The sequence below is a fragment of the Rhyacophila brunnea genome, unplaced genomic scaffold (assembly GCF_057557595.1).
Source record: "Rhyacophila brunnea isolate RB1 unplaced genomic scaffold, BYU_Rbru_1.0 scaffold_21, whole genome shotgun sequence".
NCBI classification, from domain to species: Eukaryota; Metazoa; Arthropoda; class Insecta; order Trichoptera; family Rhyacophilidae; genus Rhyacophila; species Rhyacophila brunnea.
In genome coordinates this window covers 18,254,298-18,398,476 of record NW_028232871.1, presented here as the reverse complement: position 1 = coordinate 18,398,476, position 144,179 = coordinate 18,254,298, and the positions used below count along the sequence as shown (strand labels likewise).

Sequence of the window (144,179 nt, the reverse complement as noted above, 5' to 3'; positions counted from 1 at the left end):
GAGAAAGAAAGTCGATAACTCAAGAAAACACTGGTTAAACTTCATAACTGGTATATTATCAATGTTGTTACACAATTTAACTTATGGTCACCCTTTAATCAAAAGTTTATAATCAAATGTCAGTGAAACAATGTTTATATGTAACTAGATTCTCGTTAAACAATCACGATAAATCGAATGTCAAAATTATTTAACGTCTACAAGCCACAATTATCCAAAAGGAAAAGGTCTGAATTGTTCGCATCCGAAATTCACAAGTAAATTATGAAAAGTCATTTATTTAAATCTCGAAATTCAAAAAGAAACATTTGAAAACGTCTGATTTATTTATATCTCGAAGTCCACAAAAATAACCACATGTATTACTAATTAAGTAAAAATTAATTCGAATATTATTAATTAATTATTTTAAAATTAACTTGATTATTATTAACTAATTATTTAACATTAACTTAATTATTTCTAATTAGTTATGCAGACGAGATCGTGAGGGTCCCGGGGCAACAAAGCGTCGCCGAGGCGACCCCCAGAATCCACAAAACAGACTGATCTCGGATTTTAGAATCTTGCCTTTTTATCCGTTAGGGGTGGTCGTATTTCTTACCTATTCACCGATACCGCCATATGCTACACATTTATATAAGGTTGACGGATGTCAGTCTATCAACCAAACATATAGTGATATCGATGTACATAATATGATTAATATTAATATTACTTTAATTACATTAATTACCATATACTATTAACGCCCGTCCATATGTCCCACTTTATTATTTCGCTAACCCATTCCATATTACATTTCATTAACCATTATATTACAATTATACATTACCAATTACCTTACAACCAAATCATATTTTATATTTAATCTATCTTAATTAACCCTTTACCTAAGCATATTATATTTAATCAAAATTTAATCCTAATATCTTATTACCTCTATGTACATGGTCTGTGACCGACCTATCTCTTCCACAGTTCACCATGAGAAGTGGTGGGACTTGTCAGAGCAAACTGCTACATAAACTTCTACATAAATATTAAATATTGTTCTGCTTTGTCGAGGGTCGTAATCATCTAACCGGTGGTACATTGACTACCAGGATCAGACCGAGCGGTTGGGAGGCACTACTCCTTATGGGAGCGCCCCTCACAGGGGCGGAAAATTAAGTGTGCGTCACTTTCCAAGCTTCATCGAGCATAAAGAAGACGCTTATGATTTGACAGTGTTGTTAGTTTCAAATAATAATAAATTAATCAAAAGAATCACAGTCTAACTAAAGCACTCGTTTTCGATTAGTTGTACCACGGTTTCCCCTGCATTTAGTGCATCAGACTAAAGCAAACAGAAACAAACGTCAGACGGTGACAATAAGGCTCCAGTATAATCACAATCACTACCCGCAAGCCTACACCCTTCAGACACGGGGGGGGAGTTCGATGACCAGCGATGGCGAACTATTTTATTAATACAAACAATAAAACCAGTAATGCCCAACAGTCAATGGTCAAAGAGTATCACGCATATTATTTTTAAATCAAGTTAGAATTAATTATTTTTATATTCTACCACTGTTCACTGATTTACGCGAAATGTTATAATATTTATTAGTTTTATGAGCAGGTGATGGAAAATTATGCGAGCCGTGTTAAATTACCATGTTTGCTCCTAATCCAGTCTATATTGAAATTCAAAAAATATAGGCGTCGTCTATTTACTTTTTGAGATAATTTACATTGAACATTTAATTATTAGGTATATATTATTATTATACCTCAATTACAAAAAAAAATATATCATAAATCACACTTTAACAAACCCACTTCAGCTAGTTCGTTATTGATAACTAGACTTAAAAAAATGTTGACACAATTATATCGATTTATGACTACTTCTCTTCAAGAAATAATATAAAATTGTGCCTGTGTCCCCTACCTTTTTATTTACTTTGAAAAGAGCTCCCTACGTATTTTATTAGAGTGTAAAAATGTTATAACTCGTACAAAAAAGTTATACTTGTTTCTTAAAGTTTTTTTATTATTGTCGTATTCGTTCCCCGAAAAGGTTGGCAATCCTTCACACTTGTAAGCCAAGGGGCGGTAAAGAACTGTTCGCTTCTATTCCGGGATAGATTCCGGTAACCGACGAAGGGTAGGGGCGGTGGAGGCACGGGGAGGTGATTTAGTCTTCTCGGTTCTCGCAAGTGCGTTGCACCCCCAGCGTCACACCGGCGTTGTTACACACAATCAGGGTTGGCACAAATTAATCCCGGTTAAATACCACTCACTCATGGTAAATTATGACATGTATGTTAGTTGGACGATTGCTCCACCCATAGTCACGCCACGGCACTAAATGCACTAGATACGGTAATCTGCATTTATAATACATACAGTAAATGAAGATTTTCGACTGCAGATTTCATTCATATTAATTAACGTATTACCACTTTTTTTCAATATGAAACAATCATCATTTTCTACAGTTTACCATATTTCATTCGATGTATAAGTGATAATTAGTACTTCAATCTAAATTAATAGTTTAGTGCAGCGGCCTGAATATAGTGAGACTTACATCTGTCAGTATCCCCAATTTCGAAAAATTAATTCACTACAATGTGCACAGAAAGGGAAGAGCTGCTCAAGTCTGCCTAATGCGTCAATTACATTGAGCTACTTTACGAGCTGTTTGTTGGCGAATTTACAATCTGCCTGTAAAGTCGCCCAGTGTCATCATTGAACAAGCTAACAATCAGATTCTAAAGAATCTACCGAGAAAAGTTGAAAGCCGGTCAACTTTACACGCTACACGCCGGCGTGTGGGCCTCCTGCGTCTGCGCAGTAGAGCGTAGTTGCAACCTCCCGGTAAAAAAAACGAACTACGTTCTGTCAAAATAGTCGCTGGCTTGTGATTTCTCAGCGAATGGAAAGTTTTGTGTGTCATCATCACAATCGCAGTAGCTGAATCGCCTGCTTTTAAATTCGCCAACAAACAGCTCGTAAAGTAGCTCAATGCAATTGACGCATAACCAGCTGTTGCGACCAATCGGTCGCCAAAATTGCAAATTTTATTACTTTTAAAAAATGTGGCAACGTGAAAATCTCTAGCGGTTTCATATAAACTTTTTATTTATATTTTATAATTATTTTTGGTTTGTATTCAGTACCTACTTCCCTCGCTCATGGATAGGTGTAGGTACTCTTAACCTAGTCATGTAAACTCAGTCAAAGTACATTTGCATGTGTGGCTATCTCTGTCATGTGTAACCATAACTACTCCTAAGATATTCCCAGGCATAAACAACTGGTGATGCTTCACATCCAAGCTTCAATGTTGGGTAACTACACCTGCTACATATCCAGGTATAAACAACTGGCTTTGACATTAGTATTCAAGGCCTCCTTATATGTCCAATTAAGACCGGGTGTGGTGTTGAGCAGGTTGGATTGGAGTAGTCCATGTTTCTGCTGTAGTTCATTATAATAATATGACATAGTAACACAGTTAAAACAATGACGATACGTCATAACAATATATAAAAATAGTGATATTTTTTTATACAAAATTACATACTGCATCAAGTGATCTATATGTTTTTTTTTAATTATTAACCATATCCTTGCTTTTTCGTACAAGGTAGTGGTTAGTAATTTTGAACAATCACAAACACCCAGAACTCTCGGGTGGAAGGCCAGCGCCTTACCCACTGCACCACGAGAGCCATTGACCCTGTTTCAAGAATTAACAAGACAGCGTCAGCCTAAACTGTGACGCAAGTGGAATATATCGATATACGAAATAGTTTAGCTAAACACAATCATTGCCTTTCCAGTTAACCGGTTAAGTGCCCAAAGCGTCTTTGGACGCCCTAATTACACCAATTCTTGTGTTAATTACTATCAATTAACTAATTGCGGCATAGAAAGGATTAACATCACCAATGGAGGGGGGGGGGGGTTAGTTCTTCACCTTTGGTGAACATACTCCCGATTTATATGACAGTTATCAGAATCAATATATTCATCAATCTATAAATGGTACCTACATGTGTGGGTAACTTCTTACTTTTTAAAAGACCGCCATCTGAAGGCGTGCTATAAAAACAAAAATCACAATATCATAAGTTTTAGATTACATTTTTCAAACAAATTAATATGTTTACTTACATAATAATTATATATATTTATATTTGTATTTATATATATTTATCTCTAACGCATGAGACATGAGACATAAGAGACATGGAAAACAAATTCTAAATTTGAAAAATCGGAGGAATTATTTATTTCTATCGTCATGAAAGAAAATAAACGATACTCTTAAAATAGTTTGACACATACCTACGGATCGGTAATAGCATATCGAGTGAAGAGTATTGAGAATTAGTGTGTTATCTAGGAGATTTAAGGGTAATTATAACATGGATAGGGTATTGCAACGTACTGTAACCTCATGCAACACACACAATCAATAAAAAATATAACATTATGGATGAGGAAGAACCATCAGGTAAGTATCGCCGCTTGGCAAGTTCAGCGATGGTATGCTCGGCGATGTCAGGAGACTACAAAGACTCCGCCAAGCTGATGTAGCAGCTCACTGAAATACCAGAACTTTTATTCTACGTTCAGTAAGACAGGACACACTGCCACCTAGTAATATATCGTAGGTATATAATAATATGTATTTATTTATTCCTCTATATTCCACAATATTGAAAGTAATTCATACAAATACGTATTGTCGGTATCCCTGCATGGTAGAGGCGGGGAGGGTGTGTGTGAAAAAAATGAGGGATGAATGCACACACATATGCGCACACACTCGCACCCTCGCATTCAGGAGGGGATGAAAAGAAAGATGTTCCTTTGGTTGGAGAGATCCGCTACTGCAAATTGGTGGCGGATTTCAAAAGTGCGAGGAAACACTTTTGAATAACTGCATTAAGTCTTTCTTTTGACTCTCTCCAGTGTTGGTGGTGTAATATGGCAGCCGTACCATAGGTACCGTACGAGGCTGAAGAAATAATGGAGAGTCTAGATTGCACCTGTGGATTTTCCCAACAGAATACCGGTCACCAGTGCCGCCCTTGGGCAAACTTAATTGGATGCAAATTTATTAGATAAATAGCATTTCCTTTAACCATTTATTTTCGCCATATCATAGTATAGCAGTATCATAAACAGATAAAATGCATCAAAAGTCTTTAAAAAAACTGACATACACATACCATTATCATCTATTGAGAATATTAGAACATTTCCACTAAACCTAATCTTAGATAGCGGTGGTTAAAAGTGCTGACAAGTTTGGAATCCCCTTATATTTTTTTAAAGCTATCTCAGTATTTTCTAACGATACGTCCGCATCGTCTGCCTTTTTTAATGATTGCATTCGTTCCTTCATTTTCCGCCCATTATAATATGCCTCCCATAACCTGCTTACCCTCACGGGACATCACAGCTGATCACGTCCTCTTGAATTGCCGTGAGGTATAACCTCGCCTGTTGGAACCCTTCGCATCGGTCTGTCTTCACACATTACCGATTGGCAATGATCTTATGGGCCATCCATAGAAATAGGCTGTCGAAAACAGTTTTCTTCCATGTGATCTTACGCGACAACCGTTTAGGACCACGTAAATACGGTTTTTCAATTCACCCAACTGTCTTGAATAAAAAAAATAGGACAATAAGAGTAAGACGAGAAGTTATTGAGTTAAAACACAGCTTTACTTTTAGTTTACAACGTTTCTTCTATTATATTATCACACCATTTTGATTAGTTAGATTATATTATTATGTGAATTTATGAACATTGGAAAATAATCTGATAAATCGAAGGTTACTTAGACTGCTAGGTCGCAAAACAAAGAATGAATTAAACCTAGATGCAGTTTGCTTGCATGTTGCCATAATTTTAAGGATGAAATCTTCTTGGGAAGTTTCTTTATTCCCCAACTATTTAATTATTATAATATCGTATTAATAAAATAGATAGGTAGTTATTAAAATGCCATGTTTTTTTATTCGCTGATGACTTGAAACTTCATGGAAGTTGTCACCTTGGTCGATTGCCATCAACTCCGACTTGATATGGAATATAGATAATAATATATTAGGGACAGGCGTAACAAACTGGACTTCAATATTGATAAATGCAATATTATTTCATCGTTTACTCAGAGATGAACGAGTATTATTTTTTCAATATTCGATGCATGACATAATTCTCTCGCGTATATCAACTGTAAGGGATCTTGGGATTACGTTTGACAGAAAAATGGTGTTTAGTAGCAATTAAGCGACAATTTGTAAAAAAAAAGCGCTAGGTAGAAATGTTGGGATTCGTCTTACGCACACACAGGTGGCACTGACTTGCGTCAAACTGAATTAATGGCCTTCAGCGATATTCATAGAGAAATCACTGAAAGCTAAGATTTAATTTTATTTGATCCACACCGAATATTAAAATATCTCAGTTTATTATACACGCCATTATTTTTTTACCGTTAATAGATTGAATCTGGAAATGATTTTTGAAAATCTTCCTGTAAAATGTAAATATATGTGAAAAAATTATTGTAGAATTTACTTAATACAATTGTTGTACTTATAATATAGGTAATAGTAGTGGAATTCTTCTCCAGTGGCAACATAGTTACGACAAAATCAATTGGCATTGTAATATTGATAATGTTTGGTAGCACTGAAACAACCATTGCAGCAAACCATACCAATACACTAGCGAATCATCGTCCATAATGTCGTGCCAATATATAAAATGATTCCACTCTACCAATATCGTAGATTACAACGTACATTACGTATTTGTTATCTGCTCCAGATCCACATGATTTCGTTTTGACATATTATTATTATAGTACTGGGGTATTAATGCTTTCTATTTAGTTTGTACGGCTTATGACCGAAACCTTAGAGAAGGCATGTCGAGCATTTTGGTCGACCATACCATAGGCGGATGCCCATAGGAATTAAGTCGTGAAAATGTAAAAAGCCTATATATTCAGTAATAAATAAATAATATAGATAGAGTTGACGCAACAGTGAAATAAAGATGAGATGTAAATTCCCGTGCTTTGAACTGATGTCTAATTTATCCTTGCCGTCGCACAGTAGGCTCTTTGCACAGTATGATAATAGTTCAATAATGAATACAATGAGTGTCCAAAAGATGTGATGGCGAAATCTAATCAAGAGATTGTGTAATTTGTGACGCCTTAGTGTCCTCAATCAAATATGATATTAATATGTTTGCTTGAGTTGATTATTGATATCGGGAGAGTGTGGTAGATCACTGCCAGTTTTGATACTGAAAATTTAACAATTCTATTGAAAATACAATGAATTAAGTCATACAAACACAGTCATATAAAATAACTTCAATTTCCGTAATGCGGGGAAAATATTTATAACATGACAACACTGTCGTTTTTTTAACATGCCTGTGCCTCGTCGTCATTCCAGTATGTCTTCTTTCTATCCATCAAGATGCCAAAACCATAGGCCTAGACTGCAGTGATTCCCAATCTATTTTGTCTGGTGGAGCCCTTGGGAAAACGAACCGTGGGCGGCCGTCGAGTTATGTTGACCCGAGAACTACCCCTGAGGAGGACAGCTTCCGTCTTGCTCGGGGCAAAGGTCAGTTTGTTCAGCAACCCCTAAGTGAGGATTCTGCCCAAGGCGTCCGTGGCTGCACGCTCAAGTGCCGGTCGGCTCGTCGCCCCAACAAGCAGGAGCAAGTCGTCGGCGTACGCAACGAGCGTGCAGCCCGGAGGCAATGGCAGGGACAGAACGTCGTCAAACAGTATGTTCCACAAAAGGGGTCCCAGGACGGAGCCCTGGGGACACCCCATGGTGGTCCTCCTGTGAATCAGGCTGGAGCCGGAGTCGTAGGTTATCTCCCTATTGCTGAAGTAGCTTTGAACCAAGGCAAAGAGGTCCCCGGGGATCTGTCTTAGCCGAAGCTTTGCCAGAACCAAGGGTCACCACGCAGTATCAAACGCGCCCGCGATGTCGAGAAAAATCCTGGCAACGAGGTCCTTGCCAGAGCTCTCCACAGAATCGATCACAAAGCGAATCGCATCCTCGGTGGACTTTCCGGGTCTAAACCCAAATTGCCTTTGTAAGATTAGACAGTTTTCCGACAGGTGGGACTCAATCCTGCTGTTTATGAATCTTTCCAATATCTTCCCGAAGACGGGAAGGAGCGTAATCGGTCTATACGCTTTCGGGTCACAAGGAGGGCGACTGCCGGCTTTGGGGATCACCGTGAGGTGACCCTTCTTCCAGCAGTCGGTGAATATGCCACTACTCATGCATTCTTTGTAGAGTTGCGTGATCTCGTGAGAGGCAAGAGACCACGCCCTTCTCGCTAGCGCGTTATCTATGCAGTTAAGCCCCGGGGCTTTGCCGGCCGGGAGGCTGGCAAACAGGATCCCTAGTTCGGACATGGTAGTGGCTGCGAATCGCGGAGTGTTTAAGGGGAGCAGCGCATAGACGCGAAGCTGCTGAAATCGGTCGTTGTCAATGTCGAGCGACTCGTTGTCCTGCGGGATAAGAGCATCCAACAGGACGGTGGCGGACTCTTCAGAGCTATTGGTGAACGATCCGTCGGGGCGCCGTACCGCCGACATGTTTTTTCCGGGCCGTGAGCCCAGCTTCATCACGCCGAAGGGGGGCCCCCACGGATCATTGCCACCCATTTCAGTGACGAACTCCCTCCAGTGCATCTTCTTAGCCTTACTGATTGCCTTTTTGAACTTGAGTCTAGTGGTCCTGTAGGTGACCGCAAACGGATGGTCCGCGTGCGGCGGCCCCTCCAGCGATCTTCGCGCTGCTTGTAAGGCCCTTCTGGCCCTCTTCATCGCGTCTCTCAGTCTTGTCAGTCTCGGCTTCCACCAGGGTGCGAGGTCCGGCGGTCTCGGGGTCGTCCTTCCGATAGTGCCTACCGCTTTTTCAATCATGAGATTCGTGAGGTCCTCAGCCGCAGCGTGCATGTCCTTTGGCGGAGGGCGCGAGGCCATACTGTCCAGACCCTCAGCAAACTCGCGGTCAAAACGTACCCAGTCGGTTCCCTTGGTCCTGAAACGCCTCGGCAGTGACTCGCTCACAAGTGGAGCGAGAGACGCGTGGCCCCTCTCGGTCCTGTAGGCGAACGTGATCAGACGGTGGTCGCTTGCTGACGCGTCCATATGGACAGTCCAGTTCACGACGCGTCCTGCAGAACCAGTGGATATCAAGGTGACATCAATGTGAGATTCCCCATTGTTGGTGGAGAATGTGGCTGGACCATTAGAGTTATTCAGCACCGTCAGGTCGTGAGTTGCCACGAGTTCCTCGAGGGGCGCCGGATTGTCCCGGCCAGACCGCGTCCCCCGGAGGGCCCACAGCCATGATTGAACCTTGACGTCCGCTCCCATTATAATCTGTTTGCCGCGGCATGCAACCAGAATTTTACCGAGCTGCTCGACGCATTTCAGGATGTTTACGCTGAAATTAAAGTAGGAAGAGACCACCACAATGGAGTTCCCCTAAACAGATCATTAAATGGACGCATTTTGGATTTATATGACAAATTATATTTCGTTCGGCATGCGTCATTTGCACCAGCGACCCGCAATCCGCGCATCGCCTAGTCACGATCTTTTTAGACTATGCCCCAACTGAGGTAACTTTAAGTGAACAACTTACTCTTTTACAAGTTTTGTTAGTCTCAAAGCACATTACGTATTAGCGCCGCAGGCAAAAAATTATGTAATAGTAATTTTAACATACCTTTCGTCCAAAGCTATTGGGCATACCAACAAAAACATACTTAACAATAAAATGTATTGAAATAAATCATTTGTGTGCTGTAACTATTATAACATAGTCATGCAAATTTTAAATAAAATCAACAGTGGATAGTACTTAAGGAGTGTAGTACGATTTTTACTTTAAACGTGAAAATACTTCATTGTTCAAAAATAGGTCACGTAAAACCCTTTTTCACTCTATTAACCAATTTGTTTCAAGTTGTAGTATTTGCGAATTCTCGCGGAGCTGCTAACACGCCGCGCGGAGCCCCAGGGTTCCACGGACCCGGTTGGGAATCGCTGGTCTAGAGTAACCCCCCAAATAAAAAAATAATAGGTGCCCAAATCCTCAATAGTATGTTGGTATGTATATTGTAATTAAACGATTATAAATCATAATGTTTTCATTATTTTCAGAATAATTATAATATGTATTATTTTTTAATAATTTTGTACCAATATAATTGCGATGTTTGAATTTTTGTATTTTCTAATTTTGTGGAAAGTTTTTTTTTACGTTAAATTTCCAAATGCCTCGCAAAGCTAAAAAACATAATACCTTTTTCGTTCATAATATCACAGAAAATATTTACACATACACAATAACGAGTTAAAATCAAACTTTGAAATCTTACTACCGCCACTTCAACGAAAATTATCGCTTTTGATTCTCAAATTTTCATAATACGTTGAATGATTCTACACACGCTTCTCATTCCAATATTAAAACACAAAACCAGCTTTAAACCAAACGTTATACACAATAACGCCATCCGAAAATGATAGTTAATGCTCTGGGTATACAGCCTATAATTGTGTGCGGTGAATTTTATTCTCGATCGATTTGTCCGAACATTCCATGTATCTCTGTGACGTGCGTATGGAAATGCCGACCGATGTGACCGAATGTACGAATGTACGAATGTTCGTTTTGAATGCTTGCGGTGTCTTTGGAAGCAATATGTTTGAATAATGTTGATACCTACGTAATGTGAGTCTCTTATCTTCAAATTGGGTTTTTTGTGTCGGTCTTTTAAATTCTGTAATTATTTTTATGATATTTTAAAATAATAATTACATACAATCAATGATGTCACAAATGTATTCCCAATATAATATACAAACTAGAATGGCTACTGTTATGTTTGGCTAGGTTTTTGAAGTTATACTTCTTTTGGGACGTAGTGAAATTGAGAAACCGTTACGGAAGTGGAAATGACGTCGCCGCGTATGGTTCACTCGTCATAAATAGCTTCGTTCCGTTTTTCTATTGAAGATAATACCATATTCAAAATCTCTCTTTCCCAATGTTTAGGTAAATAATTTTGTAATCGTTAAACGATGACAAAAATATGAAAACTATACAAAATTAATTCAATAACTATAAAAACAAAATTAATTTATAATTTAATGTCTCTGCAATTAGCGAATAAGTGATTTTTAGAGCTCGTGATTTTTCCCGACATGGTAACACTGGAGTCTAGTCGGCCATTAAAATTTTCTTACTAAACATCATAAACGTCAGATGATGTATACAATTTTCAGAGATGCGATCATGGGAAATAGATTATAAATAATATTGCAAAATATATAGAATGATTAAAACTATTATTACCATTTTCAAATAATTTATAATAATTTTATTTAACAATACAACAACAATAACTGTGTATAAATAAATACATATCATTCTAATTTGATTATGCTTTTTAATCAAATCTTTATGATTGTATTAGTTAGTATCTTTTATCGTGTTTTCTACTTACGTTTTTTTGTTTTGTTACGCCAAAGAAGTATAACTTCTAACGCGCGTACATAAGTGTACACACCGATTTTTTTTTAAATATAAAAGTACAAGTAGAAAAATCGGTAAAAGTCTATTTACTGGAAGCCAGGCGGAAAACAGCGGCAATTTTGATAACTGATTTCGGAAAAATACAATATGAATTCAAGAATGATAACATTACCTAACCTAACAAATAATCCAGTATAATTATCGGCTATTTTCAAAATTTGTTTGCCGCTGGCTTCCACTAAACAGACAAGAACTGAAAAATCTACTACAGACAAGAATCGAAAAATCTAATACTAAAAGTTAGAAGGATGTTAGATAATTGAACGTACTTTCAGAGGTGTAAGATTTAATAAATTTAATGTCAAATGGTAAGTACAAAAAAATGTAATAATGTGGTCTTGAGTTGGTGTGTGTTGCTTGGCGTTTCGCGCTGTTAACCAATCGTAAGACAAACTAAAACGCTCACTGTATGAACTAATATTCTAAATTGGGTGTAGTCTTCTATCGAAGGTTGGTTAACAAATTGCAGTACATTTCCCTACCTTGGGTGACTTGGGTCAGTCGTATAAGGTCACCAACGCCCCTAACATTGAGCAACAGCTTAAAAAACTCGTGCTATTATGTATCAGGTTAAGTTAGGTTCTCAAAAAGACTGAAGAAGAACTACGACAATCCAGCAATGCGTTTAAAAAGTTAACAAACGATTGACTCATCCGGATCGCTTCCCTAACTCATGAAGCTTGATGGAAAAGAGATAGAATTATTATAAAAAGGTTTGTAATGCTTTTGTAGTGAGTAACTCAACAAGAAATGTAACTTAAATAAACTTAAATCGCCTATATCACCTACATACATCCAACCGATATCGATGACATGGACTTAGTCGGACCAAAGGAGAAATATAATCAAGACTAGTTTAAGAGACAGATACCAGTGGTGGATTGGTGAGGTGAGGTAGGTACTGGTAAAAGAGCACGCCCCAACTGTTGTCTCTCTTATTTGAAGAAGAAAATAAAATACATATTATCAGTCTATTTCTTCATTTTGTACTCCGGCTGTCTAATATTTCACGAGGACGAAGTCGCAGATTAGAGGTAATTAATAAATCTAATCGAAATTAATGGCGAGTCTTAAATGTGGACGCCTGACGTGACGCAGTGAATGTTAGCAAACGCAAGTTGACTGCTGTGTAAACCGGAGGTTATATTGTTGTATGTGTAAACATTTTGTTTTGATATTTCGCGAGTGATATTATTTCGACAACGCGATTTATTTATTTATGCATTTTGTCGTCGATTTTGTAGTTTGAGTTTGAACCACTCACATTATAATGACAACAGCTGATAGCATACTGGAGCTCGTTCACAGAGGACTAGGTTTTTGAATAACACAATAATTTATACATAATACGGAATACGTGGGTCTTTTAATTAACTCCACTACTTTATTAGGTTAATACTTATAAGTTTATAAGTTTACAATGGGTAAAATAAAATTATATGGTACCTATGTTGTTTATCAACTGTGGTACACGTCACGATATTATTCTTTGACATCACAGATCTTGCTAATGTCCGTTCCTATATTGTAATACGATCAAACCAAGCGCGGACAAAGAAAAATACTACCTTTGGGGGGGTGGGTCCATTTTGAAAAATTATCCATTGTTTTTTAAGGCGAAGGAAAGGGGCGGGGTTAACAAAATCTAGCAAATGCCACTGACAGGCTTCCGCATATACCTCGCGGATTCCCGCACTTTTTCGGGGACATACCACAAACCCAGACACTCCGCACGTCGAGTCTAGTGATTAATACATGACCAGCATATAATTATACCGGTGATCATCTACGAGTTATTGCGATCCACATCGAATGCGCGTTAATATTATCAAGACCGTTGGTGTCCGTTTGTGTCGTCCACACCGTTTTGTCTTTGAGACATGAGTGCTACGGGTACGGTTTGTACATGTCGTATAATGCCGTCGGAGTGGCGCGACCCTTTGATAAGGTCCACGATCATCGGTCATGAAGAAGTAGAATAAGTTATATTCCATTTACCTAAATTATTTGTGTTTAGGTGAATGGAAATCCCCCAACCTTTAGGTGCGCGCCTGTATCAAACGAATTAGAGTAGGGAAACAAATGTGGTAGGTTTTATTTATAATAGACTATTAATAACTACATAGGTACCTAAGTCAATGACATTCACGGACTACACATTGTGCGATATTATATATTACAGTTCCGCGCATATTGTACCCTGCGTAGCTATGCCTATGTTGTATGATTACCATAGGTCCCGTATTTAAATCACCTGTCCCGTTTTTTGATCAGACCATACAATGCAATACACCCAATCCGCCCCGAGTGTCTTCAAATATTACTAATATTTAACGCACGTTTCGGTTACGTGACAAACTTGTGATACAAACGTAACTTTTGAACATATTTTCCTTAACACGTGTTTAAGTTCATCCCATTTTTCTCTAGACTCAAGATATAAACCGTGTTACTGCCTCACTCAGAAAGTGAATCAATTCATATTATTTTTGAGTTCCCTAGATTCCAACCTCCTCTTCGGCGCACAGAAATTTTGTAGGAAAAAGAATGCAATATGTACTAGATTTTTGGTTCGTAAATATATTCATATTTTGGTACTTACATAAAAGTTGTGAGTATCTACGCTTACTTATATTAATTTTTGTACACAATTCGAGTTTATAATCAGCACACACAATAGAAAAATTAGAGGGAACGTTGGGAAGTAATATAATCCACGATGGCAACGATGACAATTAACAATAATCATTAATCATATTGGCCCTACCTAATTCTTGCGCAGTAGAAGAAATCGCATCTGCGCATTTCATGGTTGAAGTGTTTCACTGTAGAACATTGCAAATAAAAGTAAGTAAATGCCTTACATTTCATCCTCTTCTAAATTACGTCATCACTGACAAGTGACAATACAGATGAGAGGGTATTATAATTCTGTGAGTAAAACTGATAATTATGTTATCATTACATATTCATATTATTATTCTAAAAAAATAATAACTATGTATGTACATGTAGTTATCATTTAGAAACGTATCACTTTTATCAGAATTAGTAATGATGTGTAATCGGCCGTCGTTCATTTAGGTACCTCTAGCAATTTAGCTGTGAGCCAGTGACTGAGTGATTCAGACTACATACTTGGAACAGATAGCTTTTTTATAATTCATGAAATCGCCATAGCTTTAAAATAGCGCTTCGGATGATTCATTGTTTTCGGGTGAATTTGCTACCTTTGAAAAAGCTAGGTGAATTTCCATAATACGTAATACTTCCACGTGCTATGTGAGTATGCATAATAAGCAGAGCGTTAAAGTGGAGCTCGGAGCAGGAGCAAGGAACAGTGGAGCAATGGGGTTTTACCAGGAGCAGGAGCGGAGCCAGAGCACCGAAAATTTGTACTGCTCCACTGCTCCGGATGTTTTTTTTTATTATTAAATTTTCGTCCTAAAATCCAATGAAAATATTATATTTGTCAATTTATAATACTGGAATCATTTGATATACAGCAACACTGCCGATTGATAAATAACCTCATTTTTTTGACAGAAGAGTGAGATGATAAAAGACGATTTGCTGTCGGTGTTTAATAGAATTAATAATGAAAATTTCGATTACTTTAAAACTACTTATTTTTTAGCATTATTTGTATACTTAGATACATATTATAATACTTATTAAAACTTTTTACCCTGGAGCGGAGCTGGAGCAAGTATTAGGTCCCGGAGCGGAATAACTCAAAAAATGGTCCACTCTAACCCTCTAATAATAAGAGATATGCAGTTTCTTTTGTGATTCTTCTACACGAGACGATAGTATACGCGAAAAGTCATTATACCAGCCCACCTCCCTCTAACACAATATTTGAAAGGCTTCACGTGCGCGACCTACTGTCGTAGTAGGTATATTGTTTGTTAGCGTCATTATTCTTCTTCTTCGTCGGCATATCATGATTGAGGATCGTGACCCGGATGATGTAGCCGTCGAGCAGCAGTCTTATTCGCGGCTTGGCGCTACACAGATTCACGTTCACTATCATTTGTTTGAAACTCAGTGCATGTCCACACCTCCTAATATTGCTAACAAAATTAATGTAATTTAAACAGTCGCAATCGCAAAAATCCACACAATTTACCAAAACAACATCCCACGAGATTAAGTGTCGCTACTTCCGAGGAAACCGTGAAATTTAATCACACTTGCTTATTTTTCAACCGGTGCGGAATATTCAAAAACTGCTTTGTGTGTTGATAGAACACGTACGGTGGTAGTTAATATTACGAATCCGACCACGCAATTTTTTTTATTTCGTTGTGTATTTGATTATGGCTTGTTGATGGCCTGATCATGGGTTATCAATAGTATAGCACACATTATATGAAATATTGATAAATGCACTAATAATATAAAAATAATTAAAAAAATAATTATATTATTTAATTTATTAATAAAATTATTGCTTTATGATAACTAAAATAAGACACGTAGGTAGGTCATCGATTGTAATACTGGGTACATCGTAGTACCAGCTTTTGGATGTTTGAACGACGCGTCCACCTCATTTGAACCGTTGCAAACAACGTATAGGCGGTAGCAGGTAGACCATTGATTCACAATTCGCGATGCATCCGTTAGCCACTCCTTATACTAACTGATAATGACTGATCCCACAATTAATGCAAATTCTGCACCGAACATGCAAAATTTTCGTTGTTTAAAAAATGCTAAACATACCTGCGAGTTCAACACCCGGCATGAACAAAAAAAACAAACAGTAAGTATCTACAGTATGAACAGCGAAATTCCCCCTCCTGTGTTTTGATCGCCCCCCTGAATACCAGATTCACCCCGGCGCCCGGGGTTCTAAAATCTATGGTTTTCTGTAGCGAATTCTGTATCGCACACGACTGAAGAGCCCCATTTTTGTTTTAAAGCAAACTCTGAATTCGTCATACCAATATCGGATAATCTATCCACTACACTTCTACGGTGATCATCGATTTTTTTTCTTGAACGTTAAATAGTTGAGGTGATAAATAATAATTATATTCATGGCCCCCACATCCTGAAGCGGGCCCCTTGAAATATCGCTATAGATAAAGGCAGTGGCACGCTCTACAGTAGCATTTTCCAAATCGTGTAGGTACGCGGTAAAATTAATGTGTACCTATAGGTATTTAGTTTTTTTTGTAAAAGTATTTTAATATATCCATTTGAATTATGGAGTTGTATTGTACAAGCACATAATTAAAAAATATATATATTATTGGAAGGAAAATAGCGCCGCAGGCAATTTTTTTTACTATAAATGCAAATTTGTGATGTGTGTTTATCTCACTTATCTGGTCGACTCGCCTCGCCGGGGCCCTCAGGCTAGAACCCTGTCAGCCCCCCCTTGTGGGGGCCTTGATTATATTACTATTGATTACTAATTGATTTAAATTGTTAATACATATTGTTATTATCAAAAAGCAGGGGTATTTTTAAGATCCCAAATGCTTTTCCGTTTTTAACACCACGCGAAGTTCGTAAAACATCAAATCACTTTGTTGGATCTTTTTTGATCTCTTTTATTATATCCCCCAACGCGCGTTCCAGCCTCGGTTTACCCATTAGCGAAAACATTCTCCCTGGGTATTTTTTTAACTTTATATTTTTCATTCGCCGAAAAAGTATTTTAATTATTATATATTATTTTTTCTCCGCCGTGACTTAACAGAGTTTTTGTACGGTGATCGGCTGTAAAACATTCAATCAACCACCAATTAAAACAGTGGTTACTGAGAGAAGGAAATGAAGAATATTACTAACACCCATGACCTGGATACTGGATCAAGATACTTCCACTCACTCTAGGTAGGATCTATTGTTAGAGTCCCGCAGCTTTGAGCTTATCTTTGTATGCTTATCAAGTTAGTATTAATAAGCGTGCATTATGAACGGCTGAGTATGCATTTGATAAAGATTTGTTTTATCGCACCATTGTTTTTATCAATCTAATCGACTGGAATACAATGTATCTTTAACGCTCATTGTTTCAAACTTCCTTCTAACGGATATTGTCGTCTGAGAATGCCATACGTAATATCAATGTTTCTTTTATATAATATAGGTACCTTATCAAAATAGCTTTTCAGTTTAGTTCAAATTATTGTCTAAAACATAATCTGCTATACATACTTATATATTATATTAATTATCTTCTAATAAAATCGGTTTAAATATAAAAGGAGTTTATACGAAAATGATCCCGCCGTTCCATTACACTATAATAAGTTTAGGAATCTTTTTCAAACTTATAGAGCACAATTTCCTCAGTGCCCCCCCCCCCCCCCATAAAGTAATTTAAAACCACTACAAGTACATTCTTTGACTACAAGTAAGTATTTAAAATTCGACTCTCGTTCTTAGTAACTCAACACTTACTGGAGTAAAACATCTAAAGGTATTGCTCTTTTTTCCTGAATAAAATCAAATTCTTAAGGGGGGACATAATAGTATTCTTTTAAACCTCTCGCTCTAATGTTTTAGAATATAGTCATATTTCAGTACGTCCATGTGAAGTGGTGTTAAGATTTTTTATATTTATTAATTTTTAAAAGTATTTATAAAACTATTAGTAAAATTTATGTCGACATTATTATAGTGAAATATTTACAATAAAAAAATATATTGATAATCTCTGTGATCCCAAATTTGACAAGAATTAGGCATTTTATTTTTCAAAAAATGGGCAAGATTTACACATTTAAAGATACTGATTATAAGCTATGTCTCTGACCATTCAAATGTGAAGGCCTAAGAATGAGGTAGTATTTTTTTAAAATACGCCATTTTTATTGGCATTCCCCAGTGGTTAAGCTACAACATACGGCCGTAGCACATAAATTGGCAAACGATAAATGAAGCAGGGAGTAAGATCATGATAACGCGCGTGTTTGAACATGTACCTAACTGGTTTTTTTTAACGGTACATGTTCAAACACGCGCATTGCACCGCGTACTTACCTGTATATGCAGATCGAAGCGGAGTATCCCTATATATAGGTACTTATAATTTGAATCATTTTCCAATGGCTGGCGGTTACTTTCAATCATTTTTTTTATACGAGTAGATACATAGTTATTTGGTCAAGAGGGATAACCATTTTATTTCTGAGATACAATTAAATACAATGGAGATATTCAGTTGGAGTGGAATAATTGCAGCAGTTGATGTTGATAAATACCGATTGTGTATTGCGAAACGACTTTAATCTATATTCAACCTCAAAGTGTTAATAACGACTGCTCAAAGAGGGAACAAATAAGTGTGTTGACACGGGGTTTTGGGACACCCCGTTGAAGTCAATAACTGCATCTCTTTCTGGCGCAAGCAACAATAACCAAAGTAGCTTTTGCGGTAGAGCGAGAGGGTTAGTACTGTTTTTCGGGATAGGCAAATTAACCCTGTTAAAGCAAAACCAGTGAAATGGGAATGGATCGCTTTTAATTTGTCAGGTGGGGCTTAATGAAATTTTGAATTCATTTTAATAAAACGTGTGTAAACTTTTTCAAACTTACGATAATATAAACAGGATATAAAATAATGTTTTTAAGAGTTAAAAGTTTTTTGTCGCCTAAAATTTATTTGAGTGGGTAAACAGATTATAAATCAAAAATGATGTGTACTAACGAACCGCCTTTTGGCTCTGGAGGGTTGCAAGGAATCGCAAGAGAGAAGAGTGTAACATTTTTGGTGGGGGAGTAATTCAGAATGAACACTATTTTGGTGAACTGATTTTTTAACACAGTACACATAACAAAGATGGAAGACAGCACCGCTCTAAAACCAATTGAATTGACACACACGTTAGCACAAGTATCAAACAACCGAGGGCGATGAAAGATCTTCATTTGGTATTGGACCCCGCCCAATGATGATTTGACGACAAGACCTGTGGACTGTCTCTAGAATATAGATCTTGATTTAATATTCTCTTCGTTGAAAAGCTGCATAATTTTTCAATGTTTTCTGCAAAAATAAATTGAGATTAAGGTACGCCAACTCAACGTGCAAAGAAAGGTAGTAGGCAGCAGATGCGCATGTATAAATAAACTCTAATAAAAGGAGAAACAAGAATCTCCTTACTGATTACGTAGGTATTGTAAACTAATGACATTATAGGTCAACTTATAACAGCATACGATCGAGCGAGATTTCTTGGAGAGGGTGGATTCAATGTATTTAAACACTGCATTTATCACGTGGAGGCACTTTTATTCTTGAAGGCAACTAAGTTACATTTGTATATAAGAGGCCATCCATGGACTGAAACCGTATGCGGTTTAGATCCGTGTGCCATACTAAACTTATGATTTTTGTTCATGAAAATATTATATTTTCACTAAATTTGTAAGTGGAAGTGTATGGTATAAACGGAGACGATCAGATGCTTATAATATACTTTGTGAAAATATATTTCCATGAACAGAATAGATAAGCTAAATATGGCACACGGTTCGAAACCGCATACGGTTTCAGTCCATGGATGGCCTATAAGCCGGCTCTCACAGTCTCACATCAAAAACAAACCTTCCGAGAACCGAGATCAAGTGTTGCTTGTGAATACCGCGCACACCTATATAGCGACAGTCGCCCGTAGCCTTCGAAACGTATAGATATTTGAATGCGGTAATCGGCGAGCTGGTATAGGAATGACCAGTTCGTAGGTGCGTGCATGTGACTTCGACCCTTCGACTCGGGAGCCCGAAAAGGATGCAACCTGCCGATTGCAACAGCTAGGTGTTTTTTTTTCAAACGAAACAGTCGCATTCGACCAATCTGTGGAGCTCCGTTTAGCAACGTGTGTTTCGTTATTTGTGTTGAATAACGAGACGTAACATCGACGTATTCGACACGTTTTAATGCGGGACAAGTTTTGATGCGAGAGCCGGCGAAGGTATACAATATTACATACGGTACAATATATGTCGCTATTCGGATATCGCCACCCGTTTTCAAATATTATTCGATTCAGCGCTCGAAATGGAAAATTTTACGAACCGGAGCGCTCGATAATTTTACGAAAATATCAACTATATTATACTATACTACATTAATTGTAAATGTGATTTATAAAAAAAGTGTGTTATTTTTTTTTATTATATGAAATATCTTGCTCAGACGGTCAAATTAATATTTCCACGAGACGGAACTATAATTTTGTCGATTCGCTCCGGTGCGTTCCGGTCCATTTCGAGCCCTAATTACATGTTGTATCCGGACATGAGTTTCTGTTATGTTTTGGTAATAAAAATGGCGTAGGTACTCGCTCGCCCGGCCTTTGTCAACTGCCGTTTTTCAAAAGTCCTTCTTGCAGGTACTTTGTGCTAGCAATCTTGTGACCGGGCGGCCTCTATTGGTATATTTTTTAATTATGTTCCGAAAGGGTGGGAATTTTGAATACTTAAATGAAAATAAATTTGGTCTGTTTAGTTTAGGTCAACCAATCATTTAGTTAGACCGTAATATCATAATGGTATAGGTAAAATGTTCTACAGGGACATTGTTGTACGCTTAAAACGATTTGCAGTTGTGTTGGTATTCTTTGGTAGTATTGACACAGGGTGTGCATGAAGAATTACGGTAAATAAGCACATTTTTATGACTTATTGTTTTAATAAAATATGGAATAAAAATGCGTACATTAGAACACAGATACCTATATATTATTTACTTATACTGATAGTTACAATTCAATGAAAACATCGTGTATTTTTATTTATTTTGTTGGGATTGGGAATATACAATGTTTTGGAATTTATGAATTAGCCTTAACGATATCATCATCGTTATTTAACAGATTAGTTATAAATTTATAGAGAACTAAACAATTAAAGACAATTATAATACCGTAAATACATAATTTCGTTGGCAATGTCATTTAATTATATATATAATCATTAGGACTTCGGAGAACAATTACAAATGGCATTTTCAACTATAAGTATAATGCTGTTAAAATAAAATAAATAATAGGAAGAACATAATTTAATCGTGTCGCTTCCGATTGACTTCTGTTTTTCTCCGTCTAAATTCTAAATCATATGTCTTTCATAACTTTCCTTAATGACGTAATTCCACCCTTAAAATTAAGGGAAGGTATATAAAAATAAACAATTGCTTAACACCCAATATGTATTAATAAACGAAATTTTACTAAAATAAATATTCGTATAGTTAGTTTATTAATGTATTATTATAATATATAATAATGGAGGTCGGTGGCAGTATCTAAATAATATTTTAATTAATCATTACTTCAACATATGATCGAACATTTATTATTTGTTTATGGTAACTAAAGTTACAGCAAACCGCTGGTTACAAACGATGGTTGAGCAAAACCCAAGGGTTCTTCGAGCTCGTTCCCTAGGTTCTGGAAGAATTTGAAAAATTTTACGAAAAGAAAACATATTTAAAATTGAGTAAAGGAATAAATCATTTAAAAGAATAATTTCGTTAGATATTTATATGACGTTGTCAGTAAATATTTAACATAATTAAAATTTGAATTTATTTTACCCCTATCAGATTTAATGTGTTAGCCAGTTAGAAGCTCTCCAAGGTCTGTATCCAGTACTATAACTCACGTTAACTGTGATAAGACGAATCCGATATTATTTTATAAATATATTTTTAAGATACGAGTATCATACTAATATGTTATAATATACCTCAGCTAATACAACTTGAAATATACATGGATAAATGAATAAATGCAGTTGGACATTTTAGTAGGCAGCATAAATTTGTATGTCATTTACATTAATTTATAGCTAAGTGTGTGCGATTAGACGACCACTCTGTGGGGGTTAAAGGGCACGTTGTCTCTCTCTGGCTCATTAAAATGATTGTGTACCATCTCATTTATTGCCCCAGAGCAAATAAACACATTCGTACTTCGAAGAAATTATATCCAATCTTAATTCTATAGTGCAATAATTTTCGATGCAATATTAATCGTATGTGGTTTCCGTAATCAACATCGCAACTCTTTGGGGCAATAAAACTTAAAGCAGAGCGTCCCAACCGGTGTGCCCCTAGCGATTGATAAGTGTGCCGCAGGATTTCATACCCTTGACTAACAAATTTATTGTGCACGTTTGGAATGTTAAAGCACACCTTCGACATGAGTTTTTGAAACGACCATAAATATCGTTTTATTAGTGCCCTGACTCTGAGAGCGCGTAGAATTATGGCACGCGCTGACAAGGGGGCCCCAAATTCAAGAATTGCAAAAAGTGTAAAACAAAAATAGTTGGCAACAATAAATTTATGTTACAATACAAAGTCGTCTCAGACGCGATATGGCTATAAATCTAATTGGCTGGCAACGTTGCAAATCTCTTTCGCGTACACAGGCAGAACCAACCAGGACAGTGGCGTCATGTAGGACGTAGGTAAACGAAACGAATGACTGACCACGAAATCTACGCATGTGCCAAAGCATTTTACTATTCTACATGCGGCCCATGTAGAGGGACATTTGTTACATGTGACAAATACCTACTTAGATGTCTTTTCTGCCAAAAATGTACAGTAGATAGGTACATAAAGTTACATGTGTTTTATGAATAATAAGAAAATCACATCGACAATTTCGACGTGTTCCAGTCGAGACGAGTTTGTATGTGCGATAGGACTAATGGCAATACAAAATAATGGGAACTGGCTTACTCTACTGAATGTGGTAGCCGTTAAAAGCAGGGTTCACTTTATTACTTAAGGCCATAAAACTAAGGGACACAAAACGCGCCGACTGTCTTCAAATATTGTATACGCGTTATGTTTACGTGACAAACTCTACTGCATATTATGATACAGGCATAGACTGAAACAGGCGTACCTAACTATTTAAATTAACATACCTATTCATTGTGTTTAAGTTTATCCCACTTTTTTCCACACTCGAGATCCGTGGCCACACCCGTTAGGGTAAAGCCAGTTCCCATTTATTTTGTGTTCCCTGAGTCAGGCATATTATAGTATGTACCTATGTAGATAATATTGTCCTTTTTGTAAATAAAAAACAAGGTTTATCATAAACAACCGGCGGTTATCGGTTGTTCCGCCAGTAATAGGTATCTACCGAACACTGTTTAATGAAATTTACTACGAAATGACACTAACTATTGGTAAATCGTTGTATAGACATTATGCGTGCGTTGTGCATCTGACTTGAATGTTAAATGTAAGTATCACAAAAATGGCCCATTTCTGAATCATTCAACATTCTGTTTTCTGACTGGCACATCTAGCGATCGGGTTATAGGTATATATTTTTATTATAGACTTGATATCACTTCAATGTAAATTAAATTAATTCAAATTCAACGCAATATGTACCTCGGCAAACTCATTAGTCAAAAGAGCCAAATATCAACATTACAACGATCGAGATTTATTTTGAGAGCCAAATATCTTAAACTGAAATTATATAATATGTAGGTACACTGTTTATTAACTTATAAACTTAAGTTAAAGATTTAAATCTTAATTAAACTATAGGTACACTGAATAAAACTTGATATCATACTTAATAATGATCTTATTTATTGATAAAAATTAAATTGTAAGTAAGGTATCAATATAATTAAATCATGACAATGACTGACAAACACTCAATGTAAATAATGGCCTTGAATCTCCTTGCAAAGTTTGGGTAAGTCAGGTTTGTATGTTGATGTATTTAATTTTAAGCACGACTCCAGGTTCTCATCAATAAGACGACTTCTCGATTTACTCTTGATTTCCTATCTTAGAAATCTCTTTACTAACCACAAAACATGGAATCTTAACATTGTTGGAAGATTGTATTCAGTAATTAAATACAGAACTTGATTTTTCTGACTCTTCTAAATTTCCTCAACTGCTTTCTTCCTTGAATCACCGACAGGATATTTAGTGCTAAATGACGCGTGTTCAGTTGTAAAGTGTCCCTCCGAATTTGACTTCATGTTATGCGCCAATTTTTCCCGACAAATAATACAGGTTAGTAGATCATTTTTAAGTTTTGAATAAACGCGCAAGTCTCGGTCCATTCAACTTTAAATTCACGGGTTTCATCTTACGTTTTTCTTTGCTTCTTCTTTGTAGCCATGTCAAATAGGGCAGAGGGCAATTGTGGTAGAGCCGCACTCAAGGGGGCAAAGAGCTGCATGTGGCTCGCGAGCCGCGGTTTGCCGACCACTGAACTAACCTATACAATATTACAAATTATTCTTTTTAATCTATTTAAAGGCATTTTTGTTAAATTGAAATACTCATATATTCTTACAACACTGCAACAGGTCAAGAGGCCCAATGACAGTAGTGTAGCGAAACAGTAATGTACCGATAATACAAAGAAGTCACTTATATTGCAAAATTATTTATTGAATACAGACAGTATTTTTTTTTTATTTTTTAATTAAATGTCTGTTCAAAAATAAACGACTGTCCATCAATAATTTACAGTTAACCATAAAAGAAATCATAAGTTGAATATATAATATACTATTATTAAATTGTTTAATTACATACCTTTTGTTTCGTATATTTAAGTGTTTTATTGAAACATGAATTTTATCATAATACTATGCGACTATCTATTTCCGAGACTACAGCTAACGATGACCTGTAATACAGCCAAGCTCATATACATCCTGTTATACCACACCCGGTAGTTTAAGACAGTAAAGTTCCCATTTATTTTGTGTTCCTTGGTGAAGATACTCATATTATGTAAAATTCTTGGACACAACGTTAATTTTATGTGACGTATCATAAATCTTTCGAAGAATTTTGGGAAGGTTTTTGCCAGGTTGATGAGCGGATAATTTTCTGTTGTGCACTGCAACATTGGCACTGCCACTGGTAATGCCAATTGGGAGGGCGATAACTATGTGCAACGAAATTGCTTCGGGTGTTTATATATTCCACCTATGTGAGAATGAGTTTAGGTGGACATTATTTTATAAATTCTTAAAATAGGGTCTGCTTAACTCATCCGGTGTACTTCCCTGTACTTATCTAATTTATCTAATGATCTATCTCTTTTTTTATGTAATACTGTTTTATATATTTTTTTCTAAATGTCATGTTGTGAACGTCTTAGACTGTAATGTCCACAATATGTTAAAAAAAATTGAATTGAATGAACAATGAAATGAACACACTACATGTTATCAAGAATTATAAGGATAATATTATAATATTTAAAAGAAATCTTGATTTATCTCAACATATTATATTGGCATTTAATAATAATTATTATAATGCCTTTTCGTAAACCATTAAATAATAACCCTTTCATGTGCAGCTTAAAATATTCACTACTCAATTAAATAAATAATGAAATGCGATATATGGAAGGGGGCTAGCTGTCAGTCGGGGGTTAAGTTAGTTTGTTAGCTAGGGTGCCAAGTACTGAGCATATTGTAAATTTGCAGAAAATTTAGCGTAGGTTCTTCGCACGAATAGGTACAGTCTGGATAAAATCAGTGAGATTAGTGATTCTATTATAATATGGTCTCAGTGAATGATTTGAATATGATATTTTTACCTTGATACCTTCTAATTATTTACCTTATCTTCTTCTTTCGTGTCCATGTGAATACGTCTATATAGAACACAAAATCTGATCTGTAGCCTAAACTCTTCCCAACCATGCCGTGTCATTGAATCTAAACATATTATTGATGGTGCAGCCAGGCGCGCACACAGACAAATGCTTTAGGGGGGGGGCGATTTTTATCGAAATTATCACATAAATATATATATAAAATTATATTTTATTATTTTTTTAAGATTATAGAAAAATATAGATAGAGCTATTGCAAGTGTTTGTCCCTCAAAACATGACGAACTTTTTCACGCTTCCTCCGCGACCCTTTCCTGGGTTATTCGAAAATATATGTGACTGGGTGCGGTCGTAGTGTTGCCAGATATCGAATATTTATTCCAATGTTATAATTTTACAAGTGATGTTTTTATAAATTATATTATGGCAACACAATATGGTAAAACATTACTCACTAAAATCGGCTCATGCGGAGGGCTTGAGATGGGGTTAATAAAATATAGCAGGTGCCACTGACTTTTACCCCACCTACTACCCCAAATACTGCATTTACCTGTGCGTTCTTCATACCCAGACACTGCACATTTCGAGTCTAGAGATAAACAACTTGACAACTACAATAACTAAGAGTCTGGAACAGAGCGTTGGAGCGGAGCTCGGAGCAGGAGCACGGAGCACTGGAGCATTGGATTTTACCCAGAGCAGGAGCGGAGCCGGAGCACCGAAAATTTGTAGTGCTCCACTGCTCCGGATATTTTTTTATTATTAAGTTTTCGTCCTAAAATCCAAAGAAAATAGTATATTTTGACACTTTGCAACACTGGAATTATTTGAAATATGGCAACACTGCTGAGTGATAAATAACCTCACTTTTTTGACAGAAGAGGCAAATAATGAGATTCGATTTGCCCTCGGAAATTTTGTTTTATAGAATTAATAATGAAAACGACGATTATTTAAAAACTACTTTTTTTTAACATTTGTATAAGTACATATAATCTTTTTACCCGGAGCGGAGCCGGAGCAAGTAATAGGTCCCGGAGCGGAGTGGAGCGGAACAACTCAAAAAAGAGTCGGCTCCTTAGACTATAGATACGTCCACTCCAACGCTCTGGTCTGGAAGACTCTCGAATGGGCATCACTTAACAGTCATAATTATTGGGATCGTTAGTGTTGATTTGTGTCATCCGCGCTTTCTTGTCTTTCAGATATGCCGCATCGGCATATTAAAGCAAACATTGGATGCCCGATAGTTGCACCATTTTATGACTTCCATGGGTCTTCAATTGCCCGAGTGTCATAGAATACCGAGAGGAGTGGGAGCCAAACCGTTGAGAATGCTGTTTGACAGTCAAACCATCTGGGTCACGATTCTCAGCCAAGCGGTCCTGATGAAGAGGAAGAACGACTAATATCTCAATCAAGTATCAAATTGTACCTCAATCAAATTAATGTTCTTGTTGAATCTAATAAAATTAAAACATTCCTTTCTGCAATGTCCCACGAACAACGCGTTATTTTTAATCTCGATACTATAAGGCCATCTCTTTTCGGTAATACAGCCAACGGTAAACTGTGATACGTAAAATGTAATACGTGTGATTCACATGTAACCGTCATTGTGCAGTATTTTTTCTTCTTTGTCTCCCCCATCTAAACACATCCTCAAATATCTCAATTCTGTTAATTTCTTATATGTATTATAATTTCTGAAGGTTTTACCTGCAATTCATCTGAATGTCGACATGTCCTGCTGTGGCCTCGATCGCATATGTTATTAATCTGAACCAAGTTTTGTTAAACTCAAAATCATGGCAAAACCATCTAAAATTAAAAAAAAAAACAAAATAAATTTCTTAAACGTATTGTACGATAAACAGACTATGTAAGCAAAATTTCAGTCTGAATGTAGTTGGACATTAATTTTAAAACTCCTTGACATGTCAACATTAATAAAACAAGTTTTTTTATTAACATTGATTGCTTTTTACACTTCATCTTAGTTGTATTATTTTTATTGGTATGTATTACATCTCAAAATTATTTTAATATATGTAGGTATACATTTTTTTTACTTTTATATAAGTATATAATAATATAGACACATTTATCGCCGGTTTACTACGAATACTTATAGTATGCACATATACATTTTTGTGTTTAAAAATTTGACTATTTTAATTTACTACTTAATTCATTTTGCCAATTATGTTTTTATGGCATTGAATGCAGCACGATATAGTTTCAGCGTTCTATATTTTAATGTAGTTTATAATTACGTTAAATATTTGGTCCAAGGATTTACTTAATGGGCACAGAATCCGTTTCAACAATATTATCGTACGGATGATTGCGGATGTAAAATGAACTCTGCCTCTATTGCAGTAAGGATGATTATTTCATGTTCATTTCAAGTATAACATAAGCATACATACAGCAGTGATGAGAAAACCGTGGCACAGTAAGGATTTTTGAATTATAATATCTCGAAGAATAAAATTTTATCGTTTTATAAAATAATATACTCGTATTATAGTGTATGTCAAGGATAGCAAACCTATGGCACGCGTGCCACCGGTGGCACGCGAGATGATTTTGCATGACACGCGAATGTTTCATTATGAAGAGAAAAGAAATTACTTACTTTTTTATATATTATATTTATATCAAAAACTCATTTGTAATTTTTAAACCTTTTTAATAGAATTCTTAAAAACTGCTTTTTTAGAAAACTTAAAAAAAACTTTTTTCTCCATAAAAAAACTGCTTGGCACATCAGACAGTCGAAAAATATTATTTGGAAAATTTTGGCACGCGTACGTAAAAAGGTCCACCATCCCTGGTGTATGTATTATTTATTTATTAAAGTGAAATTTTAACATAGGCCATAGGCGGACAGTAGACGACAGTAGTACCTATAGTGAAACAGTATATAATTTAGTTAGTAGGTAATACAAGTGAAATACAAAACCCAAACTTTGGGTAAATCGCATAAATATAATTATAGTGACCTCACCGGGATTGAACCATGAGCCTTCGAATTAACGACCAACATTTACGCCCTGGACTACGATGGCCGCCAAGATCATGTAGGTACTCGTACTAATTTGGCGCTCGTGATAAGAAAGGTTGCTCATAACTGCCTTACAGTATCGTTATCCTCTTCTGCTTACGTGTCTATACTCCACAGCCACAGGTATCCGCATTAGTATTGTATTGGACATACAGTGCATATTGCGTAATAATGCGTAAGGCATTGTCTTCTTATCCGGTTCCGGGATCGATTCCCGGTGAGGTCACAATACTCCTATGTGGTTTTCTCAAAGCCTGGATGTTTCTGTGATTGTTTCACTACACCACCACTGCACATACTGCACCAAATACCTGTTGTAACTGGGGGCACATAGCATGCCGTAGTGGTAAAAAGAAAAAGAAATCATCTGTATGTGGCTTGAGTAGAAAAATGAACTGTGAATGAATGCGATTGTTGGAAATTTATGTTAATTCATTTAAACCTATTCTACTAACGTGGCCACTTTCGTATTCATCAGATTTTCTATGCCAGAGAGTTTCATCGGATAAATCAATGATTACCTAATACAAAAACATAAATGTAATTATACCTACTATTTAAATGTGAATAGGTAGGTATATTATAAACAAATGGCTCGCAAACAGATATTCGTAACGTAAACATGGTAACAACCGCCTCGCGAGAACCGGTTGAATGGAAAATCTAAGTAATCAACGTTTCGAATCAAAGTTATGTGTTTAAAACAATCATTGTTGAGTATTCCTTCCATTATCTATTACAATGTAGTGATAATAGCGAAAATAAATATTAACACAATTATCTGTAATAAGAGACATTGATTTATTGCTTTTCAATATCACTGTCACAACAAATACTTAATAGTTTAAATGTCACGTTTATAAAACATCTATATATCAAGCACCTAGTGAAACAGGTAGGTATCTACTTCGTACTATGATGTAAAAATTATAGCTCAATCCGTGAAAGTTGAGATTTATATTTTGGTACGTAGGTATACTCGATTTACGTCACGATTTCCAGTATGGGCGGATTCTCATGACGAAATATACATCATATTAATAATATAATATCATGAATTTGCGGCGGCCGTGGATTGCGGATTATTATGCGACTATAATCGAATGATCAATAATCTGACCTTAAACATGCACATCGCTTTCTTCCGCCTGTCGCCTTCTGACTATGTCTAATTTTCTGTCAAAACTATCAAACGTCAAACTAATGTGTTATAATTATAATGGACTATCTTGAGTACCTTCTCGGGTCATCACTTTGTTGCCGATCACCCCTGAAAACTCATTTCGGTTTTGGACTCTCCAAAACAGCTAATCGGTACCTACCTCGAATAGCCATGACCAGGGAACTCAGTGATAATGGGAACTGAAATACCTGACGGGTGTGGGGTAACAGACGACCGATCTCGAGTGTGGAAGAATATGGGATAAACTTAAACACGTGTTAAGAATACGCTTGTATTTCGTTCTGACAACTGCTCTCGTTTTATGCACTGACACTCAGTCTCTATTGGTGTAGGTATTTGAAGTTGCAATACACACTATTGCACGTCTATAATTTTCGTAGGACACTCACATATTCAAAACCCTGAGTCAAATATTGGCTTATCATCATTATCATCATAATTCTTAATCTATCCACTGCTGGATGAAGGCCTCTCCAATCTGATTCCACTTATCTCGGACCTGTGCGTTCCGTTGCCACGTACTTCCGCCAGGTCCTCCGACCTGGACCTCCATGTCTACCTTGCAGACGTATTGTACCTCTTGGGTACCACTGGGTGACTAGATTTGTCCAGCGAATTCATGGCCCCCACATCCTGAAGCGGGCCCCAGGCTATGATCTTTGGCGGGCGCCCCTACCAATCGCTAACGATATAGACAGTGTGATACAATAGCATTTTCCAAATGGTATTCGCGGTAAAATGAATGTGTATATTTAGTGTTTTTTTTTTCATATTTTAATACATCCATTTGAATTATGGAGTTGGCGAGTATCGATACTCAATAAAATTTCTATCGTAAAACCACGTTATTTTAAATAATAACATTTTTTCTATAATCTAAGATACGAGTAATAACATTATTGAAGAAAAATAGCACCACAGGCGACTTTTTTTTACTATTAGAGATATTGTGATATGTGTATATTAGAGAATTTGTGATATGTGTTTATATCACTTGTCTGGTCGACTCGCCACGCCGGGCCCTTCCTGAGCTCGGGCCCCAGGCTAGAGCCCTGTCAGCCCCCCCTTTGTGGGGCCCCATGCCAGCGATCGTCCCTTCTTCGAGATATGTGTTATGAGCTATATGTTGGGTTATGGTTATAGCCTATCAGAATTCTATTTATTAATCTGTTCTGTGGCCACTACGTTTTCTTTCTTTTTTAATTGCAGTAACACGTCTTCCGCCAAATACATTTCGATAACTCGCCCTTGTTGGAATAGATTATATTTTAGTTTAGATGCAAAGCGGATAATTTTTTAATTTTTGAATCGATTTTATGATAATTGCGTTTTTATTGCCACGGCGAAACTACTGATAATTTTTACGAGCACTACACTAGGTGAGAGTGGTTTTAACTGAACTTCGTATTAATATCTCTTTTAACAGAATCACGGATAAGTCCGTCACAGTTAACCATTGATCACACTTAAAAATCGAAGTTATATTAAATTGTATTTCCAGGATATTTTTTACCACGTTTTTATTAGTTCGTATTCTTGTTTGTCCAGTACAATTTTTTTCCTGTTTGTCCAAGATTTGTGTTGGACGATTGAAGATTTTTAACTTACTTCCCGACTAGCTAGACATTTGAAACTTTTAGAATATATCAGAACACGACGACAATGCATTCTTTTAATACTTTTGGCCATCTTTAAGCAGAATTGAATTTATTTTCAGTTAACTGTACATATAATGTATGTTTCGAAAAAAAATCGTAAAAGTAAAACACTATTATTGGTTGCTAATGGGGTCCTAGCAACTAAATTATTAATATATACTTGCCGTACTATAGAAATCAATATGAAATGTCAAAATGACATTTCAGTATTCTATATTTATTCAGTATTTCTATCAAGTACAAAAAAAGTATTTATTAATAAGTAAGTACATAGAATATATGATTCAACAGAAAATTTAAAAACGTGGTATATAAAAAGTTCTTTTTATCTTGTAATTTTTAAAAATACGGTTGCTGTATCAATCAGGAATGGATGAATAGAAAATTTCACTAATGTAACATGTTTAATTGGCTGTCAACTTAAATCATGCTTTTTTTTCATTAGCTCTACAATCTGCTGTAGATCTCGGCCACCTTCTTACGAAATACTGCTCTGGTCTTTGGAACTGGCATTTGCACCTATTTGATGCAAAGAAAAGACAATATTAATAGTATTACTCCAATATCAGTGTACTGTTAAATACCAATTCTATTTTAAATGTTTTCATAAAAATCTTCATTTAATTTTTATATTCTCTCGGGGGGCGTTCAATGAGGGTTCAATGTGTCGTAATTTGGGCAGGGAGTTAAATATATTGTCACTTAATGTGAAGATGGGGAGAGGGGGTTTAAAATTCCGAAAATCGTATTCATCTCATTAATGGGTTACATCAAAATGTAGTGTGAATTTAAAACGCTTGACATGCTATCAAAACAATGGACGTATGTATATTATAATACATAAGTACCTATAAATATATGTATATAATATAGATGTTATATACTTACATATTATACTTACACTAATGTTTCGTTAAATTAATTTTATTAATAAATGGCTTAACAATTTTATACTCATAAAGAAAATACACACATAACCTCTCTCTACTTCCGTTTGAGTCTTTAAAAACTTCCATTTATTTAATATTCAATTTAATTCATATTTGAAATTATATAAAATACACAATTTTGAAAACTTCGAAAACATACTTATTATAAAAAAGTTATACTGAATAGAATTCGAACCCCCATCTTTCACTTTCTAGTTGGGTGACCTAAGCTTTAAGCTATCGGCTTTGTAATCAATTAAGATAAATTACATTACTAACTAAATTTTAACTGACATCCATCCAATTTTTTATTATTGATGTTCTTGAAATTCATTATTTTTTATTCAAAATTGAAATTTTTATTCAAATTTGAAAAACGTCAGAAATATTGTGTACTTTTTACATATTTTTTTAAATCCTGAAAAAATATTAGACCAAGTGAGACTTTAAGCTGTGTGTCCGTCTATGATACTCGTATATGCGAATTATTTATAATAACTACGTTTTACTTGAGGCACTTCAAATTCCGTCAATCGGTAATTTATTATTGCTTTGTAATATAAAATTTCTAATATATTAATTTTTGTACGTATTTATGAATCTCTGTTAAGTGAAATGACAAAACATAGTCACTTTTATCGTATTTTTCTCCTCGAAATTACCGTAGTTCACAGATCGCTTTCAGTCTCGTATAACAATAACAAGTAAGAAGTAAAGCTGCGTCCTGAATGCGTTATCACCTGATTAATTTGTAGCGGCGTGTACCTACAATGTAACCTACAACTTTGGGAGTGTGACTATGACTTCAGCCTAATGATTTGGACTACATGTCTATATAATTATTGTGGAACAACTTAACTTTGAAATTGCACACGAATTATTACATAGAGTAAAATTAATTATATTTACCGACTGCTCTTATGAAGCCTATTGCACCGTATTCTATCGCTCGGCGTCCCTTTAACCACGTCATATTTTCTGCCAAAAATCGAACTTCACGCTTATGTGGTAGGTATATTTATAACAATTACAATATACATAATTTAAAAACATCACATGCATATAGCCACTAGTAAAAAAAAGCAAGCCTAAATACCTTATACAAACTAAATAACGGAGTAATCAGTGACGTCGGTTAGTAATTAAGGATTTGATAAAATTGATACCTACCTTAATTTAATATACTAAAACCAGGGAACACAGAATTAACGGAAACTGAAATACCTAACGGGTGTGGAGTAACACGCAACCGATCTCGACTGTGGAAGAAATGGGATAAACTGAAACACGTGTCAAGAATATGTCATTCTAAACTTCGTTCTGCGTTCTGACAACTGCTCTGGGTTTATGCACTGACGCTCATTCAATATTAGTGTATTGTATTTGAAGGTTGCAGCACACACTATTGCACCTCTATAATGTGTGTTTCATTTTCGTAGGACACCCACACACAAATGCCACGCACACCACCACAATATATAATGATAATATGTATATCAGTTTTGCTGGGAGAGACGTTACCCTTATTGCGATAGTTTTTAGTTCTTATTTATCCGAAAATCCGAATTTTAATCAGCCATCGGGATTCGAACACGCAATGTCTTCTCCTCCACGTTAGACAAAATTTATTATTAGCTTTGAACATTAATTTATTGAAGAATATTCGTTAGTTGAATTTCCTAAAGCAATGTATTGTTTTGTCACCCTACACAACATAGGTATGAGTAGCGGGTGGTTCACCTCTCGAAGTTAAAAGAGGTCCACGAAAGGGGGCGAGGGAGGGAGGTCCACTGTTGAGGTACGCCTAACATCTCCGCGACCTCTTAAGAGTGACAACTGTGATTTGATTCTTTTATTTTCAATGCTGATCACCAGTGATCCCCAAGATAATATATTAAAAATAGTAGATTAAAATAACTACTGTTAATCGCAGGATGGATTTTGGTAGATCGCACCGTAAACCCTTAAAAAATAAATATATTATAAAAAGTATGAACATTTAGTAAGTTATAATATAATATGATTTTATTTAGGTTTTGAAGGAGAAGCATTATTAACACATTGACTGTTGAATAGAGGATTACTTTTTAATTACCACATTTAAATATCGTGCTAATTATATCGAATGGCCACCTAATCGTTACGCGCTAGGTGCGTCTTTAGCAACCAATGTATTAACCTTAGCCCACGGCCGACTAGAGTCTCTATTCTATAAACTGTGGTACACATCACACGGAAAGCATTGTGCCATCGCGTTCAACTGTTCAAGTTTTCAATGGGATGGAACGAGATGGATGGTGAAGCGGGGGGGGGGAACCGGCACGCCAGCTTATAGAAGACAGACTTCTATCAGCGTTGTCAGACGTCCCGATTTTTGCGGAACGTCCCCGTTAATGTGTTTTGCATGAAGAAATTATAATGCACCACGATTTTTTTTTTGTGACAAACATATTGTATATTTATGTGTTTCTTAATTATTATTGTATTCAGTAATTAATCCTTCAAATAAAATCTCTTCACATTATCAATATATAGTCAACGGTCCGTATATAGCGGAAATGGTATACTTACATATATTTTTAAATACATTTTCGTATGTAACAATAATAATTAATAAATAACAATATTATTTTAAAAATCTCGAAGGATGCTCCTTAATAATACCGATGCTTATACGACAGTTTTCTATAAATGTAATAAAATATTTTTATTTTAAACCAGTAGGGTTTCAACTCGAAAACAACAAAAAAAACTAACAATATTTTTTACTCATGCACCATTGTTTCCGTGAGCATAGTAGCTGTAAAAAATGATTACGATCCGCATACCCACTTACATAATTTATTGATAGGTCACAAAAAATGGTTGACGTCCACTGAAAAAAAACCTTGCCCGAGATTATCAGATGAACTTAAACTGTTCCGCACTAAAATGTCATCATATTATTCTGTCCTACCTTTTCAGTAGTCGAGCATTTCGTCCGAATGCATGCAGCTTAATTTGATCTTGTTCTGAATTTTATAAGATTCCACCAAAGCTAAAAGTGTTCGGACATGTAGTTCCACTACGGAATTTAAGCCACTCATATAGTATGCAAGGACATATTTTAAATTAGAGTTATAAATAACATTTTTGTGTGTATATGTGTGTTGTTTTCATGAATTATACATCTAAGGACAAAGAAACGGGGTTTTATCCATATCAAAATGTTGCATCTTGAGACAATAATGTAAGTATTTAAATATGTATACGTTACGCTTACCACGTTGAGTAGGTATATTATAACATTTATTTCATAGTTAAATTATTAATCTTGCACACAGTCCATTTCGAAAAAAACATTAATAATAATTACACAAAATCTAGCAGGTGTCACTATCTTCCGCATTTACAGCTTCTAATCGCTTCAATCCGGGCGCATTCCCCATACCCAGACACTCGACACATTGAGTATAGCGATGAAGCATAAGTGCCACCGGTCTTTACAGATACAAAACTTACGTGTCATATAATACCAAGAGGAGAAGGTCCAACCCTTTCATATGGCATAGATTCACGATTTTTTTTTATTCCTGGGAGGGTGTGCGGATACGATCTTATGTGCACGTAGTGTAGAACCATAATATTTTATTAGGTGGGCATTTTTCGATTTCAACATTTAAATGTGAAACAACATGTTTTTATTTTTAAATTCATTCAAAAATATGTAAATGCAAATGTAAGTACCTATCACACAACATAAATACATTGGACGCTAAAGACGCACCTAGCGCGTAACGATTAGGTGGCTATTCGATATAATTAGCATGGTATTTAAATGTTGTCGTCGGATGAAAATATTCTTAAATCGTGTAAAGATGACTAAAAATCTTTCCGTATGTACTTAAAAAAGAAAACATGTCAATGAATATACTATTATTATTAGTAATATAACAATTAACATAACATTAAATGGACGCATGCTGGATTTTTATGACACATTATATTTCGTTCGACACGCGTCATTTGCACAATCCGCGCATCGCCTAGCCACGATCTTTTTAGACCATGCCTCAACTGAAGTATAGCCTTAACAAGATAGAAATGCGAAAGCCAGTTGCCATAGATAGACCAAGATTTTGAAAACAGTTTTGGTTTATGACTTAATGACGGTCCGGTCAATTCGCTGTGTCCAGATTGAGCATTGAGAATTAATTATTTTAAACTTTAATCACTGTTCTATAAAAAAATAATTTTAATCTGTAAATTTGTTAAAATAACAACGCGACCTCAATACTATACCTAAGGTCATTTGTTTCAGGTAATACAGCTCACTGTGAACCGTGATACAGTGAACTGCATACCTACAATTTACATGTAACCATTAAACGCATTAAAAATATACCTATTTCACATTTAATCACGAGAAGGGAAAAATTTGCACTCACCATGGTTTTACACTTGTACGATATAAAAAAACACAGTTTTTTCACAGTTTTATAAAATGACCATAGACAAGTTGTTGTACAATTAATACATTAATGACGTTCCTGATTTCTAAAATAGTTATCACCCAATATGCATCAGGTAGGTACGAACAGATTCACACAAGAATGGCAGAGTTCAAATTAACTCCACGCATAAATCGGAAAATACATAACATGTTACCTGATAATGGAAGCACTCTATTTTATAACGAACTATTAAGAGATATAAATTCGTCTATAATATTGTAAAATTACACACCCCTTCCCGGATACGTATATTTTGGGCGCACCCCGAAAACAAGACAGAACCAGCATTTAGCTGCGAAATAAGTGCAACAAATTAGTCTACAACTCTACAACATGTCGAATATTAAGTTTTATTGTGAAAAAAATATGTAGCTTTAAGAATTTTAACAAAAACTACTTAGTACCTAGTTCCGAGAAGGCAAGCCGTACCTGTTATCTTACGTCGTGATCGGCTTATATGTTCCAAAACAACGCAATTCGGACCCGATTTGTTGCCTGGGAACTGAATGTCATTCAACGCCTAAACAAAAACGAACCATAAGTGCGAATGAGAAAGCATTCGGCACGCTTATATCTCCGCAATATGCGTTAGAGTAAGATATAATTTATATGGCTGAATTAAATATTTATTGTACGCGTCGCCGGTTAATATTGATTTGAATGACTACATTCATTTAAAAACTGCGAGCACGTGTTGCTGAAATTTATTGTTTTTGTGTTAAATATAAAGTTAGTGGTCATTATTTTTAGTTAATTTAGTAGTTAATAATAATAATATTGAGGTTCTACTGTGCTTTATACGCAAGAAACACAGCTTCATTTCGCCGAACAATACACACTCTCTTTATATTATTACTCTGAGATATCATTTTATCTTTTTAAAAAATAATGTATTATGCTGTTACCATTCTCCGCAGCAACTTCTTGGTTCTTGGAACCATCCTATACTAGCATTTTGACCAAGGCATGCCAACGATTAAGGCCCTTTTCCAAACCTTATCAGTACTTATATATGTATATACCTATATTATAGATTATTTACTAGTCAGGCATATATTAATATTGTAGTTTATTGTAAATATAAAAAAAGGTTTATCAGAAACATCCAGCGGTTATCAATTTGCTAACTAGTAACAGATATCTACCTGCCAAACAGTTCAATGAATTTTACCACGAAATGACACTCACTATTGATAAATTGCTGTATAGACAGACATTATGCGTGCGTTGTGGATCTGGCTTAAATGTTAAATGTATCACAAAAATAGCCCATTTTCTGAATCATTCTACATTCTGTTTTCTGACTGGCATAGACTAGTGATCAGGTTAAATAAATTTTATTATAGACCTGTTAAATATCACTTCAATATAAGCTGTTACACGAATTAATAAAACACAATATGTAGTAGGTACATTATTTTTATAATCAGGACCGGTTTCCTTCGCTTCAATGGGATATCGTCAACTAATACAAAATAATATACCTACCTACAATATTAGGAGATATAGTTTATTTATTATTTTATACCAACGAATTTTAAATGCAAAATTATTTATTGATAATTATAGTTATTTACTTACTTACACATATTTTTTAAATCTAAGAATTTATCCGTCTATTTCCCACTAAGAATTAACAGTTAACCATTAAAGAAATTATAAGTTAAATATATATCTCAGATCATGTCCGATCCTAATATGGGCCACTACATAGTGGAGGTTTATATTAATAGGTTTTTGTTTTTACGAGAAATGGATGTCAGCCACTTTCTCAACTAATTAGGTGCATACTCTGACTCATACACACATTAAAATACAATTACTGTACTTGCCAGACCCAGGATTTCAACTTGGGACCCAAGACGCCATCGTGCGTGTAAATAGGTATATAAGTAAATATTATTAATAAATTATTTAATAACATTCCTTTTATATCGTATTGTAAAGTGTGTTGTTTCGGCATGAATTTGATCTTATTACAATACGACCATATATTTTCAATACAACAACTCACGATGAACTGTAATACGACCAATTGAATCCGTACAAATTCCCGGACACCTTATTTTTTATCGTGTGAGCCTTCAAGAGCAGTCTTCGGTCTCCATATCTCTTTTCCAAACCCCTATAGGTACCCGGGATTGTATCAATTATTTACGCTGGTCAACAAAAGTTTATTCAACATAATAATACACAATAAAATACCAAACCACAATAATTGTAATTATTAATGACGTCTCTAGGAAAAGTGCCACCCTTAGCAGACTTAGAATACCTTCCCCTTTCATTGTTAGTTTCAAATTGTCTGCAAAATCGTTAAGAACCCACATATCTATTTTATTACCATGTTTTTACTAGCTCGTATTCTTGTTTGTCCCGTACAGATTTTTTCTTGTTTGTCCAATATTTTTAACTAACTTCCCGACTAGCTAGACATTTGAAACTTTTAGAATATATCAGAACACGACGGAATGCATTTTTTTAATACTCTGAATTGAATTCATTTCCAGTTAATTCTGTTTTGTATGTTTCGGAAAAAAATCATTAAAAGTATTATTTATCACTACTATTGGTTGCTAAGTGGTTCCTAGCAACTAAATTATTAATATATACGTGCGTTACTATGGAAATTAATATGAAATGTCAAAATGACATTTCAGTATTCTATATTTTTATTAATACATAGAATTGTCAAGTTTATATGATTCAACAAAAAATTTTAAAACATGGTAGGTATATAAAAACTTCTTTTCTTTTCTTGTAATTATTTTTAATTTATTTTCGGATATCAAAGTTTAACCAGATAAATGCAACAAAAATGTTGAAAAAAATATCTATACCATATCATAAATTATACTGACATGCATTTCCATGAAACAGCTCAGACTATCCAACAGCGGTGATTTTAATTACCTAGAGGACTGAGACAACTTTTCGGGGTCCTCTTCTGAAAAAATCTCGTAGGATAAACTGCCATAAAAAGTATTACATTAGGTACAACAATAGTTATGTTGACAGGATTTTTTATGCTACTGTTATTTTTTTAACTAAGATAACGGTACCTACCTATTCTCTAACGAAGCGACCGAATCGTCATCATCGGTTCCATGAATAAACGGAACGGTGACAAAACAATTTAACACCGGTAAACATAACTATGACATTTCAGGAAAAATGTAACATTATTTAATATTGAAATTGTGGTAACTCTATGTGTTCAATACGCCGTAAAAAAAATCAAATTATCTACATTCGTAATCGCTGGAAAGCCTCAATTAAACGGTAGGTACTCATTCGGTGCTGCCGTCAAGCTAGGTATATAATATCTCGTCTTAATCAATCTAATATGTTCAAAATACTTGGGTGACTAGGTACGATGCAATAATGAGTTTAATAATTCTGTGGAGTTGTGCATGATTATCAAAATCAAGCAAATAAATCGAGGTTCTTACGCCGAATGGCCAAAATGCAGTGATCATATATAATTAAATATCTTTTACTACTTTCCTAAATATTCAATTAATAAATACATATATCAAAAATGAATGTTTTATTTTTCCACTGGCTGTTCTGTTTCTTCGTGTTCTGTTTATGCATGTTCTGTTTTTTCCGGTTACCGTCTCCTTCGTGGAAATCCGCCACTGCTTTAGATAGTTCTAATGTGTTCGTTCCTTTCATTGAGTGCCGCCCCTAAGCAATACGTGACCTGTCTAACCCTCACGACACGGGGCGTCACTGGTAATTATAACATTGCAATATCAAGTAGTATTATCAGTTATTACCAAAATAACATTTTTATCTATCGAATAATATTTTGGATGTGTATCTAAGCAAGGCTAGGGCTACTATTTCCTCTGTAAAAGACCAATTTGTCAAAGGCGAAATCAAAAGTATTTGACGTAAATCGTTTGATGTACAAGGAATCGATAAACGTGACGGCATCCTTCCCACTCCCGATATATTATATTCGTATTATCAAACATGTGGAGGCGTGTTATAAATAGCTGTTTCGCTATTCGCACTCTGAATACGTACACGGTAGTACAGGCACAATTTACAGGGTGTTTATAAAGACGATTTGTCAGATATCATAAACAAAATAATGACGCGTTCTCACGTGGCGATTTTTGTCGTTCATCTGTCCGTTGAATGTTGAACAAGACTTGTAAAGAAATGTTCCTACGATTTAATTTGAATTGACAGTCGTATATACGCTTAAGCGTCGGCGTATATCGTCGTGGGTTCCAGGTTCGAATCCTGGTTCTGACAAGTACACATCATGTTTTTACACAAGTATGAGTCAGAGTATGGACCGAATAGTTTGAGCAAGTGGCTGACATCCATTTCTCGGAAAAACAAAATCTGTTAATACAAACCTCTAATCTGTGGAGTCCCATATGATCCTGTTAGGATCGGACATGGTATAATAAAAATAAAATAGTCAAGTGAAACATACATCACCTTGGTTACTGTAGGTAACAGTTGAAGAGAATGATTATTCACTATTGAATCGACGAAAGTAGAAATGTCCTCAACTTCGTTTAATGCGACTTACAAGTTGATCAACTTTGTTGTAAATATGGTTCCCACTTATCAATTGAACAACTGAGTGGCATAAGGAATGAAACGTTAAATTCTAAAGTAAAAAGTAAATGCCTAAATAAAGTAGTGCCGGATCTCTGAGTATTTAAAAAAAATACTAATCACCCCCACCCATAATCTAAAAGCATATTCAACAATATTGCCAAGATTTTCATTGTACGGCTTCGGAGTTGGACTGACTAATCGCTTATTTACGCTCAGTTTACTAGGAGTGAATATACTTATTTAAGTTGTTTCTAATATTGTCCCAAATAAAAATAACACCGACATAATAATTGTCATGATTTCATGTGTTTCAAATTTATTGTGCATAGCATAATATTGATGATACAGTTTGAAGATGTGCTCAAGCGCGCTTCGGCCTGGAAAGAAGTCCCGGATCGCCGACCATGTGCACTTCGGTTCCTCTATACCAGCGATACTCAACCTGCGGCCCGCGGGCCACATGCGGCCCTTTGAGCTTTTATGTGCGGCCCGAAACACATTTATTATCAGGAATTTCGTATATCTTGATATTCGCTTCGACTTTGACGCACAGATAGTGACACCCGAAGAGGATTGTCATTATGGTCCACATCAGATCTGGTATAAGAGTGTTGCTATTGCACACGATTAATTTAAAAAATACGCATAATTTTTAAAATCTCAAAAATGTTTTGTAAAAAAGGGGAGGTTTCATGATTTTTTTCGTCACACCAATAGTGATGCGGCCCGCGTTACTTTACAAATATATGTATTTGGCCCGAAGAAAAAAAAGGTTGAGTATCATTGCTCTATACCACTGTTAATAATATGACCTTCATCGGTGAGAAACTATCCCTTTTTATGACGATAGTTATCGGACATTCACTCCACCCACTGAGTAGACTCCAGGGCAGTCAGGACAGTCAGGGAGCTCAGGTACATCAATAATTAATTACAAGTATGTTAAACTTTACCTATTCAATATTATATGCTGCGCAATTCTATCAGGTTAGGTAGGTACCTAACGGTGGCGAAGGGTAGAGGTAGGCTATTAAGATCCGACATAAATAATGCACACTAAACTTTTTCAGCCATACTTATTTATTTTTATTGAACTAAGACTACAATAATATGTAGATAGTGTTTGTTAGATTTTAAAATACAATTAAAACATGCCTAATCCAAGCCATAGTAGATAAAAAAATATTCGTTTATGTATAAAATATCTAAAAGTATCTAAAATATCTAAAATTATGTCGTTATGGTTTAATAACAATAATCTAATTTTAGATATTTTATAGATAGAAGAATATTTTTTATCGATCATGGTTTAGGACGTTTAGGTTACGAAAACTAACGAAGACCATCTGTAGTCATTATGACATAATTCTATAATATTCTAATTCAACGAAAACGATTAATAAGAGTTACCTACTGAAAAGTGTGTACTATTTTTGTCGGATCGTCCATAGTATACTTAAAGTATTATGGTTTGTTTTAGTCAGGGAATTAACCAGCACAATTTGCAAATAATTGTATTCTTAGTTCAATGAAAACAAATAAGTATGACTGACAAAGTTTAGTGTGCACTATTTATGTCGAATCTTAACAGCCTACCTCCACCCCTCGCCAGCGGTACCTAATAGTTATAATACTGATTACCGTAATTCTTAAGTGATTAATTTATTATATCATGTATCTACTGAATGCCCTGAAACGGGGACCTGGTCAGGTCGTTGTCGAGAAAGTATCTTTGTATTTTCTGAACAGTGTGTGATATTCAGTGAGTGACTACAGAATTTACTGAAAATAGCACCCCTTTCCAGTGAAAATGATTAGGTACATAGGTACCTACTTATTACTTATAGGTATATCTGCTTGCGACTGTTTAAAGTTGAGAATTTAAATAAATCCCTTCAATGAACACAATTTATTTTCCATTATCGTTGTTTTCCAGTATCTACCTAATTACTTATTTATTATATCGCAATGTAAATAAATATATACATGGATACAATATAAATAAATGATTTTTAATTACCATTCACTTAAATATTAATTGCATGTTGAGTGTGCCAAAATAGAAAGTTTTTCAACCATTTCAATGACATATATATTGACGGTAATATTTCCCAGGTAAATAATCAATTTATCGGTGATGTATGTTTATTTTTGTATTAAGTACCTACACATATTATCCCTAAATTCGACCGCCATATAAAGATGAAATCTTTGACATTGATTGGAATGTTTGGAACTTGGAATAGTATAAAACTTGCGATCACTGTGATATGAATGATCTCCCCTCTAGCAACCAGACTAGTACTCTCCATAAAGTTTATGAAGGAACCCCTGTTATGCATTCGGAGGAGATGAACGGATAACGTCAAGAGAGGCGCAGAGAGAGAAATCTCCGGATATGAATGTCTGACGGACGGTTGTGCAGTTAGCTATGGACCTGAATGGTATGTAGCGCCAGCCTAAGAAGAAGAAGAAGAATAAGAATCTGAAAATTTGTTGAGGAGCAGAATTTTATGTTCCTTCAATCATCATTATGATGATGTAGTCATCTTGAGGAATGTTGCATCGTCGACAAGATCTCCGAGGGCTTATTTTTATTTTATTGTTGTAATATTTCATTCGACCGATTCAAAATTGAATGTCCGCATCGAAAGCTAGCGAGCAATTCTATCAAACCCATATTATTAATAATCTGCTACGTCAAAGAAAAGTAAAATCTCTACTCTCTCTCTCCCTATATATTTGGGAATCTAAATTCTACGAGTAAATGGCATCCAAACCCTTTTTTGACTGCCTCTCACTCTATCCCCAACTTTGCGGTTTAGCTCATGCTTATTGGATCATTTAACAAACTAGAGCTATGCTTATTATTTATTATATATCTTTGACAGTATTTTTTATTATTTTTAACACTACAACAGACCATGAGTCCCAATGACAATAATGTAGTGAAACAGTACTATTAAGGTAGTAATATAAATGAATCACGTAAATATATTGTGATTGTGACCTCACCCTAAGAGTAAAGGCTAGCACCTTATGCACTAAACCACGGACGCCGCCAGTTTCATGATCACAGAAGTTCCTGAGTTCTGAGTTCTCTGTTCATGATATTGCGATGGCGCCTAGTTCGAATTTTGCCTAATACCCAATGCGGCAAAAACCCAATGTGGGTCTCGGCCACTTCTAAGAAACATCTCTAAACTTAGCCTCAGGGATCCTGTGTCTCTTAAATACAATCCGACCACCGCCATAGGTATCTCGACCCACCATTATCCTTGTGGTCTATCGGAGAGGATACTTTTTGATGAATAGGCTTTTTCCATCCAAGACATGGCCTACCCAACGGAGTTTCCCCACTTCACAAATTTTTGGAAATTGATTATTATGAACTATTTTGAATACTTTTGCAACCCGACACACACATAGCGGGGGGGGGGGATAAATTATTAATGTAAATAAAATATTACTTCTTATTCCTGACTAGGAGGATAATGACTCGGATGATTTCTACTGGACTATCGAACAGCCTTTCCAACGGACTGGCGCCATTCCTCTCGATATTCTACACACCCGTGGAACTCATAAATTGGTACTTACATAATTATATTTGGATCAATGCGCATCCAATGTTTTCTTTAATATTGTGATGCGGCGTATCTAAAATTCAAGACAGCGCAGATGACACAAAAGGTCATTAACGATTCTAATAATTATGCCCTTAAGCCACGCGTATTTTAAACCCACTTGCGGACACGACTGCTCGTAAGCGAATACTATTAGTTGTACCTGAGGTATTTATGACTCAGAGTGCGGAGTGTCTGAGTATTGAGAATGTATCTGAAAAACTGCGGTATTTCGCGGTTGAAACGACGAGAAACTAAAAGTAGTAGGCGGGGTGAAAGTAGCACCAGATATATTTCCTTAACCCTCCCCTATCCCACCACCTGGATATTTTTTTCAAAAAAGACCCCCTCCCCAACTACTTTTGTGTGTGTACACGTGTTTACAACAAAAAATGGAAGGTATCTGATTAGTAATATACCTATTTTACTACAGTGCAACACTGCAAATAAAATATAAATTTAAATATAAGAAACCGTCACTCACCTCATTAGTAAAGACTCACACGGCACCCGTTTAAAGGAGTGGAGGGGGATGCTTACAGTATTGTAAACGAACTCAAATTCCATGCAACATCATACTGAAACTAAACTAGCATTGTGTTTTTTGATTCATGCGATATTATCAAAAGCTACCTTCATTCCAAAGGGTAATTAAATATTTGGTTATAAAATATAATTCTATTTGTATTATGACTACTTATAACACCAGAAATAATTTAGGGGCTGTAAAGTGGGGTGGTATTTAAAAACCACTTATAATACAACAAACAAAAGTATCATTTTAATTATTGAAACCGGATATTAATTGCTATGTCAGTTAACTATCACTTTCTCCCAAACAACTCACCTACGGGGGGCGGCGGGGTTACCAAAATCCACCAGGTTGCACTGACTTCCGCATTTACCCCGCGGACCCTCGAACTTTTCCGGGTGCATACCCCATACTCAGATACTCCGCACTTTGAGTCTAACGATAAACACCTGGCCTGCGGGTATAAATAACTAAGGGTGTTCACCTGCTACCTATAGCGAGCTGTCGCATCCACAAGTGGTTATTGAATGCGCGTGGTTTAACAGTCATAATTATTAGGATCGCTAGTGTCCGTTTGTGTCGTCCGCGCTGTCTTGTATTTTAGATACGCCGCATCGGAGTATTAAAGCAAACAGTAGATGCCCCAAATAGTTGTACCAAGTTACGAGTGCCACGGGTATTCCAGTGGCCGCATGCCTTGCGTGTGTAGAATACCGAGAGGAGTCACTTGGGGCCAGTCTGTTTGGACTTTGGCTGTTCGACAGCAAATCATCCGAGTCATGATCATCCGAATCAGGGTAGTTTACCATTTTTAGGTAGTAACCTTAAAAATATATAAATAAAAATCGGTGTTGAGAGTTTAATCAACCCCTAGCTAGGCTAGATAATTCCATATTATTTTACTACGTTATTAGAAAAATGCTACACTTTTCTTCCCCATAAAAATGTTCATACTTCTTCAAATACAATACCTACCTATTGAAGTAATAAAATACAATAGGTAGAATATAATTATTTAAAAATTTAAAATAAATCATGTTTACCTACTTAATTCACACACATTAATAATTCTGTATTTTTTCTATTCTTCTTATGATTACTATTATACTTATGTGTTTTTCTTTTTAAACAGTTTCAATAACTCGCTAATCAATTCTTCATAACTGTATTTAATATTTTTGATTTATTATGCTTTCTGTGTCCGCCTGTTATTAGAACCATCATATAATATTATTTTATTCTCTATTAAAACTATAGTTATTCTCCGTGATAAATAAATAAACAATAATAATGATTGGGACAATTTATTTCGTCAGTTAGATAGTCAACGGAATTTATACAAATATTTTTAAATATAAAAAATATAGAGTTAATAACATTATTTATTGTAGTCAGTATTAAACAAAGATATTGAAGAAACCCTCCTTTTGTGGTAGACTGGATAAAAACTAGAAAAAGTATAGGTACCTCCCACAACATTCTGTTTACTTTACAATCCGTACAGTGCCACGCTTAGTAAGTACAGTTTTTTACATAATTATATGATATTTTACATATTTTTGTTTGTTTGTTTATCTACGTGTATTTAAATACATCATTGAAGAAGCGTTGTGTTCCCCAGAATGACAACCATTAAACATTAAACCGTCCGGCGCAATTCATTGGAAAATCATATTAATAATATTTTAAAAAGATTATCCATATATTTGGAATTTTTGTCATTCTATTGACAATGACAGGTTGTTAATTTATACGAATTCAGATATAATATTATACTTTACTGTAAGTGTAAGGACATGTATTAAAATAATGTTATTATCTGAAGTGAATTATGTTATTACTTAATATCATCTACATTTTAATCATATTGTAACGCAAACTTAGATTTACGGTAATGTCCATGATAATAATGGAATAATATAATATTGTGCTCGTTATAATCCGATTGATCCCGAATATAACCGACGCTAGCCGAACGTTAAGTGACTAACTAATAACGGCAGCGTTACAAAGAGCTCGGAATTTAATACCCCTTAACGACTTTTGACGCATTCTATACAAATTCATTCAATCGAGCGTTTCGGCCGATCATGATTCGCCGATTTGTCTCGTGTCTCTTTCTCGCTCAGCGATAACGAACGAGACACGTAATGGGTCTATTGAAATTTGACAATCGAATTGCGATCGGCCAGAACGCTCTACTGTCAGATTAACAGGAAAATTATTGTATTGTAAATACATGAATTTATAGATAAAATCAAAGGCACTTCTGTGGTGGAAATATGAAATTTATTTGGCGTGTCCCAAGTTAAGTTAATCGAATCATCAATCAACAATCAATCATATATATAAAGGTAGCTACATACCTAATCATTGTTATACCTGAATGTAACGGACTAAATAGGATAAAGTCCAAAATCCATTACATATTTTATAATAATAAAGCTAGTTTCCAAAATGCGTATGTTATACAAATGATAAAGTAGTTAGGTTACCTGTTTTTGATTATGTATATATTATCTATTTAACTAAACTTATTAAACATATAAATTATAACACGTTTAAGCGTGCATAGATTTACTGCTGACAGTACGTATTATCGCGGCCATAACAAGAAAATGCACGTGTCAATACGTATTATCGTGCAAGTTACAAAACTGCATGCACGTATCAAAAAAGTTCAGAAGCTTCTGAATGAACGATAGTGGCGAACCTGACGGAAAACTATACCGCACTGATCATTTTGACGTTTAACAATTTTCACAACCTATCAAATAGTACCATACAATGACAACAGCGCGTCTCGCTTACGCTTGAAAAATGAGATTGGCAATACAGTCAGTACTATAACGTGTAAATAGTTATTATCGCGATAGTTGAATTTACACACTATTGGTGCCAGTAAATCCATGCACGTATACAGGCGCTATAATGCCCTCAAAAAGAAAACATTTAGTGTTGAGTGTCTGGATGAATGATTGGTAGGTACGTTCTCTAGGTCTAGAGATGGTCTAGTCTAGTCTTTTTGGGGTAAACCGATTTTCATTAAGTACCTACCTGTCAAATAGTACCATAAAATGACAACATCGCGTCTCGCTTACTCTTGAAGAATGAGATTGGAGAGACAGTCAGAACTTTTACGTGTGAACAGTTATTGTCACGATAGTTTAAAATACGCACTATTGCTGCCAGTAAATCCATACACGTGTACAGGCACTATAATGGTTTTACGTGACTAATCAAGCGCGATCAGACTTTATTATACTTATTTATTTTCATACCTATTTTCAGTAATCCGCAGGTGTAAAAAGGCTGAGACTCACTCTAGCTAGGCTAGACTATCCAAGGAATTTGATATATTGCGCCTAGGTACTCGACAGTTTTTTTTTATCAGTGCATGAATCATGCAGTTCGTCTAAAACAAATCCGTATGCATTAATTGTTGTCAAGGTAAATTAATTAATTTAAAAAATGCTAACACCGATATTTTATAATTATAACAATGTAATATTGCGATATTATAAACAATGATGAAATTTAAAAAATTCCTATTGCAACAAAACAACTCTGCAATACTACACCAGCAGCTTTTTTGACATACATATTATTACACTTCCTATACCTATACAACGTTTGTAATCCACACGCGCGCAAGGATGTCATATCAAAAAATCGGTCAGATACTGATACTTTAGATTTAGAACATCCCTACATAAGGGTACATGTTCAGAATCGCACTCGCCTGTCGTAACCTGATTGTCAAACTAAGGGTTGTAGGTATCTACAACCTACAGTAATCATCGATATAATATTACGATATTGCCCACATTCCGCCGTATTTCTTAAAAAACATAATAATCATATTTATTTTGTCCTTGTTATAAGACCTAAAAGCCGGCTCCGGCCTAATCATCGAGGGTCAGTATAGTGGAGGGCATGGCCCCCACATCCTGAAGCGGGCCCTCCTACATATCGCTACGAGTAAAGTTAGTATGACGCGCTGCAATAGCTTTTCCAAATGGTGTACGCGGTAAAAAGTGTATTTTTAGCGTTTTTTAATATGTACATCCATTTCAATTATGGAGTTGTCGATTGTCGGCACACAGTAAAAATATGCATCGTACCATCATATATTTTTAATTAATAATAGCATTGCAGTAAAATAGCGCCGCACGCGACTTTTTTTAGTATTATAGCATATGTGTGATGTGTGTTTATCTCACTTATCTGGTTGACTCATCACGCCGGACCCCCAGGCCAGAGCCCTGTCAGCCCCCCCCTTGTGGGGGCCATGGTGGAAGGATATCTTTTGTTATAGTTTACTAATAATTATCTTATTTATAGAAGTACATCATTCAGACAATACTATAGTTCTAGTACAATGACATATTTGCATAATATATTGCATTTTACCTTTTACGTTAAGGTGACGCATCAGTGAAACGGCAAATAATTTTCAACTGTAGGCGCGACGAAATTTTGGACTCGCTCGCGTTCAGTGAGAGAACGTCGAGCTAGGAACACGTCACTTTGCTTCGTGATGGCGACGGGCCAATTAATTCTTAAAGAAAGCAACGATCTTTTTAGACCGTGCCTCAACTGATGGACGGCCTTAACATGTCTATCCATAATTTTACTTTATAATGTATATATAAAATATAAGTGAAATATTAATAAACATATTACCTATCTCAAATGCAATAATTATCAGTTTTAATTATTTCGTCCACACTTTAATTAATTACCTACCATTATCTATGAAATGTGCTCAGTGCAACATTTTAGAGAACATACATTTCAAATTAGCAAGCATGCCAACATTCCGAACTCGCAAAAAATAGCTCGAGATAACATAACTTCCTTTTGATAGTAAACATGTAACCCACTAAATCTAATACGACCTAATATGTTTGTACCGATTTACACAGGTAAAAAGAGATAATTAATCACAATTTCAATTGTAGAGTAGGTATACCTATCATGGATCTTCGTAGTGTAAAGTAGCTTTGCTAATTGTTTACAATGTACACAGAAATGCAAACAACTCTCACTGTTATGTATATTAATATATTATGCGTGCGCACCCATTAACGCCTTCTGTGGTTGCGTTTTTATGGATGTATGACGATTTTATACACCGCGCGGCACACCGAGCCGACTAGCTTCTACATTTACTAATACGGAAGGGTTTACAGGCGAGCGGGGATCTTATGATTATGTGTAAAATAGATACATTTGACGTAATTATGGTAACTGAAATATGATACCTACACAGGGGTGAAGGGGGTCCTTTTTACGTTTACAAGACCGCATTAAGTTAGCTGTAATCCAATAAGGCCACATGAAATTACTACCCCATGCACTTCAAAACGTATAATATATTGTTTGTAAAAATCTAAAAATAAAAAAAGTGTAATTGTAACGCGGTCGTACCAATGTCCTCCTAATATGCAGCGAATGTTAATTATAAAGCGACTGTGCATCATGTAACGATAAGCTACGGTGTGAAAATACGCCTATACTCGAGCATACGCATGACATAATATGCTAGTTGAAATTTTATCACTTTTTTACGCAATTACCTACTTCACGGAGGAAATTCATCTACCCCGCTACCCGACTCTGCCATCAGGCGCGCACGCAAGGAATAGACGGGGGGGGGGGGGATTTCGGGTAAAAATACAAATTATTTAGATGAATGGAAGATTACTTCTATCTCCATTTCGTCAGGACCTCATGACTGAGAACTGGTTTCTCAACGTATTGACGCCACTTCACGCCACTCATGATTACTGAGTGCACCCATTTGGGGCATCATAGGTACGTTTGCTTTAATATCCTGAGGCATAAGATAAAAGAACGATTACGACACAAACGGACACTAGCGATCGTAATAATTATAACCGCTAGGCCACGTGAATTCATATTATGTGGATGCGACACATCACTATATCTCGTAGGTGAGCACACGTAGTTACAGTTGCTAATCAGGTGTTCATCGCAAGAAGTAAATTATAGAGTGTCTAGATATGAGGAATGTGCCCTGAATAGTACGTGGTTCCGTGGTTGGAGCGACGAGAAGTAGGAAGTTATAACAAATAGTAGGCGAGGTAAATGTGTAAGTCAGTAGCACCCAACGACATTATTAATGTACAACACACTCAATACAGTAGCTAGCAAGTAAATTCGCACATGCATAGGTAGACGTCACGCAATTTCCATTATGCGATATCACGCATCGGGAATTTATAGCAATATCACCTTTATTGTAATGGCGTTAGAACAGTGTTTCTAGTGTCAATGTTCATTTGAGCGAACCCGTTCGAACTGAACCATTCGGCACACCGACAAAAAGCATCTGGAATTTATAGCAATATCACCTTTATTGTATTGGCGTTAGAACGGATTACGCTATTCGGCAGGCCCGACAAAAAAGTGAGTGTCATTTTTTTCCCAGATGCTTCGTCCATATTAATGTCATTGGTAGCAAGCACCTCAAGATTTTATCAACTCCGTCTCCTCTCGCCGCCTTCAAAATCAATATTCAATTATTATTGTAAGTAGATATTTTTTCGAAACGGAACACCCCCAAACCACTTTTATATTGTGTGCTATCAAACGGCAAAATTGTATTATGATAATAATAACAATATAATATGTACATACAAAAAAAGTAAGTTATTATAATATGTAAGACTTACATATTTTTGTGAATTGTCTTCAAATAAGTTTTTGTATACTAGGTATATTTTCAACATTACATTTGCAAGCAAAAACGTTCGCTCAAATAAAATTCGGCTGAATGATTTCGTCACACACACTTACGTTCCAGGTCTCAAGTTGTAAAATTTAGCACCGCTAGTATGATTGATTTTACCCTCATATAGCTTAAGCGAATCAAACTTATGTCATTTAAATTTTAAACAAGATCGGATTTATCCGTTGGAACAACTGGACAAATACCAGGAGATCAGGGGCCTTATGTTATAACTTGTGACATGAAGTCACCCGACGACATGACGTAATTGTGACGTAACCTCAATACACGCATCGAGGCGAGCCGCCCAAGCACACGGCTCACCATAGATATTATTATGCTGAAACACCTTTTTGTGTATGGGGACAATGAATAACGCCAGTATTTGAGTAGCGTTAATTTCTCGAATGCTATTATCACTCCGGTAGTTCGTCACAATGACGTCATATGACGTCATGTCGACCGAGCGACTTCAACTCGCAAGTTACAACATAAGGCCCCAGGGCGTAGTAATTCTTGGCGCCTTTTCATATTGTAATATTCGACATTTAGATTATAATATAATAGCTCCCTCCAAATCAACAACCCCGCACCACACTCAGTTTTGATTGAGCGTATCACGAGCGGTGGCGGCTCGTCCATATGCACTGCGGAACTGCAACACCTCCAAGCGAATTGAGAAAAATGTAATATTATAATATACATAAATTTATGTATATTATATGAAAATATCAATATTATTTAAGCATGTTAAGCTTGCACGCGCACCGATAGACCTTCTTTCAAGGAAAAATGACAGAAGAATCAATTTTATAATGAAATAAAAACACTTATAATATTTAATTTCAATAATTTTGATGTTAATAGTAATCATTTATTTTTATTTTTAATCAACCGCAGCACCCCCAGATCCACGAGCCGCCACTGATCACGAGCCCTACGTTTGGTGTAAAGCATCAGCAGAAGCATCAAGACTGAAGTCGATACGCACTCAAGTGTGCTTTGACTGAGTTTACAGAGACTTTCTAATAAAAGGGAGATAGGATCACGGAGATTTAACTAATAAGGTTAATTAATTTTCAGCTGAACATTTTATGTGCATGGTACTGACCAGGGAATACAAAAATAACGTAATTGAATTACCTTCTAGGTATGGCTGTAACAAAGTACAATTCTCGAGTGTGTGTAAATATGAGATATCACATGTTAAAGTTAAATAATACTTATGTTATTTTCAATAAAGTTTTTAATGTGTGCCTGAAGATACTGATTGGCGAAACTCTGATCGCAAAAAGTGTCCTGAGTAATAATTTGGATAAAAATATATTAAATGTTATTTAAATCGAAAATTATTTGACGTACCTAACTATTTAGTTTAAGAGAATAAATTAATTATTCACCATTGCAATAGTAAGTATTCATAACGAACAACTCTAACAGTGAATATTATGAATTTCAATGTGTTAGTAGCACTTCTTTGAGTGAGAAGGTAGGAATATCGTATTTATCACCCCTAGCGCGAGGTTTGCGTCTCGGCTAACATTTTTTTCTTATTGTCTCTATTTTGTTATTTACCGTTTGCTTGGAAATAAAAGTTTGTATGCTAGAAAAACGGGCTCTGTATAAAAACAACTATGGTATTAATATTCTTTTATTATATTAGTTATTTTAAATACCGATCTTCGTAATCAGTTGGCATTCTACAATAATCTTTGTCATATTGATTAACTAGATATCTGCAATAAGTTACAGATTTATTTCAACGTTATTTCGGCTTTTACACCATTAACATAACAACAAGCTACCTATTATATACCTAAATAAATAATTCTGGACGCTAAACGGGAGTGGATTATAACGCATAATAAAATAATTTTGTCCTTGGCGGCAAAAAACAAATTCTGTTATTATTTTACATCTTTGTTTATTTAGAGATAAATAAATATTCGTACTTTTGGCAACTTTTGTCAGCATTCACTTATGTGGCGATTTTCGATTAACCCAATTTACCTCGCGTGTCTTGAATTTGTTAATTAAGTTATTACGGATAATGATATATAGTATACCTATAGGTAAACAAAATTTAAAAATAAATATTGTTTATATATATAACAATAATATAATCAATTTAGCATTTATACTAATATGTAGTAAATGGGTATTTTAATATACTTATTATGTATTTATTACTATTTTACTCTCAAAGCCAGGGAACTCAGAAAGCTTACAAATCTCAATAATACTTATTAATAGACTAGACTATACAGTTTTGATAATCGACAACAAAAACAAACATGTAGAATTTTATATAATTTTGTAAAATGGAATTCTAACATGATACACCTTTACAAATATGTCGTTTTCATTGCAAACCTTAATCATTAATTTAGAAATCGTGAACATCATTGCTTGTTCTCCCAAGGTGTATAACTAACCTGACATTGATGACGCCAATTGGGAAGGCAATACAAAATCGCTTCGGATGTTGATATATTCCACCGACTTAAGAATGAGTATTTAATATAGGTGGGTGTTGTTTAATATATTTTTTTTAAATATGGGCTTTAAGCTCATTCGGTGTAGGTAGGTACTTCCATGGAAATATGTACTTTATAATTCTATTTATGTATTTACTCTTTATAATGTTTTTTTAATACTGGATACATATGATTTGTATAATAATTTTATAATTTGTAAACTTTACTATATTATGTAAATGAATAAATAAATTTGATTTTTAATTGAATTTGAACATAATAATATTTTCTATCGAATTCTTTTATATATGGGTACTGATGTAGGCTTTGAGTTTAAATAACAGTCACAAGTTAAAAACAATCATCACAATATTATTAAAATTAAGTACGTATTTAATAAGTTACTGGTGGAAACGCCACGATGGTATCTGTTCACAACAGGACCTGTGAGCCTCGGGCTAGTTGTTACTCACGAACGAATCTTGGATGGATGACTCAAGCTTTTAAAAACGCGATTTAACAACAATACACCAACGTACCTATTTACCTTTTCATTCATCGTTATGTAGTATTTTTCATATTATAATATTTTACTTAAATTTGAAATTGGATAAGAAATTAATGTGTTTAGGTAACGTGGACTTGGTGCAATGGTTGTGCTCATATTATGGTGATAACGGCTAGTAACTAATCAGTACAATAGCGCCGCAGGCTATATCAGTGTGTTATTTAATCAGTAATCACACACCACACTTATTCGTACTCTGTAACGCAGGAAAATATAGTTAGAAAATATAGGGGAAGGACATATTCTGCTGGCATTGCGGCCTCGACGAAATCACTCGTGTTAGTGTTATTTAGGTACCTAAATGAGTCGTCTACACTGCCAGAAAAATCTGACACCATTCTACATGGTGTTTTATGGGAATCTTGACACCTTCGTCTGCGAAAATTTTCTGTGGGCGCTTCCTGCTAATATGGGAGAAACCCACACTGGCTTGGTAGAATGCTACCAGATAAAATAGGTACAAGTCCAGCCATGTAACAAAGGTCAACAATTACCCAAGTAAATGTCGTTAAATGCATGTTTGCAAGATATTATTGTTTATTTCAGATAATTTTAACTAACGTTTCAATTTTAAATAATATCTCATTGGAGGTTGTCCATATAATATTATAATATGACGTCACGCCACAACGGGGGGAGTGGTAAGATATAATTTGATGATTTGCGACAAAGTCATTAGCGGATTGTAGAAAATGTGACGTCATAAAACCAACAAAATAAAACACATTTTTTACTTAAATCAGCGACTAGTGGGCGGTATCAAAAAAGTGACGTAATTTAGACAGGGGGGGGTATTTTTTTGACAAAATGTGACGATGTGGGGATTGGGGGGGGGGGTTAGATAAAAAAAACTGTATCAAATTGTATGACGTCATTAGTATTGACATGAATTAAATCATGACGATTTTAGGAGTTTTATTTTAAAATTAATTTTGTATCATTTAGCTATATACAAGCATAAAGAGGGGATAGTGACATATTTTGCATGGATGTTAGTTTCCATATTAATTAAGTACTAACTTAACCATATTTTTTTTAAATACCGAAAGTGTTTAGGTATATTTTTTACTAATGTTATCTAATTCTAATTGAATATGTACGTATCTCAATAATTTGTATAGCTTATTTTGTTTGTTGTGTAATTTAGTATTTAGCACGATCGATGGATCTTATTGAAAAAAAATATTCAATGTTGTCATTTTGGTCACAGAATTTTATTTTTATTACCAACTTTGTGACCGTTCAACCAAGGACGCTTTCCATAAGCAGTAAGCACTAAACTAAACTGACTAAACAGAAGAGATTGAGGACACTAGCGCCACGGCGGCAGAAATTCGAATAATTATTATTGAACAGTTAATAAGACAACCTGCGAGCGGCTGAACATTGCCTACGATTGGGCAGTTCAAAATTCAGTTGTGTTTCGTCTCTCCGAGAGGTAGGACGTATGTCTCTCGTTTCAATTTTATTGTTCTCAACATACGTGTCGGGCGAAAGCTTTGTTGACTGTCTTCAGTAAATTATGACGGCTGAGTGAAATAACGTGTTAGGTGTATTTATCTGAACCGAGCGATATTGTGCGTGATACAGAAACTATTCAACTGTTTTTGTTGTATCAAAGTGAATTATTACGTTATTATACAGTAGTGACTTTTACTATAATAAAAAACAATTTTACGATATTTACACAAATTGAATTGTTATTTTGGTTTAAAAAATAAACAATAAAATAATAACGACTGTTATTTTTAATTTTTTGTGTTACATTGTTAAATGTTTATACATTGTGCCCATGGAACATAACGGTGTATTTTAATAATTATTGGATTATCTATCAATACAAGGTAAATATTTATTTTATTTTTAAGGTTTTAATTATAATATATTGTTATGACACGCGTATGTGACGTTTTATGCCTTATTAAATATATTCAAAACTATTTTTTTTAATATAAATTTATTTATGTTTACTGCCATTCCAGGGCTGAGACATATTAGTTTTTAATTAAAGAATTTGTAAATATTTTATTATTATTCCAATTAATATCAAACACTAAAAAAATATTTTAAAAAAAACTTTACCAAGTTTACTGCGTTTTTATATAAATAAATAATGTCAACAGAGATTGTGTGCGGGTGCTGTGGGTACTTTTTGTAATATTTATTTTTACTTTTATCGCTTGAAATACAAGTTTATCTTCGTTCGGTAGTGCTCTAAGTGTGAGGTGTTGTGTTATCAATGCAATACTTTCTAGCCGTTTAATCTCCACAATAAATTGTGGTCATTTTATATAAACAATATATCAATCGACTTCATTCGTTTAACTTCAACAAAAGGCCCTTGATATTTATTATTCAGGCATGAAAAATGTGATTGCGATTAAATACCAAGTGGATAAATAAAAGTTTTTGGTTTTGTTGTATAAATGTTTTACGAACCGCATAATAAATTACTTATGAGTTTACCTACGCAAATTAATAAACACTATTAGGTATTAATTATCATACCTAATTATTATGATAATTTTCATTGAACAACTTGATCTTCTTTGTTCGCTGCTAGAAGCTGTGCCCGTGTTGATTACTAAATCCGAATAGCGATTACTCAATTAGTGCTCTACCGATTTACAACATAAACATATAACCGGATAGGTAGTTATTTGTTTTTTCTTCCGATAAGCCACTTGAGAGCTTTTTTCAACTTTATCACCGGCCCATACTTATTCCACTCGGTATCAAACATTACAACTTCAAGCATGGTATTTATTATTATTGAGATATAAATTCAAATAAATCATTGTGTATTGTAAAAAAGTAAACTAATTATAAGAGTTGTTAAATTATTAAGTAGGTATCCGACATTGTAAATTCAGTATAAATATTAAATTTATTTGTATTAGGTTCAAAAATATCTTTTTAACATGTACAAATATACCTACCTAAGTTCCTATCTAATATCAATTGATTTATATTATGTACCTACTTATTGATGTTACTAATAAAGCAGTTGAGGCATTCATCTAGCAGTGACTCGGATTACCCATGAAATTATGCGTGATTTTCTTTTTACTTATACATGTATTTAAAAAAATAATTGAAAGCTTTTCGTTAGATTTGTTTTGAAATTATTAATTGCACAGATGCGAATATGACAACAGTCAACAACGACTGTCTTTAGATTAGAAATAAGTGATAAAATGAAATATAATTAGTATGTGCATGTTATTTGATAAAACTGTGTAAGTAATCCAATTTCATTGTTTTTTCTGAGGTGTTGTTCAATCTCGTACAAATACTTGTTTGTAACTAATGTTTTATTAAACCTGTGTTTTACAATTATGTATATTGAATTAATTACTAATATTAGTGTTTTGGTTTCCTATTACTTCAATATTGTCAATGCCTGTTATATAGCATACAGTTAAAATCTTTTATCTAGGTACCTACCCTTTTTGTAACTGTTGATAACCTAATTAGCTCAGACATAGTACCCAGTTACAAGACCTGCATTTACATCCCAACAATATTATCTAACTATCAGTGTTGTCGTATGTCTTATAAATGCAAAAATCCTTTATTCCACTATGAAAACTGCTCAACGCTTGGTTTTATTTGCAAAAAACTAGTATGGCTGTATTTATTTCGGCGTATTTAATATTCAAACTGTCATCGTTTACAGTTTTTTTAATATTGTGTGCAGTAAACCCTGAGGACATATTAATGAAGTTGTTATTTTCTTTAATTATTTTAATAAAATGTGATTCATTACTATTGTAGTCTGCCACAACAATAGTAAGTAGATACGATAATTTTAAAACGTTATCAACTATTGTATTATAAATTATAAGCTACAATATTAATCTAAAATTAGCTACCTACTTACCTATAGTAAAATTTGATTTTTAAACATTATCTACCATTTAACGAAACGTGTATAATATTATAGCGTACTGCTTTTATCACAGCTTTAACCGTAAAATAAATTAGTTGATAAACTCTGAAGGTCAGTCATTAATAAATGTATTTTGCTAACGCTGTTCGCGATTACTTACAATGTTGTATTTTTTCGACTGATAATAATATTCTTACACTGCATTTTTTATATGAAAACCCATAGATATTTATATACCTACATATATATCTATGTTGTTTTGGTTTGCTCATAGTTTATTTTTACAAATACACTAATAGTTCGTGAGTAACATTTGAAATGATCGAAAGATGATATTTTAAGTAGTTAATGTATTTTGCGTTATTAGTGGTGTCAAGAAAATAACTTCCGCGTTCGTCAACAATTTATTCGATTCGTCGAAGTAATCACTGCAGTGTGCCAACCCTAGCAGGAAGGTTTAGTTTTCTATCAATAACAATACCCCGCGTAAATTTGAAAATGACATTGTTTTCCCGCGAATGTCAACCGACGCGACGGCTAGCGCAATCTGTTGTTAAGTTTTGTCACTATTAAAATTAACTCGCTAAACACAGGCGAGATAATCCACTGACGTATTAATATTAATACGGATACGTATGTACATAATATAACTTATATTTTGCACAAGTTCAGTAGGTATTATATTTTTTTTGATAATTTTATATCATTGTGTATTAGGTGGGTATGTATATCATTTTGCTGTGGCATTGTCTATATTTTATTGTGCTTTCATGATATTATGTTTGAAAGCGATAATCATACAAAATACAAGATCAACTTTACTGAATGGCGTAACAAATTAGGCAGCCAATAATACGCCGCTCATAGCTTGTCGTTCGCTTTTTAATGGTAATTAGTGGTAAAATACGTCGAACGTTAACCAGTCATAAATCAATTTATTTTAAAATATAGTCGACTCATTTAAAATTATTACTACTGAATGATTGAACTTGATTTTTTGTAAGTATGTTCATTGTTAGTCGTAAACCAAATAAAAGACAGTAAAGATAATAAATACTGTATAGATTCAGTGTCTTACATAATATAATTTAATTTATTATCCATACAAATTCTAACAATTGCACCTGAGACTGTCGTTATTATAGGTACAGTCATTATTTATTTCTACATGAATATATATCATTAATAAACGATGTGAACTGATTGATCCTGTGTGACCAGCTATCTTTTGCCACGTGTATTGAGGAATAAAGTTAATTTGGAAAGAGTTATCGTCAGCAGAAACATCGTGTGTAAACGAGGAAGAAGGTGATCACTACATTATGGCATTTAAAATAAGTCACGATCTTCAACAGTGAGTGACACGAATGAAGAATAATATTATGTTGCCGATGAGTAAAACCCTGTAAAAATCTTGATTGTTTTACCGGGACAGGTAACCAGAAGCATAAAAACATGTAAAAGTTTGAATGCGGATATAAAGCTGTGTAAAATATTATACAGCGATGACGCGTACCTACAGTAAAGCACCTCTTGGTGGCTACAGGCGCAAGCTCGAATTGGACTTGGATTTGCAACACTTTCGTGCATAATTTAATTATTAATTATAATATTAATTATTAGTGTTTATATATTTGTAGGCATTGCCATCTAACGTTAAAAATCCACAGCTTTATGAGACGAAAACTATAATTATAATAAACAATAAATATAGTTAATTAGGTATATCGAAACAAGCATAGTACTATGTATCTACGTTATAATTAGTAAAATCCGATGGTTTTGGAAAGAAACTAGCATTAATGGGAGGGGAGCTAAGCGAGCCAATGGGATACAATAGGGGCGAAGCCACCTTTACCAGAAAACCATTCACATGCTAATGGACGCAGCATCTGAAGAATAAAAGTACCCTCGTTAACTATTCCATTACTAAATATCGTTGGCTGATCATTCAAAATTAAATAATATAATATGAATAATGAACTCAACCGACGTTGCAGTGCTGCAAATCTGCGTTCGTCTTTACAGCGTTCTTGTCCTATTCTACTACGCCTAAATATTGCTGCACTCAATTAATATAGTGCGTATTATACAGAATTGAAAAATTACTTCTTCATTTTCAAATGGTGTAGATTGCAAATACGCGTTCATTTCTTTGACGAATTCTGCTAACGTGTCCAATTATATACGAAAGAGCGCGTTCTGCAAAATATGACATTTTGTTATAAGCGGCAGCAGTCTAATTTTATTAAAATTAAATGTGTTACATATCTACATACTGCACCAAGTATTTTACCACATTATCACACCGTGGCATGTAGGTACTTTTGTCGTGTAATGGCTGTAGGATTGAAAGAAATGGCAACGAATGTTTTTCATCAAGTGGTAACAAAATAATGAAAAAATAGCGCCGCAGGTGATACTACTAACATGCAGAAAAGTAATGATTAACACTATTCTTGTTATCAGTTTTATCTGTTTCGTCTTTTTTTATCTGGAGATCGCTCCAAATAAATTTTACAAAGTATGTCTGTGACGTTATTGGATACCTACTTAATATTATTTATTTGATGTATAAAATGATTGGAACAACGAAACCAACACAGATTTTTCTTTCTTATAATTTAACAATTTCAATGAATATCCGTACCGTGTCTCGCAGAATAATGTATGCACATCTATGACTGAATACGTGGTAACTATAGATAAGTATTTAAAATATTTTCTGTAGCAAAAAAATGTTTACACTGCCTTGGTGTGCGTTTGATAGTAGACGGCGCGAAGGCCATCTTGCATTTTAATATCAGTAATTATTTTCAATATGACCAAATATTTTGTTTCTACGCGTCATGACGGTGTTACGTACATTTTTGTCCTACACCACGACTAGACAATGGATTTTTCATTTCGCAATATGAAAAATAAGGCAATTTAGTTAAAACATAAATTATTTTAATTCTATTATTGGTCTAATTCTTATTCTCTATCTATTGAATAGGTACATTTTATTTATTACACTTGCAACATTATAATATACGATTTAAATATCGATTAGGTACCAATTGACGAACTCAGAGCTAAAAAATACTCTTTGCAATCAAAATAAATTATTAATTAATGGATTTATATGAATTATTGGCTGATTGTTACGCCATTTAAGATATTTATGATATTTCTAAAGCCGTACATATAATAAGTATTTTTCTATTTTTTCAATCGATCTGATTCCACATGGAAATTCGAACGTCTTAATTTTCAAATATCATTTCAACATGGCGGCAACAGATAAACACTATCTTTAATAATGACATGTGTTCTTCTTGGTTTTAATATGTTGCAAAGCTGCAGATTGCGCGAGCATTTAGCGAAATACATTTTATAGAACAAATCATTATTTTATTATGTATGCATGTGTGCATTGCAAACATAAACGAGTCTCGGGTCTTTTGCGATAAGACGCTGCCAGTGTGACAGGTTTGTTTCTCGGCTATGTGATACTTTCGCGGCGTCGCGTTTCGTTGTGTGCGTATAAATGGTTACACACAAAGTACCTGTATGGATACCAATATGACGTATGATCGCGTACTGCGCAATCAGCTGTTCTGTGTTGTCGGTTCGGCGCCCGGCTGACAGCAGGAAACGCGACTTTATCAATATTGTACTTTTTATTTCCGTACGCGGACGCAGTACGACGACATCTAGCGGTGGCCATATTAAATAGAAAATTATTTTGCGTACGATTATGGTATTTTTTCTCAAATAAATGGGGCAAAATAAAAACATTTTATACTAATATATGAATATAATTAAGTAATTCGTTTATTTAGTGTTATTTTGTACACACACATATAGTAAGATAATAATTTTACACACCTAGCTACGAATATTTTCCCAACTTCTTGGTTTACCCGTTGGTAATGATAAAATTTCCCGAGTTGGTTAAATTGACTCAGGTCTATTTTTATCGTACAGTCTAAATGCAAGTAGTGTATGATTTTCATTTTTTGCTGGTTAGATAGAAACACCCACGCCGAACCTATGGCGAGCGATGTTTCTGATGATGTTCATTACAACATTTCATGATTCATGTTTTAATAGAGTTTATACGTGTCTTTTTGTAACCCAATTAATTTATTTATTATACGTAGATACTTACCCATATTTAAAATTTAGACGTAATAACCACATTGTTTTAATAATTCCAAATAATTCAATTGAAAACAGTATTAGAATATAATATTATTCGCGGAAAATTATAAAAATATTCCGCTTTTATCATATTGTCGTATAAACTTACGTCAAATGCGAGTTTGATACCCGTGCATTGAGACGATGCCTTAATTTTAGAATATTTTCAAATAAACAAAATGGCGATTTATTCAACTAAACGGCTGTTACGAAAGAAAACATGTCTAGCGTCTCTCTTGCAAGTTGCAATCGCTTTTTGGGGCCGTGAAAGTTTTTAGATCGGAAATCGCCGCTTAAACTTCGCTCTGGCTGCTGAAGAAGCAATCTTCATTATTATTTTTGTGGTAGGAAGGTATTCTCCTTTTTCATAACAATTTTAAACTAGACGATTGTTAATGTAATTATTAGAAATCTACAAACTACATCTATTACATACAACATGAACTTAGTTGATTTTATTGCCATGCACCTAGTTAATTTCAGGTACATTTTAATGAATTGAATGTGATTGTTAACTCACTAACTTCAAAATAGATCTCTCTATATTTGTACAACTAATGTCAACTTAAGAATATAAAACATGCAATGTTGCCAACATTTTCTGTTAATTACATAAGTTATACTCAATCAGTTCCTTCCTACATTCTTATAATATTATATTAAGTGTACCTATTAATTGTGTATGTATATTAATATTTACAAAACCCTTTAGCATTTAGGCAAATATTTTCTCAGCTACTGAATTTAGCAAAATAATAACATAAGCTATTACTTATTATGATAATTTTATTTAAATATGCCGATGAAGTTGTATCATAATAATTATGTAGTAAAGGTGTGCAAACTGCAAAATTACCAACGCCGATACACGCTGGGAATGATTGCTTGCTGCGGAGAGACGCCAGTTGATAGATAACAGGTTTTTTAGTACTACTTACTGTTACAATAGCAAATATAAATTATTTCGACTTTTATATTTACATAGAAGAAGCTTGCTGTGAAATTAAATTGAATATCTCATTCGATCAAATGAGATCTTTTACTGTTGGCATTATAATGCATAATAATTTTTATTTTATTTAATATAATTACATTGTCATAAAGTAGAACTCAATTCCCACTTGGATATGTTCTTCGTTGTCACTTTAATGACATTTTCGTTACATTAATGACGATTGACGAGTACTCTAATTGTAATTTTAATTAAAACGTTCCATTCAATTATTTTACTGTGCTTTTGTGATGCGCACTGTATAGCCATAAGTACAATTAAAAACTACACTAGTACCCGGACCAAAATAAAGAGGCTTATGAAAAATAGCAAGATATTATTTAAATTTTAGAGTTTACGTAACCCGAAAAGATTGTAAATATTCCCAGAACGTTCATTATAAAATTAGTATTTTTTACAATAATTAGATTCCGAAATCGTTGAACGCCCACACTTGGCATAATATTATTTGACAATGCGTTGATATACCTAAGTAAATAAATTCACTTAATTGTCAACACAATACGCGTAATGTTGCGGATGTCGTATAATATAATAATTTATCATTACAACGCGAACTTTCAGAGTGAATAAACTTTGTTATAGGTAAAACATACAGTAATAGTATCGAATAGTGAGTAGTTGTTTGTTGTTTCCGTGAATTAGGCTGTCCTACAGATATTTTTCAATGATATAAATTTTAAAACTTGAAAATATAATGGATCTTCTTATACCTATATACATCTGCATATGGAACAAGAAGAACAAGAAAAACTAATAGTTTCTTAAATATATATTAATCTTCAACTAAAGGACAAGTCACATATGTTGAGATAGTCGATTCAATTTTAGGCATAAGAAACACTATATAATATAATATGAATTATTATTGCGGTCAAATTAAAGATGTCACAATGATATTGTATAAAATGTAGTACTAAGTTCCATAATAATAGTATATAACCTGCGATAAATAAAATCCATTGAGTGTGTTTGACAGCGGTTTATATTGGGACCGTTCATGCATGAGATGCCCAATTCGTTTTAAATTGAATGCTTGTACAGGTAAGTAGTTATATATTATGTATTAACATGTACGTATCTATCTATTTTCTAACTAAATATAAAAATACATAACGTTATTAGCCATTTACTTAATTTCATTATATGTATGTTTGCATAACATATTGTATTATTAACTGATGTATTTATTTGTATTTTATGATCCATTTAAAATAGAGTTGGAAATACTTACTTAATAAAATAAATATACTCCATGTTTCAATCTTTATCAGAGTTTCAATAGAATAATCTACTGTTCGTATTCATTGAATAATAATTGTTTTAATAAAATATCCATGGAACAAAAAAAAATACATGCATAATTGTGACGGTAATAGACCAGTACCGCTTCTCGGTTAAGTTGGAGGTATCTCTCTCATCATGGTAAATAACGGTAAAAAACTGTCAAAGGAAATTGAATAGTAAACACACTGGAAGTAACGTTACAATGGGCGATTTTAATATGACAGTGCAAGTTCGTTCGCTCTATATTACCCGCCACTCTGTCAAGTTTCTATGAACTGTCGCTTTGTGTAGAATGATATTATTATTATTATCACGATAAGTAGATACTTCCACACACCTTTATTATTTTATTTGTGTATGTTAACCGAAGATTCGCACCGAAGCGACGTAAATCGTTTTCACGTTTGGTTTGAAACCTCGCTAAATTTTCCGGAAGTTTGCGAAAATTTCGAACCGAGAAAATAATATGTTCGACTAAACGGCGTATCTATTTCAGATAGCAGCATACTTTTTTATTTCTTTCTTTATCGGGTTCATCTATTAGGTGTAGGTATTTAATGCACATCAGAACTATGGATATTTAAAACGATTTTAATTTTATTTTTGGCATGAAATGAATTAAGGATAATAGTATGTTATCAAACGGCCGCGTATTAGCATATTCATCGCAGTTTACTGTATTTGTTTAGTACACAGCAGATGTTTACGAAATCGCTATTATCAACATATTGTTATCACTTCTTTTAACAGTGGAACGTCATGCTTGTTTATTCTCACGTAATATTTAAGTATTTAGAGACTTAGTACCACCTACATAATATATTCTAAAACCTTAAAAATCTCGATAATCACATAACATTGTAAATTAATTATGCACAGTCAGAACATTTTTATAACGTTTGTAACCGTAAAACTATCAATACAGCTAATAATCAATAAAAGGCATCACTGCATGTATAATTGTATTTATTATTCATAAATAAACTAACGGTCTTTTATATTTTAATCGTAATATTGTTTTATCTTAAAACTAAATAGGCCACCGAAGTCAATCGCTGAACTGTGATTAATTTATTAATTTCAAACATGGGACACAAATAATAATTTATTGTCGATGGTTCGTCGTGTTGGTCAACATTAATAGTAGAATAAAAAAAGTGGGAAAAGGTATAAATAGTAAATTATAATAATATACATATACCAAAATAGATAGCATTTACCTGAAAAATAATCAAAGTTTACATATATTGGGAATACAGTAACACACAAAAATACCTTACTATCTACGTATTTTAATACAATTTTATGTAGGTAAATAGACAGATTATGAAACTGTTTTCTTATTGCAACATTACAATAGGAATAAATACTTACCTATAAAAACATCCGAGGCCGAATACTTACCTACCTATATTACCATTACCGGCATTAGGTACCTGCGCCGTGATTATCAGCCTTGCTTTTGTTCTGCTAGTAGCTAGTAGGAACGAGCTGCCTTCGATTTTCAGAGACTAGAATGAATGAATGCCAACAAAATTATTATTTTGTTCGCAAATCTCGATGACGTATAATATCGTCATATTATTCTTTTCTATATTGTACTATTTAATTATCTATTTGATTCATGTTTTATTCTTCAGAACAGTATTTATTATATTGTATAATATACCTACCAGTGGCGAAGGGTGGAGGTAGGCTGTAAAGATTCGACATAAATAGTCCACGCTAAATTTTGTCGGTCATATTTATTTATTTTTATTGAACCAAAAATACAATTTGGTGATGGTGCCGGTTAGTTTTAAAAATTCATTTAAACCCTACCTAAAAAAACCATAATAGTTTAGGTATTTTATGGGCGATCCGACTAAAATAGTGCAAACTTTTTCAGTCATACTTATTTGTTTTTATTGAATTTAGAATACGTATTACATAAATTGTGTTAGTTAATTTTTTTAACTCATTAATCCCTGCCTAACCAAACCACAATCGATAAAAAAATCTTCTATCTATAAAGTATCTAAAATTATGTATGTTTTAATGGCATAATTTGAGATATTTTATAGATAGACGAATATTTTTGACTATTATCTACTATGGCTTGGATTAGGCAGGGTTTAATTAAATTTTAAAAACTATCAAACACTTTCTACATATTGTAATCTTAGTTTAACTGATAAAGCTTAGTGTGCACTATTTATGTAGGATCGTAACAGCCTTCCTCCACTGTTCGCCACTGGTATATACCTACCCAAGAAGGAAAAAATACACTAAAAATCCTCTAATTGATAAAAATTATTATACGAGTATTAAAATAATAAAGTTGTAATACTAAATGTGTATTAAACCTGACTTTTTATCATTAACCTGTTCAATTATTGATGAATTCTATTTTCTACAATATATTATTATAAGATCTAAATAATTTATTTTTACTGTCAGTTTGAAATCAACAATGCATTTTTTTAAATCACTCTTAGTCCACTATAATTTTATTGTAATTTATTGCAAAAATTGCCAACATGGACCAAAGCCGGTTTGGCTATATAATCTCACCTTACGCACTCCCGAGTATTGGAGTTAATAAAAGCAACTTTTCAGGAAAGCAATTTCATATGTAAAAAAAATGTTATTAGGTGATTTAATAACAGTGAAAAAGTGTATTTTTTTACATAATATATATTTATATCAAGATCAAAAAAATGCTGTACATTTCGATTAGGATCACCTGACCCATTATTTATAATTAATTGCCGAAATCAATACATCCAATATGGCGGAATCTAATATAAGTAAGTTTTTTTACATTACAATTATGAGACTCGTATTCTGAATCTCGTATCTAGATTACGTCTAGAATATTCCGAAAATTACTGAAACTAAAATGATTGTTTTATTCCTCCTACATATTATTATCATGATAGATATTATTATGCCGACAGTAGTTAGTAATGTATATGTACCTACCTACTTACTTATCAGTAATAATTTCTAACCAATAACTGATTTTCAAACAGTAACACAATGCTACATCATGGTTTTTATGCGTAGAATCTAGATAATGTTTTTTTTCTTTTCTAAACGGAAAATTTACCCCGAGTAAACACGTCGTTACGTTAACCGAACATTTTTCCGTAATGCAAAAAGTTGTGTAACAATTTCCGACTAACCAAAGAAAGATATTTTTTTTCCTTTTCCGCCAGTATATTTATTTGGCTTTATATTTTGCGATTTAAAGAAAAACTCACCTTGATGTCTCAAAGGTAAATTTTAAATAATGCAAATGGACTCATTTAAAATATTATTATCAAAAAAATATTTTTTCCTTTTTATCATTTGTTTTCAGTATAATCTTAAATAGCTTTCCGTGCTTGCTTTTGGTGCCTGTATATGTATAATATGAAAGAATACAATAACATAATGTTTTTTTAATTATCTGAAATGTTTTAGACTCCTTCAATTTTCTTTAAAATTGTAGTACGTTTTATTTCTCAAAATGTTATATAGGTAGCTCAAAAAAAAATACAAACAAAAAAATAGTTTTGATGATTTTTCTTGGAAAATATCTTATTTTAAAAACTATTGTTTTCATCTTCATTTGAGTAAATGTACGTAAAATGTCATCGGTAAATTTTAAGCTGTCCAAAATCAATGTGAAATACTCCATAAGCAAGCAATATAAGTACTTAATATAAATTAATATTCTCACGTTAGGTTTAAATTTACTAACTCAAATAAACAATACAATTTTTGTGAATAGCTAATTAATTAATTATCTTGTTTATAAACAATTGTAGTACCTAACTAATCTAACAGTTACACTTAAAACAGCTTATGGAAAAAAAATGGATGACGTCAAAATTTCAATACCACGGCGTTTTAATCTAAATAGTTTTTATTATTTCAATTTAACAAGAAATAGTGCTATAAAATAATATATTATGTTTTTCATTGGATTCACCAGGTAATCTGTTTTACGTGGTGCAACACAACACTCCCACTCGTGCTAACTAGATGGAATAGTTTTAATGTCATATTCCATAGTATTGCAACTATCAAAAATTCTTTGTATCCAGTATCAAAACGACATAATTATTATGTATGAATTCCGAATAATGTTTCAACAGGTGAATGTATTGCGTGTAGAATTATTGAAGCGAGCGCCTTCAAACGTGTTCCGATGTGTATGATGAAAGCATTCAAGGTGTTTTTGGAGTCTATGTAGATGGGCAGATAGTACGGTGTCGAAGTGGGTCACCCGAGCTCGTAAACCTTCACTTTTCGGCAATCGGAAGTGACCTGATAAGGTCAGATAGCAGTGACAACGTACAATCACATGGTTTTTAATCGAACGCGCCGCGTAATGTGCACTTTGACGCGTCGCGAAAAAGTGTCATTTTTTGTGACTGTCAGTTTTGTCGTAGTTGATTTTTCCTACAATACAGGGGTCATTTTATCAGGTACCCATGTGACTTACCCACTTAACATTCTCACTCCAAATTAAATATTTGTGTCGTAGTGAATTACAGTTGAACATGCGAATATAGTATATAAATTAAATAAACATATAACAACTGAACTTTAATAGATTCACTGTTTGTTGACTCTTGATAATTTTGTCAATGAATAACTGATTGCATCTATTAATTCTATTCCATTGAAAAGTGGAATCATTATTTTGTTTCGATGAATAAACAATAAGTAGGTATCTATTATAAGTTTATAACATTAATTAAAGACGGGAGAATAAAATATTGATTATTGATACAGCGTCTGGGTTGTCTGATCATTTTGTTGCCTGATCCTATAACACCCATGAAGTGCAACCCACATTGAGGTGTATGTCACGGTGCATGTCGTCTACCGTCACGCTGTCGCTGGCGAAAATTTACTCTATGGTTTCATCATTTTGAAGAATATTTTGAACGTGCACCATCTCGTAAATTCACTGAAGAATTACTCTCATGAAGAGTGCCTACCATAATGTATTAGTAATTTGAATTATAATTAATTATTCATGCTAATTTCAATTGATGTTAACAGTTTCTACGTGTGCATACGTTAAAATACATGCGTCATGACATCTATAGATAATAGAACCCAACCTGCAAACCATAGATAATAGACAACGTTATTATCGAAAATACATAGTGCCAATCGCTAAAAACAAGAAAACCGTGATTTTGACATGACATTCGAAAAGTGCAGGCATGTGGAATATGATAAAAACGTTCAAAACGTCATGCATGTGCCGATGCAGTGCAGTTCAACGTGAAGTGACCTCATTGTTGTTTTAGTGTATACGGCAGATTATACGGAAGGTTCAAAATGTGCTACGGGATGGAAGCATCAGTCTGATAACATTTTAAACACCAAGAACAACGACATTACACACTTTTTTCCTATAGCGGCAGCCCGTGACAGCAGGCGAGGCGACAAGCACCGTGACATGCACCTCAGTTTGGGTCGCGCTTTATACACATGTTTTTAATTATTCTCTCGAAAAAAATATTCCTTTAATTTATAAATAGTAACTAGGTAATGACTTGTTTCAAACAAAGTAGCCGGCAACTGAATACACAGTACGGAGGACGCGTTTCGAATTGACAGATTGCACCATATTTGACGGGGCAGCGATGCGAACGGTCAAAATCATAATACGCTCATTTCGAAAAACGAATCCATGCGGTCCGCGACGATAGTGTGGCCTCATCGCAGTTAATCAATTCCCAATGTCAGATATCTTGAGAGTGTAATGACAGCTGCCCCAATTGGAGAACAGATTTCGGGGTCGGTCGTTTACCCTCGTCAAGGTAAGTCGTTGCGATTGTTGTAACGCGGTGTACGAATACGCAGGTATTCGTTTTGGGTTTTTTTTTCGTCCAGCTAATTATTTAATTTTCTGTGTGCTAGCACAAGGTCCGCGGTGGATATTACGTCTAAAAGGTAGTGACACCGCTCTTTCAAGATGACCTGATAACACCTAATGACTTTTTACTAATAGATGTTGCCGCCAAACTGTGTATTTTAATTATATGATTCGTAAATTGATATACAAGGAAGACAGACATCTCGTATATTATTCTGTGTAAATGCCAAATCATAAATTGATATCCTCATTTAATATGTTATTAGAGATATAGCTGATTAATATAGCAATACTTTTTTTTACAGAATTAAAAAATATATCTTTTTACAGCGATGGCGAATCTTTGAACTGCGTGACAATTTCAAATAAACATCAGATTGAAATATTTTATCGTTTTATCTATTGTTATAAATACTGCACGTATGGCGAATTAATTTGTTTTTTAGTCTACCGCATTACTGTCACAGTAAGTAGTTACTTACGTCTCTATATTACAGTTCAGACTGCGTTTGGGTGCACTTATCTATAGCAACCATGCTATACCTGTGTTCGGCCATACAAGCTCAGATATCATTTTTTTTTAAACTATAACACCAAAACATTACGATAATGGCAACTATTTCCAAAGTTGATGATTGTGTGCGTAAAAATCTGCGCGATGTTATGTCAAACAAATACTATCTACCTGTCAGACATACTCTATCTTTCTATCAAGCTTGCATTATTTTAAAGGTATATCGTAGCTCGATTATTTAGTAACAATAATAACAAATTCATGGCTACTTTAAACTATAAATCTTCTAAGAGTACAAATTCTAATTTTATGTAAGTATATAAAAAAAAACAGTTTTAACGTACGGGGTTCGCCTTTGCTGACTGATTATAAGTTGCTTGTGAATAAAGTCAGCAGTTAGCTAGCTAGCAGTCTAATCAGATCATTTTTTGAGACAACCCAATGGTTATTGGCTACTAAATTTAGTGGTTTATGTCTAATGGACGTTAGATCCGACAACATCTTACAAGCCGAACATCAGGTGGTGTATGAACATTCTCTGCCCACGAAAGCGTTACGAACTAACTGTACATCATATTATTTCGCTGCCTAGCACAACAGATTTTGCTACAAGGAGTTGCCATGAAGCCACGAAGGAAACAATATTCGCATGGAATATTATATAGATTCTGAATTTTACAACGAGACATCGAGATAATTCACATATAGGTACAATGTGTAAAAATTATACATTGACTGTGACAATGTACTTGTAAAAAAATGTTGTTTAATACCTTTGTGGCGAAATCTCAAACTACCAGCAGTCATTACAAACAGCTCTATAGTATGCTAGCTTAGTAACGACACATTTTTTTTTTTACTAATATTATTACAATTTGAGTGTATGTCTGTCTGTCCATTTGTTCGGTTATAACTCGGAAGTACTGAGCCAATATTGATGAATCTTGCTCAGTTTATAGTCAAATTTCATTGAATTTTATATGCTTTCAGAAACATCTTGAAAATAACGCGCTTGCAACAACGCGAGTTGATAAGAGCGAGCCTAGATATCATTAGGTATATTTCTTCATTGTGTATATCTGTCTACTTTTTCTTCTCGTAATGCACGACAACGAATTTACGTTTAATCGCTAGTTTATAATAATGGTATAAAATCTTAAATATTATTACCTTTATGTAAATGCATACGAAGCTGCAATTTGAGACATTTTTTCGATAATTACAATTTCAACTGTGTTAATTAATAAATATATATCTGAAACCATTGTATGGTCATATTTATTATTAAAAAATAAATATGATATAAATAAGAGGGATTTCAAGTTATACACATTTATATTTTTTAAAAAATCGACGTTTTTATAAAATGAATATAAAAAATATTAAAACTATGAATTAGTCAAAAATCTCTTAGGTGATGCTTAGAAAAACTTAATAAACTAAATTTTAATAACAAATATGACCATAAAATATATATTGTCATAATAAGGTGCGGTCTGATTCAACAAATTCACATTTTATTACATTTTTTACAATTGTAAGTTTATCTTTGACTAAAAATAAAAAATATTTTTCTTTTTAATGTTTTCAGATGCATATAATATTCACCAACACAGTTGAAATTGTAAATTATAAAAAAAAATGTTTCAAATTGCAAGCTTCATATTTTTCCGCTAGGTGCCTCTGGTAGGTAAAAACATCGCCTTAAATGAATTTACCGAAACATTGGTGGAATAAATCCGAGGATGCTACTCAAAACGCAGCGCCGAATTTGCATTTACAGCGATTTACGGCAGGTAAATTGCCCAAACAGCGGACTATCTCTCGCCAATAGACTCTTGGCAATATTGTTAGCTCATGTATCAGTCATAGCCTTGCGTCGGTGAATTTATTCATTTTTTTCTCTTCTTTCACTCGTCTCAAACAACGACGGCGAAGTGAAAGCGAAAACACAGCCAGTCGATTCGAACTCAGTTTTGTTTCGCTCCCCGTTCATTGATCCACATTCCCACAGACTGTCACTCCGGGAGAAAGAACTCTATTTTATTGAACTGTTATAATATGCGTTTTTTTTGTTAGTTTCTGCTCGCTCTGTAACAGATCGTAGATCTTTATTCCGATGCCATTAGTATGGACAGCGTTTGTTGTTAATGTGCTATTATTATTTTAAAACCGCAATAAAATAGTTCCGCTCTCCAATATTTGCGTTCGGTAATAAATTGTCTATCCGACGCAGTATCATTTTCAACTTACAGTTATGTAAACACTGATCAACCCTCATCGAGTCGTGTTCGGCAATAGATATTACATCATTTAAAAATCGAACAACATTTTTAAACAGAACATCACTAATATCATTACTAGTTCCGAATTCAAAAATAAATATTTTGATACATTTTAGAATACGGTACGTTTCTAGGTATTATTATATAAATATCTCTACAGAATCTTATCTGAAATTGTCATTTTATCATTTATTAAATGACAAATATTTATGTAGAATGTAGATAATAAATGTACGTAATTATTAATTGTATATATATTAAAAGAAAAATGGCAATCGATTATCGTTGTTAATAAGATTTTAAAACCGTTTGAAAATCTTGAATCACTAGTTTTAAGTAGACATAAAACTCTCATGGATCAATATTTTATGTCAGTTCACGTTTTCACTAGCAAAATGTTGTGAATATTTATTTCATGACACTCTTATCTGCGTTTCAAACATTTTAAGTAGATACCTATGACAAAAAAGTACATTTTTGTTTGATTGAAGTATTTCCGCAAAACAGCGATTTTTAAAAATGTACTACGTCATAATGGCATTAAGACGACTTATGAGTTAAGATTTATTGTGAATCATCGAAATTACCCGACGAATATTTTTCGGAAAAAAAACCTCGTCAAGGTAATCTGTTATTCTAGAGGTGTTCGCTGTTTTATTCGAATAGCACGACCCGGTCGAGGTTTTATTATTCAAATTCATAATACCTACATCAGCTAGCGCGGGCAAGTGCACGACATTTTGGTCTACCGAGAAATGAATTATTAATAAAACCAAATCAAATGCACAACATATTATAAAACGGATGCGTAGAATCAATATCAAATTAATAATAATGTAATAAAATTATTGACGGCTGTATATTTCTAATATTTATTTTTCATTGCTTTAATTGCGTATTTTGACATAATACAATCCACCAACGAACGATCAATATTAAATTTGTCTGATTCGATGTTTGACGTTTAAATAAGTTGAAGGTTCTACCAACAGATGACATTCGTAGACCATTTTTTGTTCTTGTGTCGATCAGTACCAGTAGTAACTGTCACATCTATTATCTTTCAAGCTAATCATAAAACTACCAATGTGATATTGCACAAGTTCCCTATAATTCCTCTTTAGTTTTACTATGTATAATATATGTGAATACGCGATGACAATCAATGTTTTTAATGTGCAATGATGAAATCGGGAGAGAGCATAGATTTGTTCGCGAAATATTATGACAGGTGCTTAGACATAGAGATGTACCCACGTGAAATTACGTGCGAGATAATAATTAGTTCCCAAAATGTCCATAGTGTCGTTTCAGTCAGAATATTGATATCGCACTATTATGATAATGCCCTTTTGGCGTGAATTTTTGCCGATATGATATTGCGATTTAAAACTAATATTGAACGATTGAAAAATCGTGCAGTGTGCAAGGTTCCAATTTCAAATCCCCTTAAGACACACAGGGTCAAAAGTAAAAATAAAAAAGCTAAAGGCCAAAAATTGCACATTTTTGAGACTCGCACACATGTTGCGTTGAAAAAAAAATCAATAGCACACTTTCAAATAGGTAGTAATGTAGTTATTACGAAAGTATACTCGCTAAGGTATCCACGATTATAGATTATTTGACCTAGAGATTTAGATTCGAACAATTCGCAAGGTTTATTTTTTATCATATTTAAATAATGCCAAGGATTTCGCTTTATCTCTACAAAATATTGTAAATGTGTCACCTTCGCGTAAGGATTATTAATTTTGTTGCCTATCCATTGCGCAAACAAACATAAGGGCTGATATACTGGACGAAGGATAATTGAATGCAAACTTTATTAATTTTAACTGAATTTACGACTACGGGCCTTAAGGCTTTGTTTAAATTCGTAATGTAATAGTACCATCATCATCAGCCGGGGTCAATACATAAAATTGACCGCAAACGTAATATTTCAATTTCAGGATATTGTTTGCTTTATGGTTATTGCATTATTTTAAATTTTACTGGTGTATTAAGGTATTAAGGATAAACTGTTAAGATTTTCATTCACAAATGAGATACTCCTATCGATATTATAAAAACATATTAGAGGTGAAGCAAAGTGTTCAATATACAATTTAGTATTGTTTTGTAATGTGCATGACGATTTTAATTTTATTCTCACAATATTAACAGTCAGTGGGTGATAGTTTTTTGAATAAACTTTTGAAGCATTTTTGCTTCGTCAACGTTTTTCCTCAAACATGAATGCTTCACTAAGTGGACCTTTTTTACAGAAAAAAGTTTCCTACAACATTCTTAAAATCGGATAGGTACCCTTTACAATTAGGATTCAATTGGGATGCGGTACAGGGACATGTTTTCCACGTATACGAGTATGCAAAATAATTTCTAGCAGATTTAGCACCAGTAGAATGTCCGATCGCACCATACCTACTACACCACTGGTGGTGTAGTATTTATATTATATACATTATTAAGAATTTTGCCTGATCATATTCTGAGTATCCTTCGAGATCACGTACGTCATGTTAATTCTATAATAATTAATTACATGTAAAAAAGTTATATTTTCTCAGTTTTCATAATATAAAACATGTTCAGATGAAAGTAGTCGTTTTATTCACATATTGAAGAAATCTTGGAAGAAAAAAACACCAACTCCATCTATTCGTAGGAATGTATAATCGATTTACTTGCTTACTCGAGTAATATATTATAGTAATAATCCGACATCTTTACTAAGCAAGTAACATTACGTCCCAACATAAAACTGACACCGCCCGTCCCTTTCATCCGCACATTGCAAAACGTACGAGAGAAAGAAATGGAAAACGCAATGAAAAGTCTATTCGGAAAATTCTCTCTAATTTTGCCCGAACGTTCGGTCCGATGTGATGGTATGCTTCTCTTTCTGGCGCATTGTAAAACAGGCGAGCGGTGCGACGGAATTTTCGAATATTGGATACTATGTATGGTAAAAATGTTCTTGCGTTGACCATTTCAACGTCAATGGCATTTATACCAGACTAATTTAATAGATTAACCATTGTATCTAGTGGGAATAATAATGTCGTTACTACGTACACATTAAAATAATAGAATGTTTTTATTGATTACTGTTTCATTATAGTCTTCCACCAAAGGCTTTTTGTTTTCCACAAGCTTATTCAACAAACTATTGGGTACGGAATGCAATATTAGGCCCGTTTCAGACGGGACACCGGTGTCGCGCTCGTATATAATGCCTATAGAAGCCTTTGTATTCGAATAAAAGGGCCTTTGTATTATGTCTATGAATGCCCCAGAGCTAATGAGTCAACGCGTGTCCGGTACACTTTTCCATCGGCCGCTACATTCCCAAGCCGCCGATACACTTGTTTTTATTACAGCAGCCAGTTTTATGTTCTAATTTATAACGCGAAATTGTGCGTTGACTCATTAGCTCTGGGGCGTTCATAAAAATAACACAAAGGCACCTTTATTCGAATACAAAGGCCTCCTATATTTTATCGAGCGCGACACCGGTGTCCCGTCTGAAACGGGCCTTAGAGTAAATGAAAAATCATTATGACATCACCAATCAATAAGTAATAAATACGGATTGGAGTGTCTGCCTTAGAATTTTAAATGCTTTGAGTTTTTGGTCGATTGAATGAGTTACTGTATAATGCAGTAAAAAAAATAATTGGCAAAAATCCTAATACTAAAAATATAAATTAATTTTTCATCTGTGCTCATTGCTTCATAAACCATCCAGTACACTTAGGTATGTTTAATTGTCATGTTTTTTCACTCAAAGATACCCCTAAACTATCTAATTTAAACAATTTTAACTATCAAATTCTTTTTTGTTTTCGTCCAAAGAAAAATCATTTTCCGCGCCAACATCGAAAGTGTTTGCACAGGGTGATCGCTTCTAAGGCTTCACGGGTGAGTTTTTAAAGGGTGTGTTTATTATTTATTAGACATGTGGGTTGGATCCAATGTCTGACACACTTACATACATCTTATTTCGTTTACCGTGATATTGTGAACGCGTACCCACACATACCCGATTATAATTTTCCATTTGGTGTTAGTATTGCACATTCAAGCCTTATAATTATAATATAACAGATAGCACAGTTTTTTCAACCTTTTTACTTAAGCGTTGTACCTACTTGAATATCTAAAGTGCAACTTACACCAATTTGACCACACATTTCGTCTAGGATCTAGGTCACACAAAAAGAGACCTGATATCAGGCCCTTAATTGAATTATTAATTTTTAGAGTTAAGTAAGCAGAAACAATATTTGTATTAACGTATAGTTCATTTACAAAAAGCATAGTTAAATACATATCACAATGAACGAAGTGTTTAAATGTTATTGTTATTTTTCTAATGTACCTACTTGTAAAAAGGAATTGGACACTAGTGGCGGGTTTAGAGACGTTGAGCGTCGACTGATTTTGACGATAAAAAAATAAATGAAAACCACAAATTACATACTTTTACTAAAAATAATTATTACTGAGGATGAATGACACATATTAGTGGTTTATTTACTTGTTATGCTATGGGCCCCTTTGATTTTATTTGCAGGGCTTTGGATAATATTGTATAGGTGCACTTGAGAAATACGCATTTAAACTGTTTTGAAGCGCCCTTTTAAATCTTCTGAAAAATCGATTGCTTTACTTGCGTCAAAGAAAATCGACGCTGAGTGGACAAAACAAAATAAATATTATTTAAATTTGAACTTGACGCGTGTTGGAGCATATATATGTAATATATTCGTCTTCTATAGAAAGCAGTTTTTCACGTTTACTATATTATTTGTCAGTGTCGAAAGTCCAGTTCACATTCACAAAGATTTGATGCGGAAAATGGTAATGTGGTAGTAAGAGTTGCCAAACAATGATCACTTATTTGCGCCTAGTTAGTTGCATATCTGCCATGGATGTGGGTTGTTAAAAGTTTTGATGTTACGTTATTATGGTAAAGGTAAAACGTCAGAAAATTTGGCAGCATGCTAGAATGCCACTCGCTGCACACTAGTTGAAACACCTGCGATAGAAAAGGTATAAAAATTCCAGGTAATTTCTCCACTGCGACTTGTAGGCACCATACATAATAATGTATTATTATAAGTTATTTAAATAATTGCGCGGTATAATTAATATATAAATTTCATAATAATTATGTGACAAATAAGAATTGTCTAGCAGGAATCATTGTTTATCATTGTAATACAAATAAGGCAAAACTCGTCATCATTTTTATCCTCGAAAGCATGTTTTCCTTCTTTACTTTGTCAGGTTTTTTTTCTAACGCAATTCTTAGGATAAATCTTAGCTCTACAGAATAATATGATGACAGCGTAATACTAATAATATTATTATTGTCGTACAATTGGCACATACGTCGTTTTGATGCGTTAATATTTTTTTTATTGCACGTCACAGAGATACTAATAATATGACGTTCTCTTCCCGCCATTTTCATGTTTCGTTTTTCATTATATAAATTCTTTCTTAATTCAAATTTACAATATACTAAATTTGAATATGGAATGAATATGATTTGTTATTTCACAATTATTCTGCGTTGGCTCAGTAGTTACATCCATAACCTCGTGAAGATAAATTTCTTATAAGTTTTTCAGATTCTTTATTAATTTAACTTCTACGTTTAGTTAGATAATGATATAGGTAACTACTTAAGAGAAAAATACTTTTCTGTGTTAGGTACTTAACACTGGTATTTTAAATATCAATATGACCAATCCTGACTAATATTCGTACGTGTATATCAGTTTTTGATTCTATAATATATATTTATTTCTACCTGCATCCGTATTTTTTGTCCATATTTTTGATTGAGGCAAGTAGCTACTTAGTGTGTGGAGGTCGTGGCGATAATTTAAAAAAAATCATATTCGTTTATTTTCGTATGAGCCTCAAATACGGATTGCTATGTTTGTTTCCTATTTAGAAATATATTTCACTTTTGATACTTACTATGCACCAATACCAACGTATCTTCTGCTGAATGCGTGTGAGTGCATTGCTGTGACTGTATTACCAAGGTCCAACAATCAGGATCGTGAATTTATATACTTTTGCCGTATAAAGATTGCTACTTTTGATACAATTTTTGCACTAAATGTTGTTTGATTTTTGATGTTACACATCGTATGTGTTTTATAAATATTTGAGTGTGTTGGTGGATAGATATATTATTGATTTGAATGTGTGGGGAGGTCGTCACAATCGTTTTGGCGGTCACTGGCGAGGTGAACAACAGCATCTAACGTGGGCGAATAATCTGTGCCATTTGCTTTTTATCTATACACGAAAAATTATTTTATATACCCTTTCGAAAGCCTTTTCATTCTGAGCTCCTGATAGCGACACACCGTATAAAATATACCACTATACTAATAACAACAAATAATTGTCCAATTTCGTCATCAAGATCGTTTGAAAGACCAGTTCATAATTTTAAATATTTTCTTCGAAAGCAGCATTATTTATGTTCGCCTGATACTTCGAAGAACGAAATTTGCTGACTGAACCGGTAGCAAAAATAAAGGCATCCTGCTTGAAGTACAATTTATTTATTTATTCTCAATCCACCTGGCATTCATCCAGATGTATAGATAATTTTTATCAAGAAACTTAAATAACACCACCCAGTCACCACCAGGACAACATGTAGCCAGAGAGGAGGTATTTAAATATTCTTTATACAAATTAATGCATGACAGAAAATGACATTGTTCCAAATTAGATTTCGAAATAATACAAAAATCGCTTTCCTCTAAATACAATTCAAAGATAGGTTACGTTATCTAATTAAATATATATATAGTTATTATCAGCTATTCGCATATTTAATAAGTTTATAAAAATGCAAAACTCGTTATTTTCAAAGCTTTCCATCGTATAAAATCGCAGCCGTCGACATTTGCAATGAAAATAACAGCTGCAATGAACCCAGGCATATTTTTTTTGCTCGCAGGTTGATGCTCGAACGACATTTCAATAACCTTACATATTGGACGTTGAAAAAAAGCTGTTAATGCTCGCTTGAATTATTAAATTCGTAGACAAATCTATCTGGCTGGATAATGTTTAATAATGAAATTGTTAGCCAGACAAATTACTATATTAGAGAAATAATTTAGTTTTACTTTTTAAAGGGATACTTGCTATCTTTGATATAATGTACACGTACATGTTAGTTACAGTTTCATAATAATGAATTTTATATATTTTTAACTGTCTGGGAATTTATCACATAAATAAAATGTATTTTACTTACTTGAATATTGTATTGTCTGACAAATATAATTAACCTAAAATGAACACATAAAACTATAACCGACTAAAAATGGCACCATAGCCTATTTATTTCCCTTATCGTAGCTATAAATACAATATTAATTTTTACTACTTTTTAATGAGTTTTGTCAATCTTTCTTATCACTACCTACTTACTATTATAAAAGTACAGTTATCTGCTCACTATAATGTTCTTGTGACACATCTACAAATGTAATAAATATCAATGTACAATTAATGATCTTGATAACAAGTTGATGTGAATAACTAATTATTCTACAGTTAGTAATCTAATCATAATCAATAATCGCATTCGTCAATAGTTGCGGTATAACTGTAAAATATTGTGTTGTGTTTTCTAGACAATTTATTTTCTTAATTTAATACCAGTCGTTGGTAAAACAATATTTTGGGTAATCAATCGTTCAATTAAAGCCATTGAACTGATAAAATATATATTATATGTTCCTACTTCCAGAGCCTTGAAATAATCAAATTTAATGCTTAAAATATAATATTAGACGCTGAGTACTTGCTAATTGCGAATATGTAAGTGCCTGAAGGTTGAATATAAAAGAGCAATAACTTGCAATAATTTCACAAAATTCATCACCTTGATAGTTGGGCCTTATATATTGCATCCTTTGGCATGTGTGATCAATATGACATCATACTGACATCGTACTGATGGATTAATAACCTTTTCCACACATTGATAATAACTTCTTTTAATGAAATTACTTATATGGTATTATAATAGTTCAAAGAAATGTACACTATTTTATATACCTACATAATACATATTTATATTTTCCAATATATTCAATGCAAATACCATAAAAATTTAATAATATAGTGAATTAAGGGAATGGTTCTCGTTTGTTCGCCGTTTTAACTAAGCTTATTTTACAAGCATTATTTGATACCTACTAGCCAATTGATAAAATAAATGGTATTCGTGTACCGTATAGGTGGCCAATATAATATGATAACAGCACCCACATAATTATTATGTCTGCTTATTCTTGGCAAAAATATTGGTATGTCAAAAATGGTTTTAGGACCTAATAGTAGTTTAGGGTTATACAATATTTATTATTCATAAAGTATGACAGTTACAGCATTTTAAATATTAACATAAACTAACCTAAGTAAAGATATTTAAGCCTGCTGAGTTTTAGCATAAATTGATGAAGTTTTAATTAGAATCGAATAAATCGCCTTAATCGATTTCCATTTTATTATAAATTAATCACGAATATAAAATCTCAATAATCTTTCGTTCAGTTTTAAGATAAAGTAATTAATTGGCTATTTATTGATTTTCACGCTACAAATTGAATTGAATTGAAACAAGCCAATATTCAATGTCATTTGTTTTGTATCAGAAACACGCTAAAAGAGTCTCAACTTATTTGAAAAGTAGGTAGATGGATAGATATTCAGTGAATAACTTGCGAGCGACGAGAAGCGATCCAATTTCCGTTATCGTCGTGACGTAATCAAAGAAGCTTTCTTGTTTTAATAAATCAAAACATAAAAATACGCTTGTCAAAACGGAGTTCGAAAACGAGCGTCGCAGCCGAAAAACGGTAACAGCTTCTTCACACGTTGTAATTCAATCATAATTAAAATATTAATATCAGCTGATTTAATAATTAGGTGTGCGCGATGGGCGGCGATCGGGGCCAGAGGCGGCGGCGGGCAGAGCGCCTTCGACCGTGACTCGCGAAGAGGCCCGTGGTGTGCCGCCGCTAAACGGTACCGCAATGGATTCGCTGCGAGCTCTGCGACCTCTCGAACAATAATGTATACATACAAAATACACAATCGACGTATATACACCGTCACTCGCTGCCGACATCGCTGCAAAAACGACCGATAAACGTCGCAAATCCGAATCACTGATTTTCCGATTGCTTGTTGACACTACTATAATCTCTCGAATTATACGCGTACATATGGGAACTGATACACTGTAATTACGTGATATACTTTAGTACTACGTTTATCAAGATTTATTGCTCTACAAATGTAATCTTGCCCAAGTCTTGGAAACTTTCTCCATTCCAGACGATTCAGTTATAATACTTCAGATCTTACAGATCTATCATTTTTTTTAAATAACAATTAACAAGGTAAAGCTGCATATTGAAAGTTTGCATACTCGGTTTGTACAATCCTGTAGTCGCGTTACTAAGTGTATTAAAATGGAATTTACCACCTGCGCACGTGGAATAATACCTCATTAATAATCGCCATAATGGATCGCATACATCTCCTGTCCGTTCAAACAGTTAATACTGAAATACACCCGCTGGTGTCTATTAATTAATGGGACATTTTATTTTGAGACAACTGTCGCGACACGGTTGTTGGGAACTCATCATCACACATAATTTACATACCTCTACGTCACTGTAAAAAAAAACCGAAACACAGCTTGAAATTTAACATAAATAAAAAAAAAAATCCGTGTAGCATTCACTGCATACTATCTATATCACAAACTGATATAAAGGTCGACAATCAATGAGTCGTTGGTACTCGTACCTATGTCTAATTATCAGTAAATTTGTGTTTTTTTTTATTTTATTTAGATGATAAAATCATTCATTTCATGACATTTTCCAGCAGATTTGCGTCACATAGAAATGAAAATAAACTGTTGTCAAATACCTATATGTAAGTCGTAATATCGTTGTGTACCTACATTTAATTTTCACGTCATTTGACTTCCTAGTTTTCTAGATTTAAAAAGATCACAGATATTCTAAGAAATATCTAGTGATAGATAATTTTATAGTTCCTACAATCTCTATAAAATAATATAGGTAATATTACATTTTTAACTATGTATAATAATAATTTAAACACGTACTTACATAATATTTATTATAAATTATAACCTAATATAATGTATAATTATATTAATTATGTTTTGTTTTTATGGATGATTATGTTTTATTTTTAATGGACTTGTTTATTAGAGTTTTTCGCCATTCATTTGACGCACGTATGAGAAAATTAGGTCCCAATAATTCATTCTGTTTTAACAAATAATATATTTTATTATTAAACTATTATGTATGAGTTCTGAGCTACGGATCCAGTTTTTTCGTTTTAGCTATTTTCCCACTCGAGTTTGTTATTTTATTTCCGTCCAAAAGACGAATTAAATTTTAATTATTTAGTTTAATTATTTTAATTATTAGACTTACTTATCAAGTAATTAAATCCCTAATATCGTTGATATTCCAAGAAAATGAATGAATGCTCTCATTCCTCCCTGAGCTATTCCACTAATTTTCACATTTCCATCGTTTTCACGGGCGCTTACGGCCCAATTTTCCACGAAATCGAACGTCTGTTGCCCGCGTAAAGTATCAGGCTATGATATCACGCTAGGAGTTAGCGTTTTTCTCAGCAAAGCAATTTGTTATGACTAGTACGCGGAGCTGTGCGGCGCTTTCGGGAATCGATATGCTTTGCTGCGGACGACTCATTTCGAGGAACACCGCCTACCAGGAATGCATGAAACCGAGGAGGTAATTTCAAACATCTTCTCGTCGAAAATAATAATATACTTAGGAATTTGAATTCCGAATTGCCCATGTTTATTTTTTTTCAGCTGTAAGAAATTTACCGCAAACAACTTCTATCTTTCTGTTTCCCTGATACTTTCATTATAAAAAAACACCGGTGTTTCATCAGACATCACTTTAATAACTAAAATTAATGAAGTCTTCAAAACAGCTAATATTGTATAATTAATTTGTTTTATTGACTGTAAATAATAATCACAGAAAGAGTATTTTGGCATTTCATCAGCTTTTTATTGCATTGTAATAAACCATAATGCCGAAAAGAATTTCAAAAGAAATGTTTTAAACGTCCCGCCAATAAGGAAATGTTATTAAAAAATCGACAGCGAAAAATATTAATAATAAAACTATCGATCCAGCACGTGATAGATAATTCATTGCACTATCACAGAACAATCACAAATAAATCATGTTTTATTATCTGGAAAAGCTTAATTTAAAATGTGTTTTCCGAGCTGTTTTCCGGCGAACCGTTTTGCATGGTGGGAAATTCGCAGAACACGTGACATTTTACTAAGGCGGGAAAGAGATGAAGCTATAACAGCGAGTCGGAGAGGGAAGGTAGACCTTGCCATCAAAGAGATAACTCAGATAACCTAGCTGCGATTATTTTATACTGTACTGCCATCTGTTGACGACTTAACGAAGTCATAAATATTTCTTCATTGGCTGAGACTATCTGGATATATTATTATTGAGGTAAAAAACGGAATTTATTCCGGAGAAATCTTACATTATTGATGTAGTTGTAGGAAAATAACAAGACGTCTTTACACTTGTTTTAATGCGTTTAAGCGAACTTACGTTCTCTATTGATTTCTGAACATTATAGTCTCATATTATTTTATAATTTCAAAACTTGCGATAAAGTGAAATTGGTGGTTTTACTTAATATTAAAATTTACTTTAATATTAAAACTAATTACAAGTGTTTTAAACTAGGTACCTACCTATCGAAGAAACATAATATTATTAAACATATTATGAGTTCACAAAAATGTATGCATTATAATTTATTATTTAGTAAGTAAGACTTACTCTATCTAATATCTTATTTTTTATAGTGGTAGTTTTTTTAGTGTAGCTTTTTACTAATTTTCTCGAAAAACCTTCTTTAAATTTAAAATTTATATCTTAAGTTTTTCTGTAGCTAATTTTTTCATTACGCAATATGCATTTTACTTGCCGCGTTTCTAGCGCTTGCGAGAGAGAGAAACGGAATAAATATCCATCTTTATACAACATCTGATGCCCTGTTACCAAATACTAGTTTAAATTAAAAGTCTTATCCCCCGAATACGTTCTCGTTTTACCCAACAGACGCGGTGTATTTTATTTGACTTTCCTCTTTGAGAATTTGTATTTAAAATTCGCTCCTTAAGGGCGGTATAATCCCCAAAGTTTTTCCCGGCGATTTTCCGACCGCAAAGCCGAGGGAATCTTTTGGAAAACCAACCCCATGTTTAAACATAATATTGACACAACCAGATTATTAGCTCTCGAAAAATGCTACAAAGTTCTACGAGAACCGAACCCACTGACCTATTAAAATCAACTAAACCGAGCACATCGTAATATCTCGATTTGTTCAATTTCCTGTTTATTCAATTAACTACCACAATTTTAATTGTACCCACTACAAATCCCTATTTATTTAAAAATATTTGGGTTGATTCCTAACCAAAGAGACTACAAAGCAACTACAAAGAATGTAATTTGTATCCGTATTTTCGAAATACATAATTCATATACACAGAAGGAAAACAATAAATAAATCAATATCATGTTATTGACACTATAAAATGGTCCAATAATATTCAACATAGGCAAAGTAAGTATGTAATACCTACCTCAACACCATATTTAAATGTATTGATAACGTATTCTTATCAGTCAGTAAATAATACCACATTATGACATTATTAACTGCTTATAATATTATTCCAGTATTATCAACTTTTAGTCATGTTGCTAATAATTAAAAAAAAAAACGTATTCAGAAGGTAATTTCCTTATAACATAAAGAAAATTTTACTCGATTCTTATCGCTTTTGGTATCGTACATATTTGACCGTTTGTTGTACCACGTAGAATATTGTATCTACTTGCCATGTTTGTTACAAGTAGTGTTAACTGGCTAGCTTAACAAATTAACTTTAATTAAATGCGAGTGCTGGGATTGAGTCCAGTGTTGCCATATGGACGCAAACGCTTTCCCGAGCACGAGCCACCAAAATACCCCACATTACAGGCCACGATACATTTTCCCCGGTTAAAATTGGACTCTGAAGCATACTATTTCTTACTAACTCTAACAGCTTTAAAGTTTAGCAGTTATTATTAAGTGGACTGGCTTTATTCATTTGATTTAGTTACTTCAGTATGATAAAAACTATATTATATATTATGGCGTGTATTTAATTGAAAAGATTATTTATCTAAAACCGGGATTCGTTTATTATGAAATATATTACAATAATAATTATAAATATGTATTGTTCAAATTAATCTGTTATTATAACACATATTTTATTTTAGCGTGTTTAATCTCTAGCAGTATTAATATCCCACGTTAAGAGAAAAAGTCTTCGGTAAAAAAAAAACTGTTAGTCGTCAACAATAATTATTTGTATTTGTATGAAATCAGGAAAACTACATACCTACTTTACTTTTTCGGAAAAACCGCAGATATCTATAATTTCTGACGTTGTATCCTTTTAATATCCCTATTAATTTATGGTTAATTCTTTTCCTGCATATATTGAATACTTAATCATGTACTAAAAAATGTGAACGGAAGTTTGAATTAAAAAAAAATATGAATTTATTTTCACACGTGCATAGACAATACCTACCCCTACCATACCTAGGATAGAACCAGTGACGTCCCGTGGGGGTAGGCAGATTGAGCGTCGCTTGGGGGCGGCAGATACTCGAAGGGCGGCAAACCGAGGAGGATCATTTGGTATTATATAGAAATAGCTAGGTACCTAATCTTAGTTACATTATAACCAGAGCGTTGAGCGGAGCTCGGAGCAGGAGCAGAGCAGTAATGGGGTTTTACCCGGAGCAGGAACGGCGCCGGAGCACCGAATATTTGTAGTACTTCACGGCTCCGGATGTTTTTTAATTATATTATTTATTACCCAGTAGTGAGTAGGTATTCGCCGCGATTTTAGTATGATGTCACCACTCTCAGCCAGTGATTTTTTCTATTATTTTTAACTGCTCGGGTTCGTAATACAAATGCCAATAAAAAATATTTTTACGAGTCTTTTGCCACCTAGACACATGCATAATATAATGTAATGTCATTTACTCAGATTAAAGAGTTCCTTTCATAACAGTGGCTGCGCAAAAGCCAATTATATGGCGCCAATGAGCCAAGAAGTTATTGAAACAAAATAATATTTTATACCAATATGTCAACGTAGGTAAAGAAACAATAAAAATTATGGTGGAGATTTATAGGTATATACATCCGTATTTTTTAATTTATCCAAACATTTTTGCCAGTCACCCGCGAGATTTAAAAGTTGCTGGATGTATCTATTGTAAAATTGATATTTGACATAATCTAGTATTCGTGCATATACCTACGTTTACGTTAAGTACCAGCTAATTGTAATAAAAATTTACACTAGTAGATACCTACCTCATCTATCATCATAATATCATCTGTTTACTACTATTTGTTAGTAATTATTGTGCTGTGAATAACAATACCTTATTTTAATTTGTTTTTTGTAAACATATCTTTTGCTGATAATAGTGTGGATTTGTGGTTTATTTAAATCATCAACATGAGTGCAAGACAACGACTTTCAGGAGCAGCGTATAAAAAGATAAGAGAACGAAAGGAGGCAAATGCTACAAATACTACAGGTACACTTAACAATTATTTTATCAAAAGTGAAAAGCAAAATCAGAAAGTCAGCGCAGAATACCTATCGTCTAAAACTAAAGAACCAATAATAATTCAAGAATCAGATGCTACAACGCTAGAAGAGAATGTAAATTACGATGCCAACGATAATAATTCAGACGGCGATAATTTTGATTATTTAGACAAAGAAGAAGACAATAATTTTGATGATCCACATTTTTGGCCAAGTTTTCTTGATGAGAGTACAAGGATAATGATATTAAAAAAAGGACCTATACAGAAAAAACTTGCTGATTATCCTATCAATACGTGCAATAGAAAGTTTTCCAATGCATATTATGAACGTACGTTGAAAAATGGCGAAACATATGAAAGAACTTGGTTAGTGTATTCTGTAAAAAATGATTCTGCGCATTGCTTTTGCTGTATAATATTTAATAAAAAAAAATGTGAGACTGGAATGGGATCATCAGTTGGCTATGATAATTGGAAAAACTTGTCGCAAACTATACAAACCCACGAAAACTTTTCAATCTGGCAAGATATTCTAATCAGATTAAAGCTAAATAAAACAATTGATTGTTGTCAACAAAAACTTTTCAATGAAGAAATTATACGGTGGCGGTCAATTTTAACTCGATTATGTGCAGTTTTGCGAGTCATGGCGGTGCAGAATATGGCTTTACGCGGACCTAAGTCCACAATCAACACACTGCACAATGGAAATTTCTTAAAATTAATTGAATGTTTTGGACTGTTTGATAATGTTATTAAGGAACATTTGAAAACCATAAGCTGTAAGCCCCGCACTACTCATTATCTTGGACCAAGAATTCAAAATGAATTAATTGCCATAATGTCGCAAAAAATCAAATCAGAAATTATTAATATGTTAAATGAGGCAAAATATTTTTCTCTTATATTAGATTGTACACCTGACATAGGACATATAGAACAGATGTCGATTATAGTACGATTTGTTCGAAAACACTCAGAGGAAGTACGTGAGCATTTTTTAGGTTTTATAGAAATTGACGATAAAACTGGAGCAGGATTAGCAAAACGCATTGTTGAAGAACTAGAAAATTTAAACATAAATATACAAAACATGAGAGGTCAAAGCTATGATAATGGTGCGAATATGCGGAGAAAAAAGAATGGTGTCCAAAAGCATATTAGAGACATGAATCCTCGTGCATTTTATGTACCTTGTAACTCACATACGCTAAATTTAGTGGTAAATGATGCTGCAAAATGCAACTTAGGTGCGATATCATTTTTTGGGTTAATCCAAAAGATTTATGTTTTTTTCTCGGCATCTACTGATAGATGGAATATACTTTTAAAATTTTTACCATCATTAACATTAAAGGCAGTTTCTGATACGCGATGGGAGTCCCGAATCGAAGCAATCAGGCCTATTAGATACCAATTGGTAGAAATTTACGATGCCTTATTATATATTGAAGAGAAACATGCCAATTCACACACTGAAAATAGTTTGCAGACCAAAAATGATGCCATCGCATTATCAAAAAATATATGCAACTTTAAATTTATAAATTGTCTCATAGTTTGGTATGATATTTTGAGTTCTATAAATCCAGTCAGTAAACAGTTGCAAATGATAGAATTTAATATAACCAGCGCGCTTGATTCCATTGAAGCTGTTTTAAATTTTTTGCGTAATTATAGAAAAAATGGCTTAGTACAAATGAAAATAATCGCACACCAATTAGCAGAAGCCCTCGAAATACCTGCAGAATTTCCCAAAGAAACAGATTGCAGAAGACGAAGAGTACCGAAACATTTCGAGTATGAGAGTTGTGATGAAACGCCTCTACATAACCCTGAAAAAAAATTTGAAGTCGAGTTTTTCAATCAAGTAGTAGATAAGGCTATAAATTCAATTGAAGATCGATTTGAGGAATTAAAATATCATGGAAGAATTTTCAAATTTATGTATAATATTAGCCTCTTAAGAAACATGACTCCTGAAAATTTATTGGAAGATTGTCAAAATTTAGAAATTAAACTCACTGCAAACGGCACATCTGATGTCGATGCAGTGGAGCTTTGTGAGGAGTTAAAATTACTGTGTAGACTTGTGACTGAAAAGTCTTCGCCACATGACGTACTAAAATTTATTTATGATAATAATTTGAAAGAAATCTATCCAAATACGGTCACTTCAATTAGGATAATATTGACAATGCCAATAACGGTGGCTAGCGCAGAGAGGAGTTTTTCAAAACTGAAAATTATTAAAAATTATCTCCGATCTAGGATGACCGAAGAAAGGCTAAATGGACTTGCAATATTGTCTATTGAAGCAGAAATGGCATATAAATTAGATTTGGATGACATAGTTACGGACTTTGCTACAAAAAAGGCCAGGAAAGTTTGTTTATTGTAACGGTTGAGTGTTGAGACAATTAATTAATAGTGTATTTGTGATTAAAAGTATGTTCATATTAAATGAATGATAAGGAAAATGATTTTGTTTACATGTTGTACAATAATAGCATAGAAAAATAGTGTGAAAATAATACATCTGCGTATTATTACTAAATGGTACTCTGCAAACCAAATTTGTCAGACATATCAACAAATAGAATCTCAGACTCTGGTGATTTGGGTAAGTGTCTAACTAATATTATGTTTATTCGCTTTTAATATCTAAATTTAATTTTGTATGTTTTAGTGGTATATATTTTGTTATTAATGCATCGATACAACACATTTCTTAGATATAAAAAAATGGGGCGGCATTTTGACGCTGCCTAGGGGCGGCATTTTGTCTAGGGACGTCACTGGATAGAACGCTCGCTTTATAATTTTTTATGTACCTACAAAGGCTACAACATGTATAATTAATTACTAGAAAATAATTTTATGTAATAATTAAATTTATAGTCGCGAAAATTGCGCATACAAATATTCGCACACATTATATCCAGATTTTACAAAGTGTTTATATTTACGAATGTTGAAAGGGTTGAAAAAAAATAGTTAAATTGTTGATTTTTTACATATTTAATTGAAAGCAATTATTATATTTATCTAATTTTCTAATTTTTAAATGTATTTTTTGATGAATGTTTACAATATTCATAATTACGGATGTGTCATTACCTAATGAAATTTTTATTACTCTTTATTTTCACAAATATGAGTACCTACTAGTAACTAGATAGTATTCAAGGAATTCATAAATATTTACATATTATATCAGGTATATAAATATTTGATAACTTTTATATATTGCTGTATAGTAAGTAGGTACATGAAAAGATATTTGATTTTTCATTTTGTCACAAAAGAGGTGTGTATAATGTATAATGATCTTCTTTAATCTTTAGCAAGTTCAACATTTTTAAGTTCGCAATTTTCGTGTCCGGAATAATCACCTAACCAACAATGTTATATATACCTAAGAGTATTTCGAAAGATAAGCGTGTTGCGGGATTGAAATTTCATACAATTGTCACTAAAATGATCAGATATTAGTTGTACGTATTTTTCGTCTCATCCGAATAAATTTTAATATACAATATAATATCAATGGATTTGCTCTAGATTTTCATAACTTTTCTGTGCATGGTAAACAGACACAACTTTGTGCGTAAGCAGAGTGGAAACCTCCACCCACTATCTTGTCAGGTTTGACCTAAAAATGCCGTGACAGCCAAGGGTAGAAATGGCGACCTTCGCAGGGGTGCCACTTTGGGGGCATGTTTCATAAAATAATACCTACCGAAAACTACGCCACTGCTTGACCTAATAATTTATATTTTTTAAGTCTAATCTAGGACATCGTTGCTGGCTCGTACTTGCCACTATTGCGACGTTTGCTTGGTAAATTGCTCACTAACATGTTTGTTCAATCCTCCACTGAGCACAGTAGTAGGGGTACACAGAAATATTATAAAATATGTATTTTTAATTATCGCAGAACATCCACATTTTTTTTAAAACATGCTAATATTAATTATATGACGTATAATATATCGACCCGACATTTATTTTGTCAAATGAAAACACTCAAGATGTGTCTGAGAGATAGGCGTGTATATGTTTTTATAATACTTCAAACAAATCGAAACACATGGCATGCATGATATTCAAGTCAGTAGGTGTGATTAAATGTGTATGTAATAGGCAGCGTAAAGCTCTTCTAGCACACGTTTTGTAAATAATAATATAATATGTACTATGCAAAATGTAAATTTTTGAAAAGGCGATTTTATGTGAAAAAATATTGATGTCAGATATAATTTCTTCCCGTACATTAGTAGGGGCTAATTTGTATATTCTCTGTGACCGCTATCGCCGACAATGTTTATATCGCTTCTATCGTATCGGTTTATCTATCTCCTTTTCACGAACTACCTACCCGAACTGTCGAACCATATATCTATAGGCACTAGACGTTTAAATCTGGATCATATTTGGCGGGATATGTCAAAAATCGCGATGGACTCAACTAAATCCAGATTGAACGATTAATGCCTGCCTTATAATGTGGTACATTTGTAATAGCAATCTGTCTGATTACCTAATTTTATCATATTATTTTTAATGTATATTTTTCAGTTGTCTGTAGGTTCGTTTATTAAAATATTTATACGATCCGTCAAATGACAATTCCAATAACGAAGATCGCACCGGGGCCCGTCAGGATCTGACGCTTTGTTTTCAAGCGAAAATAGTTACACATCATGCGACGTACAATATAATTATTGTTAGATACGTCACAATTTTGCGAAACGCGATGACGTAAAAACAAAAAACCATTTCCAAGCTGTGTCGTGTTTTGTTTACTTTGTACGGGTACATTATACGACTATTAACTACAAACTTTTTTAGTATCATAAACTATATACCTCTTCATGTATGTAGTACGCATTCGTTAATACAATATCATTTAGGTGTGTGTTTTCAAACACCATTATAATACATATCAAATTATAATCATTTGACAAGTCAACTGTCAGATGGAACAACATTTAAATTTGTAGATTCGTAGAATATATTTGTCTACCTACGAATGATTTACCAACTGTATAATAATTAGTTTTATGAAACATCTTCAAGCATATTCCAGACCAGCCCACGAACAAATTACACATTTTTATTACTGATTCTGCTACATAAATGAACGCGCAACAAGCATTTTTGTTTCTACGCATTTTCACGTCTGCAAACATTGCTGTCTAACTAGTCCGATGAAATGATTTTTAAAATTTCGCAAACCTAAGGCCCGTTTCAAACGGGACACCGGTGTCGCGCTCGATATAATATAGGAGGCCTTTGTATTCGAATAAAGGGGGCCTTTGCATTATGTTTATGAACGCCCCAGAGAACGCCGGTAACACCGGTGTCCCGTCTGAAACGGGCCTAAGTGATACAGCACACTGCGAGTGGCTGTGCGATGCGTGCGTGGCACGAAAGGCGTAAAAGCACTTGCTTTGCGTACTACGCAGGCCCCCTGTGCCGTGCCCGCATCGCACGGTTTCTTTCAATGTGCTCCGCCACTAATATCCACACTTGCTTGTACATAATATGTCATTTGCATATCTATTTCCATTTTCTCGGCGGAATACAAAAAAAAAACGGGCAGTTTTAGATGACGCTGTAAGAATGTGAACCCAAATAGTTAAAAGTAGCAGACCAACATGATATGATAGGAACCATTCGATTTGAAAAAAAAATAAAGACAAATTTTAATATAACCTAATATTCAGAACAAGTGTTAACTAATCGCACTGTTAAAAAGATAACCACAATAATTTAATTAAACCTCGAATAGAAAAAGATGCAGTATCATTTAAATTAATTAGATTATTACATTTCAAATCATGCAAATAGTTATCTTTATATCGTTCCTTGTAATCTCGCATGGCCCGTGTTAAATTTTACCCATTGCATTGAAGCAAGAGTATTGATTAGTTTGTGTATATTTTGCGCTTTGAATGTCAAACGCTCAAACGCATTGCACAACTTTGCCATATTCAAGGCTGCATCTTAATAACAAGACGATATGCATATTTGCAACTTGCATAGGTGAATAATGCAACTTGATCGGCTTACTAACTCCACGTTATGATTTATCAGTTCAATATAAACGATTACGTGTACCTAAATAATTGTATTACATTTCGCAGTATCACAGTTTACCGTGAGCTGTCTTACCAGAAAGAGATGGCCGTATAGCATTGGGATAAAAAAATACGCGTTGTTCGTGAGCATTGCAGACAATAATGCAAGAAGAATATTAATTTGATATTTATTGGTATCAAATATCTGATAGTGATAACAACACTCATTATTATCAGATATTTGATATGTACGACTTGATATTTACGAGGACATACCAGAATTTTATATAAATTATTGGTACGATATGATTGTAAGTATTTCTAATTTACTGCCCCTTTACGGCCAACGTCATACGTACAAATTTCCAGGTACGATTATTATAACCATCAAGGTTTAGAGTGAAAAATATTTTTTAAGTACACGTAGTGTATTTTGTTTTTACCTCGTGATGGCTGGATTGAACAGATAAGATTTGTAATAATTGATCACCACGAGTCAATTAGTCAAGACGTATTTAAGTTCATTTACAGTCCCAAAACTTTGCCCTATCATGCTGTAGCACCGGAGGACAAGGTCACGACATTTTCTTTAACCAGCTCCTCGCACCATATCAATCCTGCAACACGAACGATTACGAATTCCTGTCCCGGGTCCAAATATATATTTATTTTATTACAATAATTGGTGGGGTATTATATACAATATAACTGTAGGAGTGTAATTTTAACAGACAGATCGCTCAACAGACGTGGGAGTCACTTGCCAATTAAACCCATCATGGGTTAAACCTATATTACCGAGGTACTAGATTAGATATGTGCCTACTAGATAACAAAGAAAATTCGAGAATGATATGAGTACCTACAACGTGACTCCAAATATTATTTTTATTTAAAAAACAGATATTGACGTCAATTATTATTGAAGCTTTCCACAAAAAGTAGATATTTTTTTATTGATATAGCTACTGTATTTTTTAAGCCTTAAATTTCGTTGTTTTCCAATGTGTACGTCATAAATCAACTCTACAATATTGCCATATTGATAAATAACAAAAAAAATGATAGATTATTCCGTATAATATTAACATTGTTTGCGCAAGTGATATTAAGTCACACATTGATAATAAATTTATTCTGTATTCGTTTTGACGTCCCATGTTTTTTTTTGTGTTCGGAATTCTATTTTTAAACGTTTACAGCTGATAAACTGACATTATCAGAGGAAAGCATTAGATACAAGACCTCCCTATCGACTGACAATTTACCTTGGTTATATTAAAAATATTAATCAGTAAACACAGTAAAATTATCGTATGTAGTTTCATTTTAATCTAGCTAGATAATTGCATGCCTTTTATAAACCACTATTTTAATATTATGGTTGGAATCCTTGTATTTCTTATATATTATATTTAATTTGAAATAAACAACTCAATCCAAGCTGTTTTCTTCATAAATATGAGTAGTAAGTTCATATCTATTTTCTCAGTGTGGATTCAGAAATGTTTGGTCTAAAACAATTTATTTGTTGGGAATATTATATAGAAGTAATTTAGCACTATCTGGCTAGATATTCCGTGATAATATTTCACGGGGATAGGTAGTTACTCATTTATATTTTATATATAACGGTAGAGGGTGGTTGATATAGGTATTATATTTATAATACGACGGGTCACGCAAGTGTCGAGACCCCAACAATACAAGAAAATACAAAGCACTCTAACCCAGCGCATAAAGCTCTATATTTCAGGAGATACCAACCAAACCAACTGAGTAAAAAAAAATAGTTTATTTTGATTTTTGGAACATTACTTATGTACTAAGTAATCGAGGAATCTATGTTATATTGTTATGTTATGCGTAGCGTGGTGCACATATCCATTATTGTACCGTGCGCAGGATATTGTACAGAACTAATGTCTAATAAAACAATATGTATGTAGTCGCTATCTCCGACTATGTTTAAATAACGTCTTGTCTCTCTCGACACCCCTCCCACTCTGTCCTTTATATTATAATAATGTACTTTTACAGCACTCAAATGCAATGTTTTATTGGCACAGCTGATGTACGTATGTCGTATAGGTATATGTTACCTTTGGCTTAAAATTTACAAGGTACAATTCTGTTGGCCACACGTTTTGTGATATTTTTTTGAGGTTACCTTAACACTCGATTATTCTGTTAAAACATGGTATCTTAATTATTGTTTATGCTATGAAATAAATATTAATTTATTTAAATTAATTAACATTGAAGAGAAGTGATTGAATTTGATTTTAAATTCTTAATGAGTTGCAATCTTGTCTGTCGACGTTTCCGGACCGGTCTCTGTCTGTTTTCATACTGGTAATATTCACTCAAATTGATCGGACTAACTTCAGCTCTCAGAAATTTACTAAATTTATTGCGATTGTTGCGCACGCCTGGAAAGCTCAGCTGTCAGAATCTGGACTGGGACTAGCCCTCGGGTGGGAAAATGTTGTATCGGAAGACGTATTCCTTTATTCCGTCAAATAATTGTTACCATTTAATATTTTCAACCCATATTATTGTTATAGAAATACCTCGACGTAACCAACACAAAGAATGCGTCTTGTGATATCAACGATTTTTATTCAACTGATAGAGCCTTTGTGTGTTTTAATTTTATATATGACGACTTTTTCAATGAAGATGCACGTAAGATCAGAAAGATGGGTTTTATAATATACATACGATGCTTTAATAATTTAGAACAACGTCAGAAACATACTTATTACTGAAAAAATATATCTTATGGGATCTTAAGGTTTACCAATTAATTGTTCATCATGCAAAAAAAATCTAACTATGCATTTGAGTTGTTCACCATGTTCAATATAAATACTTAAATCTTAAATAATTCATTTTGTAGTTAAGTACCACAAGATTACAAGTAGGTGTATTTATTTATTATCATTATCTTGATTTTTTTTCTTCTACTCTGCATGTATTAAATAAACAAACAGTTTTTTTTTTAATTTTAAATCATACGATACTGCACATGCACGATTTTTTAAATCGATTTATATTAAAAAAAAAAAAAAAAAAAACAGTACGATTAATTACAATATGTATTATAAAAAGTATGCGTTCAAATTATAAAATTTTCAAAAACCTTGTAACGTTAAAAATATTTATAAAATACAATGTACTAATAAAAACCTAGCTTCAAAGAATGCACATTGCATATATTTAGTTTTTTAGTCTATTTTTTAGCCAAAAAAATAATAAGTAATACTTATAAAAAACTTCATGTTCCTAAATGTAGGTATATTGATTATTTAAAATGTATCAAATTGCAGGTTTTGCTAAAAGCATTACTCTCCCCTTAACGTACATTTTGAATAATAATTAATTAATTATTTGGCTGTGCTCTGCGTAGTTATGTGAAAATAATTATCTTTGATGTCATATATTTTTTTATGTTGAATTTTATTCATGAAAATCTCGAATGTCGTCGATAAGTATTTTTTTATTGTAACGATTTATAAATTGACATGCGAAGCACAAGATTATATTAAAAAATACAAGAAAAACTAAAATAGGCAGGTACTTAAATTTTGCCGTCACAATATCGAAGCGGAAAAATCTGGTCCTGCTGTTTATTAAATTAAATATGTCTATATTATATGTTGTTTATTTTATTATATAATAGTTAAGGAATGTAATACAATTTAGGATCGGTTTCGTGTGATTGTTATTAGAAGAATATTGTCAACTTTTTTTTTTCCATTTCACTCTTTGTGGTTTTACAGCAACTCATTTTTTATTAAGCCGAATAGTTACTTATTCCGAAGAGAGAGGCATTAAATATAGCGGTTGTCTTCATTTATAATAATAATAATCATTTACTTGCATTTTGAAGCCACGTTGCATGATAATTGATAACAATAATATACAGCATCGTAGAAACGGTTATACGAGCGGACTTTACGACTGTATTTTGTGTTACGTGTTCATTTTAACTGTCAGCCGCTAATAATGAACGTATAGATAAACATTTAAATTAACTATAATTGTTAGTTTTTAAGCACCTGACGTTGGGCATCACCCTAGTTGTAAAAAAATAAACTCCAATTAAAATTCATGTCGTGTCGACTCGAAGTGCTGACTCTTCCTGTTATATGTTTTACATTTTCTTATATATTATATTCCATTCTTTATCAATATCATTATGCGTGACCAAAGATACGACATATTATATGTACATATCTAATGGATTCAAGATTCAACTAATAACAATAACTAACAACAAATCTCGATTCATAATAAAATAATATTATGTTCCTCTTTGAATTGGAAACATTATGTCCACAACTTACTGTGTGTTTTCATCTTCAACTTCACTTTTCAAGTCCGAGTAGTTAGTTGAGCGCACTGTCTACAGCTGTGCGTCAAATACATTTTAATTTGTCTAGAAAAAACAATTCAATTTCGCTCATTTTGATATACTGCGGATATCATTAGACAAGTAACTTCAAATATTTTTAAACTAACCTAACTATTGTTTACTTACGGTGATCATGGGTTCACTACACTGTGACGCGTATTCAAAGCTTGGCTTCATTTACTATCGCAAAAATAAAATGATTTACCATTGTCTGTAAGCTAAACCGTATCTCGTTGTCACTTTAATCTGATATATTTATCTATTCACCGCAGAAAAATCTTGATATTTAATGTTGCCACTATTATAATATTACAATATTGTAGTGTGTTTTTTTGTATATTATGTTGGTACAATAACCCTTTTGTTACTTGATCTGATCTTTGTGTATGTCTGGTAGGTAGGTAATAAAATTGCCCATTACAATGCAATAATTTGTTCTTCGCGTGCATTGTTTTCGATTGCAACTCTAATCCTTTATTCTACTTTGCATTAAATCCGTGTTAAAAGTCCATCTAGTCAAGGACTCGAAATAATTAAAATTGCCGAGAACAACGACTCCACATTTCCTGGACTTATGCAAATTTTTCTCAGGACTTACGTTCTCGACTAGTCTTATTATTTTGTAGATCTAGATTGTTTTAAATTTATTATTCCTTTCGCTATAACATTACGCCAAACAAACAAAGCAAATGACAATATTATAATATGTGCAAACGGCGAGTAGAACCGTATATCAAATGCAAGTGTTTATTTATTAACCCTTGCTTGGCAACGAATCACATAATAAGTCTTTTATATTTCTGTCTTTATGTTGGAAAGTGTTGCCGTATTTTAAATATTTCTGGACGTAACGAAAAATAACAGTTCATTTGTTCGTGTATACAAGAATAACTGCACGAAAATATTACAGTATTTTTCACAAATATACATTTCTATTTTTTCTTTTAAAATAAGACTTCTTTTACTACAATAGCCTAAATCGCCTGAAGGCAGTCGCGCACACAGAAAAACGGTTGGGGGGGTCCATTTCGATAAAATATTCATAATAATTTATTATTGATTTTTAAGACGGCGGAAGGGCGGAGTTAACAAAATCTAGCAGGTGCCACTGAATTCCACATTTACCCAGACACTCCGCACTTTGAGTCAAGAGATGAACATGAGTTATTGTGAACTATCGCATACACACATGGTTATTGAATGCGCGTGGCCTAACTGTCATAATTATTAGAATCGTTGGTTTCCGTCTGTGTCGTCCGCGCTGTTTTGTCTTTTAGACATACCGCATCAGAATATTGAAGCAAATATTGCATAGATGGTTGCACCAATTCATGAGTATTGCAGTAGCGACATGCCTTGCATGTTGAAGAATGCCGAAAGGAGTGGGGACAACTAGTTGACACGAAAAATCATCAGGGTCGAGATCCTCAATTATAAGGTCCTCGCGAAGAGAAGGAAGAAGTGATATTTCATTCACTTAAATATATTGTATTTTTTCCATTCCTGTGAGGTCCGCATCCAAAATCCCTCCCCACCCTTGTGTGCGCGACTGCCTGAAGAAAATAATAGTGAGACCACGATAGATTTATCATGAAACATCAGAAACGAACCTGAATATTATAATAACAACAATTTTTCATAAGTGAAATGAACTGTCACTTGTTTCGAACATAATAGTATATTGTTTCGGAAGTAAACAGAAGATTGATTCGATTAAAATTTCTAGGCATTTTTTTTACCTACGTAATGCACCTTTCAAAAATGTTGGTATACATAAAAGAACGTAGGTATTCCAATACGTTATATTAAATGGTTTAGTTAGTAGGTAGTAACCTATACTATAATAATCGAAAAAAATAAATCAAATCCGTGGTCTAATAATGTATAATTTCATTTAATATAAAGAGTAGCGTTATCGTAATATTATTGTTCTTATAGGTTTTATTAGCTGTGTATGATTGAAAAATACATATTATCGTTGGCGGAGAGCCATTTTTATTAGACCGTCACAAAAGTGATACGAAACTCACACAAAAACCGCCGCCATTATTATGCAGGTACTCTTGCTCAACTTTCACCGTCAAGGCATTTATTTATTTAATGTGCCCAGTCTCTTTGTAAAATGTGTGTCGTTTTTCAATAAATATTAATATTAGTAAATTATTCAACAACTTACTCCATGATTGCTACATCATCATCATCATCAGCCGGGGTCGATCCACTGCTGGTTGAAGGTCTACACTAGTTCATTCCTTTCAACTTTACGAGTTTGTTGATTCAGCAGGACGTCGTCCGTGTGGTCGTTCAGTACATCTTCGGTATGCCTACATTTGTCCAGCAGTTGTCCACTCGTCGATCATGAACCTTGCCCGGTAAACACAAACTAAAGCTAAACCATTCCGTCTTGGATCATTTTCTTCCCAGTCGGTTCTTCATATAAAAAGAGTTGGTATATGTTTGAATTTGGTATCTTGATGCATCTGATTAGATCAGGGATTGGTTACATCCGGGCCGCAGGCAATTTTCAATTACCCCGCGAATGATGTTTTTTCAGCTAATCAAATATATAATATGATTACGTTAACGTACGTATAAAATTTGCATTCATGTAAAAAAAATCGCCTGTGGTTCAATTTATTTTTCTTTGAGGATATTACTAATATATTTTTCTCTTTTTTTCAGGTATGACATGCTTATATACATCATAGAATGGTTATCACTGCATCTTTCTTCACCGATGGCAGTGGTGGTAAATAAAAAAACCGAACGAATGTTTTGATAATCATCTAAATTCATTTTACTGATATCGAAATATTTTGCGCAATAATTATTACCATTGATTATGTATTGTAATCAAATCTTCATCGATTCAATTTTTGTTGCATTTGTAAACTGATATTTTACGTCAATTTACCAACGACGAACGACTTCTTAAAAAAACAAGTGTTATTACTTATTATCAACAGAAAGGCTAAAAATGCATTTCTCACCGTTACGACATATATATATTGTACCTACAATTATTATTATATATATATATATAGATACTACCCCTAGTACATTATACAATCGAATACATGTATTATGAGTATCATAACTCATTATATAAATATAGCGCCTGATAAATATAGTGAAAATTCTGAAACTGATGAACTTTTTTGATCCATGCATTCCAACTTGCACGATAATACGTGTTTAGACATGGATTTTCTTGTTGTACCCGCGATAATTCCTACGTACTGTGAGCACTCGGCAATAAATCCATGCACGTTTAAACGGGTAGGGGGTATTAGTCTTATATACATAATTGTCGTAATTATAGTGAAAATTGTGAAACTGATGATCCATGCATTCCAACTTGCACGATAATACGTGTTTAGACATGGATTTTCTTGTTATACCCGCGAAAATACCTACGTACTGTCTACACTCAGCAATAAATCCATGCACGTTTCAATGGAGGGGGTATTAGTCTTATATACATAGTTGTCGTAATTATGTGGAATATTCAGGATTCATAGATAAATTAAATAATCCTAGCTGGATTATCGAAAATGTTGTACGTTGAAATATAATTTAAAAAAAAGGAACGTTAGAAACTGAAAACAAGTCGAGTGCTTTCATAAAATATCGAATTGATGTTTATTATCTTTGACCTATGTTTATGAAAACTCTTTCGTTGTCTTTTTATTTTTGATACTGGCAATTCCATTTTTTAAATTTATCCGTGGATGCATCGCTCAGTCAGCTGTTATCGCGCTGCTCATAGAACTTATAGCTTTTAACTTTCACCGCGTTCGGCCAATGCCGTTTGAAAAGTTTCATAACTTGGCATTTTTACGGCCGCTGTGAATATTGATAATAGGCCACCCGACCCAAGGTGTTCATTCGTTTGGATTCATGGCAACAATATACTTATCTTATAACATTATTAGTAAACAATGACGCTGTTTCCTATATTTTAATTATAATATTATCTTAGCACGAAAATTATCACACCAAAGACACAGAATAATAAATTGTTGAATATAACCGTTTTCCTTAGGTGTGGCAAATCAGAAAACCATCTTCCGGTGTTACGTTTACACAAATATATTGCATTGTAGGTACCTATACTTGTGTATATTTGAAAATATACAGTTTAATTAATGAAATATGAATATGATATGTATATTATACTTGGGTTGGGGTGGCCATACGTGCATTCGTAAACAAATATTTCAACCTATCAGTACTTGGTACAAAATATTTTTTTTTACTGGTTTTAAGTATAAAGAAAATGAAAATTATTTACTTGCATTATTATATGCGGAAATAACACAAATAAAAGTATAAGAAATGTATTTTGATGGACCTCATAAATAACTTTTGATGAGTTATCTTAGGGTATGCCTTAACATGATCCAAATTGGTTTAAATTTGAATTCGTGTGGCATACCTTTGAATGTTATTTATGCACATTAATAAATAAATGCTCATAGTATGGGATACCTATGTCCCAATACAGTGCATTCCAAATAGGTAGCTTGATTGGAATGTCTCTCATCACAGTAGGCAAGTCCACGCAATGCAGATTATAAAACCCTCTTAAATTTATAACAGTATGAAACTATTGGATTTTATTAATAATGTAAATGTAAATAATAAGTTACAATAATGTAAACGCGGTTGGTGATAATGCACGTTTATGGGGACATGCACTAATTATTACAATGTTCTTCAAACGAAATAACTTATGTTCTTTACTTATAAAGCTGCCATTTGTAATTTAATGCAGGTAATGGGAATTTGTCTCTAAATCACAATTATATGACGTATTGTCGCGAAATTCCTATTAATCATTTTATGAGGGAGAAATGTTTAACATGCGAAACGATAGATAGTAAACGATAATTTATTATTACGGCTTGGGAGACTCGGGAGTATAGACAAGACATATGGTATACATTTTTAATGTGTATTCGTTATCAACGTTGTCGTATTTATTTATTTATACACGTTATTTAATGGATGTTTAAATCTTTTATCTTCTTATTTTATTAAATAAAACTATGTACCTACATATTAATTAGATAATTGTATGTATTGCCCAAGTAGAACATAATTTGTCAGCTTTATAATAAATAATTATCAACATACCTACTTATCGTGACGTGGTACCTAAATATTATATCATCTCAAACAGCAAACATACCAAATGAAAATGCATGCTCATATTCTGGAGAAAATGGTCAAAGACCGCTGTTATTAAGTAATACTTAATTTAAATTAAGAACACGATGTTTTTGTCAATATTTCAGTATTCCATTGTTGCCAAATGCCATCAAAAGGTAAATAGGTATCTTGTTTCGTGTGTAATGATGTCATTGTATATTGGGATAATATATAAATCTCCATACTATAAATATAAAATTAATCATTGTCAGTTTTATCGGGTTTCAAAAGTATAAATAAATGCAATATTAGTCAGGCCATTTCATGCGCGTTTATTCATAAAACCACAAAATCGTCAGTTACTTGTCCTATATTATTATCCTGTGGGATTTATTCACCTCGAAGTGTTCCCATTTCCGGTCAATTTATATTATTATTTTGAGTTGGGTTTTCTATCATAATGAATAATACTTACAAAAAACACAGTAATACAATATATTTTAATATTACTTAGAATTATAAAAAGTTCGTTTTGATCGCTCCTGATGTCACTTGAGTTTTAATAATTAATATTTATAATATTATATGTAGGAGGTATAAAATAATTAAAACGGAAACAACAAAAGAATACATACCTAATGTAATATAATATTGTTATTCAATTTTACTTCTTTGATAAATAATTGGCCGTAACATAATAAAATAATATTATATATACCTCACAAAATCAAGTATTCACAATAATAAATAATAAAAGATCAATTGTTATTATCGGCCATAAAACATCTTGTTTTACTGTGTTGCATGTCGTATACAAATTCAATATTGAGTTTATTACGACAGAGCAACAGCGCTCCGAATGCCATCTGTGATCCGGTAGCCGAAACAGTCGCTGATCACTGATCATAACATTTTCAGGCGATTGCTTCCTGCTAGGCGATTTTGTAGCGCGCTCGGCGAAATTGAACGCTAAATTTAATGGGACTGAATTTTATTTATTCACCATTAGCATATTGAGACATACCGTTTTCTAGAAATACCAAAAATGCAACGCATATTATGCTTTTTGACACGCGTTTTCGTTTAGATAATAATATAATGGTCTAATTTTATTGATTTCAGTTCTTTAGATTAAATTCATCTCTCGTGGTTTGTGTAATAAAATAACGAATCAAGAGTGTGACAGATAATTATGGCGAGGACCGCATCGGAATTCGATCAAATAATGCAGGGTTGCCAATCATTTATAATTCTTTTTCTTTCTTAACATTTATTACGAATTGTCTTTTTTTATTAGTTACCTACCAACTTTGTTATAAATAAAATAATTATCTCAGAATATTATTAGAAATTATAACATTAGGTAAGTAGGTACTAAGTACCTACTTAAATTGACAATTAGAGCCGTATTATCCAATCGAAATTGATAATTTTATATTTAGTACCCATTTGTGGCGTCATTTTTTTGTCATTGTAACACTACATAATAATAGGTATTAAGCCTACCGACGATAGTGTAGTCATGTAGTAGGAGTGAACCAGTAGTGTAGTAGTAGTAGCCGTACAACAAATCACAGAAACACGGTTTTGAGAAAATCACATTCATAGATGTATTGTGACCTCGCCGGGAATCGAACTCGGAGCCCCAGGATAAATCGTCATTGGCTTTGCGGATTGGCCACGTTCTGCGTCTTTTTCCACGAAAGTGGAGTACGTAGGTCGCACTTGTAACACAAAGGAGTGCTTATATTCGCGAAGTCGATAATCAATATAAATAGGTAGGTAGGTACCTATTAAAAAAAACCATTGACTTGATACTTTCTGTAGGTACCGAAACATTTTCTTTTAATATAAGTTTGTTAATCCGATTGTGACAACACTGGCTGTCGACCCTGGAATGCACACGTCTTTACGTGTGTGCACATCGTGTATATACTTACACAATGGACGTCTTTTTAAATGAGGTGAATTTTTCTTGCGTCGACGTTCTCAGCTGGGACCGGCAGATGGACTACTCGGACAAAAATTCTCGATTCGAATATACATTAAAAGAGATAAAAATACATGTTTTGTTTCACGTGATATAGCATCCAGCAATGTTTCATGAACATAATGAAGGAGACGGCAATAATTTGAACAAAAGAAAACAACACCATTTATACTTCTATCCTGGGAAACTATTATTTTATTACGTGCAATCTCACGCTGCATTATCAATGCATTTGAGCCACATATTATCAACCTACGCATGATTTGGTGTGTCTAACTCAAATCCAATGCTTCTAAAATAGTTATTTTAATATTTACCTGTTAAACAAAACGTAAGTAGGTAAGTATAAAAATATATTAGGTAGGTCACTTCTATGATAATTATTTGCAATTTTCGGAGAGCCCAATAATATGATTATAATAATATAATATTACTTAAATTAAATTTTAAATGTTTAGTTGTTTGAAACTTGTACAAAAAACAATGCGTTATAAACATCGTATCCTAAAACGGCCACATTTTACCTTTTTAAATCTCTATGTTGATCCACTGGCCTAGAAACACACCTAAACGACAGTTTTAATTTTTAACACCAAATCTTCGCGCCTACCCCCAGAGATATGGTCTCCGTGGTCCAAAGGTTGAGGACAATTTGTTATTAAAAATGTACATATTATGCGGTCATTTTCATTTTCTTTTCTAAAAATGCATAATATAGGTAACTTACCTATATCCTACATAAATACATATTACATAATTATATTGTGTAGATATGTATGTATTTATCATAAATTATAATAAAAAAATATGACAATATGTAGTACCTATATAATATAAAACATGTTGAGTATAACTGTGTCGTGCATTTAAATTTATAATTTAGTTTTCAAAATATTCAAACACCTTATGCGTGATACTATCGAAAGTAGCATTCAAGATAACGTGTGTCTTGTCTATGACGTCGTTGGCTGCATACAGTTTACTAATACGGTTTTGTATTTTCGTAACGACTTTCAAAGGCCAGGTAACTTGGCAATCATCGTCAAAACTTTCTCGAATGAAATTCAGGTATTGACCAAGGCAAACGCGTGCGCATCAAAGATATTGTGCTGGATTTGATTTCGGGGTGAATGCGTCCAACGTGCACCTTGCTATCGCGCAGGTATCTACCGGAAAGACCCGAATTCATTGAACATAGGTACCTGAAAAATAAATTCACATCTGCTCACTGTCTACCGGTCGGCTACCTTTCAAGTATGTTTAATAACTACTTATACTACTATGAACTGCGTTCGACTACCCTCGCAAGCTTTTGACAGCGCAATATATTCATAGATAATTTCATTACATTTGAATTTATTGCAATTAATTGTATTCATTCAAATGAAGAACCTTCATGATATCTGACCATAAATAAACGCAGTGTTGTCATCATTGTACATTTAATTAAATCCAGCCAAATAATTCTGTAGTCTTTATTTATTAAATTGCTTTGTGTTTATTCACTATTTGAACAATACATAAATACAACAAAAATAGATTTATATCGTTTCTAATTTGACTACTTAATATTAATTCATAATATATTATGAAATGTTTAAATTCAAAAGTAGGTATTAATTATCGGACTGATAATTGACAAGACTATAATGGACGATTTTCATGTCCATTATTTTAATTAAATTGTGCTACACTATGATCACTACATCAGACTAAATGTGAGTTTTTTTTTTAATTTTTTTTATCATCCGGACAATAAGATAATAAATGTCAATATACATTTGTCCGTATATGTACAAATCAATTAAACACAACGGAGTTATTCTGTTATCGACGTAAAAACACCTGTAACTTTTACCTGCTCTCCGGCACTCGCTGGATACAGCCTGCCTACTTTAAATTCTTTCGATTTGCACATTCACACATGCGATCTGCCTAGCTCGCTTTCCATTAATTGCCACTTAATATTCAGCCATTGCCAATACTGCCAACCTGGCAGTGAAAAGTCCCGGGTTCGTAGTCTGGTCGAAGATATCAGCATATTAGATTGAACAAACGTTATAATCTTGCCAATGAATCTTGTCTGCGTGTCAATATTAATAAATCATCTACCCCTCCAACTCCGCAATACGTTTTGTTTCGCTTTCAAACGTCACGCCTTTTTTTTGCATACGATTGTGACATTATGACACGTTATTTGCAAGATTTTGGCAAATTGTTTGAACGTAAAAACAATCGATACTTAAAGGAGAGAGAGCCACTTCAATATTTAAACAACACCCTCAGACAAAGTAGCGATGCGGTGTTGGCAGGCATGTTACAAAATACAGTGCTGTCATGTTATAAATATTTCTTCACATTCCGAGAATTACACTAATTATTTTATACGAATGTTGCTTCATACAGGTATATAGGTACAGTTGAAATTCACTGGCATGCGATAAAATTATTGTCAGTCAGATAAACATGTAAAAATATTAGTACGTAGATGTCACTAAAAATTACCTACGACTACATTTCAGACAGATAGGTCGGTTACATTTACATAATATACATTATACACCCTACTGCCCTACATTAATTGTCTTTGGTCCCATCTCTATGTTTTACAACAACTGAAGGAATTTTTAATACAACATGAAGTTATTGACTGTGTAATATTAAACTAACAATGGATACCTATGCATAGGTAATTATTATAAGAAATACTAATACGTAACCTATTTAATTGTGTCAAATTTATGAAATTGTTGATACAATACTGACAAGAAAAGATATTAATATAGGTACTATTGTTATGTATTATAATATATTTCTTCAAGATATTTCGAAAAACTCTACTAATACAGTATCGCACCATTACCTACGACTCGTGTCTTGTTTTACTCTTATTTGGAATACTTTTTCTGACACTTTATCATATTATTCTTTTGGCATGAAATATCGTTGAACAGTAATACTGTTAGTGTGGATTCATCTTTATAATATACTTATGTTTTTTATAACAAGTAATAAATAACCATTTTAATCTGCTTGTGTTTTATATTACATTCTAGACCTTAGTATGTGTATTTATGAATTTCGTATACATTGTAAATAATGTATACGAAATTGAAGTACCTATGTATTGTTAAACAATAAAAAATATCAACAGTTGAACGTCTATTTAAATGGATTTTTAAAGAAAAAACTTGCAGACATGTCATTTAAAAACCGTTGTAAAGTCAATACCTGTGAGCAATTAATTATTCACAAAAACGACATTTTCAATAAGAATTCCCCTTTATTTTCTCTATTATTTTCATTATTAAAAACTCAAAGCAAAGTTCGCCTCAGTTTCACGCTTTTTGACATACAGAAGAATAATTACATACTTGGTGTTTTTGTGTCCGCTTGAATTGGTTATTATTTTGTACAAATGAATGCATATACAACTCGGCAGTGCCCAAAGAGACAAAAATGAAAAACACTCGCTCGGCTGTCTTGTTATTTTCGCGATTGTTTTCCACAGCTGTTGCGGTAAACACCATGTAAGCAAAAATAATATTCGATCATGCGGCGAGGTCACATTGTCGTGACTCGCGAGTGCGTTGTTTTTTGCCACTGTGCTACCATTATCAAAATCCATTAGCATCGTCAGAATCAAAAACCACATTCGCTATACATATGATGGCTATATTTTAACTATTCCGTTATTGAATTCACAACACTCGTTGAATCCACATAGAATCAAAATCGCCAACATGTAGGTATTCAATTATAATATTTAAACAACTCCTGTTTTGATATCTACTGCATTCTCTCATATTGTCAACTGTTCACGTATCATTCTTACAACGTTGTAGATTTTCTTTATATTATGTTATTGAATAATAAACTTGTGGTTTTGTGTTTTATGAAACAATACTACAAAATTTGCGGTCGTATATTAACCAATTAAAAATAGTCACTCGTGGCATTTTTTTTAATAAGTTCGTAAAATGAAAACAATTATTTATTACGTATGTCCTCTTGAAGTCGTTCAGTTGATTATAAAAAAAAATACATAGATAGTTACTGTAATAATGATGTATTGTATAATGTCATAAAATTAACAATGTTTTATGCTTTTAGGGCGATTAACTTATTATGCAACAAGACTTTATTTTTGGGACAGTCAAGAGTTTTGAATATCGCAGTTGGTACATATTATATTATAATATGGTTGCAACATGTCACAGATTGTTTACATAGTTAAAATTGCATATATTAATAGTACCTACATATTCACGTTCGTTGCAAGCTTGCTGACTCGTGTCATCGCGAATAGTAATATTATTATACCTGCCTCTGCCTCTGCCTCTGTAGCCTTATATTTTCAGGAAGTGAACTGGAGCAAGCGTGACTCCTTGGCAGGGCCCCAAGAAGTATGACTTTCCAATTTACTTGATTTAGATTAAATGCTCCTCCAGTCTGCAGCGTCATGGATAGCAATTTGCTGATTTGATTACAAAATCAGATTGCCAAGAACAAAAGATACCATTAATATGACACAAAATAATCATTTATCATTTCTGTTCACCGGCATGTTATTATTTTTCATTATATTATGAAACTTTTACTGCTTACTGTACAATGTTCATATTATGGAATTATTTTTAATGAATCGTCTTTAATAGACGCTTTTTATTGATGATAAAATTATTGTTAGATGATATCCAATCTTTAAAGATAAGAAAAAATGGAATCAAATAAATAGAGATTAATTGATACAAACCTTCTCTAGCCATCATTACTTACTGCTATTATACTGCCAATATTATCATCCGGTCTGTCCATGATATTAATGCTTATGATATTAAATTTATACTCTTTTATTCTTTTTTCGCTCTATAGCACAGTATGGATGTTTCCAGTCTCAAGTATACTATTATTACACCATATAATTCTGCTCGATCCTCTGCTCTTCTTGGTGAATTATCTAAACTTCTAAACTATGGACCTATCTACCAGATCTATGTAGATTTATGACTAAACATTATGGTAACGCAATGAAATTTACAGTATTGTGCCAGGACTCCGGTCTTCATTTGAATTGTTTTGATGATGTATTATCAGTGATCACTGATCACAGTGTTTTACCCATGGCCCACACAATGAGGGAGCTGCCAGGGCTCTAACATGGGGGCCCTAGCGTGACGGGTCGGGCAAATAAGCGAGATAAAACAAACATCACAAATTTACTCTAATAGTAAAAAAGTAGCCTGCGGCACTATTTTCCTTTGAGGATGTATATCGATACTGTCGACAACTCCATAATGCATGTATATGTATAATGTATTCAAATATACACTGAATACCCTTAATTAGACCTCGAACACCATTTGAAAAACGCAACTGTTGAGCGTCACGCTGCCTTGAACCTTAGCAATAGGTTGGGGGGGGGGGGCGCTTCAGAATGTGGGGGCCGTGGGTTTACCTGTTTGCTTTTGACTTTTGAATCCTTCACAAGATAATAAGTAGGTACATATAAAGTAAGCACAGAATTTGTTAAAATAAAGATCTGTCAATTAGGTATGTGCAAATTTATTGCCTTGTTGGTTCGCAGAGCACGTTGATAGCAGACTCAAAAATATATTTTTTGTGCTGTTAAGTTGTTAGCATTGAAACAGTTCATTTGCAAGGTCCTTTTTCGTACCGTTTTAAAACCAAATCCTAATCCAGAGACCGACTTCTGTGACTTTACACGTCCTTGCTTTTACATATTTCTTTACAACCTTCGTATCAGATGCGCACAAAACAAATAATAAGTCTAACAAAAGACAATAAGAGACGATTCACCTTTGGAAAACAGTAAACAACATCACTACCTGAGTAATCAATGAATGATGTTGAAACTTGTCAACAGTTCATGTAAATAATTGGAAACGTTTGACAATAATATACCTATACCTATAGCTTTTATATGGATTCCTTCATTCAATCTTCAGTCATAATCGTCTGTATTGTAGAAAATACAAATACGCAGATATTTGTTTACAAGTTTTTTCAAGTCTTCGGCGAAGGTTTTTCTTATCTTTGAACATTTACAACTCCTTACAAACTTTAAATTGTAAATTAATACCATAAAAGTGTTTATACCGTAAATAAATAGCTGTGTTTAGCGTTCGTTGGCAGAACGGCATTTTGAATTCACGTTGTCTGCCACAGACGAAAGAGGTTTTAAATAATTTTGTAACGGTTCTCCATACTGCAGAATCATATTATTATGATTTTCATAATAGTTACAATGCCCCATGTGCAAAAGCTCATTCGTAATTTAACCCCCCCCCCCTTTCCCATTACATACTATAATTATGATTAGGTTACTTAGTAATCCTAGCTCTAGAGTCTAGCACACGATATTTTGTCTATACTATTTAGACTGTATTCTTTACCTTTTTTAAAATTGCAGTAGGTACTATTACTTTACTAATAACTATTTCTCTTTTGTTACAGGTATGTGTACTAGACATGTCTTCTCCCGTCAGCGGCGTTCTCGCATGATTCTGAAGATTATGGTGAACTTTATGGTTTTGTAACATTGTCAGATTGTAACATGATTGTTTATGGTAGTCCTCTGTCGCTGAAATTGACCCAGTATTATGCGATTTTAATTTGACCGATCGTTTAGTTCAATTGTGTGAATTATATTTCTAACGCCTGTTGTTGCTTGACCCTCTCTAATACACAAAATTTATCGCAAGGATACAAATTAATGTATCTCTGGCGGATAGTCGCACCCCCAAAATATACAAATCGTGAGTATAGTTCTGCTCGCGATGTCTATAATTTATTTATCAGTGCTCAAATAAGGAAAAGCACAGTAGAAAAAATATCATATTCGGAAAATAAAGGACATTTTGTTAATAATTATTGAATATTGATAGTAGGTACTGAACCAAATATAAAAGCGATAAATCTAAATGTAAATTTCTTTAACGACATTCAATAATCATTTTTATTATTAATGTAAATGTTAAATCATTTGTCCATAATATATTATAATGTTGGTGGGTGAAAACTACATAAGAAAATATTTTTTTTGTCGAAAACTGACGTCAAAACCTATATGATTTTTCGTTCTATATTTGTATAAAGTGGGAAGTCGTTATTAAAGTTGTAAGCGGTTAAATCTGCATGCATAAGGGAACAATTAATAATTTCACTGTGGGAATATAGCTAGTTCTTAAAATTACACAATACATCTAGTCTAATCAGTTATTAATCTAAAAGGTAGCCCTTATTTATCTATATAAAAACATCCCTTGCTATAAAATTTAACAATATAACATAATACTGTGGGAATTCGATGTCATAAATTTACTTATTGATTCATGTCTATATCTACCTATTGTTTTATAACAATACTTAGTGTTATTTTATTTTATACATTTAAATTAACTAAATGAAAAAATATTATTAATGGTGTATTTAATTTGGTGTTATTTATGTACAATTACATCCACCCGTAAATTTTATGCTTATTTCATTTATTTCTTTGCATTCAATCTTGTATTGGTATACTTATAGGTAGTTCATTCAAGAATTTTTGATCCGTTGCGTAGGTATACGTAGGCATAATGGCGATCTAATTCTCCAGTTAGTTGAAAATAACTATTTCCCAGCGAGTGGAGTGACAGTGGGTTAGATGCGATGATATCGCTAATAGCGAAAACGGGAATGACGTAAGAGGCTCCTCAAAATATCTCATACGTGATGTAACAAAATCACAGCTAATTGAAGCGGGCTCGCCGCACAGCAAGTAGATTTCTGTTCTGTTTGGGCTGATGATTTTGTTGCCTTGGATATACGAATCCAATGTGGGCGATTGCTTTGTTCTCGAACAAACTTGCACATTTTCAAGTTCGCTGCAAGTGTTGCAATCACAAAATAATTATTATCCACACAAAAATATCAATAATCGTAAAGATAAAATAACACCCATGAGCTACTTGAATAGGCAATATGACAATAAATTAAATCATTGTCGAACTGCATTTTCTCAATTCAAAATGGTGGCTTTTTGCGAGTAACCAATGTTCACATTATAATTTATAAAACTTGTAACTGTGTGACTCTAATGTTGTGTATTAAGATTCAGTATATTAATATCCATCACTATAATATCGAACTTATGTCGCCAACATACCTAAGTATTTATTAATTCTAAAAAATATACAAAGTGGTACTAATACTTAATACACTCATATAAGTCGTGCATCTCGGGGAATGGGACGATTTGACACCGCGAACTGGCCTCCGCCGATTGGCCTCCGGTAATTGGCCGCCGGTACAATCGGACGCCGGCCCAATTGGACGCCGACCCAATTCGACGCCGACCCAATTGGCCTCCGGGAGGATTGGACGCCGCATAGTTGAATTAAATGCGCAAAGGAATAGACGTACGTTACGATTTGTTGGAGTAAGTAAGCAAGTCAGTTTAATATGCTTCTATCTTCTCAGTAGTTGTACCTTATACATTTCGCGCTTGACACATTTTTAATATAGATTGAGAATAATTATTATGCCTTATGATGTTTATTAAAAGAAAATAAGTCTTCCCTCGCTAAAACTTAAAGATGTGCATAATCAATTAATTTATTGTCTATACACGGGTACTTATTTATATTTACAACAAATATTAAAAATAATGTTAGATGTTAGAATGAAAATTACAGTATATTTCAGCGTTTTATCGACTTAATATTATAATAAAGCTTAAACATGTATATTATTATGCATAAATGCGTATTTTAAGATAGTATGAAATTAAAAACAAAATATTATGTAAGTTATCTGCTAAGTATAAATGTTTCAGTAGTTTGATTGATAAACTACTTAGGTACTGGGTGCTGGACGAAATCCCGAATGGCCGAAATCCCCAAAAATAAAAAAATACAAACATCAATAATTGCGCAATTTTTGCAAGAGAGACAAAAACCCATTTTTTGTGGAAATATAAAAAAAATGTAAAATACACACATCAATAATTGCGCAATCGTGCGCGCAATTTTTGTAAGAGAGACAAATCTCATTTTTGCGGAAAATGGGTTTTCCGATTGCGCAATTTTTTTCAAGAGAGACCATTTTATAGAACGAATGGATTTTGTGTCTCTTACAAAAATTGCGCAATTCGCGATTGCGCAATTATTGATGTTTGTATTTTACATTTTTTTCATATTTCCACAAAAAATGGGTTTTTGTGTCTCTTGCAAAAATTGCGCAATTATTGATGTTTGTATTATTTTTATTTTTCGGGATTCCGGCCATTCGGGATTTCAGCGTTCGGGATTTCGGCCTTCGGGATTTCGTCCCAGTACCTTCCCAGTACCTTATCAGTAGCTTATCAATCAAACTACTGAAACATTGATAACTTACTTAATATTTTGTTTTTAATTTCATACTATCTTAAAATACGCATTTATGCATAATAATATACATGTTTAGGCTTTATTATAATATTAAGTCGATAAAACGCTGAAATATAATGTAGTTTTCATTCTAACATCTAACATTATTTTTAATATTTGTTGTAAATATAAATAAGTACCCGTGTATAGACAATAAATTAATTGATTATGCACATCTTTAAGTTTTAGCGAGGGAAGACTTATTTTCTTTTAATAAACATCATAAGGCATAATAATTATTCTCAATCTATATTAAAAATGTGTCAAGCGCGAAATGTATAAGGTACAACTACTGAGAAGATAGAAGCATATTAAACTGACTTGCTTACTTACTCCAACAAATCGTAACGTACGTCTATTCCTTTGCGCATTTAATTCAACTGTGCGGCGTCCAATCCTCCCGGAGGCCAATTGGGTCGGTGTCGAATTGGGTCGGCGTCCAATTGGGCCGGCGTCCGATTGTACCGGCGGCCAATTACCGGAGGCCAATCGGCGGAGGCCAGTTCGCGGTGCCAAATCGTCCTAGACCCGCATCTCGTTATTAATACGCATTATCTACAATGTTATGCATTAAATGTTTATCATTATCACCCGAATTTCCACAAAAGTTATTTCTCTTGTGTACATATTAGTACTTACATTTTTATCTACACATAACATCCTAAATAAGTTCTATGGATTCGGCGGCAACAAAAACAAACGAGCTCTTCCAAATTAACCAGTGTCCCACTTTCTACGATATCGCATAGGTACGAGGTACAAGTACTTTACTTGCTGCCGACAAGTTTCATTGTTCCTCATATAATATTGTTTACCTATTTGTCTTCCAACTAAGCATGTTGTACTCGCTTTTTGATACCCAATTTATCACAAAATGTATTACACAACGATAACCCGCTTTCTATGTGTAATTTTGAGCATTTTGATAATTTTATCGATGCATAATAATCACGACAATCTGCGTAATGAAACAATAGTTATTATTCGCATAATATTCCTTTCGAGAATGAGTCAAAACATATCGAAAAACTATACTTAATAATATACAATTGATATTTTTATTGATCGCCCTCAACTAAATGAAATTAATAGCTATTATTTAAATGCCGTTTCTTAGAAATACAGCAATTCTTTCTAATCTGTAAATATTTGCATAAATACCTATCTGCGCCTGAGAATAATATGTGCGATACCCCTTTTATTTTGAAGAGAATATTCTTCGAAAAACTGTAGTTTTATTACATTTTTCGGCATGAGACAAAAAACTTCATTAAATATTCAGTAACTTCAAATACTTATACAGAAATTCCGTGTTGGATTTTCCAATAGAAACTGAGATTGATCGGAACTGCCTACAATGTTGCATCAGATTTACATATTTCTCTTATACCAAGATGAATTTAATAATTTGAAAATATGTATGTTAAAACATCGCGTGCATCTTATATTCCGTATAGCATAGGTAAAAGGTTTTAATTTAAACTTATCAATATTTTTGACGGACCCATTATATATGTAGTTCTTTCATTGTGATTTGCAGTACAAAATGTATGGTCCAGTTAAAGTTTCTACTGGTCAGAGGAACATAGAAAGTTCATTTTAACCTTAATTACTTTTCATACAACAATTAGGTACCACTATGACCTAAGAGTCCTATGATAATAATGACACATTTCACATCTCAGATTAAATGTAGGTACATATTTCAAAAAATTAGGCTCAAATTTGTCCATTTCTGTAAGGGTTGAAATAAATTCGATATGGTATATTATTATAGTGTCGATGCACGAATAATATAACTTAAAATGCATCTGCTTTGGTGCATTAAACGCCATCTATTAACCCGGAGTCGATTCGGGTGCGTGCGAGATATGATTAAAACAACAATAATGTGCAACATGTTGAGCACCTGCTTTAGTTAGTTCTTTTGATCAGGGTTGCCAGTTATAATGCTAAAACCTGGAGTAATAGGTACAGGTAAATATTGCAGGAACGCCAGACCTCTGCCTTCTGTCATATTTTAGTTGAATTTAGAGGTCGTACATTATGACGCCACTCCCTAGGGGGGGGTCTAATAAAATGTGATGAATTAATGATGATGGGGATGTAAATAATTAGTACTTTTTACAAAATAAAATATAACGTTCCGTGGAAACGTTATAGTAAACTCGGTTAGTTTCAATAAATTATTTTTTAACAATTAATTATTGAGACATTGAAAATCTGACTCAAAGATTGTGTGATAATGAGCAAGGTCATAATTACCGAAAATCGTGTAACGTCATTTATTACCCTTTATAATACGCAATCTTAATTATTGTTAGTTCAATACTTATTTTACACAATTAATAAAGATTAATCAATATTATCTATAGCACATGGTATCATGGTATCAGCTGTCTCAGTAATACCAGGCCAGAACAGGTCTTGAAGCACCATACCGAACGCAAGACAAAACGATTGCCTACCTGGCCACCGCTGTTATTTAATGCGGTATAACGAGAATCAACAAATTCTTCACGAAGTCGTATCGTTTTATGCAGCTTTTGATTCTCGGTTAAAAGCGCGGTTGTCTGTTGTCTCACATGCCGCCCTTTGTGTCACGCGATCAAATAATTCCAATGAATTTCACGCCATTATTAACATCAGAGTACGACACCAACGCCATCTATGATTTGAAACATAACATAATAATCTTTACCACTTCGCTTTCCAATAAAAAATATTATATACATATTACCTATATTGTTATAATATTGTCATAGTAATAATAAAATTTGTATAAAAATAATGCCACTCAAATAATTGTTAATGGTTTTTATTATTTTAATATAAAGTAAGGTACATTCTTAGGAACATAAATGGAAAATAAAACATTACGTTTAGTAATAATTTTATTAATATGCATATTGTTATTGGGTAAAAATGTCATGCGTGATATTCATAATATTTTAATTTATCATAAGCTATGTACCTATAATTTGTAAATTATTAATTATTCTTACTCGATTGATTATTATTCTAGTGATGTAATTATAAAAGTATTATGGCTCGAATATGCACACTAGTATTGTAGATTTATCTGAACGTTCAGCTGCGAACATCGTATTATTTTATCTGAAGTTTGTTCTATTTTTAAATTTGACAGGCGAGTGGCGACACGCGCAACTTCCGAACATCTCTTGTTTGCTTTTATAGTCAATTTAGGTTACTTCCAAGTGTTCACGAAATCAACGCGTAATAATTAATTACTTTTTAATTTTCAAACCTTTCAAACGCAATTAAAATAAATTAAGGGGGGACATGCTCGTCGAAGGTCAAAATTGAGTTTTTATTGTATATTCAAACCATGATCCTGGACACTCCTTAAACGTTGTAGATGATGTATTTATATAATTTTGAAGCCTTATTATCCTTTATAGTTATTTTAAACATTTGATGACTGCATGAAGTATTTTTGTTACATAAAATAGTATTCTTTTAAACCTCTCGCTCTAATGTTTTAGAATATAGTCATATTTCGGTACATAACTGTGCAGTGGTGTTAAGATTTTTTACATTTATTAATTTTTAAACGCATTTATAAAACCATTAGCATAATTTATTACTAGATAATTTTTGTAAAATATTCACGATAAAAAATTATATTGATAATCTCTGTGATCCCAAATTTGACAAGAATTAGGCATTTTATTATTCAAAAAATCGGCAAGATTAACACATTTGAAGATAAATCTAAAGATACTTATTATAAGCTATGTCTTTGACCATTCAAGTGTGATAAAAATCTTATGAATAATGATTGCTTTATAATAATTATTGACCTAAGAATAAGGTAGTGTTTTATTGAAATACGCCATTTCTTTTGTCATTCCCCAGTGGTTAAGCTACATCATACGGCCGTAGCAATAAATTGACAAACTATAATTGAAGTAGGGAGTAAAATGATATTGACGCGCGTGTTTGAACATGTACCGTTTAAAAAAAAATAAAAACAAATTCGGTTAGGTACATGTTCAAACACGCGCGTTAACATAATTTTACTCCCTACTTTAATTATAGTTTGTCATTTTATGGCTACGGCCGTATGTTGTAGCTTAACCACTAGGGAATGACAAAAGAAATGGCGTATTTCAAAAAAACACTACCTTATTCTTAGGTCAATAATTATTATAAAGCAATCATTATTCATAAGATTTTTATCACACTTGAATGGTCAAAGACATAGCTTATAATAAGTATCTTTAGATTTATCTTCAAATGTGTTAATCTTGCCGATTTTTTGAATAATAAAATGCCTAATTCTTGTCAAATTTGGGATCACAGAGATTATCAATATAATTTTTTATCATGAATATTTTACAAAAATTATCTCGTAATAAATTATGCTAATGGTTTTATAAATGCGTTTAAAAATTAATAAATGTAAAAAATCTTAACACCACTGCACAGTTATGTACCGAAATATGACTATATTCTAAAACATTAGAGCGAGAGGTTTAAAAGAATACTATTTTATGTAACAAAAATACTTCATGCAGTCATCAAATGTTTAAAATAACTATAAAGGATAATAAGGCTTCAAAATTATATAAATACATCATCTACAACGTTTAAGGAGTGTCCAGGATCATGGTTTGAATATACAATAAAAACTCAATTTTGACCTTCGACGAGCATGTCCCCCCTTAATAGAACGAGACTTTAATTATTACTGTGTCACTACGTTTACAATCAGCCATATTCAAAATTTAAAAAAATAAAACACATCGAAAATACCTACACAAGGAAAAGAAACGACAATTTATTATTTTAACGTAATATGTTATAATATGACTCGTCCTGGTGATGTCTATCCGTCGACCATGTTGTTACAATAATACAATCCACAGATTAATAAACATAGATATAGGTACGCATTTCTTCATTTGATCTAAACAGGGTCGTCAATAAAAAAATAAAAAAGCGGGCTTTGAGCCGGGCGCTTATCTATGCGTTTATACCCCCTCAATATCTTATTCGTCTTTTGTGAAATTTTATGGCTACTTTTTTAGTGCTTACCAAAATCTTTTGATGGGTCCTTTCCTCGCGTCCATTTGGATCCTTTTTGTGACGAAATGTGAATGTTTGGATATAACATATACGGCGATCAGTGGCGCACGCATATTTTTTTATATTACATACCAAAATATTCAATTTACTTACTTAATTATTTCACAAAGATCAGTCAATACAATCCTCATAATATGGTTAATAAAATACAACACAATACACACACCATTCATTAGTTCAGCGATACAATATTGTTTTATTTGTGTCATATTTTATGGCTTAGGTATACATAATTTTAATTGACTAAATAATATTATACACCTATAAATACTTATATGCCTATATGTGTCTAATGTGCTTGTCCTGTAAATAGTGTAATGTACCACATTGCATGTAAAATTCGATAGTTTGGGCTGGTGTTGAGAAAGAAAGGACAGAAACCTGTTCGACATAAACCATGTAAACACTGTCGGCAATAGTGACCATAGACAATATACAATCCGCCCTATTTTTTCGCATGTGAAGAAATGCGTACTCTCACTTTGGTGCCATCACGTAGTACTTTGTCGAGAGGTTGTCAATAATTTTATTATGCGATGTTAGGTTAGGTTACGTGTCATGAAACTTTACTTTTCGGTGTTGATCAATAATAAAATTGTCACCTCTCACACTTTCTTACAAAGGAGTAGGTATTACAACTAAATAAAATTTTGTAGATTTTTCGAAACAAAAAAAAAAATACATATTAAAATATTGGTTTGAATAGGTGGTTATGTCTTATTCACTTATTGAATAGATGTCTTCTGCATACGACATGACTTCATTTTACTTTCATTATTTTTCTTACGTTGTTTAAAAGTTTAAGCACTTAATGCGGTAGCTGTTTATTCGATTGTTGTGATAAAATGACATTTCCTTTTCATGGATACCTCGAGTCTGCGCGCCTATGCTCCCGGGTCTCGACTACCGGATAGCCGACGAGACCTTTTGTGAAGACAACGAATTATTTGATTGAAACATTTTTTTCTGCGCCTCTCCACGCTAAGGTGGTCTTATTAAATTGTTTTTGTGTTTTAATTCAGATTCAGAATTTTAATAAAGAAAAATTATCGTAATACTTACATAATAACGAGAAATCATGCATGTTTAGTTTGTGACGACTAACCGTTCCATTGTGATGATGGATTTATTACTAGGGTCTGACAGGGTTTTACAACCAACCAACTCAACAGTGTAAAATTCGCAGACATTTGTTTCTTGGCATTAAATCATATTGATTTGAAATGGTGTATAATTTTTGTCTTATCTATAACTTGTCACTGTTGACGTGTAACGTGCATTTCCAAGCATATTGAATATGAAATGAGTATATTCCAACACTATTATAACATAAATATTCAAATAAAAATCTTGCGTCGCTATTTTTATCCAGTGTTTTTGTTAGAATGCTACCTGTGATGGAAAATCCTTTGTTTTCATAATATAAGATATATTATTACGGTGTTAAGTATTAGCATTTAAATTTCAAATACATTTTATTGTGATCAGAGATAATAATTTAATCGTAATCTAAGACGCTCCTTATCATAAACAATCATCTCAGCCTCAGCCGGGTGTGTAGAGCTGCGCTTTGCTTGCGCGTTCGATTTCAAAATGTAAATGGAGGTTTTTTGTGTTGGGAACATTTTGGTTGGACGCTGTTTTTATAGTGAGCGGTGAGCATACATCCATAAAATGCTGTTTTACTTTTCACTATCAATGCCGAAAAATGTTTTATTTTTTCGTTTTAATGCAGGAATGACATCCTATGTGTTCGCTTCAAATTCTTTCAAAAAACTTGTACTAAAACGAATTAATAAAAAATATTATTTCAAATTTATAGGTATACACATAATTATAATAAATGGGTACCTACCTATCTTATATTGATAATGTATTTTTTATTTACTTTATTCTGTCTACTATGTCCTATATGGCAGTTTCATCATGCTTCCTGGCAATAAACAATATTATATTCAATGAAAACTTTTGTAATATTTATTTGTAATATTGCACAATTGATTCAGCGTTGTCATCGCTTTATAAATTTAATGCAATATTTTATTAGGAAATAACGTTTGCTAAAATAGTAATTAATGTAATATTTTAATATACATCCACCTGAATGATTAATAGCATGGCAAGTTGTCATTGTCTATGTAGGCAATTAAATCATGTGTAAAAACAATATTGTGCATTCCTACAAAGTGGAAATTACTATATTATTTTAGTGTAGATAAGCTATGTCAATCGGGACATTTTTTTGTTGCAATTAATGACGCAATCCGGGCAATAATGTGTGTCATAAAACGTCATCAAACCGATCGATATTTGTACGCGAATCTTTCGAAACTGGCAGCAATTCGTATAGATAAAGTTATACATAATAGGTATTATGCAATATTAATAATCGACTTGAGAATTTAAACTTCAAAAAACATGCTTTTACACACAATATGACTATTGTAGTCTTTTACGAGAGTATTTTGTTCAATATGGTATAGTTATATAGTTGTACGCATAGCTATTAAATTAATTAATATATACGTTTACAAAATAAATGAAGCTTCGAAATTTTAAAAAACACTGCAATATTCATTAAAAGATGTTTATTATTGAAACTGCAATCGTAAAGTCAATAATAATAATATAATATTTTGCGTTATCCGGAAATCACACACTGCGTAAAGTTTATCGGTCGTAGCGTCATCAGATCGATCTCAGTCGGGCAGGTATGAGACAACAATCGCCATCAAGTCGTCATATGGCCCACTCCACGGACCCCGTTTGTTAGAAAAATAATTATTTTTATTTCGAAACGGGCTCAATCTAAAGGTTCAAAGGCCTCCGCGAGAGGGCAGGCAACCCTAAACCGTTGGCTATTTCAGCGGTGCTCAACCGCAAATAATATGCATAATTGAATGTTTCCATCAAAAGGTGATGTCTTGGCGATGAGATAAAGTAATACAATGAAATAGTCAAACTAGTCCTAGTCAAACTTGCGTCGTTTTATTCGGAGTCAACAAGGATGATTATGGAAAAAGACTAGGTAAGTAGGTATATTAGATTTGTCGTTAGTTTGCTAATCTGGGCGTAAGTAACAATTTACATTTACAACATTACACGAAACCAATTATTTTGAAATAAGAATTAAGTAGGTACGTATATTGGTTTCGTGACATATTTTTCGCTAAATACCCTTCTAGTAAATATTTGTAACTTAGACACGACTCATGATAACGGACTTTTGGGACGCTAATAATGAAATTCAAAATTATGTTCCTCACCTGAAATATGTTACAATTATTGTATCAGTGTAATCAGTAATCACTAATAAAAATATTATGTTTAATTATAACTTACAATATAATAATATTTGAAGGACAGATTAAATCAACCACTCGATTGTATTGTTAACAGAAATGTGACATTAAAGAAGTTATTATACGATATTCGACAGCTGTTACGGACTACAAACCCATCTTCATGACTATCCTAAGATAACTCGTTCATAATCAGATCCTATAATCGTTCTGAAGATGGGTTTATAGTCCGAAACAGACGTTAACAAAAATCACTAAAATATCGTAGAATAAAAAAAAACAAATTGTTCTTAAAACCATCATAATAGAGTTCTTTTTCGTCAACGCGAACTTACGATTTATCACTTTTTCACAATTATTACTATTACTTAACATGTACTTAATTACATTTATAATGTATGTATTATTTTTGAAATTACTTCTCTTATCTATGTGTTCCTTTGTTATAAAAATATCCACAAACGTTCGGGTTATTCGCTTATCCTGTCAGTGGTAACTTGATGACGTACTTGTCTGTGTAGTGTGTGTTCGTCCGTACGTACAAGCACCTCGAAGGTGGTTACTGGTTTTGGACCAAATAAACATTGAAAAACTCTGCTCCATTGTGTTCATTGCACCTTGATATCGTCTGCTCTTGATTGTGTTGGTATCGATGTTTGTTTGTATTGTGTCCATAAATTAATTCGCTAAACACGAGCGCTTTGTTATTTATTTATTAATAATATAATTTTATAACATTGCAACATTATTATCACACGTTCTTATCACTACCAATAATTATTATTTTTGATAAAACTACGTAGATACTGACAGAGATTTGATATTATTTAAAAAAAAAAAAAAAAACATTTTTATCTGACCATACTTACGTATATTTTTATATTTACAATAATTTACTAGGTATTCTAAATTAATTCAAATTAATATTCCTGTCTAATATTACAAAAATAACGGCATACTGTAAATATATCAAATAAATTAAAAACAGAATGACAACAATCTCTCACGTATGTCAAAAATAACTTTACGTGTAAATAAATACCTACACAATTTTTTATGTTTTATCACTATTTACACTCATCTTTCATGAATTGTCGAGAAAAGTGCATTTTACTAATAAGACGGGCACATCTGTTTTTGAGTGTGTGAATACTTTTGATTGTGTGTGACGGTGTATGTATAATCTTAACCCCTTGGCACCTGCATTTATTGTGTAAAATTAAAAATGTAAATATATATTTAATATTATAATCAATTAATTAGTTTATCGGGCGGTAGGTATATTACCAATTCAATAGCCAATGAAATACTATTCATAGTTATAAGTTTACTATAGTTTACGTACTTTAATCCTATGTTACTACGTAGGTGGAGTAATTTCACTGACATTCATATTTTTATTGGAATTTCAGGAGTTACAACTTAATACGTTTTTTTTAAATATTAAATCAATACAAATCAGGATATTCCATTACGTCTATGTTGGTTCAAGCCGTCATGTTAGATAAATAGGTATAGTCAAATAAGCATGCAGTGGCACCATGGGCACGATAAAGGTATTGTTTGCTAGCATTGCAATAAACAACGCCAAAACATTCGCGAATTACCTATGGTGCCACTGTATACTGATTTACCTGTACTTGCATTCATCAGATACCATTATCAAAGACCAATTTGTTGCTCAAAAAGTGTATGATTACTACACGTGAATTTCATATTTTCTGTCTGGTTACACTACGGTGATGATCTAATTTCGAAATCATTATTCAACACTTAACTGTAAATTAATTGCAACGGTAGTTTTTTTCTGCTAACAACGCTATTTTATGCACGTATTGTTTTGATGATGTCAACCAATCACGTAATTGAAGACTCGACATAATAAATTTAATAAACATTGTCAGAGAGCCAACTTCCGTATATTTTTCATTTTATTTGCAATGTAAATATATATACATACACCCACAGAACAGATGAATATGATGTAGATGCTAAAACCAGGTTTTGACGGTAGCCTTAGTGAGGGGGAAGCCATTAAATTCAAGAAATACAAACCCCAGAATGACCTCAAATATTACCGAAATTTCACGTGCGTTGCGTTTATGTATTTAATATGATAGATACGTGAATATTGACAAATATCACATTTTTAACACGTGTTAAGTTTATCCCAACCGCACCTTACAACCACGCGCATAATGTTTTGTGTTCCCTACATACACCAGTTATCTGTTATGCATCAGTCGATTGCTACGCCAATGTATTTTGCACCCTAATATTTAAGTTATTATTTTTTTGTCAGTATATGCGGTGGATGCTGTGAAAGAAAAGTTTATTGTTGATACCAGAATATAATAATACTTTAATAAAGACGTGATGACGTCATCGTGTGATTATAATTACGGATAATGATTTACTGGTGGGATCGATGTGATAAATGATCAAGATATTGATTATATTAATATCTCGAGTGGAATGACGGTTGACTATGTTGAGTGAAGGACTCGATGAGTGAGTGAATAGTCATGCATTGTCCTTCCAATTTATACAAATGTAGTAAGTACATTATATTATGAGGGACATTGTCGCAATTAACAAAAATAATAACAGACCCTACTGATCTAGTTATGATTTAGGAAATGCTGACTATCATTATCGCTCTATTGTTTTGTTTTGACAATAAAACGTACATTATTGAAGTGTGTTACTCATTTAATGCTGAGTGGTGTGATTGCTACATTTTTTTTTAAATATTATGTACCTACTTATATAATAGATGTATTACTAATTGGAATACAGATTTGTATGTAATACATACGTTGGAAGTTTGTTGAATAAGTTATTGTTGGGATGAAAAATTGAAAATTCTGTTGCTGAAGTATGAACGTAATATTAAAATAATATCGTATGAAATACGAGTAAAAGAAATATGGATTTTTAAAATAAATATTTCAGCTAAATAATAAATGGTAGGTTTTGAAACAAGAAGCCCCGTGTGTCAATAATATTACTAATGAAAAGTCCTAAAGTAATTCTGCAATAGAAAATTTATAACATTAGAACGCTTACGTGTATATTGTGAACCATTTTTTATATTTTCTGAAAACATTCGATTCGTAAGAATGGAGTGAAGGTGTTTCTTTCAATAGATGGTGTTATTTATTGTCGTTCAATCTGCCAAAATTTTGTATAGTTATAAAATGTATGCGAAATGTTCATAATGACGGTATGTATGTATGTATTGGCCCTCAACTTTTCTCGGTTTGCTCCGCCTAGCATTTACGCGAATGTATTGGACGCACGTGCGTTCCGGTGTTTTTGCCTACATCCTACAGGTGAATACGTGTTGCCGCGTTTGTGTTGGTGGGTACGGTAAGCCGATTGAGGTGGTGTGCGTGCGTCCGAGTGCAGGTGTCCTCGCGGCTGTTCGTTCCAGTTATGTACGGCAGAAGTGGCCGCCCCATATTTCGTGACGTATTGGCTTTGTTGTATTAATTTTCGAACAGCTTTGTTTCAATTTTCGAATAACGTGTTTCAATTTTAATTTTCGAACAATGCGATTTACCTTTTATGCACACATTATTTAGCCATAAATTTAAAGCGGCGAAAAATTGAACCAAGTTTTAAACTATTCCATGGCGTTTACAATACAAATTATACTATTATACAATATATTGCCAAAAATAATATTGTATTAGCTACCGGGTATTCCTTACTAATTTTATGTGAGTATTTTTAGTGATGTGAGACTTCATATATCATGGAAATGATAAATTAAGCAATGCCCAATTGGAAGCATTGCCAAATATTAAAATTATTGAATTAGTACGTAACTAATATCAGCAACGAACGTTCCGTTCATTTGTTTTGAAAATCTGTCATTGCGTTTTAAGTAGATATAATGTACCTACTTACCAGTGAACTCAGAAATAATGGTAACTGAAATACCTAACGGGTGTGGAGAATCAGGCAACCCATCTCGAGTGTGGAAGAATATGAGATAAGCTTAAATACGTGTCAAGAATACGCTTGTATTTCGTTCTGACAACTGCTATCGTTTTATGCACTGACGCTCATTCAATATGGTTGTATTTGAAGGTTGCAACACACACTATTGCATGTCTTTTTTTCGTAGGACACTTACACATTTAAAACCCTGCGTCCAAATGCAGTGTATTGGGATATAGCCTATCGAAATTCTATTTATTAATCTGTTCTGTGCTACTTACCTATTTCAAAATTGGAATATTTGGAGTCACCGAAATAGTTGCATCTCAAAATACTTATCGCTTATGATTAATTATAATTATATAATATACGTATTACAAATCATTACAATATTTCGCGAAAATTCATGGCATTGCTACAGTCACACCTTTACGTCACAATAAGGGTGACAGATTGTCATCATCTTTAGACGATAGGTAGCAATGTACAGCATTTTCATTTTATAAATCACATAAAATATTGCTTATCATTTCGGGGTGTAATGGAGGTCCCTAGTTGACAGAATTTGTCGCGAATACTTGCGTATCTACGAAATGATATTCTGCTCACGTAACGTTCGAAAATGATCCTTCTCAAAAGTTTTGATGGTTTCTTACACGTGTCCATAATATAGCGTTGCCTTATTACAACGCTTGTCCACATTATCTCTAATATAATATTTTGTTTCTATCGGTAAAAAGCGATATTGGTTTCTTGAAAATATCAGCAAATTTAATGCAGTTTATCCAAAACTCAACATTTTTACTCATCCGTAATAATATCATTAAACAATAAAGATATAATAAGCATGTCCAACTTCAAGTGGGCTGTGATCTACTATAATTATTATAATATATAAATAACGGCAGTGAGGTGTTACAAATTGAACAACAAGACTTGTCCTTCACCATCACAAAGAACTACTCAATTTCTCATCCGTCGTGAAAATGATAAATGTTGGTCTTCTTTTGGGCACTCATCGTCAAACTATTGTCATATTGTGCAAAATTCTACTGCGCAACTATAACAGGAAGCCACGCCTCATTTAAAGCGCAGGGATTCACATCTTCTCTTTCTCTCACTCCCGAGCCAGGCCGTAAGTGACGCAATACGAATCAAATGATACGATCAGGTGACGCGAACTTCCTCATGGTTAATTTGAAAACAGCTTTAAAAATCCTAAAAAAAATCCATCCCGCGATTCACCCGTTGATCACGATCGATGCGTTGGGCTTGCGATATGGCATATTAGGCCCCAATATCTATAAAAAATAATTATGTACAATTAATATTGTTGAATTATTTCAAACGTTTCTTTCACCTGTAAATATTATAAATGTCCACAATATACGTAGTAACCGTAGAATTTTTCAATATGGCGGCCGAAAACAAAAAAATCTAACAATGCCACTGTCTTTTTCCCATGTAATAAACAAATTAAAATTAAGAACGTGCATATTTGCAATTACAAATTTAACAATAATATTACTAACAAGGTGGGCTGTAATACCTGTAAAGATGTTAGTCCTGAATTTGTATAACTTTTATGTTATCCTAAAGCGGGATTTTACTTCACCCCAAGTTAAACGAAGTGGGGTAGCGCGAACCTCTTGTATTAATTTTAGCTATTATGTCCTGGGGCTTGGAGAGATGGAAGGTATAATATTATTAGGGTAGGAGCATTGCAGTGTTTAATTTTATATGTTCGATTACCTGCAATGGCTGGAAATGATATAGGGGTGCGAGACCCATTGATCGTAGCGTGTGAAGTTATCATCGGTTGGGCAATTATTATTTTTGTTCGTGACGTTTGTCAGTATCTCTTCTGCCAGTGTTTTATCTATGTTATTTTATTGTTTATGGTTGAACTTTTTCGAGTTGATACTTTTGTATGCCTGTCAATAATGCGGACAATCATCGAACACGCTGCCTACGCTCAGTATATTTTTTTTTATCTAATAAACCTTTTATTTGTTTTTTATTGAATTAATATTGTAGCGTGGTTTGTTTTCTGTCATTCGTACATTGACTTATCACTGGGAGCTCGATAAATTTACATATTAATATTATAGATCGATAAAAAAATGTTTCATACATTAACAAGAGATAAGAAATGTACGTTATTAATGTGGAGATATTCATTTACTTATCATTATCTCATTATTTTGTTAGATAAGTTTGTATGACAATTACGAAATCGTAATACTATGTAGGTATAATAAATACCTGTGATAGGGTTCAAATAGTAATAGACTATATGACGATCGGGCACATATTATATGCTAAGAGCGTTTTAGTGTCTATGATCAAATCTATGCCATTCCGACATATTATACATACATATTGTACGAGAGCTATGAGCCCTATGCACAATCGTCTGTCATAATTACAACAAAATAACAACAAAACACTATGCAGAAAGCATTTCATAGTTATGATCGAGTTGTCTATGGTCCACCAAATCTGCAATAGTTTCGTTCTGTTTTTCTATTGAAAATATTACCATATATAAAAATTCTCTTTTTCATAATTTAGGTAAATTATTTTGTAATTGTTAAACGATGACAAAAATATGAAAAATATACAAAATAAATTCAATAACTATAAATACACAATTAATATTTAATAAAAATGATTAAATGTCTCCGCAATTAGTGAATAATATAAGTTATTTTTTGACCATGTTTTTCCCGATACGGTAACACTTGCCGTTGAAATGTCAGATTTTGTCATTTACAATTATTACAAATATATGCCATGATGTGAATAATTATATGGAGTGATTAAAACTAATATTACCATGTTGGTGTGTAGGTAACTAAGTACTTATATATTTCAACTACCTATCTATTGGTTTAATATTACATAAATATCTAAATCTGAATAAGAAAAGTTAATTCATAATTCATTGATACTGACATTTCAATTCGATAATCGGTTTTACTAAATTAAGACATGTACAGAATCAAGAAAATAAGGGAAAATGTGTCGTATTAAATGTCACGGATATTTAATAGTTGTTCAATACCCATATCGAGATCAATTGTTAAATGAATTTGAGTGTATTGGCCGTTTTAAAGCCACGTCAATTTATTTTGACAGCAGCTGTCAGTGGTAAATGGCAATACGGAAGGGGGGCAAGGGGGCGAAAAGTAGTCTATGGTTAAGGATTCCTTATATCTATAATCTATAGTTAACAGATGGATTTCGGCTACTTACAATTTTTACTGTTATTTTATGGTAAGTACGAATTGAGCATCGGGCTCTATGACATCGTATTTACACTCTGTGACACCCTGTGACACAGGACGCCAACATAAGAAACGGGTTTTTCGACATATATAAGACCGATCGTCATAGAGTGTATTTGAAGCAATATATAGATACTACGGTACTTCCTATTTTGACTTTTATTGTAATTATTTCACAGGAAATCGTTTTTTTTATTTGCTAATCTTTTTTTCTTGTACTCCAAATTTTGGGACTACTCAACACAAAATGGCAATCGATAGGTTGCGGCAGCCTCTGAGTATTCCGGTACATAACTTAAACAATAATTATAATATTAATTTTGCGTTGTGTAGTAAAATGTTCACTTATCCGATAAGTATGATTCGATAGTAGTTAGTTACATCGGTGTGTAATGGCGTTCGCAGGAGGCGAATTAGTCAGTCACCCACTTACTTATCTTGTCCGTTATTTATTATTTAGTTTATACCACATGCTAATATTGGAACATTTAAGTACTCATTCGGTCATGGCAAACCATTATGTCTATTGGTTAATTACACTAATAAAGTAATAACAAAGCCGAAATAATAAAACATTCTTTTAATATCTGCTCAATAAAAAATAAGACAAATCTCCCATTTGACGTAAGTACCACATAATATTATTATGTAGTTATGTAGGTATCAAGAATTGAACGAAGGTGGAAGTCGATAGGAGACTCTGAGACAGTGCTAATATTTTTAGAGTTTAGTGCCGAGACACACGGCGCAGGTTTTACTTGATTCCAATATATCCAAATTTATAGTTGCAGACCTGTAAAAATACCTAATTATTCGTTTTTATTATTATTTTAGATTGTTGATTCGTAATAATAATATGTTCTTCTGTTTCACACTTGATAGGTGGAAAATAATATATATTATATCTACTTGGAGATGGGTGAAATTAGTCGTTGACTTGAGGTAAAACATGTTGTGTTCCATGATTACTTTATTCGTGTATGTGTGTCATCCATCATCGCTTTAATAATATGAGACAGTAATTTTTGTGACATTAAAATTTTCTAATGTCAATTCCATGTATGTAGAATCTTGACAAAAAGTGTGCTCTACATGTCTCGGAATCCGACTATTTTGATTGTTTTCTAGGTTAAGTGTCTGTGGTGAATTTATTTGGTAAATGACAAAATAAGTCATTCTTTGTGGCTTACTTGGTAATGATACTAATGATTCACCGTCACTGCGATTTATCATGCGAGTGTTGAAGCGTCGCGATGCGCGCTTCTGCCGGCAGAACGGATAACTATTTTGAGAGAGGAATGCGTTGCATTAGCGGACAACATAACCCAAGATTACGGACTTCTCTTTTTATAGCATTTGTTTCATCTTTGGGGCAGAACTAAACGTCATTTAATTATGTATTAGGTACGTCTGTTTCTGACCACATTTTATGACATAGTGTTTTAATAAAATAACTATAATGAAACACGAGTTCATCCTGCTGAGTCTACACTCTACATTGATGTGGCATTATTTTTCATTATTGTCGAATCTAAAAAAACCCACCCCCAAATATGTCGAAAAAATCTTCCTGTATGTCTATAGAGAGTGGAGACGGATCCTAAATTAATGAAATTGAAACAAAAAGGACCTCTGGTGACCTTACAAGTGACCGCATCGCAGGTTCATTTAAGTTTAAGTAATACGTAACACTACGACATTCTACTATAATTTAAATTCATCCAATCAGTTTTCTTTGTGCTTGTATTGCCAAAACGAGCCTTGAATAGTTAAATTCGTAGGATTGGATAGTGCATAATTAAATTTTATTTACATTAGACATTTCATACATCTCACATATTGACGTATAAAATTTTATTATAAATACCTACCTGTGTATAGAAATAGCTACTCCCTTCTCAATTTCATGACGTATGCAGTCAAAAGCAATACATACATACAATCACGTAAAACACCGAGAAGGTTACATAAACAAAGCAACAGACATCAAACCACAACATGGGTCGCCATTTTATTTTCGGGGCTGTAAATAGAAGAATAAAAACAATGAACTTGTTACCAAACTATTACATTATTATTGTTCGATTCAAAAATCGAACTGACTTTAAAATTCCTAATACGGAATACGTAGGGTCAAAATTCTTTGTGCAAAACAAAACCATCAAACGAGCAACACTAAAATTCGCAAGGAAGTCACCTTTATTTCGATTATTCTGATTGACCCTATTATTGAACTAATAAATGAATACTTTAACAATCTGACAGATGATATTTCGTAGCATTTATTAAAGATAACTTAATATACTTATAATTGTTATCTCAAGCGATTGCTGATAAATAATATCTGAATATCTCTTGCTATCAGCTGTAAATTTTCATATTATTCAAATCTTTTTCACATTGCGGTTATAGAACTCGCTCTGTAAACATATTATTTATGATCAGTTTTATTATTGTGACTTACTTTATTAGATAAAGAAGATCTGTTACTTACCGATTACCGGAATATTCATATATAAACAGGTAAATAATAATTATTTAAGTACTATTATTTTCGTATAGTAAAATATCTTTTCTAAAATAGCTTTCGAAACCATCAAGCTATCGGCAACAATATTATGTGTATTGCAAACAGAGAAACCTCCATCGATAAAATTTAATGTAATATTTTTTAGCTATCAGAATTAATTTCGTGTTGATTTCGGCTTTGAATAATAATAATAAGGCTACATAATTTTTCTCGTAAACTTGTCGCAATGAATAACGCGACTGATTATCAATTTTTTTCTGGTGAAATATAAATGTGGTGCGCTGCTTAATTTGTAAAACAGTCTTGGTTCTTCCCATATTATACATACGTTTGATTATTTTTCTACGTTGATAGTCGCAGTAAAGTTATTCGACCTCCTTTGTTTCGTTGTCGTGAATATTTTCTTGAGTTTTTCTACGCGGCCGAGAGAAAGTGAATGACTTCAGAGCTGGTGGTGGATGGATGCCATCGTTTCGGTGATTGTTTCCATAATGGCTACTCGAATCGCTCTATCTATGTAATCACTAGCCGAATACATTTAATAATGCGATAAATCTATAACTGAGTTACTGAAATATAATAATAGCGGTGTATTGCAAAATAGTTTAGGATTAAGCCACCTGTGCTCAGACAGCTGTTGCGTGGTCGATATTTAAAATTTGATCGATACCTATCAGTATTATCGTTATTTTTACCATCATTATTATTAAGTAAATTATTTTATTATATTGCTACTTATGTACATACTCGTAACTATTTTTCCTTTGCGTTAATTGTTCTATAACGTTTTGAATTAAAATTTAAACAGTGTCGTATTTATTTTGGATAAAGTTAATACCAGCTAATAGGTGTTCATAGACAATAGTATTGCTATCATTTCCAGCTTCATCATTAAATTTATTTATTCTAAATCCACGCGGCCAGCATTTAACGATTGTTTGCATTACATTTTCTCTCGAGCCAGAGCACTAATGTACCAAGCTTTATATGGAACGAGTTCCTTTTTCAATTTACATACATACGTGACATTTAGATGTCCATACTATATTATGAATTAATGGAGAGTTCTTTTAATTGAATTAGTCTGTGTGTTACAATTCTAGAACTAGAACTTTGTCCCTGCATCATGCTGTATGCGACTATTTAAATAAAGTAATAAGCCATGTTTCTTAAAAAAATATATAGAATAATGTTATTGTTTAAATTAAAATATCTCTAAAACTACCCGTCTTGCAGTTTCATTTAAGAATTGTATTTATGACGATTGTATATAACCGAATTAAGTATAAGTATAGGTATTATGTGGAATTTAACTTTAATATCTCCATGCTTTTATTAATTTCTTACACATTTTATTGCATACTTTATTATAAATTAAATTATGATATTTTTCAAACAGGCTTTGCAGTATCTAGGTATCAAAAAGTTATTTAATTGGAGATATTTACCTGATGGTTTTCTATCACGACTTAGGTACGTATAAAAAAGATTTTCCCGCAAAACCATGGGATATCTTCGAGAGATTTACGTTAAATATCTACCTATCTACGCTAATCAAACCTCTGGAGTACAAAACGATTTCTTTGTGTTGAAAATTCAAACACGCGCTCCGAGCAGACATGCCAGTTTAGTTCACAGGGATTCGGTTAATAAGTAAATTTTACAAAGGCAATTTCCATTTCGTAGCTAGATATAATATAACTACCCGCCACACGTAGTATCACATTATTATATGTTTTTAAGTAGGGCGCGCTTGTGAGCTTTGCAATATAGCGTAGCTAGACCTACATAATATGGCGCACCCCAAATGGATGTGCCCGTTCATTTATAATTCAATGAGAATCGGAGCTTTACACTCTGGGGTAACCTGTAAATTTTGGCTAATTTCGCTATAATTTCAGGGTCCCGGCTTCCTTCGCTAAGCTGTGTCAGTGCTGCCACACCAGTGTGAACTTTGGTGTTAATTACCAAATTAGCTATGTACCTACCTACCTACTTCAATATTCTGACAAGCATTTTATTATGTTGCCCCCCACTGGTTTTTGCTGTTTAATATTATTATATACTTATATAGGTACCTAAAATAGAGTAAAGGGAAATTTAAATCTTAGTCGAAAAAGTGTACAGATTAATCTTTTAAATTTGAAACGAAATTAATAATAAAATTGCTTTACGCATGAGAGACTGTAAGATTCTGTAAAAATGACATGAAATATCATTGTTGACGTTGATTATGATAGAAGTAAACTTCAATAATGTTATGTAAATAATTATCACTACGCAGAAATCGCTTCCGGACAAAGCGGCCAAATAAAAATACAAGATAATTCAACACTTACATACCTACATCGGTTTTATTATTTTATAATTTTCACAAATTTGTTGTGATCGGTTTCATTTAAATAAAGAATTTTCTTTGATCGGTACGCAAGTATAATATCAGTCGTCTCATTTACTATCATCAGAGATGGAATTCATTAGATGCTACGTCATTGTATTATGATAATAATATTAAGATTGTGTCAGTCGTATTATTTCCCTATTATCGTACGTACTGGTAAGAATCTTCGCTAAGAGTTTTTCGTATTTTTCTCAGTGGTTTTTAGTTCTACAAACCAATTATTTACTGTACCTACGTATCTACCTATCCATAGCCACGTTTCTTTTCCGTAGATTTTCCGATTTTATGAGAAAGTTTTGGCGATGTTGCTAGAAAGTAAAACCAAATTAGCGCGGTTAGAGGCCATCTGTGGGCTCGCCGGAGAACCAAACAAGTAGATACTTATCACTTTTATAGCGTTTCCGCTGTTAGGATTTTGGCGACGAACCTACCCAATGATTCTTACTTTTATTAAAAAAGAAAATTTAATTAACATGTCGTATAATTTTTCACGAGCGTTTTAATATTCTGTTGCCTTGTGTACAATTAGAGTAATTAGACAATGGGTTGTACTCACAATGAATTTAATTATACCACATAAACAATAATCGACGTATCCTTATTCTATTGGTACATATTGTACCTACCCACCTATTTAATGAATAACACAAATATTATAAATGTTACGATTTTGGAGTATCTCGTCTATAAAATAAACGATTGTTTCTATGATGATTGTCTTAGACTTAGATTGAGATGATATGTTTATTGAATCTAATAAACGCAGCTCGCGTGGCTTTTTCGTAATAATTTTGCATAATACAGTAACTCTAAAGTAACAATCGAATTTCGAACAGCTTCAGCTAGTTCCTTGGCAATCCGCAGTGCGGCTGCAGCGCGGCCGCAGCCTTGCTTTCGAAACGGAAGTGCCGGCAAGGTAGAACCCGTTATTACCGACTGAAGTCAAGCGGCCTAGCTTTATCTAAATTAGGGTTGTCATCATTCAATTGCAATTAATTTATAATTTTATTACCCAGCTGTGATTCAGATCTTTAACGGTGAACTTGTGTATAATTTAAACATAGATATCTACCAGCTACCTATTTATATGCATCATGTTTTTAAATTTCTTCTACTTATTTCATCAGCTATCATTTATTATATTATATTATACTGCCTTTTTCGTACCTAGTGTTGCTGTTTTTGAGCATGTAACGTTTAAGCCTAGGGGCGGCAGGTTATATGAAAGTATGGTGAAGCCGGCTAGTATGGCGAAAAAGTATGGTGTGGCGGGCTGGTAATCAATTTGTGGCAAAATTTGAATGTTAACATTATATTATATGGGTACATTATAATGACCAAAGTAAATCCTCTGTTATGTTCTGATTTTTTTTTATCGCATCGCTATTTTTCGTAAGTTATCGGCTATTGTTGGCCTGCTTCATTCAGCTGTATGAGAAAGCCGATTCCTTGCCCCTCTTTTAATTTAATACCTCTATGGTTTAAGCTAATGAAGTTATACTAGGTACTTCCATATTTAATTAACTCAATTCCAAAATAAAGTTTGTTATAATAGTTATAAGTAAGATAACACCATGTCATTTACTTTAACTAAAAAAAATAGGTATGCATAAAGAGTTATACAACCCATGTTTTCTAACGAATATCTGTGAACATATTATACGGTTTATACCTTATGTATTTACTGTATACATATGTATTTCCTACATCAACTCTGTTCATCCATCACAAGCAGGCTTGTCTTCTTTCGGCATATCACTTTTCAACTAGAGAAAGCTTCGTATTAGTCGTCAATTATATTGTGTTTTTGTTGTGACGGTGACCCTGCTTTACAAAAGGCGAGTAGTAGATTTAAAGTAGGCACTCTAGTCTTTTGCCGCCTTTGTCAAAAGCGCGATGTCACTTCTCAGCATCGCGATGCCGGTAACTTATATCAGGATTCCACCTAACGGTGATCGCCTCTCACGTCTTTTAATTTGTTACACAGCTTCAATATTTCGGCGTGTTTGACCGCCGATATGGTGTAATTCGGCAGCCATATTGCAATCGCCGTTGGCCCCAACCAGTGCCATCTCTTGCCCGCGTACGTTTTCTGTTTGTTCGTTCTCTCGCCGTGAGCCTGAGCGATTTTATAGCGTACTTTTACTTTGATGGCTTTTCCCAACTGACGTGAATCCGTTAACACATTCCACGCGAGCCTGTGGAATTCTGGAACAAATCTAATAACAATAACGTTTGAATGTCATTAAAAATAACTCATTAAGTTACATATGAAGCGTTTTACTCAACCCTCCCTCTTCAGTAACAACATTATTAACTTTATAACTGAGAATAATATCCAATAATACAACAAATTGTCAAAGAAAATCACTTTAATATACGAGTATTAATACTATTCTACTGTATGTACTATATACCCACTATTATAATTAGGTATGTGCATATATATGTATATAAGTACATAGTAATATGTTATCAGTAAAACCACTTAACCAATAAGATGCGCAGAAGCGATTTCTTCTCGTGCGCAGAAAGTAAACATAACTAATGTGTGTATTGCCAATTGTGTTGTAGATCGCGCACGTTGCATTATCTCGCACGTCTCTCTCCCACTCTTTCTTGTTTCTGTCAAATTCTGTCGCCACCGCATATGGAGATGTTCATGCATGTTCGCAAACGCTACAAAACCTGTAACGTCAAAAATTTTCACTACCGTGAAGTAACGGGTACAAAAGCGTAAAAGGGGAAAAAAACAATGTAGAATAAGTACCATCGATACCTATTTACTTGTATAATCACGACTCTACAGTGTATCCACTTTCTTTATTGTATTCAAGAAAGATAGCTAACTATAAATAATATTGCGATTTGTTTTACAGAATGATATCCAACCGATATATAGGTAATATAATACTTGTGATTGGGATTTTTAGATTGTTGATATAAGGTCAAAATCTACATCCCTAGTTTTTTTTATAGCATTGCATCAGAGTGTTCCTTACAATAATTTCAGTCTTATAAAGATTACTAATAGATTGTACAAAAACTAGACATATTGTGAAAGTAGGTAATAATAATTATTGTGTCCTGTAACTTGTGGGGTGCGAATGTGTTGAAAGATAGTTTCAAAATTATACGACTCGAGAGAATCCCCCGACGTGCGCTTTTAGAAATAAGTTCCCGTATTATTTGCTTTTTCCTCATTTACCGTCGTAATCAGCGTCGACTCAAAAATGTCTTATACCTATTGCAAACCAAGCGATTCTAATGTACGAAAGAATTAATGTGCAATGTATTTTCTCATTTTCAAATGAAGGTGCTGACAGATGCGGATATATTTAGAACTAAAAACTTGGGGTGACACATTATAAATTTGATCATAAATAATGCTTTGCTCCTTAAACTATATGTAATTATAGTTATGTTTTTACACCTAGAAAAGGGACGTTTATAAAATATCGAACCCATTTTCTGCAATGTTTCATCAATCCTTTCGATAAAATATAAGTCTAATATGTTTTTTTCTTATTTTTCTCCAGGAAGACGCGCTGGCGGGCATGACGCCGCCCACGGCGCTGGAAGGTTCTGCCCTAGCAGTCGAGGCGCCCGCTGACAACGACGACATCTTCGGTCCGTCCCGAAGTTTTCCTCCCAAAAGCAACAAACCAAAACCATCAATGATCTCCGCCAAACTCCGCGCTAAGGAGGAGAGGAAGAAGGTTATCCAGATATGCACAGAGAAGCTGGAAAAAATAAAAGACCCCGATCGTAACTTAAGGAGGTCTGTCTGTATCAACAACACTTACTTTAAACTTCAGGACGAGGTCAGGAGAGAAAAGCAAATGAAGCATATGTCGAGTGCGAACCGTTTCGATGTCGACGAAGAAGAGTCCAGGTATCGCAACAGGAGAGGAGTTCCTAACGCCGAGCAGAAACAGAGGATGCTGGACAAGGCTTTGGAGTCCATCGATAAGGAGCTCAGTGCCATCGACGCTAATATGCCTTCCCTAGAACACGAAATGTTGCCCGATGAATTAGGAATAGTGAATTCAAGTCTCAACCCGCTCAGAACGAATAACGATGACGTTCTTGATAGTTTTGTGTCGAGCCAGTCGTGTATGAGTGTCACTCCCGCCCTTATATCTCATGAACTTTCTCTAGAAATGGCTTTCGGCGAACGCACCTCTGCCAATAATTATAGTGTAAATAGTGATAAGAATTTAGAATATAGTTTTTGCAAAACGGACAGTAATAGCTTAGGATCTCGGTGTCGGTCGAGGAAACGCTCTTTCGATGAAGTGGAAGACTGTGACGTTCACGATGTTCTCTCCCAATTTTACATGCCGCCCACCCCGAGACTGATAACTTCAATAGACGATGACGTTCTGCTCAATGTTGTCGACGACGACCCGGTAGAGCTGGTTCACATCAAGCATCCGGCGACGGAGACCACCGTGGAATCCGTTGGCCACGCTGATGAATCGTCACCTTGCAAAAAGATGAAGGTAGAAGAGAAACATGACTTTGAAAATGGTTTCGATAAAATGTTAGAGTTGGATACTGACCTCAACCAGAACAAGTCAGGCTTCCAGACGCTCAATGAGTTATCCGGCGAGCCTATCGCCAAACGTGTCAAGTTTTCTCCCGCAACAGACTATGACGTGCCTTTAGATGCGAGAGACTTGAATGCCGAGAACGTGAAGCCCAATTTTCAAGAGAACCCGCTCACAGCTAAACCCGAAGAATGTGAGAAATTTCACCACCGAAGGTCGAGTAAGTCAGAGTTTGAAATCATTCTCGACGCTTTAAGACTGGACGACGGAAAAGACATTTGTGATAGGGAAGATCTTATGTACTTTTGCAATAAAAGTGAGAAACTTGTAGTCAGTGAGAACGGTGACATTAGGTCCAGGTATCTGGACAGTTGTGGACAGGCAGCCATCTTAGGGGACCAGCAAGCGGCGGGCTTTCACGGACTATTAGCATCGTTAGAAACGTGAGACCACCATTGTTCCGCTGAACCCACCCTCGTCAATGACACCTCTCCTGCCTTAAACTCCACCCTCATCATCATCGTGGATAGTTTCTCGTAACCCGGAAACTGTGGTCCGCCTGCGACCTATCTGTTGTCTGGTACCAATGTTGATCAACAGATAACGAGTTGTGTTAAGTGTGTCGACCTCACAATCCACATTGACAATCTTAGGCCGTCTTCGCGAGCCAATATTTTTGTATTGAGATTTTTTCGTTTCCTAAACCGATCCAACTTATAGAAAATGTTCTTAGATTAAAGATACTTCTGTTTATTATAAACTGCTATTTTAATTAGTTTTTGGATACTATTTTTTTATGAAGTTAGTCATTTTTTTACTTATATTAATTTATGTTATTATGTTTCCTAATTTAAAAGTACTATTATTACGATGACATTTAAATGTGTACCTATTATATTTATTATTGAAGTTATTGAAATTCATTCAATATGTTTTGCCCTCTTATTCGTTTATTCGTACTTAATTTTAAGAAAAATTCAAATAATCACTTAAATTTTAAATGTTTTGATGTTCATTATTATTTTTTCCTAGGTTTTTTTTATTTAGTTGAAATACCAACGAATTAATAGTTATTATTGTTTTATACGCCAGGAAATGTTAAATTAATTGTTACCAATATTTTATTTTTATAGAAGATAATATTTTGAAATCTAAAATGTGTAACGAATAAGTAACAAAATGGCAATTTAGAGAAAAATGCAATCGTTTATTGTCAATATTATGTAATTTTAGCCAGAAAGGACCATTAGTTTTAAAATATTTTATTTAATATTATTTTTAAGCATTGAAAACAACAGTTAAAACAGGTTTATCAATCGATACGATCTAAACTTTAATTTCTATGTAATGTAGATGTTTGTTTATTTTTTTAATAATTGAATGCCTGCCATCTTTCAATAAAAAAATTCTTTAACTTTTACGAAAAGTTCCGAATTTTAGAAATGTTTTTACACCTCTTTTCGGTCCTTTCGTGGTTTGACGTTTGTATAATTCATGCCAATATCTGTGATATTAAATTTAATATCCACAAAATTAGTTTAAAATATTATAACATAGATTTGATTATACAAATAAGTAATGTTAAATTTATCGAAAGTTATTAATAGAACTTTACCGTAAAATATTTGTCAATTTTGTAAAAAAAAATAAAAATATATTAGTTGATCGCTAGGAGTTTAAAATCAAAATGATATTTATATTAGTGTTAAAGATACCGATTTTTGTTAAAATGATTTCTTTTTGTGGTACCTATATAATTATTTTATAAAAGAGAAATGCTCCAAAAATCACTCCATAATACGACTTCAATATACTATTATAAAACATGATTGACTTACTAAAAGCACAAAAACATGCAATATTATGTTGTTAAATGTTATAATATTATGAATAAAATATTTAAATGTTGTATAATGTATTT

The 144,179-nt window shown here is 33.4% G+C and overlaps 1 protein-coding gene across 1 annotated transcript; it reads left to right on the top strand.

Annotated features, from left to right (window-relative positions):
- Positions 1–57,579: 57,579 nt before the first annotated feature.
- Positions 57,580–143,890, top strand: LOC147070809 (uncharacterized). Its single transcript, XM_085949043.1, has 2 exons — positions 57,580–58,009; positions 141,245–143,890. The coding sequence occupies exon 2, from the start codon at positions 141,263–141,265 to the stop codon at positions 142,703–142,705; it is 1,443 nt and encodes a 480-aa protein (XP_085805169.1). The 5' UTR covers positions 57,580–58,009; positions 141,245–141,262; the 3' UTR covers positions 142,706–143,890.
- The last annotated feature ends 289 nt before the right edge of the window (positions 143,891–144,179 follow it).

What these genes read in the sequence shown, in the direction of transcription:
- LOC147070809 (XM_085949043.1), top strand. Translation starts at nt 141,263, where the DNA reads ATGACGCCGCCCACGGCGCTGGAAGGTTCTGCCCTAGCAGTCGAGGCG.